At 56.8% G+C, this 136,660-nt stretch overlaps 5 protein-coding genes and 1 long non-coding RNA gene across 46 annotated transcripts; 4 read left to right on the top strand and 2 right to left on the bottom strand.

The window, feature by feature from the left end:
• Positions 1-10,106: 10,106 nt before the first annotated feature.
• DNPEP (aspartyl aminopeptidase) lies at positions 10,107-21,357 on the bottom strand. 7 transcript variants are annotated; one of them, XM_072742812.1, is made up of 15 exons: positions 21,291-21,357; positions 20,587-20,680; positions 20,411-20,499; positions 20,171-20,284; positions 19,802-20,017; positions 19,458-19,588; positions 19,089-19,164; positions 18,862-18,969; positions 18,050-18,127; positions 17,002-17,085; positions 15,627-15,787; positions 15,191-15,230; positions 14,991-15,092; positions 10,579-10,746; positions 10,107-10,245 (listed from the first exon to the last, which is right to left on the bottom strand). In XM_072742812.1, the coding sequence occupies exons 1-15, from the start codon at positions 21,294-21,296 to the stop codon at positions 10,195-10,197; spliced, it is 1,518 nt and encodes a 505-aa protein (XP_072598913.1). In that variant the 5' UTR covers positions 21,297-21,357; the 3' UTR covers positions 10,107-10,194. The 7 variants fall into 7 exon arrangements, with proteins under 7 accessions (XP_072598913.1, XP_072598914.1, XP_025857882.1 ...); XM_072742813.1 differs by having other exon boundaries at positions 19,802-19,927; XM_026002097.2 differs by having other exon boundaries at positions 19,802-19,927; positions 21,097-21,296.
• A 23,806-nt stretch (positions 21,358-45,163) lies between these two features.
• DES (desmin) lies at positions 45,164-52,432 on the top strand. Its single transcript, XM_026002093.2, has 9 exons — positions 45,164-45,813; positions 46,784-46,844; positions 46,959-47,054; positions 47,218-47,379; positions 47,536-47,661; positions 48,077-48,297; positions 49,597-49,640; positions 51,338-51,420; positions 51,627-52,432. The coding sequence occupies exons 1-9, from the start codon at positions 45,239-45,241 to the stop codon at positions 51,666-51,668; spliced, it is 1,410 nt and encodes a 469-aa protein (XP_025857878.1). The 5' UTR covers positions 45,164-45,238; the 3' UTR covers positions 51,669-52,432.
• A 452-nt stretch (positions 52,433-52,884) lies between these two features.
• Positions 52,885-55,354, bottom strand: LOC140596000 (uncharacterized). Its single transcript, XR_011998023.1, has 3 exons — positions 55,276-55,354; positions 54,008-54,168; positions 52,885-53,295 (listed from the first exon to the last, which is right to left on the bottom strand). It is a non-coding gene; the product is annotated as an uncharacterized lncRNA (long non-coding RNA).
• Positions 55,355-59,791: 4,437 nt separating this feature from the next.
• On the top strand, positions 59,792-118,803 carry SPEG (striated muscle enriched protein kinase). 13 transcript variants are annotated; one of them, XM_072742070.1, is made up of 43 exons: positions 66,876-67,017; positions 67,912-67,954; positions 68,875-68,904; positions 69,473-69,562; positions 69,646-69,982; positions 72,833-74,157; positions 75,991-76,134; positions 76,460-76,642; positions 85,845-86,020; positions 86,242-86,330; positions 87,171-87,346; positions 89,850-90,110; positions 91,148-91,306; positions 91,408-91,597; positions 92,805-93,028; positions 95,483-95,602; positions 95,821-95,925; positions 96,496-96,702; positions 97,112-97,235; positions 97,355-97,530; positions 100,070-100,182; positions 100,629-100,797; positions 101,054-101,150; positions 101,294-101,494; positions 103,024-103,081; positions 103,566-103,643; positions 103,750-103,928; positions 104,434-104,460; positions 105,087-105,239; positions 105,423-105,465; positions 106,461-106,529; positions 106,793-108,782; positions 109,980-110,111; positions 113,381-113,497; positions 113,649-113,816; positions 113,929-114,051; positions 114,199-114,366; positions 114,472-115,090; positions 115,564-115,803; positions 115,908-116,131; positions 116,958-117,033; positions 117,231-117,380; positions 117,710-118,803. In XM_072742070.1, the coding sequence occupies exons 1-43, from the start codon at positions 66,985-66,987 to the stop codon at positions 117,900-117,902; spliced, it is 9,579 nt and encodes a 3,192-aa protein (XP_072598171.1). In that variant the 5' UTR covers positions 66,876-66,984; the 3' UTR covers positions 117,903-118,803. The 13 variants fall into 13 exon arrangements, 12 of the variants coding, with proteins under 12 accessions (XP_072598170.1, XP_072598168.1, XP_072598179.1 ...); XM_072742074.1 differs by having other exon boundaries at positions 66,922-67,017; positions 68,870-68,904; positions 69,646-69,805; XM_072742072.1 differs by having other exon boundaries at positions 66,931-67,017; positions 68,870-68,904.
• A 2,148-nt stretch (positions 118,804-120,951) lies between these two features.
• SPEGNB (SPEG neighbor) lies at positions 120,952-123,203 on the top strand. Its single transcript, XM_026002045.2, has 5 exons — positions 120,952-121,084; positions 121,203-121,330; positions 121,824-122,131; positions 122,677-122,818; positions 122,978-123,203. The coding sequence occupies exons 2-5, from the start codon at positions 121,203-121,205 to the stop codon at positions 123,114-123,116; spliced, it is 717 nt and encodes a 238-aa protein (XP_025857830.1). The 5' UTR covers positions 120,952-121,084; the 3' UTR covers positions 123,117-123,203.
• A 742-nt stretch (positions 123,204-123,945) lies between these two features.
• Positions 123,946-131,182, top strand: GMPPA (GDP-mannose pyrophosphorylase A). Of its 23 annotated transcripts, none has more exons than XM_026002091.2 (14): positions 123,946-124,052; positions 124,877-124,937; positions 125,063-125,160; positions 126,089-126,192; positions 126,444-126,630; positions 126,983-127,042; positions 128,312-128,442; positions 129,099-129,113; positions 129,502-129,636; positions 129,745-129,842; positions 130,001-130,047; positions 130,258-130,350; positions 130,444-130,612; positions 130,883-131,182. In XM_026002091.2, exons 2-14 carry the CDS (start codon positions 124,898-124,900, stop codon positions 130,981-130,983), a joined length of 1,278 nt encoding a protein of 425 aa, XP_025857876.1. In that variant the 5' UTR covers positions 123,946-124,052; positions 124,877-124,897; the 3' UTR covers positions 130,984-131,182. The 23 variants fall into 23 exon arrangements, with proteins under 23 accessions (XP_025857876.1, XP_072597651.1, XP_072597652.1 ...); XM_072741554.1 differs by having other exon boundaries at positions 123,999-124,084; positions 124,883-124,937; XM_026002090.2 differs by having other exon boundaries at positions 124,004-124,084.
• Positions 131,183-136,660: the final 5,478 nt, after the last annotated feature.

Below are 136,660 nucleotides of genomic sequence, written 5' to 3'. Positions count from 1 at the left end.
GCAGCCCTTTCACTTCCTGGAGGCCCCAGCTCACCTCTAAGACCAGGAAGACAATACTATCTAGCTCACGGTGTTTCTAGAAGGATTAATTAGTATAATAGCCGGTGAAGCATTTAGAAGTAGCACGGGGGATCCCTGGGTGGCGCAGCGGTTTGGCGCCTGCCTTTGGCCCAGGGCGCGATCCTGGAGACCCGGGATCGAGTCCCACGTCGGGCTCCTGGTGCATGGAGCCTGCTTCTCCCTCTGCCTGTGTCTCTGCCTCTCTCTCTCTGTGACTATCATAAAAAAAAAAAAAAAAAAAAAAAAAAAAAAAGAAGTAGCACGGGACTGGCACATGGTAAGTGCTCAGTTAACACTGGCCACGCCTGTCCCCTGACCCTGCCTTTCTATCACCATCCCCCATGCCCACCCCCTGCTGCCCCAGGCCTTGATAAGGTATATCTCCCCGTAAAAATGTGCCCGTCAGTCAGTCGTATCTTTTCCAAACCCCAAAACCGCGGCCCTTGTTCAAACCACCATCTTCTCTTACCTGCTACTGAGATTGCGTCTCATCCGGCTTGGAGTGACTGATAAATTGGGGTGTGCTCCAGGAGCCTAGATTTCGTGTTGTTCCACTCTCGCCTCCCAATAATCTCTTTTATAAGCACCAGGAGGAACTTTCTAAAATAGAATTTTTTTTTATTTTATTTTATCCATTCACGAGACAGAGAGAGAGAGAGAGAGAGAGGCAGAGATACAGGCAGAGGGAGAAGCAGGCTCCATGCAGGGAGCCGGATGTGGGACTCGATCCCGGGACTCCAGGACCATGCCCTGGGCCAAAGGCAGGCGCTAAACCACTGAGCCACCCAGGGATCCCCCCAAAATGGCAATTTCATATGGTTTAATCTAACCTAAACTAAAACCATGGTAAGTTGGGGTACCTGGGTGGCTCGTGTCTCTGCCTCTCTCTCTCTCTCTCTCTATCATGAATAAATAAAATATAAAAAAAATTTGAAGCATGTTTCTTCTTTTGCTTACTCCTCTCCCATGGCTTTCCTTTGTGCTTCAGACTAATCACTGACCTGTAAGGCGCAGCATGACCTAGCCTCCCTCCCTCTCCAAGTTCCAGCCGCACCAGCTTCCTCTCCACTCATGAGCCCCTGAGCTCTTCTTGCAGACTCTTTCCTCCTCTCCCCGACCTCACGGTTGTCCCTTGGTTTTGGCATAAATACCACCCTCTCAGAGATGTGCTTCTTCTCCCCATGCATCCTTACCACCTCACTTCTATCCCTTGTCTCCTTCACACTTACCACTATCTATACCCACTTGTCCCTTTCTGCCTTGGAATATAAGTTTCGAGAGGGTCGGGGGGCACGTCAATGTCTGGCTCCAGGCCCATCTCAGCGTGGACGCTCAGTATATGTTTGTTGAGCAACTGAAGACTCTGGGTCCAGACACCGCATGAAAGGTCTCGGTCTCAGTGTTCTCATCCATTAGATGGGCGCCCTATGAGGGAGCCTTGAGAATGGAATGGTGATGATGGCTGTGAGAACAGTGCATGCTATACAAACACGGAGGGGACGGCGAGTGGAGTTCTGCTCCACCCCAGCGTCAGCCTCCCTGGGATGCTCAGACCACAGCCCCAGCCCCATGGGTGGGTGGGAGACCTTGAAACCCAGAAGGGCAGGCCTGGTCTGGAGGAGTATGGGGGGAGAACTCAGGAGTCCTGATGGGGGAAGGGATCCCAGCTGGCCTCAGAGCCCAGGAGCTGCCCACCTGGAGGGGGAGAGAGGGAGCTATGAGGCAGTCTCGATAGGAGGCTCCCTAGGAGCTTCCTGTCTGCGCCTTATTTTGGGAGGCAGGGTCAGGCACAGAGCAAGGCGTGGGCCTCCATGACTGGGCCTCCTCAGGGATATCCAGGGAAGCAGATAAGAGCATTGTGTTGAGGTCTGCAGGACCCTTCGACGGGGACAGGTCTTCCCTGGTGGAAATCTGGAAAAGATGCTGTGTGCCGAGGGAGCAGAGGGATGGTCTGTGGCAGGAGGGTGAGTTCAGCGGAGAGCAGCGCCCCCTCGCGGAAGCAAGGGGAGCCGGGCCGGGGGCAGGAGCTTTTACCCCCCCAGCCCCAGGGACCGTCTCATCTACTCTCTGCCCAGGGCCTAGCCTGAGCTGCTCCGGTGTATTAGGCAGGAAGGGGGCATCTCTTTACATCTGATATGAAGCCCAATCATCCTAGAGGAACTCTTCTCCTCTTTCCATTTAGAATGTGTCTAAGGCCAACTGTTGTGTTTGGAGGACTTTTTGATCCACCCCCGCCCCTGCTTTTTTTTTTTTTTAAGTGGGCTCCATGCCCAGTGTGGAGCCCAACAAACAGAGGACTTAAACCTACAACCCTGAGATCAAGATCTGAGCTGAGATCAAGAGTTGGATGCATCAACAAAACTAAAAGACAACCTACAGAATGGGAGAAGATATTTGCAAATGACATATCAGATAAAGGGCTAGTTTCCAAAATCTATAAAGAACTTATTAAACTCAACACCAAACAAACAATCCAATCATGAAATGGGCAAAAGACATGAAGAAAAATCTCACAGAGGAAGACATGGACATGGCCAACATGCACATGAGAAAATGCTCCGCGTCACTTGCCATCAGGGAAATACAAATCAAAACCACAATGAGATACCACCTCACACCAGTGAGAATGGGGAAAATTAACAAGGCAGGAAACCACAAATGTTGGAGAGGATGCAGAGAAAAGGGAACCCTCTTGCACTGTTGGTGGGAATGTGAACTGGTGCAGCCACTCTGGAAAACTGTGTGGAGGTTCCTCAGTTAAAAATAGACCTGCCCTACGACCCAGCAATTGCACTGTAGGGGATTTACCCCAAAGATTCAGATGCAATGAAACGCCGGGACACCTGCACCCCGATGTTTCTAGCAGCAATGTCCACATTAGCCAAACTGTGGAAGGAGCCTCGGTGTCCATCGAAAGATGAATGGATAAAGAAGATGTGGTTTATGTATACAATGGAATATTCCTCAGCCATTATAAACGACAAATACCCACCATTTGCTTCAACGTGGTTGGAACTGGAGGGTATTATGCTGAGTGCAGTAAGTCAATCGGAGAAGGACAAACAGTGTATGTTCTCATTCATTTGGGGAATATAAATAATAGTGAAAGGGAATATAAAGGAAGGGAGAAGAAATGTGTGGGAAATATCAGGAAGGGAGACAGAACATAAAGACTCCTAACTCTGGGAAATGAACTAGGGGTGGTGGAAGGGGAGGAGGGCGGGGGGTGGGGGGCAATGGGTGACGGGCACTGAGGGGGACACGACGGGATGAGCACTGGGTGTTATTCTGTATGTTGGTAAATTGAACACCAATAAAAATTAATTTATTAAAAAAAAAGAGTTGGATGCATAAGTGACTGAGCCACCCAGGTGTCCTATTCCCCCCCCCCCTTTTAATGAGTATTTTTACCTGATGATTGTGAAAAATGATACAGATAAAAGTGGATAAGACATACAGGTGCAGCTCAACAGATTATTAGAGGGTAAACAACCATGTCGTGCTCTCTGGGCCACAGAATACTGCCAGTACCCCTAGAAACATCCCCTCGTCCTAGCCAGGTTACATCTCCCCTCCTTCCCCCCCCAAATTAATCACTCTCTTGACTTTGTGGGCATAACTCCCCTTCCTTATCTTGGTCGTTGCAAAACATAAGTAAGAACATATTTCTAAGGAGTAGTGCTTAGAAATGTAATTATCTGGTGTACTAGCTTCCTAGGGCTCCTGTAACAAATTACAAGCTTGGCGACTTAAAACAAATGTCCTGAGCACGCTATGAAGGCGCATAACTGAGTTGTGTCGTTCCGCAATGTCAGCTTTATTTGGTAATAAAGCAAAGTTAAATCATGATTATAAAGCAGGGAAGCAAATGCTAAGTCCATCTGTGAGCGTGCAGTTGAGACAAGGCCTGGGGCAGGTCTCTCGGCACTTATTGCTTCTTATGTTCAAGCAAGGAAGAATTTTGGTTCTGTTGGAGATCAATCGAGCAGAGCCTTTGGTGGCAGTTGCCTTTTTTAAGTGGTCAGGCAGAGAGGGGTCAGATCTGAAGAGTCTGAGATTTTTCTGCCCAAATCCTTCCCTTTTTAAAGGGATTTAATCGATTTTGGGTCCCTGCAGACCTACTCTGGTTCTGCTCATTACCGGTTCTGGGGTGTCACCTGACATTGGTCCCTGCGATATGTCCTAATGGCAGTACCTTACCTGCTTCTGTGATCGCTTGACACAGGCCCCTGCTTGACACAAGAGGCTCCATTTTGCTCTCTACAAGGGAAAACGTATTCTCTCACCCTGCTGGAGGCCACAAGTCCAAAATCAAGGAGTTGGCAGAGCCATGTTCCCTCCAAAGTCTCTACAGAGTATCTGCTTATCTCTGCGTCTCTGTGTGTCCACATCTCCCTTTCCTTTCTCTTATAAAGACACTAATGATTAGAGCCCACCCTCATCCAGAACGATTTCATCTGAAGTTTAAACCAATTACATCTGCAAGACCCTACTTCCAAATCAGGACACATTCCAAGGTTCCAGGGAGAGAGCAATTTGGGGGAGACATCATTCAACTCACTAAATAACAACATGTATTTTTTTGTGCGGCCTGCTTTTGTTCAACATATATTTTTTAAAGATTTTGTTTGAGAGAGTGAGTGAGCATGAACAGGGGAAGAGGTGGCAGCAGACTCCCTGCTGAGCAGGGACCTCCCCCCCCCCCCCCCTAAACATGGGTCTTGATCCCAGGACCAGTATCATGACTGGAGCCAAAGGCAGGTTCTTAACTGACTGATCCACTCAGGCACCCTATATTTTATTTTTCTTAAGTAATCTCTATGCCCATTGTGGGACTCAAATTCATGACCCTAAGATCAAGTGTCACATGTTCTGCTAATTGAGCCAGCCTGGTGTCCCAACACTGTATTTTCTTTATTTTGTTTTATTTATTTGAGAGAAGGCATGCAGTGTGCATGAGTGGGGTGGGGGTGCAGAGGGAGAGGGAGAAGCAGACTCCTTGCTGAATGGGGAGCCTGATGTGGGGCTTGACCCCAGGACCCTGGGACCATGACCTGAGCTGAAATCAGATGCTTAACCAACTGAACCACCCAGGTGCCTCCCCGCAACATTAAAGACTTACCCATGTCATTGAATGAAGCAGTATTGTATTCATTTTCATTGCTTTATAGTCTTCCACTATGTGATAACGTTAACACTAGGATTCAGAGTATGGATTCAGAGAATGGCATACTATGAAGTTGAGGAACCTCTAGCTTTGGGGATCCTCGTCTTCACAGATCCCTTCCAAGGCTCTGGGAGGAGCCCTAGCAGTGTGTTCACATGATCAAATACTTTTATATGATTTGCAAAAGTAATTTGTTATAATACTCTATTTTCTCATTTTAGTTACACCTTTTTTCTTGCCTGATGGCCCGGGATAGAAGCTCCGGTCTAATGTTGACTAAAATTGGTGAGAGCAGACATCCCTGTCTTGTTTCTGATCCTTAAGGGAATAGCTTTAGGCTTTCAGTAATGAAAGCCTAAAAGCTTGTATGATATTTATCTGTGGGTTTTTCATGGATACCCTTTATCAGATTAAGGAAGTTTCCTTCTCCTTCTGGGTATTAATCAGGAAAAGACGTTGGATTTTTGTCAAATGCTTTTCTGCATCTATTGAGATGAACATGTGGTTTTTGCATATAATTCTTCCTTATGTCCTCATTCTTTTTTTTTCTTAAGATTTTATTTGTCCATTTGACAGAGAGAGAGAGAGCGAGAGAGAGCGCACAAGCAGGGGGGAGCTGCAGGCAGAGGGAGAGGGAGAAGCAGGCTCCCCACCAAGCATGGGACCCCAGGATAATGACCCAAGGCTGAGGCAGATGCTTAACCAACTGAGCCACCAAGGCGCCCTTTGTCCTCATTCTTAGGAGATATCTCCTTTTATTCTAAATTTTTATTTGTAATTTTGTATTCTTCTACGTGAAGAGAGTCCCCAGATTGTATGTTTCAGCCCCAACAAAACTGTATCTCTCCCAGCACCTACTCTATTTTGTATGGGCCCTTGGGTTGTTTCCAGTTTGGGAATCTTAGGAACAATTGCTATGAATATTCTTGCACATGTCTCCTGGTAGACATGCAAATGCTTTAGATGCCAGAAGGCTGGGGCCAGGGACCCAGAAGGGTTCCATAGGATGAGCCAAGAGGGTTCCTGGCTGTGCGCAGGATAGAAACCAAATGCGAGCCAGCAGGAGATGAAAGCTTATTGAAAGGAGAGAGAGAATGCGGGTACAGAGTATCTGGGAGACTCAGAAAGGAAAGGAGAGAGAGTCTCATCTTTGCTTGGGATCTGGGGTTTTTATCAAGAACTGTGGTCAGGCATCCAGGAACCAATTAGAACAAAGACAAGGGCCCCAATATTGTTCCTTGGAGCCAGCGGGTCTTGGTGTCGAGGTGTCTAGCGTGAGTTGTCTGGAATATGCATATGAGGGTTTTGTCCAGTCGTTCTCATCCGGTCCTTCTTTAGATGTTATCTATTCCAGAAAAATCGTTAACTCTTTGTCGCCTACAAGGAGGGCATATGCTATTTGCATTATGAGGCATGTGTAGACTGAGTGTGCAGTCTTAGCAAGAAGAGAAGCAGAAGGAGCAAAAAGCAATTTTTACACCATCCTTCAGTTTCCCTACCTCACTTCTACTGAGGGGTCTACAGGTATATGATAGCTGGGGTCACTGAGGCTAATGCCAAGCTGACGTCCTAAACTGTTGTCACTTTACATTCTCACTAACGTTGTATAAAAGTTCTTGTTGCTCCACATCCTTAAAACACTTGGTATTGTCAGATTTAAAATTTTTTTGTATCATAATGGGTGTGTAGCAGTGACTTGTCATATTTTTTTTAAGATTTTATTTATTTACGAGAGACCCAGAGAGGGAACCAGAGACACATGCAGAGGGAGAAGCAGGCTCCCCATGGGGAGCCTGATGTGGAACTTGATCTCAGGACCCCGGGATCGCGCCTGAGCCAAAGGCAGACGCTCAACCACTGAGCCACCCAGGTACCCCAACTTACCATGGTTTTAGTTTAGATTAGATTAAACCATATGAAATTGCCATTTTGGGGGATCCCTGGGTGGCTCAGCGGTTTAGCACCTGCCTTTGGCCCAGGGCGCGATTCTGGAGTCCCGGATCGAATCCCACGTCCAGCTCCCGGCATGGAGCCTGCTTCTCCCTCCTCATGTGTCTCTGCCTCTCTCTCTCTCTCTGTCTCTCTATGTCTATCATAAATAAATAAATAAATCTTAAAAAAAAGAAATTGCCACTTTGTAGGTCAAAATAGTCAATTTCATAACTCAACCTAATATTTCTGATAGCTTATGAAGTAGAACATATTTTCGTATATTTACTGGCTTTTTATTATGAAGTGCCCATTTAAGTATTTTGCTCATTCTTTTAGATGTCTGACTTTTCTTTTTTTTTCTTTTGACTTTTCTTATTCACCGTCTTATGTACTCTGAATATGAGCCCTCTGTAAATTACATGTGTTGCAAATAAGCCGTCTAATCCTCTTAATGATGTCTTAATTTCAATGAGGTCCAAATGTCAATATTTTCCTCTATGCATAATGTTCTTTGTATCCTCTCTAAACCTTCTCCTAACCAAGATCATAAAGATATTCTCCCTTAATAGTTCCTAAAGCTTTATGATTTTGCTATCTATATTTAGATCTAAAATCCATTTGTAATTGATTTTGTATATTGTGGGAGGGAGGACTCCAACCTAATTTTCCCATATGAATATCCAATTTTCAAAGCACAGTTTATGGAAAAGATCATCTGAGTTGCTTTCATCAGATACTCACTTCCCTCTGTTGATGCTTCTGGTCAAGTCAACCCTTGAATCAATCATATCCTGTCTTAATCAGTTTTATAATAAGCTTTGATAACTGGTAAAGCGATTGTCTTCTTCAAAGTGTTTTAGCTATTTCTATAAATATTATAGAATCCACTTGTCAGGGACGCATGAGTGGCTCAGCAGTTGAGTGTGTGCCTTGGGCTCAGGATATGATCCCAGGGTCCTGGGATCGAGTCCCGCATCAGGCTCCCCATGGGGAGCCTGCTTCTCCCCCTGCATGTGTCTCTGCCTCTCTGTGTGTCTCTCATAAATAAAATATTAAAAAAAAAAAAAAGAATCCACTTGTCAATTTCCACTATTTATGAAAAAAGCAGAGAGGAGCAAACCTATTACATTTTTATGAGGATTGCACTGAATCTATATATCAATTTGGAGGCTAACTAGTATTTTTACAATATGGAGTTTCACATCTACAAACAACACCTATCTTCCCAATTATTTGGACCTCCTTTCATATAATTTTTTTCTGTAGAAATCTTTTAATGTTTATTCATAGGTACTTGATTATTATGCATTGTAGAAGTTGTCCTTTTAAAATTTTCATTTTTTAACTATTCATTGCTGGTCTAAAGAAATTGAATTAATTTTGGTATATTGATTTTTCAGCCAGCCACCTTGATAAAACTCTCTTATTAATTCAAAGAATAGAGCTTTTGGATTTCCTGTGTAACAAATCCTATCAAATGGAAGCTCACCTCCCCTTTTGGTATGTCTTTTATCCTCTATCTCACCTTATCACCCAAGCTAGGGACCCACAGTATGATGTTGACTGGAAATAGAAAACCCGGCATCCTTGTCTTATTCTCACTCTCAAAAGAGCACTGGCTTGGTTTAGGCTTCCCCAGCAGCAGACCTGAGATCAGGATCCAGGTGCAAGTTTGAGAAATGGAGGAAAACACTGGTAGGGGCGTGGGGATGTGAGACAAAGAAGGGAGGGTGGCCTGTAAAGCAGTGTGTTATCAGGCTTAATTTTGGAGTTTAACTCTGCTGGGGTCAAAGAGCCAGTGTCAACTACCCAGGTCAGGGTGATCTCCCTGAGGGAGCTGGAGTCTAATTCTTAGAGTCCTGGCAGTCTCTGGTTGGAGCATTAGCTCCCTAGCAGGAGTGGGAAACCAGTCAGGCAGCAAGACACCCCCAGGCAAAGAAATGCTACTATTGGCAGGTGAAGTTGGGCCAAGTCTAGGGAGTGATCACAGTGAGGGACGGAGGTGGGTTCCTAACGTGTCTTCTACCAACACCTTCCACTCTTACAAACAGCCCCGGCAGTCCCCATAGGATGGCAGCAGCTGCCTGAGTCCAGCTCTCTCCAAATGTCCTCCAAACATCACTCAGTTCAACCGAAGGACAAGAAAGGAAATAAAAACACTTGTATCCCGTGCTTCCAGCAAACAGAAAATACTACAGATTTTGGCGATCAAGCGCCGTCACCTGGTCTCTGCTATTCATAAATCCTAGGACCACATCAACCCCGGGGAGCTCAGATCCACAGCAGTGGTTCCCAGCAACCTGGCCTCCAAGGGACCACGCTCCCATCACGGTGGAGCATGCCAGTGTGTCACCAGCACGCTTGGCACTGATGAGACTACTGGGCTGGGTGGGGGACAAAATAGGCAAACTGTAAGACAAAGAAGGGGGATGAACGAACACAAGAGAAGGGGCAGGAGAAGGAGGAAGAGGAAGAAGGAAGGAAGGAAGGGAAGGAAGGAAGGAGATAAAAGAGACAAAGGATGGGGGAAATTATTAACCAGAGGAAAAAACATTTAATAATAAGGGCCTGCTTATGAAAGTTAATGAGATGGGGAGGGGAGGTGGGGGCATAGCCCGGGGCTGCCCAGGTCTTGTGCTGAGCATGGAGACCTCATGGCACCGAGATGGGCTCAGGGACTGTTCTGGTAACAGAGGAGCATTGAGGCCACTTCCTGGAAGGGAGGACCGGGGATGGAAGGGGGCCTTCCGACTGTGGGCCCATTTACCCGACGCCCACCTCAGGCATGGGCTTAAGGGAAAGAGGTTTGAGGTCTGGCCTGCATCAGCTCCCAGGAGCTGCGGCTACTCTAACTGACCCCACTACCTGCCCCGCTGTTCTGGTTCCACAGGTCAAGCCAGTTTCAACTCCCCCCCACCCCTCCAGGCTCCAAATAAACACAACAGAATGAGACTGAGTGAAAAATCCACTTTAATAATCCAGCTTCAGCTCAGCTGACAACTTCTCAAGTGTAAGAGAAGTCTTTCCAAGAGGCCTCAATCCACTAAGAGGTTACGGCTCAGAGAAGGGAACAGCTCAAAGAAGCCCTAAAATAGAAAGCAACATGAGATGAGATCTGGCATCAGTGGGCACCTGCTGTACGCCTCCCGCCCACACGGGGCCCAGCCGGAGGGGTACAGGTGCGTCACCCACACTTGACAAATGCCCCGGTCTTCTCATCTCTCATCTCCTCTCTGTCCTCTCATTATCCTCTGGGGACTAGTCAGGGGCCCCTGTGCCTCAGGAAGAATGGGGACCCTTCCTTTCCTACATGGTAGCACCCAGACAGCCAGATCCCATCACCCAAGCCGGCCACCTAGCGATGGTGATGTTGCCCCAGCATCAAACCCCAGCACCAGGGGAGGAAGGAGCCCAGTCACCTTGAAGAGGGTGATGGTCTGGAGGACTCCTGAGGTGCAGGCGGTCTCCCGGATGGAGTGCATGGCCAGCTGGGGGCTGCCTAAATCCAGAACCCGCAGGCCCAGCCGAGAAGCCAAGATAGGTCCGATGGTGGTTCCACAGGGAGAGTCATTCCGCACCATGAGATCCTAGCGGGCAGGAGGAGAGGCTCATGAACAACATGTGGTGTCTGCTCATCAAACCCGAAGAGGAAGTCACCTAAGAACTGCAGGCCTGAAGGGGGCCACTTCCGCCCCTCAGAGAGTGGATGGGACCAGAATGAAAACGGAAAGCCCACATTAAATAGCAGGCCCCAAGGACAGCAGATGCTGGACTGGTCCCATTCCCTGTCTGAACTGCCGTCACCCTAATTCCGGCTGCCGCTATCTTGCCTGCCATTAAGAATCCCTTCTCCAAAAAAATAAAAACAAAAAAAAAAAAACAAAAAACAAACAAACAAAAAAAAGGATCCCTTCTCCACATAGCAGGCAAGGGAATTAAAAACAATAAAATGTGCCGTTTATAACACTTACACACACTGTGTCCCCACGTCCCCACTCCCCCAACACACAAAGAATGTTCATTCAGCAGTGTTAGTGCTTTCAGAAATATTGCTATTGGCATTTTCTTTATATCCTGTTAAAAAAAATAAATAAGAAAACCATGACATTCAATATTAAGATTTTCAGTATAAGGGAAAACAGATTCATAGAATCAGATAAATCAAGGACGACTGGGTGGCTCAGTCGGTTAAGCATCTGCCTTTGGCTCAGGTCATGGTCCCAGGGTCCTGGGATGGAGTCCCACGGTAGGCTCGCTCAGCAGGGAGTCTGCTTCTCCCTCTCCCTCTGCCCCTCCCCCTCTGCTCATGCTCTCTTTCTCATGTGCTCTCTAAAAAAAACCTTTAAAATCAGATCAGGGATCCCTGGGTGGCACAGCGGTTTAGCGCCTGCCTTTGGCCCAGGGCGCGATCCTGGAGACCCGGGATCGAATCCCACATCGGGCTCCCAGTGCATGGAGCCTGCTTCTCCCTCTGCCTATGTCTCTGCCTCTCTCTCTCTCTGTGTGACTATCATGAATAAATAAATAAAATCTTTAAAAATAATAATAATAAATAAAATCAGATCAGTAGTAACTATTATTTTTAGAATAAGAATTACAGTTATTAACTCATGGTTTTTAAAAAATATATAGTACTTTCTAACTACGTCATCAGAAATGACCCCAAAGCACTGTCCCCCCTGATAACAATGGTGTCATGGTGCCAGACTCTGGTCTCTAAAATCACCATCCATCCAAAGCTGCCACATCTGGGTAGGAAAATGAACAAGATGAGCCTGCAATTTCTTGTTATATAGAAAAAAAGAGAACTTTTGAGTCCTGTCAAAAGGACTCCCACTGGTCAAAGTTATGACAATCTGAGAACGAAATAAAGTGACTACAGTGGGAGCCTGCATGGCTCAGTCGGTTAACCACCTGACTCTTGATTTCAATTCAGGCCATGATCCTGTCAATTCAGGTCATGGGGTCAAGTCCCATGTCAGGTTCTGTGCTCAGTGGGGAGTCTGCTTAGGATTCTCTCCCTCTCCCTCTGCCCCTCTCCCCACTCTCTCAAATAAATAAAATCTTTTAAAAAATGATTATACTGCATCAGATCACACTAAACCAATGAAAATCTGACTCCATGTCAGAAAAGGAAAAGAAAATCCTATGTGTCACCATTTGAAGTGGCTGTTAATATGCTTCACCTTGAAAACTGATTATTTAAGGGAATGAATTAGCACTTATCTGGTCTTTCCAGTAGAAACCATATTTCATGTTAACCAAATAACCTTAGTGGATGAGAAGAAAGTTCTGCTTCCCAGAATAGCAGCTAATTCATGCAGAAGAGATGACACGTAGAAGGGATGAATGAAATTACTGATTTCAGCAAGGATTATTATTATTTTTAAAGATTTTATTTATTTATTCATAGAGACACACACAGAGAGAGAGGCAGAGACAGAGGCAGAGGGACAAGCAGGCTCCATGCAGAGAGCCTGATGTGGGACTCGATCCAGGGTCTCCAGGATCACGCCCTGGCCTGCAGGCGACGCTAAACCGCTGCGCCACCGGGGCTGCCCTCAGTAAGGATTATTAACATGGTGTCAGACCATGAGGTGTCTGCCTGGTAGGGAACTGGTCACTTGCACAGGTTACTGTCCAGCCAAAGGAGGAACCCCCCCCATATGATGGAAGGATTGGAGGAAACCCCAATCAGGTGCTCAATCTTACCATTATTGAGGGCAGATCGCCCAGATAATATGAGTATGATGCAAAATTAAGGACATATCAGTCAGAATGTCTTCTGGTCAAAAAAGTTTAACTTGAATCCAACAAACTTTTAGGTATGAATTCCAATTTACAGAAAACACAGGGCCTTCAGGCACCAGTTACACACCACGAGGAAGCAACCAGATGCATCCAGAAAGTGAGATATTATATGAGACAATGGGCCTCATTTCTTCCAACACGTCAATGTTACTTTATTTTTTTAAACATTTATTTATTTGAGAGAGAGAGAGAGAGAGAGACAGAGAGAGTGCGTGCAAGCAAGTGCACCAGCAGGAAGTAGAGGGAGAAGGAGAGAGAATCCTAAGGAGACTATGCTGAGCACAGAGCCCGACATAGAGCTCAATCTCACAATCCTGAGATCAGGACCTGAGCTGAAACCAAGAGTCTGATGCTTCACCGGGTGCACCACCCAGGAGCCCCAAGTCAATGTATTTTGTTTTTTTTTTTAAGGTTTTATTTATTTACTTGAGAGAGAGAGCATGAGCAGATGGAGGGGCAGAGGGACAAACAGACTCCCTGAAGCGGGACTCGATCTCAAGGCCCAGAGACCATGACCCAAGCAGGTCAGATGCTCAACCGACCAAGCCACCCAGGCGCCCCATCAAGGTTACTTTAAAAGGGAGGGGGGAGGATGAGGGCTGCACCACATTATGAGGCATTTAAGCAATGCATCAACCAGATGTAACATGTGGCCCTGAACCGATACTATGGTGGGACAAACCTCCGTAAAGAGTATTTTGGGAATAACTAGGGAAAACTGAAAATGCTCTGGAGGGTGCCTGGCTGGCTCAGGTGGTAGAAGATGAGACTTGATCTTGGGGTCGTGGGTTCAAGCCCCACGCCGGGCATAGAGATTGCTTTAAAAAAATAAAGATCAGTGCGTTAGATTGGACACAAATTTACTGTGACAAAAATGTACTGAAATGAAAAGGTAGAGAATTCAGAGTGAAGAGAAAGCAACAAATATAACCAAAATGATTCCATTTTTTATAAAATACGTGTTAAGTACACGCACAGAAAAAAATCTGGACAAATATACACAAACGCCTGCAAGTTAATGTTTTCTTATTTCTATTCTTGTTTCCTACTTTTGTGAAGAACGCAGGTCCTGCTTCTGCTGTGAGTTACTGAAAACTCCCCCACTGTCTTCTCACGGCCTCAGAACAAAATGCAAACCCCCTGCCTCGGCCTAGCAGGCCCTGCACGACTGGCCTGGGCAGGTTTCTCCCCCTCCACTCCTGCTCTCACCCCACCTTTGCCCCCCAGGCTCCATCTCCAGACAGCGCAGCACACTCCTGCGCCCCCTGCGGCCTCTGCCCTCGTCCCTCTGCTGGGATGCTCTCCCTGCAGACTCACCCACGGCTGCCTCTTTCTCAACAGTGAAGTCTCAGCTCAAAGCATCACTTCTTCCACAGAGGCCTCCCCAAGAACAGAACTACTCGGGTCTACAGGGGGCGGGGTGGGGCCATGCAGCAGAGAGAGCCCTGAGCCAGGAGACAGGATGCGGGGGTCCCAGTCCTGACTCACCAGGACCCAAGTGCTATTTGTCACTGGACCATCAGGGCCCAGTCCCTTAGAGCTCCACCTCGACCTATTTCTGCCCAGACGGGCCATTGCCCTGGAGAGGATGGAAATGAGCAGTTGGGAGTTCCCATCTCCCCAGCCTTGAACTTCACTTATGGAAGCCCCCAGGCTGCGTAAGAGAGACACAGGGAGCGCGTGGGAAACAGGCAGGACTAACCCACATGCCGCAAGCACACTGTACCTTCAGTTCTCACAGAAACCCAGCAGGAGAGGCCTCACTCTCAGCCCCATTTTACAGGTGTGGAAACTGAGTCAGAGAAACGAAGAGCCTAGTTGGCAGTCACGGGACTAGCCCCACAGCACAACCAGCGCTGATGCCAGCCCTGCCTAGATCCAAAACCCGTCCTCGCGCTACTGGAGGTGAGGGTTCACCAAGGGCTGACTACCAGGTGCCCCCCTTCACTGGGGGCCCGTCCGCTTATGCCCCCGACCCCACTCCCTCTAGCACATCCTCCCAGGCAGGACCCGGCCTCACCTGCAGGGGCACCCCGACACTATTGGCCACCTCTCGGATCAGGGCCTCGGAAACCGCATTCGAGGCATAGCGCTGCTTGCTGTTCACCTTGATCACAGGGCCCTGGGGAGACGGAGACCAGGAAGCGGGGTGAGGCGCACATGGGAGACGGGGCCCAGAGCCAGCCCTCAAGTCCCTCAGGAGAAACAGGGGCACCTCACCTTGTGGAAGAGGGGCCGGTGGTTCTCCTCATGCTTGTCCCTGTAAGAGACGATCAAAGGCCCAAAGGCCGGGATGGCAAACAGGAGGCAGGCCTGTCCGCAGCCGCTGCCACCCCTGCGAACATCACTAAGGCAGCGCAGCACTGCCTCCCACCCAGCCCCGGAGGCCCCCGGAGGCCCCCAGAGGCGTGCCACACAGGGCTCCAGGCAGCCTCTAGGGGTAGGAGGGAATCAGCCTGCAGACAGAGTCTCCTTGACACACCGGGCGGGGTATTACACGACTCTGACAGGTTGGGCCTAGGCTCAGTCTAAAGGAGGCCACCACCGACCTTCCCGCCAGGATGAGGAAGAAGGGGCAGGGGGAGAGGCTGGGGGCCCCAGGCTAGGCTCTGCTCGGGTCTCCAGCTGTGAGGACCGCCCGGCCCGGCAGACTCACAGGTAGTTGGGGTGCACGGCGTGGGCCATGTCTGCGCTGATCATGTAGGATTTGGGGATGGCTTCCTCGAAGGCCGTCAGGTGCTGGGAGGAGGCCGAGATGCGGCGCAGCACCAGCTCTGTCAGCAGTGACTGTGCCCCCTGGGCGCTCTCGGAGCCCACCTGGTGAGAGCAGACACTGGCTCTGGGGTCTGGGTCAGGGGCCTGAGCTGGAAGCCAGGGATGGGGGCCCAACACCCAGGACCCCGCTGACTCTGGATGAGGAATGCAGGGTGTTGTCAGTAACTTCCCTGACCCGGTGCCACTGAAAACCTGACGGTGGGCTGGGGCCCAACTGATCCTAAGTCCTCTCTGGGGCAGAAGGAGTACTTCCTGCGGGCTTCCTACACTGCCTCCCCTCCTCCTCCTCTGACCCTCAGCTCTGGGGCTCAGCACAGGTGCCCGACCATGCTGGCCAATCGTCTTTTTTTTTTTTTTTTAAGATCTTATTTATTTATTCATGAGAGACAGAGAGAGAGAGAGGCAGAGACACAGGCAGAGGGAGAAGCAGGCTCCATGCAGGGAGCCCAACGTGGGACTTGATCTCGGGACCCCAGGATCACACCCTGGGCTGAAGGCGGCGCTAAACCACCGAGCCACCCAGGCTGCCCCCAAATGTCTTTTATGCACGTAACAGAGATGCTAACTATCCACGCCACCTTGTACTACAAAACATCCAACTGTAGCTAAGCACAGAATTGCCCAGTTAGAGAGGGCGCTCCTAGCTTCCTCTCACAACTAAACACGGCCACGCCGAGTTCCATGGACCAGGCAGTGAGGAATGCCACCTTCCGGTCGTGCCTTAAAAGGAGGAGGCGCGCACCCTCCCTCTGTCCTTCCCTCTCCTCCTGCTAACTCGGTATCTACACGATGGCAGGAGCTGGACCAGGCAGCCTGGACCCTGAGACAGAAGCCGGGTGCTCAGGATGGCAGAGTCCTGTCCTGAATTGCTACCCCTGACCCGTGCAGTTTCAGGAAAGAGAATGCCCCATGTTCAGGCTGTTACGGCATCTCAGAGCACCTAACACAAGCCCACGGTGAGGCCCCACCACGCACAGAGCCCTGGGACTACAGATGAAGGGCAGAGGCCGTGTCCTCGAGGAGCTCACCGTGTGGCACACACAGCGCTATGCGAGGCAAAGTCATGCTCTGGAAGCCAGATAAATGCTGAGCCAGCAGGGCGACCATGTGCTAAGGGAGCACAAGCAGGGCCTTCCCATCTTTGGGGCTCCCAGAACTGCCCTGCTTATGGTGGGTGCCTGGTACAAGTTGGCTGCGGGAAGCTTCACAGAGGGGACCCTCCACCGAAGAGACCCTCCACACAGCCCTCTACGTACCTCTTCGTTGTCATAGAGAGCGATCATGCGCACATGGGGCTCCGAGGCCAAAGAGGCAGGGGCCGCACAGGAGTCGATCAAAGCCTGTTTGGAGGGGGGAGACCAAGAGCATCCTCCTCACTCCTCCTCCCTCCATAACCCTGCTCACCAACACCTCAACCTCATCAGAGGGATCGTGCTCCCCTCCTGCCTCCTGTCGGCCGGAGTGAAGTGGGCTGGGGCTCTGACTGGCCGTCATCTCTCAGGGCATTGCCTGGCATGCAGGAGACCTTTTTACCTGGGCTGGGAGAACCACCCTTTGGGCCTGCTCCTATACCTTCTTTTTTTTTTTTTTTTTTTAATATTTTATTTATTCATGAGAGACACACACAGAGAGAGAGAGAGAGAGAGAGGCAGAGACACAGGCAGAGGCAGAAGCAGGCTCGATGCAGGAGCCTGATGTGGGACTCGATCCCAGGTCTCCAGGATCACACCCTGGGCTGAAGGCAGTGCTAAACCGCTGGGCCACCTGGGCTGCGTCTCCTATACCTTCCTGCATGAGAGGCAGGAGGAGGAGCAAGATGAGGCAGGGCGGGGGCGGGGGGGAGCAGAGAATACTGGAAAGGCAAAAAGCCACACAATGCACATAAATTAATTGGCCCCTGTGAAAAGATTGAGGTCCAGAGAGGTCACCGGGACTCCAACAAGGTGACACAGCTGGCTGGCTGCAGAAGCTGATTCAAGTCCCAGGTATGGCCCTGGTCTCTGTGGCAGCCCAAAGCCTGTCTCCAAGAATAGGATGGGGCGGGAAGGAGAGGTATGAAAAGAAGAGATAGCAAGAGGGAAGAAAGAAACAGAACTGACTAGCGTAGAAAGAAGGAAGGGACACCAAGGTGACTGGGAGGAAGAGAGACAGCCCCACTGAGACCCCAAGGCACAGAGAGAGGGCTAAGTGGGTGTAAGCCTGGAGGGCAAGGGGAGCAGAGGGAAGTGGATGAGGCTGCATTATGAGGAGCTAAGGCCCCTCCCTGAAGTGGTGTGTGCTGCCCGGGGTGCCCCAGCTGCATACCTGCAGGGCACAGAAGCAGCTGTGCAGATTGTCCAGCCGAGGGGCAAAGATGAACTCCTCATAGGCACCACCCAGGACCTAGAAAGACACGGCAGTCAGCCCAACCTTCAACCCTCTGCCCCAACTCACCTGCTGCTCCCAAAGGCCTGGGTTCGAGCGAGCCTCGGTGCATCTGTGTATAGTGCCCCACGCCCCCCCTCCAGCTTAGGGCGCTGTGCTCCTGCTATGTGGGGCTGAGTGGACAACGAGGAATGGAGCTGGGTAGGAGCAGAGGGATAGGGGGGTGACGCTCCTACCAGTTCCTGTGGGATGGGGGAAAGGAGAGGAGCCAAACGGACAGGAAAAAAGCTAAGAAAATGAAGAGAAGAGGAGACCAGCCCAGAAACAGTGCATATTCAAACAAGACCGAACATCCAGAAGCTTCATAATCTCCTACTTTGGGCAACTGGGAGGGACACAAGGGCAGGTTCCAGAGAAAGGGGGGCCACATCCAGGCCTTCTGCCCTCAGAGGTGCAGGGCCAGTGTGAGTCAGAGTACACAGCGACCACCTATAGCAGAAACTCCTAGGGAATCTGTGGAGGGGCTGATTCCCAGGGCCACTGCAGGCGTCCAAGTAGGCAGGTCTGGAGTGTGAAAGTGCCCTTTTGAGAACCTCTGGCCCAGAGGCAGAGGGACATGGTGTCTATTGGGAAGAAGAGGGGAGAGAGTAAATGGGGGACTGGCCGAGGAGGTGAGCGGCTTTGGGGGATACACTGGGGTAGGCTAGGACGTGGGCGATCCCCACCCATGAGTCCCTGCAGCCATTCCTCACCGCAGGCTGGGTGTCAGCAAGGCACAGCTCCATCTCCAAGATATCCTCAGGGCTCAGTCCCAGATGGGCACACAGAAGGGACATGAGAACTGAGTGGTGGCGGTCATCCTGCAGGACAGAAGCATGCTTGGAGGAAGGTCTGCTTGTTCTGTCCTGCCCCTTCTCAGAGAATCAGTCCCTTCCCCCTCCCCTGCCCCCCACTTCTCGAGAGCAGAGGACTCTCTTACTGCAGCATTGAGAGGCCCAGGCTCAGGAGTCCCCTTCTCCAGCTCCTCCTGGACTGCTGTGGCAAGAATGGGAACTCTGTGGGGAGACACGTGAGGGAAGTGTGGGGAGAGCTGGGGGGGCAGGGCACCCCCCCATGCTCAAGCATCTCCCAATGGAAACTGTCCTTGTCCTTCGAGTCCCAACTTGCTTCCCAAATGGCAGAGCGCAGAGCCATGAGGTTTCCTCAGATACCATCAGCTGGGTTCCAAGAGCATAACGGGGCTGCGGCTACCATTAGGTAGCAGGGTCCCAGGTCCCAGCGGGCCCCTTCCATCCCTGGGCGCCCCAGCCATCCCTCCCAGTCACCACAGCCCTGACCCCAGGCTTACAAGTGCATCTCCATGTTGGGCCCAAAGTTCTCGTTGACATTTCGCTGCAGATGGATGGCCAGGTGGGGGATGCGGAGAATGGGCCGGTCCACATGCACCAGCCGCTGTTCCAGCCGGCCTGAGGTAGGGCACTGTGGCCCCCCGGGCCAGGTCAGACCACGGTGCTTCCCTACCGCAGCTGGTTAAAACCCCCACTTCACCCAGACTAACCAACATGATCCTGGAGCCCAGACTGGCCCACTCGGCCCCTTCCCTGGAGGGCTCTCCACAAGTCCCCTGAAGGAAGGTCACAATCCTCTGGAGCTGGAAGGTGAGAACCTCCCAGGTCCTACCCCAGTTCCCACCTTGACAATGACGCGTCCAGCCAAGGTCAGGTCCCGGTCGAACCAGGTGCTCCAGATCCCACCACCATAGGTCTCCACGCCAACCTGCTGGAAGCCCACCTGGCTGCGGCGGGACCGCCGTTTCACCTGAGCGTGACGATGGGGAGTGAGCAGTAGAGAAGGTCGAGTAGCATGATTTGGAGGCGAAACAGATGAAGCAAGAGCTAAGGAAGGACACTGCTGACAGAGAAGGGCCCAAAGAATGGAAGAAGGGGGTGGCAAGTCTCCTTGCTCCAGAAATAGACACCCGCTCTGTCCCTGCCCACTCCCTTTTGCCCTGTGTTCCCCTGATGCCTCCCCTACCCCGGCGCAGCAGCCCCAGGTCCTCACCCGGAGGCAGGGGCTGTCCGTGTGGGCCCCAATGAGGCTGAAACCATTGCCAGGAACATACTGGCCTCCCACAGCAAAAGCGATGATCGTGGAGGAGTTCCTGGTCAGAAAGTACTGGGGGAAGGGGGGAGTTGGATTAGCTAGCCAGCTGGCACAAAGGACTTTGTGCCCTGGCCTAGGGATCTGCTGGTCTGCCCCCACCCCACCCCACCCCACCCCACCCCACCCCACCCCACGTACCTTGCTCTCCGGCTTGATATCCCAGCTCTCCGTCTCTTTGAGTTCATGGAAGCCAGCCTGGAGGAGGCGGCTGCGGCACTCGGCCACAGCTGCAGAAAAAGAGCCCTTTCAGAGCGATGGAAGCGGGGTAGGGGGCACAGGGGCCACCACCCTGCCCCTCTGTCCCGGTCACTTACCGTGGAAAGGAGAGGGGCTCCGGTTCACGAACTTGAGGAGTTCCCGGGCCGCGGCCTGCACCGCCTCTTTGCGGGCCCTCCCGGTCATGGCCACCTGGGGGTGGGGGGGAGCGGTGCCGCTTAGATTTCCACGAGGTTTGGGAGCCCTGATTGTTATTTTCCAGGCCCCGGGAGCCACCCGCCCCCCACAAGCCCCATTCCCGCGAAGTGACCGACCCAAGGCGCAGACCCCGCTTCCGCCTCTCTCCTCTCGGACACACGCGGACGCCCGGCCCAGCCTCTTCCCGCTGAAGCTCGGATCCTCCAGCCAGAGTATCAGCCCCGCAGCGCTCCCGCCCCGCTCGTCCCGCCCGCCCCTAAGCCGAGCCCTAGCCCGGCCCCTAAACCCCAGCCCCACGAGCCCGCCCAGAAACCCCGGGCGGTTCCGAGCTCCCAGCTCGCCAGCGGGCCCCCGGCTCTGAGCCGGCCTGTCCACGGAGCCAAAGCCCTATTGTCCGGCGAACACCCCACCTCCCCTCCACGCCCCTGCTTTCGGAGGCCACCGTGCCCAACCCCGGGAAGATCGGGTCACGGAGGCCGGGCTTTCGGTTTCGCTTTGGGCCAGGCTCAGCCCTCAGCTCGGCGCGCTGCTGCGCTTAGGCCCGGGGGGGCGCCGAGCCGGGCCTGGGATCCGAGTTAGAGCTGGGCTGGCCGCGGACGCCTACCTGCATGACCCCGCGCGTGTGCCCGCGTCCTCCAGCCCTGCCCCGGGCTCGGCCCGCCGGCCCCGCCCCCGGCCCCGCCCCCGGCCCCGCCGCACCGCCAGCCCCGCCCCCGCCGCCGGCCCCGCCCCCGCCGCGCCGCCAGCCCCGCCCCCGCCCCCGGCCCCGCCCCCGCCGCGCCGCCAGCCCCGCCCCTCACTAGTGCCCTCCTCCAGCCCCGCCCCTGCCCCGGCCCCGCCCCCGGCCCCGCCGCGCCGCCAGCCCCGCCCCCGCCCCCGGCCCCGCCCCCGCCGCGCCGCCAGCCCCGCCCCTCGCTAGTGCCCTCCGCCAGCCCCGCCCCTCGCTGGGCCCAGCTGCCAGCCCCGCCCCCGCCGCCGGCCCCGCCCCTCGCTGGGCCCAGTTGCCAGCCCCGCCCCCGCCGCCGGCCCCGCCCCTCGCTGGGCCCAGTTGCCAGCCCCGCCCCCTGCTAGTCCGTCCGCGGCGGTGGCGGGGGCCCTCTGCTGCCCGGGAGGTGCTAGGACAGCTGGGAGCCGCGCGCCCCCGGACCTGCCCCAGGTCAGAGTACGAGGGAAAACCCGCCCAGCCCGCTCACCTGGTCCGACGAGTGCTGCACAAAGTTCTCTCTCTCCCCACAGGCTCCCTTGTGATAATAAAAGCAACATGGCTAGTGTTCTTGGAGCGCTCACGGTGAGATAAGGCTTAACGTGTTTTCTGTTTAATCTTCACACCTGCTCTATCAACTTTGTACTTTTACTGTCCCTTTTTTACACATGAACAAAACGAGCTACAGAGAGGAATAACCTCCCCAGCGCATTAAGTGGCAAAGGTGCGGTTTGGACTCTAATTTGATTCCTGTATTCCCCTGATGCCTCCCCTACCCTCGGGCAACAGTCCCAGGTCCTCACCCGAAGGCAGTGCCTTGTTCCAAGCCATTCTTAGATCTTTTCTGGGCCTTTTAATATGCACCTTGGTAAGTGTTCTGTTACCTGAAATGTCCCTGAGGACAGAGAAGTTAATGACTTGTCCAAGATCACACAGCCATTTGGATGCATCTAGAATTTGACTCCTATCTGCATTCTTTCTACTTCTTAAAAAGACAAAATAAAACAAACGCCACATGTTCTTGGAGGTAATCCCACTATTCATATGTCGAGAGTGGTGAGTAGCAATTTAAAAAACCAAGGTACCTGCCTAGTCATAGATTCCGATCAAGACTCTTAAAGGCCCCAGGGTACAAAAGAGGGTCCAGGCAACCAGGGGGGTCAACATTCCAGGGATTACAGGTCAACAGAGCAATCTGCCCTTTCTATACTGGGGTAGGAATGTTGGGTAGGGGGTAGTCAGAAAGACCCAGCAGCCCTCAATTCATAGCAGTGGGTATTGCACTGTTCAAGAATATACAGATGGTGGGGTGAATTCATGGCATTCCCTAATCGTTTACTGAAATGTCATTATGTATAAAGTTTCAGTGCTGAGTGGGTCATGGAGAGAACATTCTTTTCCTGAGAGCCAGAAGCTGGCTGGTGGGGAAGGGACACCGTTCACAGACATGACCAGAGCTGAAACAGGAGATTTAGCCTAAAAAAATTTTTTTTAATAAAGATTTTATTTATTTATTCATGAGAGACACAGAGAGAGGGGAGCAGAGACAGGCAGAGGGAGAAGCAGGCTCCATGCAGGGAGCCCGACGTGGGACCCATCCAAGGTCTCCAGAATCAGGCCCTGGACTGAAGGCACCAAACCACTGAGCCACTGGGGCTGCCCAGCCTAAAAAAATTTTAATGCTCTTCTGAGTACCAAAAAAAAGCACATGCTAATGTGAGAAATTCAAATATCACCAAAATGGGTAACTTAGAAAGTGAAGGTAAATATTTGCTAAATTGAACATCCATTCTTGATAAAACAAAACAAAACAAAACAAAATCCTCTTAAGAAACCAGAAAGACGGGGATCCCTGGGCAGCTCAGCGGTTTGGCACCTGCTTTTGGCCCAGGGCGTGATCCTGGGGTCCCGGGATGGAACCTGCTTCTCCCTCTGCCTGTGTCTCTGCCTCTCTCTCTCTCTCTCTGTCTGTCTATCATGAATGAACAAATCAAATCTTTTGAAAAAAAAAAAAAGAAAGAAACCAGAAAGAGAAAAAATAAAGGCTAACTGCCAGAAATCTACAACAAAATAGAGTGAGGAAATGGAGAAGTGCTCCTTTCAAGTCAAGTAAGACCCTGGGGAGTTTTACTGCAAGTAGTCAACAGTCAACTTGGCAGTCACAGCCAGTGCCACAAAGCAAAATAAACTATATACATATATATATATATATATATATATATATATATAGAGAGAGAGAGAGAGAGAGAGAGAAATTTTACTCATTTATATATAAATTGTATATATGTGTATATATATATATATATGTAATGATAAATTTTACTTTTCCATATATATATATGGAAAGCGATTAGGGAATTCCCATTAGGGAATTCTATATATATATATGGAAAAGTAAAATTTCTCATTACTTATAGGTTATTTGATTATCTAAAACCTTCAAGAATTTAAAGTGACAGCCTATTGGAATTGGTTAGGAGGAGTGACTTGATTTTAAAAATCATCAGCTTTCCCATGCAATAATCAACTAGAAAATATACTAGTAAGAGGAGTCTGGGTGGCTCAGTCGGTTAAGTGTCTGCCTTTGGCTTTACTTGAGCCAAAGGGGTCTAAGATTGATGATCTCGGGATCCTAGGATTGAGCTCCTGGCTGAGCAGGGAGCTGGGAACCTGCTTCTCCCTCTCCCTCTGCCTGCTGCTCCCCCTGCTTGTGCTCTCTTTCCTTGTCAAATAAATAAATAGAATCTAGAAAAAAAAAAAGAGAGAAAGAAAGAAAATGCACTAGTAAAAGAGTCCTATTTATAAGAACAAGAAATACTATTAAATTCTAATACTCATAGAAATGAGTATAAGAGAGACTGGGTCTCACTATAATCAGGGAAATGCAGGTTAAAAATGAGGTACCATTTTTGATTGGTCAGATTAACAAAAATGAAAAAGACTGGTAATATGAAATGTGGGAGAAGGCCTGGGTAAAGGCATGCCTTTATATTCAATTTCTGTGGTGTAAACACTCCCTGTGGCTGGTTCCAAGCTGCCAACATGAATTGAGTGTGGAGTTGGGAAGAGATGTACAAAAGCCTGCCATTGTGTAGATTTGTACCATACAGCTCTTATACACAAAAAATACCTAAAGAGCATAGATTGATAGTAAAATAGCTAAGAAAGTGCTAGATTTCTTAGTATTTTTATCTGCTTGTAATGTAATTTATTTTAAATTTACATAATTGAATTTTAAAATTATGGCTCCATTTAATGACAGGATCACCAAATTCCTAGAAATCTGACAGTTCTCATGGGCTGGTCCGTGTCAGTTCTAACACACAACTTCACCACTCATACTCTACATCTTTGCTCCTCACAGTGTGATTCGTTGACTAGCAGCATCTACACTAGGCAGCTTTCTAGAAATGCAGAACCTCAGGGCTTACCCCAAACCTATCAGATCCTAATCTGCATGTTAACAAGATCCCTAGATGATCTGAATGCAAGTTCAAGTTGAGACACAGCATTTCATAGTGCCATGTAAAAAACGAGGTCGATTTTTATGTATTATCATAGGAAAAAGGTGGTGAATATACTGAGTGAAAAGAAGCAATTTCCAGAATCATACTTACAGGGCAAGAGCATTTAGGTAGAACTCACATAGTGAGTTAAATGTCTAGATTTTATGTATATGTATGTATGTAAAAGCATGGAGACAGGTTTGGAAGGAGAGCGGAATGGTGTTGGTTATGAAGTGGGAGGCTCAAGGCGGGATCTTAGCTATCCAAAAAAGCGTTTCTGAGAATCATTCTTGCCCTCAGCCTGCTGAGAAAATCTTCCCCACCAGTGTAGCCGATGTTTACGATGCTACCATCACTCATTTCTGTTTGGCTGAACAACTATTAAAGTGCAAATGCCTGTAAGTTACCATAGCAATTGGTCACACATACTTCAGTGTGAGTTCATTGGGTATACGTGCCCTTTCCCTTTCCGATCCCTCACTTGGAGAGAAAAGCTTCCTAAGTAGTAATTTGCCACGTCATTGTCAAGAGTGATTTGAGGTACAGAAGACCAAAGCAATGCCGTAAGGAAGAGAAGGTGTGTGGGGTGTGTACGTGTACTGTCCCTGTCTGCTAAAATGATCTTGATTTCCTGATGCCAAGGCAGTCCTGAGTATCTTGGTTGTTTAAACCATAAATAGTTTGCTTCTGGGCATCATGATAGGAGCATGCATAGGATACAATGTGTCCTACACTGTTGCTGGAAGGGCACTTTCGTTTCCAACACATGTCTTCTGTTCAAGTTCTCTTTTCCAAGCAAGATTCAACTGATTAAGAACTGCAAATCCCGGGATGCCTTGAGGTGAGCAGCTTCTGCAAGATTGTAATTTTCAACCAATTGTGTTCTAGGAGGGAGGCTTTAGGGGCGCCTGTGTGGCTCAGTCGGTTAAGCTTGACTCCTAATTTGGGCTCAGGTCATGATCTCAGGATCCTAAAATCGAGTGAGCCCTGCACGGGGCTCTGTGCTTACCCTGGAGTTGGCTTGTCCCTCTCCCTCTGCTCCTCCCACTGGTCTCTCTCTCGCCACCCTCCCCCCATAAAATCTTTTTAAAAATAATGTCCTTTGTATGGTTAAAAAGAATGTGGCACTTTTATAGGTACTGATAGGGAACAATTTCCAAGATATACTAAATGAAAAAACAAGGTGCAGAATAGCAGTTATGGTGTGCTCTGTTTGTGTATAAACACAGACACACACATATTCTCATATGTTTAAAAGCAGTCACAAGGAAATAGTAACTGACTCTAGGAAGGAGAAATTTTAGCCAAGGGCCTATCATAGGAGGAACCCTTCTCTTTTCCTATAAACCCTTTTGCACTTTTTTGAATGTTTGTCTATATCCACGTACCACCTACTTTTAAAACTAAATAAGCAAATTTAAAAAGTATCAGGTGGAAAGATGATCTTTAGGTACTTCCTGTGATCAAAATTTTGTTTTCTTCTGTACCCTGATTGAATTACTAAGCAATTTGTTGGTTAGCATCGATCCCTAAAAACTTCAGTTTAAAAATCCCCGTGTAGGGACACCTGGGTGGCTCAGTGGTTGAGTGTCTGCCTTGGGCTCAGGGTGTGATCCCCGGGGTCCTGAGATGGAGTCCTGTATTGGGCTCCCCTCCAGGGGCCTGCTTCTCCCTCTGCCTGTGTCTCTGCCTCTCTCTGTGTCTTTCATGAATAAATAAATAAAATCTTTCTAAAAAATGCCCATGTAAAACTGTATTACTTCTGATATGGAAATTGTGTCTACATGTGGAAAGGGAAGTGGAGGGAATGTTCCTTTTGATGTTGATATTTAAACAAAAAATAAGCTGGGGTTGAGATAGGGAACCCTCTGAGAAAGGTACCCAACTCCATTAGTTCTTCACCTACACGGAACTGTGAACTACTGATCCTGTTTTCTCCCTGGTGACCCCCCCTTTAGGATCTGCTTCCCTCTCACCCACCATAAGTCATCTGTTCCCTTGTCTTAATCATCCCTGTACCTTGCCACTCTGCATTTTCTTGCTTGCCCGGCAGAAACCCAACCCTGACTGCAGCCCCTCCTCACCTGCTCCATGTCTGCACCTGGCACATAGTAGAGATACAATGTTTATCCAACGAATGAGATTTAAAAAAAAATTCTTTATGAAAATTTGCCCTCAGGGAATACTCCCCAGCAATAAAAAGGAACAAAGTATTGAAAACTGCAACAACTTGGATGATCTCATGGACATTAGGCTAAGTGCGAAAAAAATGACAAAATTATAGACATAGAGAGTGAATTAGTGGTTGCCGTGGGCTAGGGAGGGTGGGGGGATAGGTGTGACTCTAAAGAAGTATCACAAGGAACATCTGTGTGGCAGCGGAATAGTTCTGTATCTTGATTAGGGTAGTGGTTGCCTGACTCTACACAGGTGATAAAGTGAGAGTTGCTGGCTAACATGCAGGACGCTCAATTAAATTTGCATTTCAGGTAAAGAATAATTTCTTAGTATAACTATGTTCCAAATGTTGCATGGGGTATACTTCCACTGAAAACAAAACAAAAAACCCAAAAAGACAAAATTTAACTGAGCCTCCTGAATTTTTATTTGCCGAATCTGGCAATCCTACATAACAGGGCACAGAACTATACGCACACCTTTCACCAATGTCACTTGCCTTGATGTAACATTGTCCTGTAGTTATGTAACATGTGACCATTGAGGGAAAGTGGGTGAAAGGTACACAGGACCTCTCCATACTATTTTTGAAACCTCCTGTGAGTGATAATTATTTCAAAATTAAAAGTTTTTTAAGTGGCTCTCAAAAGAAAACCAGCTGCCCCTGTTGGTGATAAAAACAGAGATGAAGTACAGGCTATTAACCAGCCAAGAATTTTTATGGAGGATTGTAAAATTGGCACTTCACAACGGTCTCAAGATGTATCCCTTTCAAATGTCCGTGATCTCCTGTAGGATACTGATAGTACACCAAAGTGGTCATGCGTGGGGGCTCAGGATCATGCACACCAAGGTTCAAGTGCTAGCTTCTCCACGGTTTAGCTGGGAGCCTTATTTGCAATGGGGTGCCTGAGCCAGCTCACACCCCTGTCTCTTTCCAATGCCACAGTCAGTGACAGCAGGCTGGTGGCTTGAAACCAGCCTGGGAGTATTTACACTTCCGAGATTGGCAAACACTACAAATCAGGCCTTTTTTTTTTTTTTTTAAATTTCTTTCAGAGAGCTAGTTGTTACCCATGTATCATCACACCATAGACGTTGAGTCTCAGTTTACACATCAATAAAATGGGGAGGATAACAGTAGTAACTGCATGATGTTAGGAAGAGTAAATGAGACCCTTAATGGTACGGGGATTAAAAAGTGCCTCGTGGGGGCTTGTCATTAAGTTTGTCAAATCGTGAATGATCAATGCTACCATTTATGATCGTTTCTTTCATATTAAGCTGTGAGCAATTTGAGGTCACCGTTATGCTTATCTTGAGAACTTTAGTGACTGGCTCAGGGCCGAAAAACAGCAAGTGCTAAATAAGTAGTCGCTACGTTAAGGAATGAACGGCATGTCATAGTGACTTGAGCTTCTACACCTCCAGGAAGTGTGCACTGTATCAGAGGCTTTTTAGGGCACACTCCTTGATCTATAAACATGATCTTCAGGCCATGTGGCAGGCTGGCAGGGAGGGCTAGAAGCACCCATACCCCCTAGGGTGTCTATTGTTGCAGGCCTGGCTCTGATCCCCGGGGCAGTGATCTTGGCACATGCCCCCAGGTGATGCAGACGGGTCCTCATGTCTCCTTCCCCCCGGAGCCAGGATGGAGCATTTCTGGCTCTGAGCCTGTCTGACTAGAGGTCATTTAATCCTCGCTGGATTTGTCCTGTTTATTTTAGTGAACAGGGCTGTTTACTTTCAGTTTGTATTTCTAGGGGTGCTTGCTCATTTTGCTTCCCTTTTATTTACTTTTTGCAAGCACTGGGGTTTGAGTAAATATGTCTATAAAGTTCCAGGGACTGGGTTATTCTGTGTCTGGTATTTTAATGGCCTTTAAACAGTGTCTGCTCAGGTAAGCATTTTACAGATGGATCGAAAAGATAGAGAATTCTGTTCTCAGTGGCCTCTGATTCTTTCCAAGCTGACAGCCTATGAATCATGGCTTTTCATCAGTAATAAAAATATCAAAGCCAATACCCATCTCAGACTGAGAAACTGCCCCACCCTGGTCAGCCAGACTTGGGAACTGTAGGAGGTATTTAAACACCACAGCCAGAAACAAACAAACAAACAAACAAACAACACCCCAAACCACCAAAAGCCAAAAACTGAAAAACATCAGGGCCATGCTTAGGGTAAGAGTTACCTAGAGTGTTTTTTAAAATGCCGATTCATGAGCCCCATACTCGACAATTCTCCTTTGGAAGGTTTGGGCTGTGGCTCAGGAAGGTGTATTTTTAACCTATGCTGCAAATTCTATCCTTAGAGCACCCTGAGAAACACTAGATTCTCAAAAACACTAGGGCCAATGGGTGAGCTGCCTTTGAGGCCTGCGCCTTGTGGGGCAACAGAGAAAGAAGCAGGGGGACCGGACAGGGTTGCTTGGAATGATTCCATCAACAATTAGCACATGGCTCCTCTGAAGTTCCTCCAAAGTTAGCCAAGAGAGGATGATGAGTATTGAGCCGGTAAAACTCAAAGGTCTTGGTCAAGGTCTAATTTGTTTGCAACTTGAGGGCAAGGGACCTATCTCCCTCATCTTATCATCCCCCCCTCCCTGCCCCATGCTCTAGGACAACGCCGGCCTTACAGGTTGGCACTCTGCTCTGGCTCTGGCTGGGACACTCCCACTCAAGACAGACCTAGAAGACAGGCCTGGTTACCTCGGGGTAGCCTGGGAGCCAGTTGTTGGGAATGGATGTGGTGGAGAGGCTGAGTGCCATGGTCACCTGCTCACCTCCTCCCGAGCCGGACTGGGTCTGTCAGAGGCTGAATAGACACCTCGCAGGGGGGCCTTACTGCCTTTTCAGCCAGCTCCTCCCCCTACCTCTGCCCCTCTGCTCCAACTGGCAGGGTCCTCAGTCCCTGTCCCCATAGGCCCATTGTGACATCATCAATGCAATTGGAAACAGTAACGCCCTCATAGTGCTGGGTCTCAGGCTGGCCTCTAGTGGCCAATGTCTACACGATGACCCCTGACCTGGGGGTGGGAGGCTCCCTGTATCCCAGGAAGCCGCAGACAGGCTTTCTTCTTCACTTGATGAATTCCACCCTTGTTCTCTATCTGGGCCCTTTTGTTTCCATCCCTGGGACAGTGTTCATTTGCAAGGGTTTATTATTTATCCTCTCCCCTGCCTCCCATCAGAAGGTAAGCTCCAGAAAGGCTTGGCCCCCATCTGCTTTTCACAGCTGAATCCTTAATGCCTAGCACAGAGCCTGATACATAGCAAATGCTCAATGAACATTTTTTTTTTGGATGTAAGAATACATGAATGAGAGGCTTCATGGCTCCAGCCAGACAGCCATTTATTCACTCGACAAACATGCTTGTACATCTGTTTTGGGTCTGGCTCTGGTCGACCTGAATAACTTCTTTTCTGCCCCCAGGAGCTCCCAGCCAGTGGTGGGATGCTGGAGCCTCATCCTCTGTGTAACAAGCCCCTGCAAGGGCCATATCCCAGGTCTACCAAGATGGGGCTGCAGGCAGGTTTGCGCTGTGCCCACAACAGGCTCTTAAGCCAGAGAAATGGTCTGTGGTCTGGCAGGATTTCCCCTGTCTGGTTCAGGGAGTCCTATCTGCCCTGAGGCCTCTGCCGCTGCCTCTGCTGACAAGCACTGCTGCTTGTTTCTGCTAATATTGCAGCGGGGTGCATCTACAGAAGCAATCCATAAAACACCATTTACAGCCATAACTAAACCACAAAATCAATCCCCAGTGCTCACTCCCATCAACAAACATGCTTGGAGGGCCTCCTGAGGAGGCACACTGCTATAAGGTGCCATGGGAAATACAGGGATGAATGAAATGAGGACTCTGGCCCAGGAGGCTTCTAATGTCCCTCGAGACACAGGACACATGGGGAGACACTGAGCCACACATAACAAAAGCATGTATGCCAAGTAGTAAACGAATGCTCTAGAATTGCCACTGCCCAGTATAGTAGCCACCAGCCAATGTGGCTACCGGGCACTTAAAAGTGTGGCCAGTCTGAACTGAGAGGTGCTACACGTTTAAAATAATATAGGGATCAGCTTATGAAAAAATATGTATCTCAATTTTAAAATACTGATTACATGTTGAAATGATAAATTTTGGATACATTGGCTTAAAATATTATGTTATTAAAATTAATCTCATCATAGGGCGCCTGGGTGGTACAGTTGGTTAAGCATCCGACTCTTGGTTTTGGCTCAGGTCATGATCTCGGGGTCATAAGATCAAGCCTCCCCCCGCATTCCTGCCTCGCTCTGTGCTCAGTGTGGAGTCAGCTTGAGGTTTTCTCTCCCTCTCCATCCCTCCCCCACCACAGATGTGTGCGCTCTCTCTCTCTCAAAAATAAATAAGTAAATCTTTAAAAATAAACCTCAGGGGCACCTATATGGCTCAGTCAGTGAAATGTCCCAGTCCTGATTTCAGCTCAGGTCGTGATCTCAGGGTCCTGAGATTGAGCCCTTGGCTCCATGCTCAGTGGGGAGTTTGCTTGTCCCTCTCTGTTCCTCCCCACTGCTCATGCATGCTCTCTCTCTCTCAAATAAATAAATAAAATCTCAAAAAATAAAAATTAATCTCAGCTGTTTCTTTTACCTTTTAAAAATGCAGCTGCTAGAACATTTAAAGTGACATATATGTGGCTCCTAATGACACTGCTGTTAGGTGAGAAGTGGAGGGGACCTAACAATGGACCAATAGCCTGTGCTAAGGCATCTGGGAAGCTAGAAATGGAGAAGTTGGGAGCAAGCAAGGTGGTGGGAAGAGATGGGAAGACATTTGAGAAGTTTGATCATGAAGGGAAGGAGGGAGGATGACAGCTCAGGGAGGAAACAGAGTCCCTGGAACAATGCACACATCACCCATCAGCTCTTCCTCCTCCTCCTGTCATCTTCCCAAAAGACAAACCTTGGGTGCCTCCAGTCACCCCACCCCATCCCATGCAATGACTCTAGAGTAAGGCTCCTTTCTCTCAATGCTGGACAGTGGGGAGTTGGCCAGACATGGCCAGCGATCTGGGTTTGGATGCTAAGTACCAGGTAAGTAAAATCCCTAGCCTGGCCATCCATTGTAAAGGTAGCTCCCATCATCCCTCCCTGACGCCTAGAACTGGGCCCTGGACAATGGGGAACAGTGGGGAAGGGAGGGAGATCCGGGACCGAGGCCCCGGGGAGCTGGGGTCAATGTTTGAGACGGGGGAGGATTTCTCAGAGGAGTGTGGCCCAGGAGGCACAAGTCAGCCCCCAAACCGGCCAGACAAGGCTTCCACTATGGATATATTTCATCAAGGGAAATCAAGCAGCCTGGATCTAATATTCCTGCCTCTGCCCTCCCACTCAGCCCCACAGAGAAGCTGTAAACACTCGAATGCAGGGATTAACTCTGCATGTGGTGTCTGGGACATTGTGAACAACTCTTGGCGGCTGTGTTTGTGTCTGTGTTGGATTGATCTTTTAAACCCCCAGCACCCAGGATGTGAAGCTTGGTACACAGCCAGTGTTCAGTAGATGCTGATGGAGGGAAGGAAGGGTACATGGGTGAACAAATGACCAATCCGTCAACGCATAGAAGCAGGTAGTTGGAATGGGCTAAACTTGGTCTGTGCTGGATTTCTGGGCATGGGCAGCAAGAAGGGGTATCTCACAGGCCAATAGCAGTGTCCCAGTCAGGAGAACCGATGCCCAGTGCACAGCTTTGCACCATCCTACCTCCCTGCCACCGGGCTCTGGGCCGCAGGTTCTGAGAGACACTGAACGTCCAGGCTGTAGCCCTTCCCGGGCGAAAGCTCTGCCTCTGGTCTCTTATCCTATTAAGTACTTCTTTAAAACCCCTAAGGCCTCTGTAAAAGGAAAGATAATGTGAAGAATTCCAGAAGGGTTGGCTAAGCCTGGCTGGGAGGTGGAAGGTGGGGCCACGCTCTTTCCCGGATCCGCGGAGGAGGAAGGGCGCTCCAACTCCTCAGGAAGCCCACACTTTTCTCTTTCGGCCACTGGAGGGCACTTCGACCCCGACATACCAGCTCCCAGCCACGGTTCCGTCTTTGGGGAGAAAAAAATGGTTTTTAAATCATTCACAGCCATGGTTTGCCTGGGTGGAACATCCCATACAGCTCTAACGCCTTAAAAAATATATAATCGCATTTAACATTCACTACACGTGTGAGTTATCTTAAGGCTTGTTTAGGAAAAACAGTTTGCTCAGCTAGATACCATTTGGGAGGAGGAACTTGAACCCAAGCCCTTGTGCACCGACCGACGGTAATCAAGGAGTGCACAGGGGCACCTGGCTGGCTCATTGGGCAGAGCAGGGAACTCTTGATCTCAGGGTCTTGAGTTCAGGCCCCACTTTGGGCATTTGGGCATAGAGGTTCCTTGAAAAAGAAAAAAACCACCACCACCACCACCACCACCAACCAGGGACCAGTGAATGCTCATGGAACTGAAAAGCAGCCCGGCTACACAGATTCGTAGAGAGGAGTATGCTCCACAAATATCCTTTCTGAGCAATTTGCACACATATGAAATTGGAAGATGGCTTCCAATTTGTACATTTCATAGGGGATGTTTTTTCCTCCTGAAATGATGCTATTAAATAAATGAAGTGTTTCACAGTTCATGTCTGTCTTAACTTGGAGGTAATGGTCATTGTAATAGAAGGCAGAAAAAGATAATTTTCATTTAATACTTCAATAGCGCTCGCAATCTACCCAGAACTGTCCTAAGCCCTTACATAAAGTAACTCCAATAGTCCTCATACCTGCCCTAAGAGGGGTGCACTGGTATGAGCCCCATTTACAGGTGAGGAAAGAAGAGCCTCAGAGAGGACAGCAATGTGCCCAAGGTCGCAGGGCTAGTGAGCAGCAGAGTCGGGATGAGGCAGTCTGGTCCCAGAGTCTATAATCTGGAATTTGGGGGGTGAGGCTGGAGCTGGCCTGGAGAGGAGAGAGGTTAGAGGTCCACGGGAGGAAATGCACTTTGGAGCCAAGGGTGCTCCTGGCAGCCCCCAGGACGTTAACAAGGGCCTAGAGGTGGGGAAAGGAGGTGAGGAGTCAGGCCAGAGGGCAGAGGCCTGCAGCTAGAGTTCACTGGGGCCTCCTAGGGGTGGGAAGAAGAGAGGCTACCGCAGGGGTGCTGGGTTGGGGTGGGGGTGCTCCAGGGCAGGGAGGGGCTGAGGCCACCCTGCCCCCACTCCTGTCCAGGGACTGGTGTTTGGGAAGTGCAGTGTGTGCTCAGGAAACGGTCGGATTGGATTACAGGGAAGATTAAAGGAGCTAAATTGGGCCTGGGGCTGGGGGAGGTGTCGGAGAAGGGGACTGCTAAGGGCCAGCAGCTGGCCAGCCCCCGGAGGCTGCTGGGAGCTAGGGGTGGGGGCAGGGATCCCTGGGCAGGCAGGAAGCCCTTCTGACCCCAGCAAGGCCGGAATGTAGGGTCAGCAAGCAAGGGCATCCACACTCAGATGGAGCTGAGGGAGAGGGAGGGGCTGAGACCCAGAGAGCAGAGGGCTGGGGTGGGGGGGGGGGAGGGGAGGGAGTAGAGACCATGGGGGAAGTGGAGAGAGACTAGAAGGGAGGGGTGAGTGGGTGAGAGGGGGGTGGTTAGGAGGACCGGCCTGGAGAGGACAGGAAGGGGGCAGAGACCAGACAAGGGGAAGAAGCTGGGAGTGGAGACAGTCTGAGGCTCATCCTGAGAGGGTATCTGGCACTCCAAACCTTGCCCTGTCTGGGAAGTGGGGGGCATTGTTGCTTGTAGGGTGTTGGTAGAGAACTCTTTGCACAAAACAGAAGAGCACCCTCCCACAGTTACAGGGCCCCCCCCCTCCTCCCAGCCCCCTCCCCCAGCCTGATTGGCAGCACCAGCTGCAGCCCCTCCCAGTTCCCAAGGCAATTGGTCAGTGGTCTATTCTGGGGCCCAGGGTGGCTGGGGAGCCCAGGGAAGGGCAGAGGGAGATCCATCTCTTTGAGGTTGGATGGGGAGGGGGCATGAGGAAGCCTCTTTGGGGCAGTTGGGGGATAGGGTTCTGACTGCCGTGGGTGGGGAGAAAAAATCCAGTGCTCTGTTTTCAACAAATTGTTATCTCTCAGGATCTTTAAAGCTGGGAATGGGGAATGGTATCTGAGACACCTCTGGGTGGCCCTGGGGCCGGAGAGCTGTGGCAGTGGGAATCCCCAACAGCTGATTTTGGACCCCAGGATCAAGTCCAGCCCCTAGGCCCAGTCCTCTAGGCAGCCTCTTTAAGACAGCACTGTGCCTGCTGTTGCCCAGGCCGCTCCCAGACCAGCTGGGGGCAGTCTGGGGCCAAGGTGCACTCAGGGGATCCTCTCCGGCTGGCAGGGGAGCCCTGGTGCCTGGCTGAGGGTGGCACAGAGCATAGTGGCCCCACTGACCCCTCTATTCCCTAGAAGGGAAATCTTCCGTGCCCCCAGGTCCTGTGGGCAGGAGGAGGGTCTCCTCCTCTGCTGATGGAGTCTGGCCCCTTAAAACCTGCCCCCTACAAGCCCAGTGGCTTTCAGAGGACAGTGGGCTTGGGGAGGGGAGTAGGGTGGAAGGTTGGAAAGGCTTGCCTGCTATACAAGGGACTTCTCAGTGGCGATCCCTGGATAGGACTGAGCTAAAAAAAGGACCTAGAGCTGAGAATGCCAAGTCAATCGGTGGCAAGGCCTTAGAGACACAGAGAAATGAGCCGGGTTTCTAGGAGCCATCAAGGAAGGTTCAAATCCAGACTTTGGTTTTACCTGCGACGCAACCTTAGAGAACTTCCCTAACCTCTCTGAGCCTAGTATCCATTATTGTAAAATGAGGATAATATGTGAGGCTTAGAGATACGATGGTTTCATGTGGCAGGTGTCTGGAAAAAAATACCATGCCCAACAGAACTACCAGTTACGGAGCACCTACTGTATACTAGGCATGGTATTCCAGACACCTATCATATATCCTCACAACATTGAGACGTAACTCTTATCCTCAGTTTACTCATCTGTAAAAGGTGAAGTTACTCCCCCAAGGAGTGATAGATCCAGTTTGAATCCAGACAGTAGTCCAGTAGCTGCTTCCCAAATCGGCGCCCCCACCCCGGACCCCTCACCCATCCCTCTGCAGGGTCAAATGGAATTTTGGCCATTGGCTGGCTATCTGGACAGATGTAAGAAGGTGGAAGGATGACAGCCTGGGGCTGTAAAAACACTTAGGGTCCAAGAAGGGGTATCTTCTGGAACCTGAGACTCACTTTCATTGTGTACTTGGATGGTCTGAAGAATAAAGCATGCCACTCAGCAGCCAGAACGGCCCCGAGTGCTGTGGTGGGGTATGGTCTGGACTGGCAGAGAAGGCCCTGGGGTCTGAGTGGACCCCAAGATAACTGTGACTCAGCTGGTTGGAGGAAGAGGAGGATGATCCTATAAGGCTATAGATAGCAACTGTGCATAGTGGCCATGTGAGGTCATTGCCAGCCTGCTTAGGCCCTGTTTGAAGCACTCCACAGCCCCAGAGTGATGTAGGAAACCTGGAAAGTGCCCAGGACAGCAGAGATATGACCAAACTGGAGGGGCTGAAACCAAAAAAGCTTATGAGGAAAGATGAAAGGAATGGGGATGATCAGGGAAAGAGGCTGAGTGATGGTACTAAGAACATGACAGGCTTCCAGGGAAGACAGGAAGCCGACTTTCTCTGGGTTAAGTTCTAAGAAAGAAAGACAGGGCTTGCATTTCAGCAGAGGGATTAGAGTTAGGCCTTAGGAGTCTATCTAGGGTATGAATCCGTGGGGAGGCGAGGGAGCCTGTGACATCTCCTTGCGGGGAGGTTGGAGCAGGGCCGAGTGCCACCCGACCCCATCTCAGGGGCTCCCGAACTGACCCCAACACCCTGCACCCTGCTTCTCAGACCCCTTCCCCTCTTCTACCCACATACACCCGAATCTGGTCAAAGAGTGTTTCCCCCATTCTGTGTGGGGGTTTGGGTTGGGAGTGAGGGTGCACATCTGTGCGGGGACAGGGGGCTCCTCTGCCTCGGGTCTCTGTCTCTTCAGGACATGGCTCAGGACTAGGTACCGTTCAGAAGTTCAGAGGTATCCCCTACAAAGGGCTGGGAGTTGTGCAGGGTGGCTGGTGTGCTGAGGAGAGAGATGTGCAGGGACAGCTGAGACGCTGAGCGGGTGCAGGACGTGCGGGCTGCATTTGTTTTGTTGAGCAGGACACAGGGATGGTGACAGTGACAAGGTGGGGGGGAGGACAGGAGGCCAGGGCAGGTGGGAGGAGCAGGAGGGGATGGAGAACATATGTCCAAGGAGGAAGCCGATCCCATTTGTGCTGGCTGGTGTAGCCACGTCTCATCATGGGATAGGGGCCCTTCTGGGGCTGTGCCAGAGATCTGGGTCCCACTTGACGGCGAGTCTGTGGTGAGCAGAGAGGCTCCCAGCGAGGCCCGGAAGCTTTGATTCAGAAGAAAAAAGCCTTTCCTACTCCTCTCCTTGGGTCGGAACAGGGAAGAATATCCAAGGATATTTCACTTGAAGCAAAGAGAAACTGAGACCCGGGGGAGGGACACGAGCAGTCCCATCACACAGCTTATCCGGAGCTGGCCCAGGCCTCTGGCCCCCCAGATGCGGCTTGGCATGTGGATGCCTTCCCGGGGTGGGGGGGGTCTCCTAGTGCTACTGAGGCCCCTTCCCCTTCCCTGGAATTGACTTCGGCCTGGTCCTCTGCTCCTGCGTCTCCTACTGATGAAGCCTCCAGGAGGCTGAGAGTCCACAGGGCACCTCCACCTGCAGCATCTCAGTAGCCACCCCCCCCCCCCCCCCCGCCCCCTCGCCCTGGAAGCTCAGCCCTACCCCCCACCCCGCACCCCCTCTGGCCTCCACAGTCGAGGTGTCCTAGTTGGTAGAATTGGGGGCTGGGAGGAGGTGAGCTTGGCCTCAGACTTCTCCTACTTTGGCAGAAACCCCGCAGCGTTCCATGGCTGTAAAAGGAGCGCGGGGCAGGCTGGGGTTGGAACCGGGCTACGAGGCCTCCCCGGGGAAGAAGCTGGGTCAGGGGTGTGGGGGCCTTGAGGTGGGGGGGGACAGATGGGGATGGGGTGGGGATGCCCGGTGAAGCCAGAGGCCTGGAAAGGGGTCTGGGGTTACATGGAGAGGGGGCGTGGGGCCTGGAGGTCTTAAACCAGTGAGAGGAGGGGTGCATGGCTGGCCCCGCCTGGGGCAGGGGGTGAGCAGCGCAGCATAAGGGAGAGGAGTTTCTGGGAGAATCCTGCTGCCATCGTGCAGCTGGGCCCCCCACTCCAACCTCCCCCTGGTGATATCAGGAAGAAACAATTGCCTCTGGACATTCCTTCCCTTTTACAGTCACCCCAGGCTCCTCCTCAGCAGCCTGTGGAGGTTTTGCAGCCACTAGAGCTGAGAGGAATGGGGGGGCAATGGGGAAGGGGGCTGTTGGGGGAGGATGATGGGGGAGGGGCCTTTGGGGGGAGGGGAGTGGGGAAGGGGGCTACTGGGGGGAGGATGATGGGGGAGGAGGAGGGGGCCTCTTGGGAGAGGGTGGTGGGGAAGGGGGCTGTTGGGGGAGGATGATGGGGGAGGGGCCTTTGGGGGGAGGGCTCTGGAAGCCCTTAAGCCACGGAGGCACCAGGGACCAAGGGCTCAGCTGGGGACGACTCGCTGTTCCCACTCCCTTGGGTCCTGGAGACTCAGGATGTCAGAGGCTGAGGGGACCACAGGGGTGACCTGGCCTGAGCCCCCTTCACACCTTGGCCTGATGGGTGGCAGAGGAAACCAGACTTGCCCGGGTCACACAGATGGCTGGTTGCCGAACCCCCAGGATGAGCATCACCCTCTGCGCCCACCCCCCTGTCTGAGCCCCCCTCCTCCCTCGCCAGGGCTCAAGCCGCACCTTGTCCCAAGGTCCCCAAGGCTCTCGGCAGTGGCTGCCTCCTGGCCCAAGGCAGCTCCAGGGAGCACAGGGTGCTCTGCGGGGTGGGCCCTGGAGAAAGGGACAAAGGACTCCCTGGCGGGGTCAGTGGGCAGAGGGAGATGCCTCCCACCTGGGATCCGGGTACACCTGGGGGAGGCAAGGCGCTCCCGGTTCCCTCCTTTCTGACTTCTTGCAGTTTCTCCTCAATCCAAATGCCCAATGCTGGCCAGGTCAGTGTCCCCAACCCCAGCCAGTCCATGCCAGTGCCAGTCACCTGCTGTCCCCCATCTCCGCCACCTGCGAGATCGGGGAGGCCCTATGGGTAGTGGGGCCTTTGGGTTCCAGGGAGGCCTCTGTGAGGTTCCGAGGTCGGCCTGGGCATCCCTGAGCCCTCCAGACACGGAGCTCAGGGGAAGGCAGGGGACAGGAAATGCAAAGGTCTGGAGGCTGGGAAGCGTTTGGCGGTGTCATCCAACAGAAAAGAGGACAGTGTGGCTGAAGTGAGGTGAGCCTCCAACAGGCAAAGTGTCTGAGAGGAGTGAGTTCTGCCCCTAAATATCTGAACTGTGGAAGTGGGGTTCTTTTTCCCCGCTTGGCTCCCATGTTAGAACGAGTGGCATGGCAGAGACACATCTTCTGGTCTCAAACATAAGGACATGTTTTCATGTGTGTGTGTGTGTGTGTGTGTGTGTGTGTGTGTGTATACATTTATTTATTTATTTATTTTGAGTAGGCTCCATGCCCAATGTGAGGCTTGAACTCAAGTCTCCGAGATCAAGAGCTGCATGCTCTACTGACTGAGCCGCCAGGCACCCTTAAGGAAATGTTTTCTGATACCAGAGCTGTCCACTGTCCCGTGACAGAGATGTGTGAGGTACTCAATGACTCTTAATGGAATGGAATGGGCTGCCTGGAGACACCGAGTTCCCAGCTGGACCCATGCTTGCTATAGTCACCAGAGAGATTCCAATCTTTTTTTTTTTTAAGATTTTATTTTTCTTGTCCAACAGAGAGCAAGCACAAGCAGGGGGAGCAGCAGGCAGAGGGAGAAGGAGAAGCAGGCTCCCCACTGAGCAGAGAGCCTGACATGGGGCTGGATCCCAAGACCCTGGGATCACGACCCAAGCTGAAGGCAGACACCTAACCAACTAAGCCATCCAGGAGCCCCGAGAGATTTCAACCTTAACTGAGAAATAAGGACCTCAGACTGGCAGGCCTCACGACCTTTGAAGTCATCTCCAACTTCAAGTTCTCAAGACTCTCCAAGGTCAGGGTAATCTGGGAGGATTTCAAGCAAAATTAGGACTGATTTTCTTCTTTAACTTATTCGACAAAATGTATTGATAACACCTGGTGTGTGAGACGCGGTACCACATATACAAGTTTATAAACTGTCCCCTTTCTTCTGAAAAATGCTGAATGAAATGGTCTTAGTGGACCTTCCTATTTCCAACATCAATTAGCTCAAGAAAGAGTGTGACCATAAGATAATGTGATGATTTTTAAAAAAGATTTTATGTATTTATTCATGAGAGACACACAGAGAGAGGCAGAGACACAGGCAGAGGGAGAAGCAAGCTCCCTGCAGGGAGCCTGATGTGGGACTTGATCCTGGGACTCCAGGATCAAGCCCTGGACTGAAGGCAGACGCTCAACCACTGAACCACCCAGGCATCCCAGAACGTGACTATTTAAAAAAAAATAGTTTATCAAAATTTATATATTCAAAAGTCTGTCCTCAGGGTGTTCATAGCAGCACTGTTTATTATAGCAAAAGAATGGAAACAATATAAATGTCCATACATTAAAAATTGGCTAAATTAATTACGGCAAATCCATACAGTGAGATACAAATGAGGATATTAAGAAGAATGACTCAAAACCTCCCAACCAAGAAAAAAGCAGGACCAGATGGCTTCACTGGTGAGTTGTACCAAACATTTCTGAAGTAACATTAATCGTTCTCAAACTCTTCCCAAAATTTGAGGAGGAGGGCATACTTCCTAACCCATTCTATGAGGCCAGCATTCCCCTGATACCAAAACCAGCAAAGACACACAAGAAAATAAATCTACAGACCCATATCCCTTATGAATATTGGTGTAAAAAAATTCTCAACAAAACACTACAAACCAAATTCAGCAGCATATTAAAAGGATTATACACCATGGCCAAATGGGATTTATTTCTGGAATGCAAGGATGTTCAAGATATGAAAATCAATCAGTTTAATATACCACATGTACAGAATGAAGGGAAAACCCCACATGATCAATTTCGTTTACAATAGCATCAAAACAATAAAATACTTAGGAATAAACATAACCAATGAGGCATAAGACTGGCTTATGAAAACTAGACAACATTGCTAAAATAAAGAAGACACAAGTAAATGGAAAGACATCCCATATTCATTGACTGTAAGACTTAATGTTAAGTTGTCAATACTGCCCAAAGTGACGTACAGTGGGGTATCTATCAAAATCCCACAGATATTTTTTTGAAGAAATGGGAAAAATCCATCCTAAAATTCACATGGAATCTCAAGGCACCCTAAATAGCCAAACATATTAAAAAGAACAAAGTTGAAGGCTTCACACTTCCTGATTTCAAAACTTATTACAAAGCTACAGTAATCAAAACAGAGTGGTACTGTCGTAAGGACAGATACACAGGCCCACGCAATACAACAGGGAGCCCAGAAATAAATCCTTGCCCATACCACTAAATGGTTTTCAGCAAGGGTGCCAAGACCATACACTGGGGAAAGGACAGTCTTCAACAAATGGTGCTGGGAAAACTAGATATTCCCACATAAAAGAATGAAGCTGGACCCTTACTTTACACCATATACAAACATGAACTCAAAATGGATTAAGGACATGAAACTGTAAAACTTTTAGAAGAAAACATAGGGGGTAGAATTCGTGGCATCGAGTTTGGCAGTGATTTCTTGGATATGACCCCAAAGTACAGGCCATGAAAGAAAAAAATAGATAAACTGGACTCATCAAGGATGGAAACTTTCTGTGGATCATCAACAGAGTGAAAAGGCATCTCACAGAATGGAACCCCTTGAACTTTGTGCCAAGTACATTATCCATCCAGATGAATTATTGATATTTTCAGTGTGTCCAATTCTCAGTATTCCCCTGGGGAGGCTACACTCTTATTCCAGAGGTGCTGCCCAGTTCAGAACGTGGTTTGGAGCACTCCTCTTTCACCTGCTGTCCAAGCCTTGGAGTGTTGTTTTGCTGCCCTCCATGGTAGCAGATTCTCAGGGTTGGAACTGAAGTTTGGAAAAAGCCCCAAGTGGTTCAGAGCCAAGTCTGGTAGATGTTGATTCTGACTAGAGAATAAGTGACATTATTTATTTATTTGTTTTCTGCTTCATTTAACCAAGGAACTGAGGCGTTGGGCTGGTCTGAAGGGCAATTTCCTTATGTGGAGTTTTCACTGTTCACAGAGAGGACTCCCAAAAATGTTCTGTCCTCCTTGGTATTGTGGAAATGGGTGCGCAGTCTCCTACAATAGATTAGTCAGGAATGTTTTGGGTGCAAGTGACAGACGCCAGCACCAAGTGCTTTAAGTGGGGGAAAAAAAAAGGAAAAATGTATTGGCCCCAAAGTCAGGAAGGTCACTGGGGGAGCTCACAAAATCAAGGGAAGAGCTGCAGGACCAGGGTCCCAGGGGCTGGAATTTAGGAATTCCTGCCTGGCATTCTCCTCTTGAGGTGTCTCTGCTTCTCCTTGAGTGTTAGCTTCCCTTTCCCCCTGGTGTAGGAATGACCCCACTGGGCAGGAAACACGGTTGCCACAGGCTCCAGTTTACAAATTGCTGTTCCAGCTATAAATCTCAGGGAAGGTCTCTGACTAGCCCTTTTCAGGCCCGGGTCACTCCTTGAGCCAATCACTGCAGTCAGAGGGATACAGTTGTTAAGACCGGCTGGGAGCTGGGTCACCTGTCCACCCACTGTGCGCACTGTGTGTGTGTGTGTGTGTGTGTGTGTGTGTAGCATTTGTTACCAAAATAAGGAGACAGGAAAGAAAGCTTGCCGGCTACTTGGAACTATAACAAGGAAGGTTGTTGCCTGGGATATGCTAAGGATCCACATGGTCCCTAAAATTCTCCAGGAGCCTACAATCTAGTTTGGGAGACGAGACACGAAAATAACCAGAACGCAACAGCTTGCACTGACTCGAAGCCTGGATAAGAATATCTGGAACTCCCCACCCACCTCATAAGCCTGTCTCTTGGATAAAAATTAGATACTTAGTGTGGAAAGGCTTTGAGAAGACAGCAGTAACCAAGCCCTTCACAATTCACCTAGCACATTCACATTCATTCTGGGGACAAAGCACAGCTCTGGAGTCAGACTGCCTCAACTTCCCAAGCTACGCAATGGGAATGATACTAGTTCCTACCTTGTAGGGTTGTTAGAGGATTAGGGGTGCTCAGCAGAGTGGCACACAGTGGGTGTTCAGTTTACATAAGGTGTTGTGTAGTGTTATTATTTTTTTTTTCAGAGGGGGACCAGGGCAAGGGCAGAGGGAAAGGGAGAGAGAGAATCTTAAGCAGACTCCACGCTCAGCGTGGGCTCGATCTCACAACCCTGAGGTCATGACCTGAGCCAAAGTGAAAAGTCGGACACTTAACCGACTGAGACACCCAGGTGGCCCTATATATCATTATTTGAGCCTCTTCAAAGCCCCGTAGGGTAGACATGGCAAGGCTGACCATTTCTGCTGTATAGTGGAGGACACAGAGATGTGAAGGACGTGGCTGCTAGTAATTGGGCCTGTGAGCGATGGCATAGCTCGGGTACAACCAGCACTCTATTTCAGAAGTTTGCATTCCGAAAGAGTCAGGTCCAAGAGAGGCCTGTACAGTGCCAGGTGGAGGTGTAGGGAGACAGCCAATGTTCATGGAGAAGTGGGGATGTCCTCAGGGGTCAGCTAGTGCCTTGTCCCCAGGAGGAGGAAGGCTTGAAGGGCAGGACAAGCCCTCTGTGGGACTCATCCTGGCTGGGGGCTTGGAGCATTACAGGGGTGGGAAGTGATTGGGGCTTATCCCCCCAAACCTTCCTGGGCCATCTGACACCCACGCCTCCTCAGGTACAGGGTCCCCACCCCCCAGAGCGCCTCTCCTGCGCTTGTTTCCCAGATTGATGCATTCTCCTCTATAAATACCAGCTCTGGTATGCCGGGCTGGCAGCTGTTGCTGCCAGGGAGATGGCTGGGTTGACACACGGCTCCTGACAAAATACAAACCCCTGGTGTGTGTGGGTGTGTGGGTGGTGTGATGGGGGGATGAATCAGAGGAGGGGTGGGGGTGGGCACACGGGGGGCAGAAGCCAGGAGAGGTTGGTGTGTGGGGGTGAGAGTACATGGTAACTGGAAACTGATAGAGCGCAGGACTCTTTCTGGAAATCACCCCGTTGTTTATAAACTGGAGGCTCCGCCTTGCTCCGGGGAGGGGGAGGGAATGGGCCTACTGTAGCCCAGAGGGAAACTGAGGCTCAGCGCTAGAACCCGGGTACCAGTGGACATATCCGAGTAGGCCGGCCCTCCCAGGACTGCTCTCTGCGCCCCCCCCTCCCCGGGGCTCCTCCCTCACCCTCCCTGCCCGCCCGGAGACCCTCGCCCTCTCCCCCTGCGGCGGGATGCCTGTCTTTGCCCACACCTCTCCCACTTCTAGAGACTCTTTAGGGGGGTTGGAGAAAAGGTGATTTTGAGCCTTTCCTGGGAATACACCTTGCTCTTTAGGGAAGTGACCCAAAGTCTGTCCTCAGCGCCAAAGGCACAGCGTCAAACTCTGGAAACTTCTCTCCCACTCCCTCCCCTGACGACCCCCAGGAGGGGGGGGCGGGACCCCCGGGATCGCAGACTGGCCCCCCCCTGGGGCGCAGGGATTCCGACGCGGGCTGCCCGGTTGGGGGGACAGGCCTGCCCCCCGCCCCGGTCCCGCCCGCGCCTCCTGGGGGCCCCTGCCACCGCCGAGGGGCGCAGGGCTCTGCGGGGGAGCTGGGCTCCCCGCCCCCACGCCCGGCCGCCCTTCCTGGCAGGACAGCGGGATCCTGCAGCTGTCAGGGGAGGGGCGGCGGGGGCTGATGTCAGGAGGGATACAAATAGTGCGGGCGGCCGCGGGGCCCCGTCTCCCCTCGACGCCTCCGCCCGCGCCGGCCGCCGCCGCCGCCTCCTCCGCGCCGCCCGCCGTCCGCGCCGCCAGCATGAGCCAGGCCTACTCGTCCAGCCAGCGCGTGTCCTCGTACCGCCGCACCTTCGGCGGCGCGGGGGGCTTCCCGCTCGGCTCCCCGCTCGGCTCGCCCGTGTTCCCGCGCGCCGGCTTCGGCACCAAGGGCTCCTCGAGCTCCGTGACGTCCCGCGTGTACCAGGTGTCGCGCACGTCGGGCGGCGCCGGGGGGCTGGGGGCGCTGCGGGCCGGCCGGCTGGGCTCGGGCCGCGCGCCCTCCTACGGCGCGGGCGAGCTGCTGGACTTCTCGCTGGCCGACGCCGTGAACCAGGAGTTCCTGACCACGCGCACCAACGAGAAGGTGGAGCTGCAGGAGCTCAACGACCGCTTCGCCAACTACATCGAGAAGGTGCGCTTCCTGGAGCAGCAGAACGCGGCGCTCGCCGCCGAGGTGAACCGGCTCAAGGGCCGGGAGCCCACCCGGGTGGCCGAGATCTACGAGGAGGAGCTGCGCGAGCTGCGGCGCCAGGTGGAGGTGCTCACCAACCAGCGCGCCCGCGTGGACGTCGAGCGGGACAACCTGCTGGACGACCTGCAGCGGCTCAAGGCCAAGTGAGGACGCGCAGGCGCCCCCAGGACCCGTCCCAGGGCGCCAGGAAGCCCCCCTCCCCCCGCCCCTCCCGCGGGGACAGAGTCATCCACCGGTGTCCCCCGGGCTCTCCCTCCTGCTCCGACTCTGCAAAGGGGAAGTTTTCTGCGGGATGGGGGATGGAAATGGAAACGGGGTGGAAATGAGAGCCCCCCGGGACCTGTGGACAGCCCCCTGAAAAGCATCTTAAGATGCTGAGGTGGTGTCGCTGGGGGATAAGCAAATGAGCAAAGGGCGGACGCCCTGGCACAGTCAGGGGTGGGTGGGTGGGGGGCTGTTAGGAGACCGGGAAAATCTGGGGCAGGCTGCAAAGAGCCCGGGTGGGGAATCCAAGGGGTAGCTCTCAGCTCATCTGTGATGAGGCCCAGGGGAGGTGGGTAGAGAGCAGATCTTGGTCCCTGGGCTGGGCTGAGGCTGTGCCATTTCACAGAGGGAACGTATGAGCTAGAGGAAGGGGAGGGGGCTAGCTGCAGCCCCTAGAAACCTTGGAGGACCTAATGGTGGGCTTCACCAGGCTTCCGGCAGGAAAAGGCAACAAGAATAGAGCAAAAGTGCTCACAGGCCTGCTTCTGACAGCCCGAGTGAGCAGAAGCGCCATCCTCCCACCCAGGGCACAAACAATAATTGAGTCCCTACGAGGCCCAGGGCTGGGGCTGCAAACCAGGAATAGGGGTGGATAGAACAGACACAGTTCCTAATCCCAGGGAGGTCACAATCTGGTGGGGACATAGACTTCCGGGGTGTGGCTCCGGGGAAGAAACTGGGCCACTTCCTGTCCCCTCCCTGGGTGGGCAGGGCCTCTTGTCTGCACCCTTGTAGCCAGCCCTCCTCACCGTGTCCTGAGTCCCAGTCCCTGGGCAGCCCCACCAGGCCATCCCCACCGCCGGTTTTATCCCCACCAACCGTCTCTTTCCGTCTGTCTGTTGTGGCCAGGCTGCAAGAGGAGATCCAATTGAAAGAAGAAGCAGAGAACAATTTGGCTGCCTTCCGAGCAGTAAGCCCTCTTTGGTCCCCAAGCAGTGTTACCCCTTTGACCCCTTGTGGCCCCTGGTCTCCCTCTGCCCTGGGTTATCAGTGACCCTGTCCCCTCTTGCTTGACCACTGCCAGGACGTGGATGCAGCTACTCTAGCCCGAATTGACTTGGAGCGCAGGATTGAATCTCTCAACGAGGAAATCGCGTTCCTTAAGAAAGTGCACGAAGAGGTATGCCCTCAGCCTTCCTCCTCAGGGTCCTTAGGCCCTGGTGAGGAAAGCCGGAAAGGGGGAGGGGCAGTGCAGGGCTCTGGGAACAGGGGCGTGAGGGGGTGCTGCGTGCGTGGGGCCGTGGGGCCGGGTATAGCACTGAAGCCCCGCCATGCCCCCGCAGGAGATCCGAGAGCTACAGGCCCAGCTTCAGGAACAACAGGTACAGGTGGAGATGGACATGTCCAAGCCAGACCTCACCGCCGCCCTCAGGGACATCCGGGCCCAGTACGAGACCATCGCGGCTAAGAACATCTCAGAAGCTGAGGAGTGGTACAAGTCGAAGGTGGGCAACCTGGCCCAGGGCCTCCATCCCCGTTTTGGAGGTGCTCCCTGGGGCTCTGTCCGTGGGGAGGAGGGTGAGCCAGGGTCTCCAGGCTCCCTTGCCGTCCTCACCTGCCTCCCGTAGACTCCGCATCTCACTACCCCTCCCTGCCCTTAGGTGTCCGACCTGACCCAGGCAGCCAACAAGAACAACGACGCGCTGCGCCAGGCCAAGCAGGAAATGATGGAGTACCGACACCAGATCCAGTCCTACACCTGTGAGATCGACGCCCTCAAGGGCACCGTGAGTCCCTGCCCACCTCCCCAGGCCTGATCCTTGGTCCTCCGCCTGCAGCTCACACTCTCACTGTGACCTTGGCTCCCATCACATCACCCAGAGAGGGCTCTGGGTCTCTTTCTCTTCAAATATCCCCCACGCGTGAACACAGACAGGTGGATTCTCAGCTGAACTATCAGGAATCATGGGGCTCTGGAGAGAAAGGACATGGATGCTTCCTTTGATCACTTATATTCTCTGGGTTTCCACATCAGACTTCACTTGAGTTCAGGGTTCCCCTAGCTCAGATCAGTTTGCCAGCTCCCGGACCTGGCCCTCTGGGGCTGTGACCCAGCTCCAAGGCTACGACCCTCCCGATCCTGGGCCCCTAGTGCTCACCCCTCCGAGCCCTCTCCCTGACCTGGGTGTCCCTCTCCTGCAGAATGATTCCCTGATGAGGCAGATGCGGGAGATGGAGGACCGCTTTGCTAGCGAGGCCAGCGGCTACCAGGACAACATCGCGCGCCTGGAGGAAGAGATCCGGCACCTCAAGGATGAGATGGCCCGCCACCTGCGCGAGTACCAGGACCTGCTCAATGTCAAGATGGCCCTGGATGTGGAGATTGCCACCTACCGGAAGCTGCTGGAGGGCGAGGAAAGCCGGTGAGGGGCTGGTGGTGGGAGTCAGGGGAGTGCTGAGGGGCCCAATCCTGCCTCCGGGGGCGGTGGGGGGTGGTGTGTGAGATGCTGAGGATTCCCTTAGCAAGATCTGGAAATGATTTTATACAAGAGGCCACCACACCACTAATTGTAGAGAATTAATGAAGGCCACCTGGGGAAAAAGTGATTTAATTAATAGCTTTTATAAAAAGAGAAATATAAGTATTCCCTCATCTACCTTCAGAATTAAGAGCCAGCAGCATAAAACCATGTTCAGCAACCAGTAATAAAATATTACCGCTAGTCAAGGGAGAGATGAAAGCAGAGTGGGGAATGGTGAGGAAGGAAAGGGAGGGGCAGATAGAGACAAAGAGAGAGCCTGGGACACAGCCTAAGGAGGAGTGTGCAGAGACTCGAACCCAAGGGTACACTGCACACGCGCACACACACGCACACACATACCCTCATAGGGAAAGACAGCGTGACATGCTCAGAGCAACTCACCTCTAGATACCAAAAATGACACGACTCGAAGGCAATGCGAGGGAACTTTCTGGGGCGATGGAGACGTTATGTATCTTGACTTAGACTGGAAGTTACACGGGTGTAGACACTGATCGAAACTCACTGAAGTGCATAATAAGATCGTGCATATCACTGTGGGTAAACCTAACCTCAGTTTAAAACAGGTCAATTACTCAAAAAACAATGATGCTCATAAAAATGATAATACCTTAAAGTTTAAAAAAATCAGCAGACGTGTAAATACAGACCTGCACGTAGAGAGGTGTCAGATTTCATAGTTACATCTCCATATAACATACATCTCCATGTAAGGTGGCTCCAGATGCGTAGCATTTTCCCTGCACTAGGCATGTGAGGATGGCGTCTACCCTAGAACTTGCCCTCCCGTGCATAGGCCAGAGGTTCCCAGCCTGGCTGGAGGGTGGGCATATACATGATGGATGTGGCCTACAGTTGTTATCGATACATCCTGCGGTGCCTGAGGAAGGAGATCCTGGTGAACTGGGGGGGGACTAAGAGGTTGGGGTACTCACGTCAAGCCAGCAGGTCAGAGATGGAATGGGATGATCCAGAAGGGACAGTTCCTGGGATAGCTGGAGTTGCCCTTTGCCCTGTGACCCTGTGCCCTTAGCAGTGTGAAAGTGGGAATGTTAGGGTCAGTAGAGCGGGGACAGCTGACGATGGCATTTAGTGAGGACCAGGGCAAGCTTTGATGGGTGGTCACAGGGAGAGATAGAGGGCCCTAACCCTTCGGGGGCTTGATCTCTCCCCTTTCAGGATCAACCTCCCCATCCAGACCTTCTCTGCTCTCAACTTCCGAGGTGAGTGCATGTTGGCAGGTGGATGCTGGGGTGGCAGGGGCAGGAGTCCAGCTTGCATACTGCCCAAGGCCAGCCAGGGAGGGGGTTTGGAACCATGGGGACAGGGCTGGGGTCCAGGAAAGAGAAAAGGAGCTGCTGCAGGTGGGTGGGGAAATTTAGGTAGAGGTACCTTCTAACAGAGAGGGGGTTTTATTTTATTTCATGATATTATATTGACTGTGTCCCCTGGACCTTCTGAGAGTATTAAACATCAGCACATGGATTCTATTCCCAATACACCCCAAATCTCAAGGTACCAAGGGTGTCCTTGGGGATCTGACAACAGAAGCATCTAGAACCATACACCCTGAGCTACAAGGCACCCTCCAGCCACTGTGTGCTTGGCAAACTGTCAAGCACCCCCCACCTCCCCCTAGCTGCTTGTTGAACACCTCCAGTTTGCTGGAGCAAGATGTTGGATGCATGTTTAAAAAAAAATGAAGCCAAACCTTAGCAAAGCCAAACAATTAAAAGAACGAGCTCCTGGGGCATTTTGCCATCCTGACATTAGTTATATGCAGATCGAGTGGCTTTCCAACCCCAGAGAGCAGAAAAACACGCTATAATGATACATTAGGAAAGCAAGTCGGAGTCCTTGGCAGCGTCGCCTTTCCTAGATCAAACCTTTTTTGTCTTCGATGTTCATTTCCATCGGGAAAAATACATGCTGTGCTCCACCGAGTTACAGGGTTTATCACAGGCTGGTGGCTCGCTGAGGAGATTCATGGGCACCAAACTCCTAATACCTGGGACCCAAATTTGACCCTCCCTATGAAACTCAGAACGTCTTTCTGCCTTTAGTGGTTTTTGTAGACACCCAAGTGGGAGCCTTGCAACTGAAATTGCTTAAATGCTTTTTCAAATCAATGGCTCTGCGGCCATGAGAGTGCAAGTATCATTGCTAATGTTTGACGGTGAAGAAACTGAGGCACAGAGAGGCAGGTGCCTGGCCACCTGCACAATGAATCAGTAACTGACTCCCATCTGTTTCCCTCTCATTAAGACATGGTTTACTCATCTGGATTCTTAAAAGAAAAATCATTTATTTATTTGGGAGACAGAGAGAGCGAGGAGGGGGGCCCAGAGGGAGAGAGAGCCTTAAACAGATTCCGAGCTGAGCATGGAGCTCCATGTGTGGCTCGATCTCGTGACCCTGAGATCATGACCTGAGCTGAAGCCAAGAGTTGGACCCTTAACTGACTGAGCCACCCAGGCACCCCTCATCTGGACTCTTAAAGGGGGCTGGGTGCCATGAGGTCCTCCAAAAGAGTGTGTTGGGACAGGGTTCCGGGTTCTGTTAGGAGACAAATTCATGCAGGGCTTTGTTGCAGCCCAGGAGTGGAGAGGGAGTGAGGAAGCCTGGAGAGGGAATGTTGGGTGGCCTGGGGCCTCAGGGGTCCCCTACCCTCCTGAATCAGCTCATAGCTGGAGGATATGTGTGGGCTCCCTAGCCCATCTCAGCCGTGGGACTGGCCCCAGTGTCTATAGAGCCACCTGCTGGGTGCTGGCCTCAAGGACAGGTTCTAAAGTCTTGCTGAAGAAGTAATAGGCTCATCTTGAGGGGATAGGAGTCTTCTGGGCTCTACCCCACGGGACCAGGGATGGATTCCCATCGGCCGGACTTGGTCAGGCTGAGTGTGTGGATCGATCCGTTACAGAAACAAGCCCGGAGCAAAGGGGTTCTGAGGTCCATACCAAGAAGACGGTGATGATCAAGACGATCGAGACCCGGGATGGGGAGGTGAGCCACCTGCCTGGTTCCCTTACCCTTGTGGGGGTTGTGACGATGTCAGCCAGGTGCCTTCCACCAGCTATGCTGGTTCAAGGCCCTGCCTGGAGGGAGAGGGGGTCCTGCTAACCTGGCGTTGGGGAGTGGGGAGCAGCCCCTGGCTGGGGCTCCATTCTCCTGCCAGCACTGGTTTGGACTGGGCCTCTCTTTCTCCCCAGGTTGTCAGTGAGGCCACACAACAGCAACATGAGGTGCTCTAAAGCCAGAGACCCCTCTGCCAGCAGAGACCATCCTCGCCCCTGTCCTCACTGCCTCCTGATGCCAGCCTCCTTCCATCCCAGGGCACCACACCCAGCCACAGTGCTCCCCCTCACAGCCTCTGACCCCTGCTCACCAACCACAACTCATGGCCCCCCCCCCGGGGGACATGGCCCACCCCTGCCCAGGCACAGGCAACCCCAGCTGTGTGAGTCCTGGATGTTGGAAATGAGGGAGCCTGGCTCTTCGCTGCCCTCTGGGGTGCTGGGCAGGGCCCAGATGGAATCAGTGCCCCTCCCCCTCCCACCTCTGTGGCCCCTGTGACCTCAGGCTCTCGCCTCTGCCTTTGGAGAGGGCCCCAGAGCAGGGTGTTGGGACCCCGCGGGATGAGGATAGAACCCATAGACCTCCCACTCCCTTCTCCGTAGCGTGGGTCAGAGAGAAAGGGCAGCCTCCCCAGCAAGCCGGGCAGGTGACTGAGGGACTGGCCCCCGTGGGAATGGGGGCTTGAAACTGACCCCATGGCCCCTTCCTTTCCCAGGGTGGGCTTAGAAAGCAGGGGCTGCAAGAGGGAACCCCCGAAGGTGCCAGATGTGGGAGCAGGAGATTCAGAAGGAGAGAGGGTGGGCGAGATGCTGGAGAGGAGAGGAGAGGAAAGAGGCAGAGAGTGGTCTCAGGCAGGGGGAGGGGTGCCCCCCTCCATGCCTGCCCCTCCCCTGCAGCAGGGGCTCTGGACAGAAACAATAAAAAGCAAAGTACTAGCCTAGCACGTCCCTGGCTGTGTTGACTGCCTGGTCTCCTCTGGGGGCCCTTCTGAGCACCCCTTGAGGTGGAGTGTGTGCTGCCTTTCTGCCCGATCAGACCGTCCCCCAGGGCCTGTCACCCTACTGTTCCCACAACCTCCCAGCCTTGCTGTGTGTCTGTGGCACACGGTTGGGGGGGTGCGGGGGGGCAGGGGGCTTTTGTTTAGGGAAACTTGAATACCTCCTGTTAGACCCCAATTCCTGGGCTGCCCCCCTTGGGCCCCCTACTCAACCTTCAGATCATCAGGGCCCCAGGGACACCACCTGCTGTTCTTGGAAGGACACAGACTGGCTCTGGAGTAGGGCTCCCCTAGTCCCTTCCCCAAAGGAGCTCACAGCCTCTTCCCATTAAAGCTGCCTGAACGCCTTCTATGTGCAAGGGCCGATTCAGGAAAAATAACAATGTTAAGAAAAATAGAAAGCTCTATCTTGTTTTCGGAGAAGAAGACTCAAACACTCTAAAGATGCCAATTCATGCTACATTAACCAGTACTTCCAACGCAATGCAGTCTCAAGGAAAATACCAAAGGGAAATTTGGGGAGCATTTGGTAAGCATAGGGGAGGGGAGTGTAGGACATATGGGGAAAAAAAAGGAAATCCTAGAACAAAGTATTAACCCAGATATATTAAAGGTTTCTGTGGGGAAAACTTAATGATTCAATATAGGCTTGGGGGCCATTGGGCAGCCACGAGGGGCAGGAATGAAGCCTGTCTCTTTTCGCTCCTTCCAAAAGATAAATTCCAGATAGATCCAAGACTTAGGAAGCTTGATGGATCCATATAGGCTTCAGCCTTCAAGTTGTCCTCACAGACTTAAGGATTGTTCTGTAAAGGAGGGGGGGAGGAGGGTAGAGATCACAAACATGGTAAATTCAGACATTCTGTAGGGAAAACAAACAAACCCAAAACGTAACAGGGCTTTAGTCTTAGGTTCCCTAGTCTGACATTCCTAACTGGCTTTTTCCAGAAACTTCCAAAGCCTTTCTGGTGTCTCTAGCTTTCTCCCTCTCCTTGGATGTCACCCTTGCTCACAAATTGCTCCTTCCCTCTGGGTTATGGGTTATGTAGCTCCTCCCTATAAGAATGCTCCCTTCTCTGTGGTAGTCTTCATCTTTGCCCGGGGAGCATCGTGGGCACACCCCAGGTCCCCACTGTCTATACCGGTGACTCGTGGTCGTTTCTACCCCCCTCCAGTGGGATGAATGCTGTGAGCCCCAGAAAAACTCCCAGTCAACCCCTAGTGGAATTCCAAGTGAAATTAGAAGTAACATTTGCAGTGTCTTCACCCCAGGATACAGGAGGCGGAGCAGGTGAGGGCCCCCTGGTGGGGGCCCAGAATCTGAGCTCATCTCTCTGTGAGAGAAACACGCTTGGGTGAGGCTGGGCTCAGGTAGACAAGAGGTAGTGCATGTACCTGTGAGCAATTTCAGGAGCTTCTCAGCAATTTCTTCTTTCCCCTAAATGAGTATGCTCACTCATCTAGCCCACAAAGGATAAAGGGACACCAAGGTCAGGGAAGGTCTTAGAGGCATCCTACCCTCCAAAAAAGCTTAGGTGCAGACCAGTCACTAGAGTGGAATCTAGGAATCGCAGATTCTCAGAGTCAGATGTCAAGGCCCCCAGGCGGTGATGCCCACGATCCAGAAGTCCCCCCCTGGCCTTGCGCAAACATCTTGATGAGCAGTCATCAAGCTCTGCCTGAATGTGTCAGAGAACACACTACGTCCACGGTGACCGCTTGTAGCTGGGGCCAGAAAGCTCTCCTCTTTGGCACACGCCTGTCTCCTGTGATGACTACCCACTTGTTCAGACAGGAGAGGAGGCCCAGCCCCACCCTGTGTCCCCAGTGGGGAAGAGCCTTCCTGGGAGCAGAAGTCCTCTGGTTTGGCGGGGGGGGGGGGGGGGGGGGCTGGCTGGCTCATTTGGTAGAGCGCCTTGACTCTTGACCTTGGCGTTGTGAGTTCAAGCCTCACATTGGGTGTTGAGATTACTTAAACATAAAATATTTTAGGGGCGCCTGGGTGACTCAGTGGTTGAGCGCCTGTCTTCAGCTCAGGGGGATGATCCCAGGGTCCTGGGATCGAGTCCTGCAACAGGTTCCCTGCAGGGAGCCTGCTTCTCCCTCTGCCTATGCCTCTACCTCTCTCTCTGTGTCTTCATGAATAAATAAAATCTTTAAAAAATAATAAAAATATTTTTAAAACCCCCTCCCCCAAAAAACCCCAAAAACCTAGGTAGAAATCCTCTGGTTCCAAATGCTCTGCTTTGCCTATCTCCTTGGGAGCTGGAGAATGAGGCAGGGAATGTAGGGCAAGGGACATGGATATGGCGGTGCTCCCAAGGAATGGACAAAATAAGCCAAGAAAGATCTGGGTTCCATGTGGTCATACACGTGCACCCCATCACCTCCACGGCAAAACCTCTCCCTGTTCCTTGGGACACTCTGATGTTTTCTCTTACAAGACTCTGAAAGTCACGGAGAAGTGAGAGAGCTCACAGATAGCAGACTAGCATCTCATTGGGCCCGGGGGACCCATTCTAGACCATCTCAGACCCCGCCTAATGGGTGAGGTAGAAAGGATTATGGAGACAAAACGTGTCCCTAAGCTGGGAACTGAGGGCTCAGGGGACACCGTCCTGCCCTCTCCACTCTGACTACCCTCCTCCCCTCCCACCCACTCACCCTTCCCCCTTCCTCCTCTCACCAGCTTGTCTTGGAGCCTTATGCAAATATACATCGAGGACCTCTGGTTCAGCGCCTGAATGTCAGCTAATTAAGGGGAAGGTTTTCATTCTTTCACTCACCACGGGTTTCCCGGTGCCCGAGAGAGTACTTGCTCCATAGAAGGTGCTCATGAAATATTTAAGTACTTGTTGAATGAATACCCACTGAGCACTTTTATTTACTTTTCTCCAAATTAAATATTTACTGGGAAGGCTGATGACCCCCACTTCACTCGCTGATCCAACCAACATTTACTGACCTTTTACCATGTGCTAGGCCCATGGTGCACGTTATGACCCACAGGAAACTCCCCACGGCCCAGAGAGGTGGGGTGAGCTGCCAAGGTCGCACAGCATTATCTGTGGCAGAGGAGGACCAGGCCCCGGGCTCCTTGGCCTCCGGAGCCCAGATCTCTTTCCATGACACCATAGGCTTGTGATCTCGAGGCAGGACAGAGTGGCAGCACACTCCAGGCCTGGCGCCAGGCCGCGGGGCACTATGGGGCCCATTCTGAGGGACAGATGAGCCCTTAGCTGCCAGCTGCCCTGGGTGGCGGGCCTGGCCAGAGCCCGTGGCTTCCCCTGTCACAGCCCTGGCGGGCTCCTCCAGGAGAGGGCGCCCCCGATTCACACGGGCCGGTGCCCGCCCTTCCTGGGCCCTGCACCCGGGCACGCGCATCAGTGAATGCCCCCAGGCCAGACATTTGGCCAGGAGATACATAAGCCATGTTCTAGGCCCTGTGCCAGGCTCTTTTAAATAGTTAATACTCATTTTAATATTTAATATAATAACTTAAAGCCATCACAGAAACCCAAGTCAGATCATGTGATTCCTGAACTCAAGATCCTCTGAGAGGACTTCCCTTTTTCACCAGGAATAAAAGTGCCACGGCCTACGAGATGCTAGGCTATCTGGCCCCTGCTCCCCATCTGACCTCACGTCTCTTTCCTCCCCACTGGGCCCCTGGTTCTTCTTGGAGCCCTACCGGGCGCATCATTCCCTCTGCCTGAAGCAGTCCTGTCCAGACACTGTACCATCTGCTTCCTAACTCCTTTAGGATTGACTCCGTCATTCCCAGTGAGGCTCCAACCACCCTATCGGAAAGCTCAAGCCTCACCACACTTCCATCTCCCTTGCCCTGCTCCATTTTTCCCATAGGGGCAGGAATCCTTGTCTATTTTGTTCACTGCTACATCCCTACTGCTTAGAACAGGGACAGGCACAGAGTAGGGACTCAAAAAACGTTTGTTGAATGAATGAATCAGTCCTGAGTTGAGCTACCCCATTTTATAGATGAAGAGATGAAGCTTGATGATGTTAAGTGACTTGCTTAAGACCACACAGTTCGGGCACCTGGTGGCTCACTGGTTGAGCATCTGCCTTTGGCTCAGGTTGTGATCCCGGGATCCTGGGATTGAGTCCCTCATCGGGCTCCCACAGGGAGCCTGCTTCTCCCTCTGCCTATGTCTGTGTCTCTCCTGAATAAACAAATTAAGAAAAAAAAAAAAGACCACACAGTTCATGTATTCAACCAGCCAACCAACCAGCCAACCAACCAGCCAACCAACCAGCCAACCAACCAGCCAACATTTACAGACCACCTACTACATGCATTCTGAGCAAACTGGTGAGGTCCAGTGCTAGATGGCTTTGGGTTATTTTTTGTTTTAAATAGTCTCAGGGCGCCTGGGTGGCTGAGTCAGTTGGGGGTCAGACTCTGGGTTTTGGCTCACATCATGATCTTGGGGGTCCTGAGATTGGGCTCTGTGCTCAACAGGAGGTGTGCTTGAAGATTCTCACTTTCTGGCTCTCCTCTGCTCCACTCTTTGCATGCACATGTACATGCACTCTCACTCTCTCTCCAGTAAATAAATAAATCTTTTTAAAAAATAAAATAGTCTCTTCCTTTGTTCTTGATGTTCCATCCTCCTGCAAAGCCTTCCCCCACATTTTTACCTTTTAGAATTACATTCATGTTTAAGACTTCAATTCATCACCAGTGGTTGCCGGGGTTGGTGGAGGGGGTGTGGTTGACCACAAAGAGGATGTTCAGGCAAATATTTAGGGTGATGTTCTGTATGGTCCTGAGGTAGAAGATGCACGATTCTCTGCATTTGTCAAAACCCGAAGAACTGAACAGCACAAAGAGTAAGCTCGAATGCATGCAAACAACAAAGAAATTTCATTCCTCAAGGCTTTTAATCCCCGTGATATAATTCAGTGCTTAAGCGGTCTCTTCTGTACCCTCTGTGCTCACACACACAGGCACACTTTGACTTTGGTGCCCGTGAATGGGGGTGGGGGATGAGGTGACATTGACAGTACCTTTCTCTATCTCAGGATGACTCAGGGCTCCTTCTTTGGCTTCCTCTCTGCCTTCCCAGGCTTCACCCCTCTGGGATCAAGGTCAGGCCTAAGTCTCTTACCTGAACTTTTGTTTAACTTTTCATTTTGAGATAACTATAGATTGGCATGGGGTTATAAGAAACAATACGGGGGCACCTGGGTGGCTGAGTTGGTTAAGCGTCTGCCTTCGGCTCAGGCCATGATCTCAGGGTTCTGGGATCAAGCCCTGCATCAGGCTCCCTGCTCAGTGAGGATTGCTTCACCTTCTCCTCTCTGCTGCTCCCCCTGCTTGTGTTCTCTCTCTCACTGTCAAATAATGTTTTTGTTTTTTTTTATTCATGAGAGACACACGAAGAGAGGCAGAGACATAGGCAGAGGGAAAAGTGGACTCCCCACGAGGAGGTCAATGTGGGACTCGATCCCAGGACCCTGGAATCACGACCTGAGCCAAAGGCAGACGTTCAACCACTGAACCACCCAGATGTCCCAATAAATAAAATCTTAAAAAAAAAAAAATACTATTACCTTCACTTGGCTTTCCCTAATGGTACCACCTTGTGTAAACTCCAGTACAATATCATAACCAGGAAATTGCTATTAGTCTACCCACCTTCTTGAGATTTCACCAGTTTTACATGCATTCATTAGTGGGTGTGTGTTTGTGTGTGTGTGTGTAGTTCTATCTGTGCAATTTTATCACATATGTAGATTCATGTGACCACCACTAGTTAGGGCATGGAACTGCTCTATCAGAAGTCTCACTTGAGGGATCCCTGGGTGGCGCAGCGGTTTGGCGCCTGCCTTTGGCCCAGGGCGCGATCCTGGAGACCCGGGATCGAATCCCACGTCGGGCTCCCAGTGCATGGAGCCTGCTTCTCCCTCTGCCTGTGTCTCTGCCTCTCTCTCTATCTCTCTGTGACTATCATAAATAAATAAAAAAAATTAAAAAAAAAGAAGTCTCACTTGAGATTTTATTTTATTTTATTTATTTTATTTTATTTATTTTATTTTATTTATTTTATTTTATTTTATTTTATTTTATTTTATTTTATTTTTTAAGGTTGCTCCATGCCCAGTATGGAGCCCAAAATGAGGCTTTAACTCATGACTCTGGTCAAGTCCTGAGCTGAGATCAAGAGTCAGACACTTAACGAACTGAACCATCCAGGAGCCCCACACTTGAACTTTTAAAAGCAGTAAAGTCCTATCTTGATGTTTGTCAAAGTGCAGCCCTAAGAAGCATCACAGTCTCCTGGACCCTTGTGAAATGTGCCGATTCCTGGGCCCTCCCAGCATCCCCCATGCACCTGCGTCTCTGGGGGTGGGGCCTGAGTGTCTGCGTTTCCAGCAGGCACCGTCCTTGGAGAACCATGCTGTAAATGGCCTCAGTCTGTCCCATCATCTCCAGTTCACCTTCTGCACCATAGCTGTCAAGAGGGAGCCTTCTAAAACACAGTTCTGACCATGTTAGCCTGCTGCTTAACACCCTGCAGCAGCGCCCCACTGCCATCAAGATACAGACCTTAGCGAGCAAAACTTCCACCTCCCCTCCAGCTCAATCCCTACTCCTCTGACCCTAGAACACGTGTCATCTCCTGTCATCATGCTCTGATTTAGGTCATGCTGTTCCCTCTGCCTGGAACATCTCCCCCCCCCCCCCTTCTCTGCCTCTTGTAACCCTTGTTCAACTACCCATTTTTACGGAGGAGGGCTTGGAGGTTGAGAGAGGTTCCCTATTACCCAGCAAGTGAGGGTGGGACCAGCTGAGAGTCTGAATCCGCCCAACTCCCTGCTCCTGGGCTTAGGGTTCACGGAGGGGGCATGGAGGCTTGGGACACCACTGGGACACCACTGGTCCTTCTTCCTGGTTCTCTGCTTACCTCCACGGGGGCCTGTTTCCCCATCTGCCTCTCGGTCGCAGGTCCAGGACCTCCTCTCCCTCTGCCCCAGCTGGGACTCAGGAGCCTGAGGAGAGGGTGGAAGGGCAGTGGGATCGAGTCCCGGGCGTAACCCGACTCCAGACTCCTGGGTGGGCAGGGGGCAGGCCTGAGCTGCAGGGGAAGGGACCTGGAGCCAGCAGGGTTTGGAGATAGGGGCTCCCGGAGAGAGGGAAGGAGGCACTGGAGTCCAAGTCCCCTCCTCTGCTGCCCCCTCCCTCCACTGCTCCCTCGCAACCCGAGCCGGGGGGCCTAAAAATAGCCCCCGAGGCGCAAACGCCGGCCGCCCCGGTGACCTTCTGGGTAACACAGGCCGAGGGCGGGCGGGCAGCAGGAAGGCAGGGCGCCGGCCCCCCAGGACCCATCCCAGGGCGCCATCCCCCCGAGTTCCAGAGACAACCCGCAGCCCAGCTCGCAGAGGCCATGCAGAAAGCCCGGGGCACGCGAGGCGGGGACGCGGGCACGCGGGCGCCCCCCAGCCCCGGGGTGCCCCCCAAGCGAGCCAAGGTGGGCGCCGGCGGAGGGGCGGCGGCGGGGGCGCCCGCCTTCCTGCGGCCCCTGAAGGACGCGGCGGTGCTGGCGGGCGGCGACGTGCGGCTGCGGGTGGCGGTGAGCGGGACGCCCCAGCCCAGCCTCAGCTGGTTCCGGGACGGGCAGCCCCTGCCCCCGCCGGCCCCCGAGCCCAGCTGCCTGTGGCTGCGGAGCTGCGGGGCGCGGGACGCCGGCGTGTACAGCTGCAGGGCCCGGAACGAGCGGGGCCAGGCCTCCTGCGAGGCTGTGCTCACCGTGCTGGAGGTCGGAGGTAATGGGGCTGGGGGCTGGGGCTGGGGGCTGGGGGCCACGTGGGCCGGTGCGTGCATCCCGCCCTCTTCCCGGGTGCTCCGGCTTCTCCGCTGCAAGGACCCAGAGGTGCCCGCCGAGAGGAAAGTGGGCATGGGGGGGAGGGGTGTCAAAGTAGGAAGGTTAGAGGTCAAGGGTCAGCATTTGGTAAGCAAAACCCGAGCCCCACTCCCACTCGGGCCTCTCCGGGAACTGCCCAGTGAAAGGCCTCCTGGCTTCCCTGTAGAGAGAGAAAATCGCTTGGGGGGAAATCGTCTTTATCAACTCTGATAGTTAAAGGGAGACACTTGACAGGTGTGTGTGTGTCTGAAACAGGGGCAAGCTCCCCCGGTCACGCTGCAATGCTGAGGGATGGGTCAGAGCTCCTGGCAGGCCATCGCTGGGGTAGGTTGGAAGATCTGCACTGGGCTAGTTGGAAGAAGCAAGCAGGTGGACTAGTATGAATAGGGTGCAGAGCATCAGGAGGTGGAGCTGGGGCTGGGGGCTCCCCAGGGTGTGTGAGAATCCATAAGTGTGTGTGTGTGTGTGTGTGTGTGTGTACCTGTGTAGGCTGTGGAAGGGTCTGGTAGTACAAACAGCTGAGGGATGGGGGTTTGTGGAGTTGCTATGGAAAGCCAATGGGCCACTCTACCTGAGACTCAGAGGGCATGGAAGGGGGGGTGCTCAGGCTGGTACTTGGGCCCCTACGTATGTGGATACAGAGTGCCAGGCTCATGTGCAAAGGGACAGATGATGATCCGAGGCAGAAGAGAGTGGACCAAGATTGGGCCTGGTACTCCTGGTCCTGCTGGGGCCAGGCCCAGGATCAGTGTCGCTTTGGATCAGTGTCTGGGTTTCCTTTTAAATTTTCTCATCCCCTAAACCAGCCAGTTGTTCTCTAGGGCCTTCAATAGAGCCTTGGGCTAACTGAGTCTTGAGAACCAGAATTCTGGAGAAGTAGGCGTAGCCAGGGAGGTAGCAAAGAGCTTGGGCATCATTGAGTGTGTCCCAGGCATTTTCAAGCGGGAACTCTCACTCCAGCTGGGTGGCGTTGTGTCGGGGTACATCCTTGGGGGCTGAGAAGGAAGCACAAGGATGGAGGACCTCAGCAGCCAGAGGGGAAAGGAGGCTCGGAGTGGCAGCATGTGAGGAGATGGAGCAGGGGCTCAGCCTCCCTCTGTCAGCACCTTGCCCTACCCTGCCCACCCTCCTACAGTCTTGAGCACTGGTTCCTTGGACTCCCTGTGGCCAAGCCTGGGGCAGAGAGGGTCAAGGCTGGCTTCTCTTGATTGGCCAGGTACAGGTTATCCCAGCCTGGAGTCAGGGGAAGGGACCCATCCTGGCAGCGCTCTGAGCTGAGGAAGGATCAGACTTCTTGGGGATCTTAGCTCTGGTCCCTTGGGCCAAAGGGGACTGAAAACAGAATATAAATCAAATCAAAGGGCATGATAGATCTGTAAGAATACGGTCTGGGAGAGAGATTTTATTTTATTTTTTAAAAAACTATTTTATTTTTAAAAGATTTTATTTACTTACTGGAGAGAAAGAGACCCAGAGCTCATGAGCCAGGGGGAGCAGCAGAGAGAAGTAGGGTCCCCATTGAGCAAGGAGCACTACTGTGGAGTTCAGCTCCATCCCAACCCTCGGACTCTGGGATCCTGGCCTGAACCGAAGGCAGATGCTTAACCCATTGAGCCACCAGGTGCCCTGGGGACAGAGGTTTCAGGGAAGGATAAGGAAGCTCTGAGGAGTGCCACGTTGGTTTTGAGTTGAAATGACAACAGAGAACCTCAGGTCCGAATGCTTCCTTTTGCAAGAAAGGACACGGTAGTCCAGAACGGAGGAAGATCTGCCGGAAAATGCATTACTAGTTATGGCCACCCAGAATTAAGAACCCATTCCTCCTGGTTTCCACTCTGGGGCTTTTTAACTACTCAAGGAATTCTGGAGGGAGGAGAGAGAAAAAGAAAGGGAGGGGAGCTGTCCATTGTATGGAGAGTAGCCCAGGCCTTCATTCTGAGAGGAGAGCCCCCTGGCCCGCTTGAGTCCCCCAAAGTGGGGAGAGTGACGAGGTGTTAGATAGACACCCTCTCACCCCCCTCAAGCAGCACTGTGTTTCCCTGCAAGATGGGTTTCCTCTGTCCCTCTGTAAGCTGGCTAGCAGGTCGGCAGGACTGAATGCTGGCTGGGCATAGCTAGACAGAGGCCAGGAGGACCGCCTCCAGGCTGCTCCAGTGGAACAGCATGTTTGAGAGGCCTAGGGTAAGGAAAGGACCCTGGGTGCCACGAGGACTGGACCTGGGCCTTTTGACAGTCATGTTTAAACCGGAAGACTGAGCTGCGGCAAGTCACAGTTGAGAACTTTTCCCTGCTAATGAAATCTTTATCCCAAGCCCAATCTTATAATTATTATTAACTGGTAATAATTCTTAGTAATAATTTATAATGTTGTGAAGAGCTCCATGTGTGGCAGGTGATACACCATCACATCTTTTGACGTATCAGTGAAGTCCCATAGCAACCCTGGGGAAGCCGGTACAAAGGATGAAGTGATATTTCTTGTACAGATTGAAGGTGGGGATGGAAGCAGGGATGGAAGGAAGTCTGTTCTCCTGCAAAGAGCTTGACTACTACGCCCCTTCCACAGGAAGGGGAGGGCAGGGCTTTGCTCCGGGGATGGTGGGGGACTGACTGCCAGTCTGGCTGCCTCCTCCTCCGATTGCCCCTCCCCCCCATCAGTACCTGCCCAGTTACTATGGGTCTTAGTCAGGGGCAGCTGGGCAAGCTGCTCAGCAGTGCTCAGACTTACGCATGGAAAACTTTCTCAGTTGGGATCAACAGCAGGAGGACTTCAGCGTTCTCGAGGAAGCCCAGCCAGGACCTGGCTGCAGAAGAAGGAGGCAGTTTCCTGGCTGGGATTGCCATCTGGCTCGGCAAGAGAGGGTGATGCTCAGGTTCCTGGCACTCCTGAAGCCTGAGATGTTAGCTCAAGGATGGAGGGCTATCGGCATGGCTTGGGGAGGCTGGGGCCTTGAGAAGACAAGTGGGCTGCAGACTGGAGAATCTGGAAGAATGGACACAGGAGGGTGGGGTTTGGGGTATAGAAATGAGGAAAGAAAAAAAAAGGAAAGAATGGGAATATTGAGAATGACAGATATGCAGGCTACTTGTAGAATCTTTAACATGGGTACAGCACCCCATCTCCTGTCATTATTTAATCTTCTATGCCTAGATTCCTGTGGTGATGTTTATACCTATAAGAAAACTAGAGTTCCAAGGGGGAGTTTCCCTGAGGTCACATGGCTAATGAGGTAACAGAGCCAGATATGTTAGATGGGTTCAGGTCCACGTTGCCTGTCTTCATAAAAAGAAGCAAGGGAAGACTAAGGCCAGGACCTGCCATCATTAACCATCCTTCTCCCAATCATATCCCTGAAGTCATCTTCTGGAAAGTCTCCAAGATAGGTGGGCATTCTTCTTCAAAACATCAGGCTCCCACCTGTGTGGGCTGAGGAGCTATATGCAAACCAAAGGACCAGAACAAGTATCACCCTCAACCCTTGGGACATGTGTGGCTGAAGGGAGAGGCCTAAAGGGCAGGGGGTAAGGAGGAGAGGGCACAGCCGAGAGGAGGGGCAAGCTGACAGTGCTTACGGTGTTTGTTGGCTGTTTTATAGCCAGAGTCCAGGAGACTGGTTTCAATCAGAAGGGCCAAAGGTCTACAGATAGGAGTGAACCATGTTGGGAACTTGAGGGCATGGAGACACGAGGTTAGAGACGGGGGAGAGGGCTTCTTCAGGCAAGGAAAAGATGGGGAATGCACCAGAACCTGTGTTGAGGGATATTCTGCAGTTATCTTTTTCACCAGGAATTTGGAATGTCTGGATGAAAAGCCAGGAGGAAACTAGTAGGGGGTTGGGGATGAGTAGGGAGAGTGTCGCCATCCATTCATGCCCAGTCCTCATCAGGGAGGGGAGGAGGAGCCAAAGTGGGAGCAGTGAGGAGCCCTGGGAAGAGAGAGAGGCAGGAGCAGAGAAGCCTCCAAGAGACCTTTCTTGAAGGCAGGGCAGGCTCTCCCGGGAAGATCCTGAGTGGCACTCGAGATGGCCACTTCTCCAGCTATTTCTTAGAAAAGGCTCTGGTTCAGGACAGAGGAGGGAGAAAGCCTGGATGAATGAGCTGTTCCAGGAAGACTTACTACCCCTATTCCAGCCACCCCCAGCTGTGCCACTCCCTCCCATTTTATCTATGTCTATTGTGGACCAGTCACTGTTCTAGTGGCTTGGGATACATGATGGGGGTGGGGAGGGGGAGAGGAATCCCACAAATTCCTGTCCCCCTAGAGATCATCACATCCTAGTGCATAGACAACAGGCAATAAACACATCAAATAAGTAAACATGGTGTAGTATGTCAGCAGTGTAGAGCAGGGTAAGAGAAAGGAGGGAAGGGAGAAATTGGACCTTTCAGGCAGGAAAGAAAGAAAGCAGAGAGGAGGGGAGTGGGTTCATGTGGCTCAGAGCAGGGTCTGTGTGAGAGATCAGGCCTGTCATGATGAGTCGGGTTTTCTCTGAAAGGGGAGAGGCTGGCAGTGCAGAAATTGGAAGTCTGGGGTTTGGGGAAATAGCAGAGAGGCACAGCTGCCCAGCCACGGAGGGAAAAATAGGGCAATCTAGGGCCAGCTGGGGGTGGCCCACCCTGCAAGCATGCCCCAGGCCAGCCCTGCGGGGGTGAGCAGTGCAGACCCAGAGCAGGAACACAGAATCCCACAGGCCTGTCCTCGGCCCAGCTGTCCCGTCACTCATGCCCGCTGCCCATTGGTTATTTTTGCTATGGAATGTGCCAGCCCCTCGGATTCTCCTGGAGAACAGGGGTTCAAGTTACTCCCTCTCCTCACTCAGCTCCCCCATCTGTGACTGTGTGTATTTGGGGGTGGGCAGGGAAAGTGCCTATGGGTGTCCAGGGTCCTCTGGCTGGAACCGATATGGTCACACACACACACGGAGGCTCTCAGCACACATCCCATTCATGCATCTGCACAGGTGACATCGGTCTTTGGGGGTTTGGGAAACAGGGCCACCTGTATGCACCCAGAAAGTACAAGACATGACTTTGAACCTAAAAAAAAAAAAATAAAGAAAAAGAGTCCCACAAGCTCAAATAACTTAAGAAGCCAAGTAGAAACAGTAACGGCGAGGTATTGTTGTTAGTGGCTGAACTTGAACATGCTCGTCCCACTGAAAATTTGTGTAGGCTGAGCAAAACTCATGAGTTGGCTCTGTATTTATTTTGGACTCATGTTTTAAAGAAACAAAGTTCGGGAACATACTGACCTATTAGCCTGGGAGGCTTTATGGCAGAGTGGTCAATGACTGTCACAGTAGAATCCCAGCTCTCCCAATTATTGGTATTGTGACCTTGGGCAAATAACCTCTCTGCCTCAGTCTCGCCCCTTGTTGTGACGATTGATTGAATTTTTCAATTGAACTGAATTGATATGAATTGAATTCATATAAAAGTGCTTAGCGCACTGCTCAGTAGATACCAAGCTCGCCGTACGTGTCAACGAAAATGACTGTAGTCACAGCTCAGAAACCGGGAGTGGCACCCCTTGTGTTTGCCCGGGTGGGCATTTGGATCCACAGGACAGCGGAGACACAAAACCTGCGTGGCTTTGGCTATGTGGTGGGACTTCTCTGAGCCTTAGTCGCTTGTCAGTTAAACGGAGCCGGTTCTGTGTTCCTAAGGGGTTGTCGAGAACGAGGAAAATTTACAAAGTGCCTGGCACTTAGTAAATGCTTAAGAAACTTGTTTTATAATGATTGTTGGGGCGGGGGTGGGGGGAGGCTTGAGCTGCTCTATGAAGGCAAAGTGTGCACAGGGCTGAATGGGAGGAGGACAGGGCAAGTCTGGGGAGATGCTCACCCACGAGGGAGAAGGCGGGTCCTATGGGTGCCGAGGAGGATACCGCTGGGCCCGTCGCTGGGGGGGGGGGTGTACGCAGGGGCAGGGACGGAGGACCCGGCATCAGAAAACGCCAGGGCCCCCTCTGGCTGTCCTCAGGGGCTCTGGATCCGGGTGGCACGGAGCCCGCACCCACCAGGGCCCTTGCCCGGGGTGTGACCTAGGCGCCCCCACGGCGCCCAGGCCCCCGCCGCGTCGGGGCCACCGCGAGCTCCGAGATCCGCGCTGCCTGGCAGGGCGGCGCGTGCGCGTGTTTGCGGGGTGAGCAAGTGGGCTGCGGTGACCTTCCGGCCGCCCGCGGGAGGCCAGGGGGTGGCGTGGGGGCCGCGGCCGGCTGCCCGGGAAGGCGGCCCCAGCCCCACGGGGGCCGCCGCGCGCTCTTCTGTGCCTCAGTTTCCCCATGTGCCCAGGGCCCAGGACGCAGGTGCGGGGTGGGGGGGACCCGGAGGCAGGTGAGCGCCGCCCCGGCGAGCCGGGCAGGGAGGGGGCGCCAGGTGGGGCGCAGGCCGGCGGGGGAGGGGCGGGCCCAGGGCGCGGGCGCCGCCGCCGCCGCCGCCGCCGCCGCCGCCCTCCCCCCGCCCGGGCTCGGCGGCCCCGCGGCTCCTCCCGCCACCGGCGCCGGCTCCCGCCCGCTCCCCCTCGCCCCCGGCCCCGCCTCCGACTCCGCCCCGCCCCCGCCCGTCCCCTCCTCGCCCGGCCGCCGGCGCGGCCCCCTCCCCCGCCATGAAGAAGCTGTGGGTGAAGAAGCGTTTCCAGGTGAGGGCTCCGGGGGCGGGCGGCGCCGGGAGGGCCGGGGGGGGGCCGGCGCCCCGGGGAGGGCGGGTCACCGCGGCCGGGCCCGGGGAGGGGGCGCCGGGGCCGCGGCCGCCGCACCCCGCCGCCGAGGGCCGCGGCCGGGGCTCGGGGGCTCCGGGGCTCCGGGGGGCCGCGCCTCCGCCCTCCCGCGCCCCGCAGCCCCCGCCGAGCGCCCGCGGGCTCCCTGCCCCCCGGGCCCCGGTCCGGAGTCTTCCATCCTCCCCGGCTCCTGGGAGCCGCGCTCACCGGCGCCGAGCTCCGCCGGTCCCCAAGCCCTGCCCTGTCCTCCGCGCGCCCAGGCCTCTTCCGCGCTCCCGAGGCTCCGGCCCTCGGGGACCTTGCCCTCCGCTCCCCATCACCCTCTCTGCCCACCTGACACCTATGTCAGGTGTCCGACCCCCCCCCGCCCCCCGCAGGAATCCGTGTCCTCGTCCCTCCACCTCCCGAGCATCCAAGCTCCCCCCACCCCCATCTCCTCCTTCACGTCAGCCTCCCGTCCTGTGTCCTGGCTCCTAGCTCTGGGGTGCAGCTCAGGTCCCCAGTCCTGTGAGCCTCTGTGGGACTCGCTGCGTGTGCTCCACAGCTGGGGGCCCTCGCTTCCTCCTCTGCTCCTCCCCAGGGCCCAGCTGGGTAGCCCCGAGCTCTTGCTGGGAGGGCCGAAGGGCCGGGAAGAGTGGGGACATTCCCTCCAGGGGAAGCTGCAGGTTCTGTGCTTTACCTCCCCGGCTCCCCCCAGCCCCCCCCACCCCCCAGGCCCTGGAATGAGTTTCTGTTTAATAGAGGTTTGGATGGGAGGTAGGGGACAGCGGGAGCCAGCCTTCCCCTCAACAACTCATTCTGGCTTTTCTCTTGCAGAAAACCGGCCACTCCCGCCGGGCCTTTGGCCGACTCACCCATGGTGCGTGGACCACAGGCTCCCTGCTCTAGCCCATGCCCACTCCTTCTCTTGGTCCATGTCCCTCCACGAGGCACCCAGGCCCCAAAGACAGCCCATGAGATGTGGGATCCCCCAATAAGCATCCATACCCACTCAAGGAGGTGCCCTGTACCCTGCAGCTGTGGGGTGAGGGGGGCGTAGGGGGACTCACTAGCACACCCCACCATGGGCCTGGGCTCAGGGGGCTCCATCTGTAGGGCCAAGCGGGAGGGATGAGCTCACTGCCATACGTCAGCATCCAGCACACGGCTCCTGGTTGTCATGGCACTCAGAGAAACTGAGGCACAGAACCTGCTAGAATCTGGGAAAGTTAAAAATATGCCCAGGAAACTTTGCTTATAGCCTAACCCCTGGGCATTTTTGAGGACCATTCAGCAGTAGAAGATAAGGATTGGGAAGAGGGTGCCTGTCACATCATGATGCAGAACAGGTCGGGATGGGGGGGATTGGTTTATGAGGAAGGGTCAAGGCACAATGCAAATATTTTACGAGAGGGTGGGCCTGACCCCTGATGGGGAGCCTGGGTCTGAGACCTGGCTGAGCACAAGCAGATGTGTGTGTGTGTATATGTGTGTGCGCGTGGCCAGTGGCAGCACCAGTGCGAGTGCCAAGGGTACAGAATCACTGGGGCAGTTGGAATAACCAGCCAAAGCATGTGCGCTCCCCAGCTGGGCACAGGGGGAGCCTGCAGGCTGTCAGGATGAGAGATGCTTTGCCCATTCCAGGTGTCTCCCTTCCCCTGGCCCATCCCCACAGGGCCTTCCTGGGCACTGGGTACCCTCATGGCCCCTCTGTCCTGCCTTCCCACCATGCCCTGCCCCACAAACGCTCTGATAACAGTCTGTCCATGTCTCTCTCCTGCTGCTCCTATGGAAGCGAAGTTTTCCGCTCCTGCAGAAAGCAAAGTTACGGTAGGAAACTGGCTCCTGCCCTAGCCCCCTTCCTCCCTGCCCGACCCTGGCCTCTCCTCGCCCCACCTCAGCTGCGCCCCGATGTGTTCCGGCTGGTTTGGGGTGGAGGACAGGCTGGCCCTGCGGTTGGTCAAGTGCCCTGACAGTACGACTCTGAGGTGACACTCCTTTGTTCCTGGGGTACCGGAACCTGAAATTTAGAGCCTTGGAACCTAGGATCTTGTTATGTGGGGGCTGCACAGGAACCTATGCTATCATCGACAGGGGAGGATGCGGAGGGCGGAGACCCTGATAATCCACTGAGTGGCTGGGAGGGGCGGTGGCAGGTGGCTTTGAGGGCCAAGGAGGCCGGGATGAGTAGCCAGGGGTCCGGAGGTGAGCCACGGGACTGGCCTGAGCAGCCCAGGATGGGCCAGGGGATGTGGGGGTAAAAGAGAAGAGAAAACAGGTGTGGAAGCCCTGCTGGTGGGAAGAGGGAGCCTGCTGCGGGGGAGGCGGGAGGAGACACAGGGAAGAGTTGGAGTCAGAGGGAGGAGGGCCCTGCCCACACAGACCCCTTCTTCTCCAGACTCGGAGACGGGCGAGGATGACATCAGCGATGTGCAGGGGACCCAGCGCCTGGAGCTTCGGGATGACGGGGACTTCAGCACCCCCACGGGTGAGCTCTCTGGGCTGCTCCAGGAGCAGGCAGGCGGGCTTCCCACAGGAGGTGCCTGGGCTTCACCGTGCTGCTTTCTCTAGGGGGCTCCGACACCCTGGTGGGCACCTCCCTGGACACACCCCCGACCTCCGTGACAGGCACCTCCGAGGAGCAAGTGAGCTGGTGGGGCAGCGGGCAGACGGTCTTGGAGCAGGAAGCGGGCAGCAGGGGTGGCACCCGCCGCCTCCCGGGCAGCCCAAGGCAAGCACAGGCGGCCGGGGCCGGGCCACGGCACCTGGGGGTGGAGCCGCTGGTACGGGCGTCTCGAGCTAATCTGGTGGGCGCAAGCTGGGGGTCAGAGGATAGCCTTTCGGTGGCCAGTGACCTGTATGGCAGCGCATTCAGTCTGTACAGAGGACGGGCGCTCTCCATTCACGTGTAAGTAACGGCCTCCCCCGGGCCGCCCTGTCCCACCTCACCATGTGTCCTGCACTGCCCCTCACCACTCTGTGGCCTCACCCCTCCCTTGCACCATCCGTCCCTCTGTGCACTTCACCGCCCCGGCTGCCACCCTGGCCCCGGCTACCTACTCTGTCCTCCCACACGGCATCCTCCCTCCTGTGCCATCACCACCCACAGCCTCCTGCTCCCACCTGTCCTGGCTCCCTGTGCCATCTCCATGGTCTCGTGGACCCCTCCATCCTTTCCTCATCCCCTCCAAGATCTCCACTTTCCCAGGGGCCCTCTCCCACCTCGCCCATTCAGGCTCCAGTTGTCCCCAGGATCCCCCCCCACCCCGCCCAAGGGCCCCCTCCGTGCCTGCTGTCTCAGCAGCTGCTGCCTTTTCTTCTCCCTGCACATTCCTGTTCCCATGTGGGCCTTTTTCTGGGAGGAACGGAACCTTTTTGCCAGGCAGCTCCCGAGAGAGCAGGAGAGCCAGGGAGCAAGAGCACGGCCGGGAGAGAGAAGAGAGTGAGGTGGTCAGGGAGCTGATGGGGCCAAGGGCCAGGAGGATGTGGGCTGTGTGGGAGGCAGGGAGGGCTGGACTCAGGGGGCTGGGGTGGAGACAGAGGGCTGGGAGTGATGGAGGCCCGGAGCTTGTGAGGACCTGGTGGGAAATGCCTGTGCAGAGTGGGGGGGGAGCCTGGGGGGGTGAGGGTTGTCCTGGCAGGGGATGGTGAGGAGCAGGAGCGGAGGTGTTGGAGTGAGGCGTCAGAGCCATTTTTGGAGGTTTGGGGGCTGGCAGATACAGGAGGGAGTCTATAGTAGCAGAGGGGAGTGGCTGATGATGCAGGTATTGGGAGACCTTTGGGGAAAGAGAGGGACCTAACCTGTGCCGGGTATGGGTGTGTGGGGGAGGGACCATCATGAAGCAGAAAGCAGGAGCCTGGTGGGGGAGGCTATTTGGAAGGTGGTTGGAGTGCCAGTGGTAGGCAGGGGAGAGGTCTGGGGCAGGGGCGGCTCCCTTGCTTTATCTGGTTGGCATGAACCAGCGCTCCCGAGCCCTGGACTTGCCTTTTCCTTCCCTGCCTTCCTTTGCCAGGCCTCAGCCTGAGCCTGGAGTTGCTATGGCAACTTCTGAGGAACCCATTTCCTTAGCGATGTCTGTGGTACAGAGGCTGGCCTAGAGCTCAGAACTGCCGGAGAGAGGCCTCCTCTGCTGTCCCCAATTTCTCTCCCAGCCTTACCCAGTTCCCAGAGGCCATCCCTCCCCTTGGGGACTCTGCTGTCCCTCCCCCAGAGTAGACTCTGGCTCCCCGGAGGTGGCAGGCAGAGGCTGTGTTCCCTCGGGCACCGGGCACCATGGATTGCCATTCTACCCCTCACCCCTCCGGCCCGGTCAGAGATGGGGTCTGCAGTGGGGGTGGCTGGCCCAGGTAGCCTGAGACAGCCTTCCCCTCAGGCACCCCTAGAACTTCTGCTGTGGCCAGTACCCTATTTCGTGTCCGTTCTGTGCCCTCAGAATCCTAGACATTTGGAGGGAATAGGGCTCAGGAGTCAGACTGCCTTGGTTCCAATCCTGGCACCAGCCATTTCCTAGCTGTGTCACCTTGGTGAGGTACTGTACCTCTTATGCCTCAGTGTCTTCATCTGTAAATGGAGGCAGTAACAGCTCTTAGCTCAGAGGGTTGTCCTGAGGGTTGTTGGTTGTGTTGTTGTGGGGGTTACAAGCGTGAATGCATTTTAACCCTTTTGTACAGTCCTGGCCCCCAGTAAGGATTCAGTGAGCCGTTTCCTGAGTTTTTATTAAGCTCTCTCTAATGTGTCAGGCATGGTGTTAATATTTCGGGTTCCTTTCCTTGCTCGTCGTTCTGTTTGATGTGTCCCCCAAGAGTCCAGATGGGGGAAACTGAGGCTCAGCTCTTGGGCAGCGAAGCTCTGTGGGTGAGAGGGGTACTCTGAGCTGACCAGCTCCCTCCCTCTTCCTCTTCTGCCACACCCCCTCTTCAGGCCCACGCAGTAGTTATTTCTGAGTGGAGTTATTTCTGAGCATACCCCTTTGGGGAGCTTCTGTGCTGGGGGGTGGGTGGAGGCAGGGGGAGGGTAGTTTCAAAAGACTCAAGGTATCTTATTTTCCCAGAGTCAGGACAAAGTCAAAGGCCTATGGTGGGGGCAGACTGATCAAAGGGAAGGGGACCCTGGCAGTTCTAGTCTCCCACCCAGGGACCTCAGGTGCCACCTGCTGTTAATGTCAGCAGCTGGTGAGGGGCTCAGGTCTGGTGAGGCAGCCCAGGTGCCAGGTAGTCCCTGAGATAGAGGCGTTGTGCCCAGGAGGCTGGTGCCTGTTCTTCTAGGGGCCACTGGGAGAGGGCTGTGTCCTGCTGAGGATGGGCAGGGCTGTGGGGGCCAGCTGGGGGCAGGAATGAGTGGGAGGCTGCATTCCTGAGAGGGCCCCTCCCCATCCAACCCTCCTGCCTCTCCTCACCACTTCATCCTTTGGGTCCTAAGCTCATTCTTTTCTCCCCGCTCCGTTCTGTTTCTGCTGTTTCCCAGCTTCCGGGGCTGGGGGGAGGGGGCTGGCCAGAGCCCCGGGGTGGGGTTGGGGGGGGGCTGAGTGTGTACCCGGGCCCCCGCCACCAGCCCAGTCTTCTGGTGCCAGCGCTGCCAGCCTCTCCCCAGCACCTGCTCTGGCTGTTCCTTCCTCCCGGGCGGGAGGGGGCAGAGGGCCTGACCCATGTCACCTCCAAGCCTTCCCAGCATGCCCCACCCTCCAATGCCTATCACTGGGCTGAAGGTCTAGGAGGGGAGACCCCTAAATCCTCCCCCCCTTCCGTCTTGGTTCTGCAGCAGCGTCCCCCAGAGCGGCTTGCACAGGGAGGAGCCCGACCTCCAGCCTCAGCCCGCCAGCGAAGCCCCGCGGCGCCCCGCCCTCCCGCCCCCCTCCAAGTCCGCGCTGCTGCCCCCGCCGTCCCCCCGGGTGGGTAAGCGGCCTCCGCCGGGACCCAGCGCCCAGCCCCCGGCCACCCCCACGTCGCCCCACCGGCGCCCTCAGGAGCCCGCGCCCCCCGACGACGCCGAGGAGAAGCGAGGGAAGAAGCCCAAGCCGTCGGGGCCGTCGCCGGCGGGCACGGCCGAGTCCCGACCGCAGACGCCCCTGAGCGAGGCGTCGGGCCGCCTGTCCGCGCCGGGCCGCTCGCCCAGGCTGGTGCGCGCCGGCTCCCGCATCCTGGACAAGCTGCAGTTCTTCGAGGAGCGACGGCGCAGCCTGGAGCGCAGCGACTCGCCGCCGGCGCCCCTGCGGCCATGGGTGCCGCTGCGCAAGGCCCGCTCGCTGGAGCAGCCCAAGTGCGAGCGCGGGGCGCCCTGGGGCACGCCCGGGGCCTCGCAGGAGGAGCTGCGGGCCCCGGGCAGCGGCAGCGGCAGCGGCAGCGGCAGCGTGGCCGAGCGGCGCCGCCGGTTCCAGCAGAAGGCAGCCTCGCTGGACGAGCGCACGCGGCAGCGCAGCCCCGCCTCCGACCTGGCGCTGCGCTTCGCCCAGGAGCTGGGCCGCATCCGCCGCTCCGCGTCGCGGGACGAGCTGGTGCGCTCGCACGAGTCCCTGCGCGCCACGCTGCAGCGCGCCCCGTCCCCTCGGGAGCCCGGCGAGCCCCCGCTCTTCCCCCGGCCCTCCACGCCCAAGAGCCCCCGGGCCGACAGCCCCGCCGCCGCCGCCGCCCAGCCGCCCCCTCCGAGCGCCGCGGGGAAGCCCGGGGACGAGCCGGCGAGGCCCAGGAGCCGCGGCCCGGCGGGCAGGACGGAGCCCGGGGACGGCCCGCAGCAGGAGGTTAGGCGCCGGGACCAGTTCCCGCTGACCCGCGGCAGAGCCGTCCAGGAGTGCCGGAGCCCCGTGCCGCCCCCCGCCGCCCCCGAGCCCCCCGAGGCCAGGACGAGAGCACCCCCGGGGCGCAAGCGGGAGCCCCCGGCGCAGGCCGTGCGCTTTCTGCCCTGGGCCACGCCCGGCCAGGAGGGCGCTGCCGGGCCTCAGGCCTTGGAGAAGAACAGGGCGGGGCCCGAGGCTGAGAAGAGGCTGCGCAGAGGGCCCGAGGAGGACGGTCCCTGGGGGGCCTGGGACCGCAGAGGTGCCCGCGGCCAGGGCAGAGGTCGTCGGGCCCGGCCCACCTCTCCTGAGCTCGGTAAGGCCTCGGGGAGGGCCGAGAAGGTGCTGAGACCGGGGTGGGAGGGCGCTCGCGGGGCCGGGAAGGGGGCAGCTGCCGGGCAGGTGCGGGCTGCGGTTTCACAGGGGAGACCCAGACCCAGTTTCCAGTTTGAGTGAAGGATTGTGAAGGCCCTTGTGCTAGACCCCGTCCGCTGGGGAGGCAGCGTGCGTTTTGGTGGAGGCTGAGTGGAGCTGAGATGTGAGCCAAGGAAGGTGCCCCGATGCCTGCCGTAGGTGCCCTGGGTCCACTGGGCTGCTGGGTCAGGGATTTAGCTGTGGTGGGAGGCATTGGTGGGGACCCCACCCCTCTGTGGGGGAAGAGATGGAAAACCACCTCAATAAATAATGCTTGGTCCTGCCCAGAGGCGAGCTTTGGTCCAGCCAAGTCAGTCCCCATCCCACTTCTATCCCCTGACGCACCCATGGCCACCAAGATCGGACCCAGTCTCTCGGCTGGCTTCTCTCTCCCGTCCTTGAATCCTTGTATGGCTGAGCTGACTGGGCACATGCCAGCCTGTGTCACCTCCTAGTCTTCCTCTGGATGGTGGCCAACTGCCACAATGCCCCTGCTCCTAAGTCTGCCCACCCTGAACATCATATAGGGGTCCACTCCGGGACGATGGCCGAGGAAGCCATCCTTGGTTTGCTCTCCCCCAGGCCGGATGCCTCCGCTCGCTGCTCCCAGCACGCCTTGTCGGGGGGGTCTCTCTCATTGTGCTTACCACCCATTTCGATTTTTCTTTTTTGAAATGACTCTATTTCTCATTTAAGGATTACTGTCTCAAGGTTTCTAAAGATAATTAGGTACCTCTCCATCATCCTATCAGCCACATGATTGCATACCACGACACAGGCGCCGTGTGAGCTGGGCGCTCAGGGGTGTTGTTTTATTTTAATTTGTATGCCAGCTCTGCAAGAGGTTGGGTGCGATTTATCAGCTCCATCTTACAGATAACAAAACAGAGGCGCAGAGAGGTTATCTAATTTGTCCAAGGTTACGGAGCTAGAAAAACAGCATAATTGGGATTCTCACTGTTTTTCTGACTACTAGCAGACCATACCTTGTCTAGCGTATAGAACGTCAGTTGGGAAGTACCCAGAGGGATGCACTGCACTGGAAGTGTGTGATACCTTTGTGTGTACAAGCTTCCTGTAAGCAGAGAGCACTGCTTGTGTCTCGCATCCCTGCTACTCACACGGAGCTGGGCGTGCAGTCGGGGCGGCCCTACTGTTTGGTGGATGGACGGAATCAAAGCTGATTCCGGAGGCCTCTCAGAGGCTACTGGACCCACCTGCTGCTCCCTCTTTTGAATCCAGCGGCATTACTAATTTGACAATTTACCACATGTTGCCCTGTGACAGCAGTATTACTGCTTAGGGCTCGGGTTGCTGTTCGCTGGTCCTGCCTGTTTGGAAGCTGGTAACGTCTTGTGCTGCTGCGAAGAGCACTTGCGTAGAACAGGGCCTGATCTACCAGCCCCAGTGACTGGTTTGTATAAAGACTCGCACGACACAGTCCCCGCCTTCCTCCAGAAACCATGGTGACTGTGACTGAAGTTGAGAAGCCAAGCGAATGCAGAGTGCTGGCTGCCCTGTCCTGTTTGAGAACCGCCCCCTCCCCTTCTGTCCAAGATCCCTGTCTCAGGATATTTGGGAGAGAGACCCTTTGTTCCCCAACCCGCACCTTCTGGAAGCCCTTCTCTCTGGGTTTGGCATTCTAAGATACAAGGATGCCATAATCCCCTCTCCCCCTGAGTCATCCCCACAGGGACCATGCCCCCCCTTACCCTGTCACTCATGTCTCTGGCAGAGTCCTCAGATGACTCGTATGTGTCCGCCGGAGAAGAGCCCCTTGAGGCTCCTGTGTTTGAGATCCCCCTGCAGAATGTGGTGGCGGCCCTGGGGGCAGATGTGCTGCTCAAGTGTATCATCACTGCCAATCCTCCACCCCAAGGTGAGCTCCAGGGCTGGGCCAGGCTAAGGTTGAGACAGAGAGGGGGAGGTCCCCCTCAGTCCTCAGAGGCAGGGGTAGGGGAGGAGGGACATCTGCTCCTTGGGGCTGGCCTCACTCCTGTGTGTGTGTGGGTGTTAGGGGAGTGTTCCCAGAATCCCCTGGGAGTGGGGAGGGCAGGCCTAAGCTTCTGTGAATGAGGGGGGCGTCCTCAGGATTCCCTAGGATGGGGAGTGGGGTGGTTTGGGCTCTGTGTGGGATGAAGGGGGATTTGCCCCAGTGGGCGACCATGGGCGTGGCAACCAGTCACACCGCTCCTTTCCCACAGTGTCCTGGCAGAAGGATGGGTCTGCCCTGCGCAGTGATGGGCGCCTTCTCATCCGGGCTGAAGGCGAGCGGCATACCCTGCTGCTCCGGGAGGCCCGGGCGGCCGATGCCGGGAGCTACACAGCCACCGCCACCAACGAGCTGGGTCAGGCCAGCTGTGCTGCCGCGCTGGCCGTGAGACCTGGTAGGGAGCCTGTGGGCCCCGGGGCCCCGGGTGGGATGAGCAGTGACCCCACTCTAGACCAGTGTGCACAGTCTGTTCTCACAGGTCGACTCTCAGTGGAAGCATTCTCAGTGGCCTGGCCTCAGAGCAGCGGGGGCCAGATTCCCAAAGGCACACACACACCAGGCTGGCCAATTCATGAAGTCACTGAGATTTGTCTTTATGTATCCTCTAAATGCCATCCTCCCCTGGCATTTCCCTGAAAATGATCCTGTGGGGAAAGCAAATTATCCGTGAGTCTCGGAGAAAAAGTATCTCCCAGCTCAAAGCCATCAGGAGGCTTCTGAGGTCATTTCTTCTAGAACAGTACCCCTCCCCTGAGTAAAAAGGATGCATTTAAGTGCCACAGCCCTTCCCCACTCCCTTGCTCCTTCTGTTGAACCCAAAGCCCTCAAGAGAGGGTAGCCGAGAGCACCTCTCTGGAGATGGCTGTGGCTGAGGCCACCTTTTCTATTTTTACGAAAGCCCTCACTTGGTGTTGGACTACTTCCTTTGGGTGTAAGCCCAGTTTCTTTCAGGTCCAGGGCAGGCCTGGACCAGTGTCAGTGTGCATGGCCAGTTCTACCCATTCAGGTTGCTGGGACTGAGAGTGTGCTGATCCTGGGCAGCAAGAGGTGGGGGAAGGGAGGATGGGTGGGGTGGGGGTGGGGGTTCGGAAGGAAAAGACACAGACTCGACCCTCAAGGCTGTTAGCCTCGGGTCATCAAGCTGGATCAGAGGACTCAGGGTGGAGGACAGTGCAGGGCAGAGGAGCCTCAAGCAGTGCGTCAGTGTTACGGGGTGTCAGATTGAGGGGCGCAGGACCTGGAAGGACTTTGGGAAGTAGAGAGGCAGCAGGAGGGGCTGGGCGTGCCTGGGGGGTCCTGGGGGGGGGTAATGGCACCCGCTGTTCTGCTGTTCCATCCCTTTCCTTGGACACGATAGGAGACAGGTTACAGAGCCTGTCTTGCTATGGGTCTGGGACTTGTGTGCCTTCACGATAAGGGTGGTTTTGGTGGCATGTGCCCCGAGCCCAGCCCTGCATTCGATCCTTTTCTTTGCACTCCTCCAGCTTTGCAGAACAGCCAGCCTTCATCTTCCCTAGCTCACCTACCCTTCCCAGGAGCCTGCGTTTTAGTCTTTCTCCTCCTCGCCCCTCCCAGCACGCTGAATCATGCCATCCCTCCAACGGCGTGCTTCCGTCCTTCCATCACCTCTGGGATCTGGCTTGTGACTCAGCTCCCAGCTCTCCTCAGGGGGCCTGGGGCTGGCTCCAGGACTCTGGTCAATACCTGGCTTGGGCTGAGATTTGGCAAGGGGTACAGGGGGGTGCCCTGATACTGGCCTGTGGCCATTTGGGAGCCTTTTAAGGTTGGGAAGGAGGCTTGGGGCAAGGCAGCTGTCAGCACTTGACTGGGAGCTCTGTGTTCCTCGTTCTGAACCTCCCTGCCGTTCAGTTTCCTCGTTTGTAAGCCGGAGAGTTCTCCCATCCTCACGGTCAAAAGCCACTGTGTGAACGAGCTTTCCAAACTGTCAAGCTGTAGATGAATGTTAGCTGCTAGCGTACTTAAGGGGTGCTGCTGTGTGCGGGTTTCCACGAGGCCCCAGAATGCTGCCTTTTCCTTTTCTGCCCATTTTTCAGACTGTGTATTGGGGACTCCTCTGCTGCCCTTGCCAGGCCTGCAGCCCCCGCTCCTCTGTTTCCCAGCCTCTGGGTTCCTCAGTCCATCCTGGCATGGCCATGACCCCCTCCCCACACCCCGCCCTGGGGAGCTGGAAAGGCTTCATCGCATTAGTCAGTGGCACTGGGCTTTGCCCCCAGAGAACAGCCCCCATAAGTCATGCTGACTCGGCCCCAGGGCTCCCTTGGTGGAAGCAGACTTTCTTCCCCTACAAGGCACTGTTTGGTCCAGAGTGGTTGGACGGGGGCCAGTGGACCTGGAGAGCAGCAGCGTGGGTGGAACTGGGGTGGGGGTGGCACAGACATTTGGCAAGGGCGGGGGGTCTCAGGCCTGGGCTGTGTGTGGAGTGAGGGGGTGGGGCTGAGAAAGCGTGTCAGGCAGTGTGGCTGCAGGTGGGGTGCAGGCAGGGTGGCGGGGGGAGCCAGCTGAGGGAGGGAGTGAGGAGTGTCTGATAGGAATAGGCCCCCTGGAACCTTCTCCCTCTCTTGTTCCTTAACCCCCCACCCTAGGACCCTGGCAGCCAGGGCTGGCTGCGCAGTGCCCTTGTGGGGTGCCCACCCCAAAAGGGCCTGCTTTGGAGAGCCCACAGATCTCAGTTCCTGGTTGGGAACGGCGGGAATAGGGAATGGGTAACCAGACAACTAGTTGCTCAGGCCCTGTGGTTTGAGGGGCAGGGTCTGGTTCTCACCTGCTCCGGCAGCCCCGCCCCAGCGCCGGGCCCCTCCCAGCCTGCCCCAGCCAGCCCACAGAGTACCCTTCCTGAGACCACGGTTGTACTCCCAAAGTGTGTGTGTGTGTGTGTGTGTATTGGGGCGGGTGGCTGGGGAGTGTGAGAAGTATGCTTACCTGAAGCTAAGCTGCCCACCTCTATCACACAAGCACTTATTGAGTGCCAACTGGGTACCAAGTGCTACATCTCTCTGAGAGTGTCCTTTCACGCCTCTTCTCTTATTTGGGCTACATCACCCCATGTGTATCCCTTGGAGAGGGACGTGATAGGCGGTGATATTCTCATTTTACAGATAAGAAGACAAAAACATAGAGAACAAGGTGACCTAGGGCTAGGTCAAGGCCAGCAGCCTTTATTGAGCGCCTGTAATCTGCCTAGGAATATTGTAAGCAACAGGTGACTGGGGGGGATGGAAATGCTCACTTGTGAAGCAAATAGGTTTAGGGGTGACAGATGAAAAGAACATGAGTAGTTAGCATCTCCTGAGCGCTTCCTGCATACCAAGCCCTGTATTAACTCTTGTGGTAGGTTCTGTTATGATGCCCACATTACGCATGAGGGAGCTGAGCCTTGGAAAGCTTTAGCAAACTGTTCTAGAGAAATGCTGACCAGTAGAACTTTCTGTGATGCGGGAAGCGTTCCACACGTGCACCATCCAGTAGGGTGGCCATGAGCCATGTGTGGCTGTTGAGCTCTTGAAATGTGGCTAGTGCCACCAAGGAACTGGGTTTTTCTTCTCTTTCCATTTTAATCCCCAGGTACATCATCTCAGGTGGCTAGTGCCTGCTCTGTGGGGGTGCTCAGCTCTAGGAGCAGAGGGCCAATTGGGGGCTGATTATGGTTTGAAGCCCTGCCCCTGGATCTCCCAGACCTACACTCCTTACTACCCCCTTCCCTGCTACTCCGAAGAGGTTCAGGGTTAAGGGAGAATTGTGCTCATGCCTGGGGGAGTGGGGAGGGAGGCAGAGACTGCTGATGCCCTCTGTGGGTGAGCCTGATGGGCGGGTTTCTTTCCTTTCTCTCTTGACTCCCCACTCCACCATGGCTGTGGTCCTCCTTTGTTTCCCTGCATCATTTGGCTCACCTCCACCTCGAGCTCTGACAGGAGGCTGGTCAGGAGGAAGGGGGATTTGGGGGCTCCATCCTAATGCCTCCAGTCCTCCCTCAAGGCACAGGTCTTGTATATTTGAGCCCAAGGCTCTAGCATTTTCCAGCTGAGACCTCGGCTTCTCCACATTTCCTTAGCTGGCCACAGTTTTCTCATCTGTGAGGTAAGGGTCTGTATACCCTCTGTGGCTCTGTGGGGATGAGGATGTAGCTAAGGACATTTGGGCCTGACGACGTGGCTTTTCAAAGCCCATTCTGGTCCCACCACATGACTGATACTGTCATAACAGAAGAGTTTGGTTGTAAGAGGTCAGGAGTCTAAAAGGGAAGGCACTAGTGTCTGCCCCAGCCCCTTCTCCTGGCCGCAGCTTCTGTAGAGTTACAGATTCGAACCCTGTGAAGGTAGTAGCTGCCGATGGAGGGGATCATGGAATGCCACATGACCCCGTTGCCCATCCCGGAAGGGGGTTTGGGTGGCATCTGAAAAAGCAGCGTGGTCTGTTGACCACACTCAGCCCTTCCTCCCCACTCCTGATCACTGGAAGCAGGTTGGCCCCGAGGGGTATCTGCTGAGGCTGCTACCCCAGAGTGGGGGTTAGCACACTCAGCCTGTCAGAATAGGGACCTCCTCTACTGTGGGTGCCAGTGCTTTATGGAACATGGAGCAACCCTAAGCAATCACATGGGGGGAATTAATGGTTTGTAGGGCTAGGTCAGGCCGACCGTGGGAAGTTCTCTCTGCTTGCCTGTCCACTTGAACCCAAAACCTTAGCCCTGCTCTTCTACTCTGGAAGAGGCAGTACCCGTGACAGCACCTGTGCATTCCCAGCTGTAGGCCGGCCTGTCTCCCTTTGCCCTGGGCCTTGCTGCCTTCCACGGTGGCATGGTCACAGCGGACGTTTAAAGGAATCACCTGCGGAGGAAACTGCCGAGACAGTGCCTGCGGAGGACCGGTTGGGAATGGCCGGGCCACGTATGTGTGGTTGTCACAACTCCAGCGTGCCACCCCCACCCCCCTCAGAAGCCCCAAGGAGCTCTCGTTGGCCTGCAGAGTGAAGGCCACACTCCTGAAGCTGGCCTCCGCTGTCTGGCCCTGAGGCTGGCCCTGAGGGTGTCTGGAGGCAGCTGAGGCTGTGGGAGGCTGTGCTGCTTCAGCTTTGCCAGGCCCCACTTCCAGCTTTACCCAGTTCAGTAGCCAATGGGTTGAGCTACAGTTGTCTGCATGTTCTTTATTTTTTTTTTTATTTTTTTTTTTAGAATCCACTTATTTATTCATGAGAGACACACAGAGAGAAGCAGAGACACAGGCAGAGGGAGAAGCAGGCTCCATGCAGGGAGCCTAATGCAGGACTTGATCCCAGGTCTCTGGGATCACGCCCTGGGCCGAAGGCAGCGCCAAACCGCTGAGCCACCCGGGCTGCCCTGCATGTTCTTTTTGTCTCCAAATATTTGCTCATCCAGTTTCCTCCTCTGGAAAGACTTTTTCCCTTTTTCCTGCTTCAACCAAACTCTTAATTCCTATACAACCCTTTCCGTCTGTTACTCTGTCTTCCCTGAGCCCAAAGGAATCTGCTCTCTGCCCTCTCATGGCCCTCATCTGCCCTTCTCTTGCCCCCTTATAGGAATAAGGGGCTCACTATTCTAGAGGTGTCTGGATTGGCCCTGTCTGGATTGGGGTTGTCATCCCTACCAGCCGGCAGTCCCCTGAGATCATGACCGTGCTTTGGCCACTTCTTAGCCCTTATAGCCATACCTGGAGGCCTTCCTGGATAGTCTGGGGCTATGTGGCCTGCAAAGATTGTGTGTGAGGTCGTGATGTGGGAGGATAGAGATCTGTGGGCTTCCCAGCCCCCAAAACAACCTGGGTGACCTGCAGAGGCTGGGCGAGACACACATCTGCAAAGGGTGCTAATGAAGATCTGCCTGAGAGTGGAGGATGGGTGAGCACAGAAGTCCCCGGGACAGCAGTCTTCCAGGTGTGGTCCCCAGACCAGCAGCGTTCGCATCACCGTGGGAATGTGTTAGCGATGCCCATTCACATACCCAGCCCGTCACAAACTCTGGGGTTGGGGCTCAGCAGTCTGTGGTTCAAGCTCCATTCTTATACACCAGGAACGTTTGAGAACCCCTGCCCTAGAGTCAGGGACCTTGCTGAGGTCGGGGGGCCAGGTGGTGCAGTGGGAAGCACATGAGCTCTGGAGTCAGGCCTCAGGTTCAGACCCCTGCCCTGAAGTTTAGCCACCAAATGAGACAGAACTCACCTCTTAGGGTTGTCCTCCCAAGAGGATCACAGGGGTCCCTAAACTTTCATGCACGTAAGAATCACCTGGACTGCTTTCTAAAAATGTAGTTTCCTGACCTCTGTTCTAGGAAATCTAATTCTTGAGTCAGAGTGAGTAAGGCCCAGAAGCTATGGTTTAAACGGGCTCTCAGGTGGTCCTGTTGTGGGCAGTGGAGAAGCCCTGGTGTAGAAGGTCTTTCATTTGGTGGCTGGAACTATATTTATCCTTAGAATGTCTCCAGGAATGTTGGGATGGGTATTGAGCTAGATGCTCTGGTCTGGGGAAGGAGGGCCTCCCCCTCTCCTCCAACCTCTAACCTTGAGGGCTCCCTCATGTATTTTCATCAAGCAAATCTAACCTGCGAACAGTGTTGAAAGGCCAAGGCCACACACGTGGACAGAGCCAGCATGTTTTGGGGTGGTGGGGTGTGTAGGGGCAGCACTCACATGGGGGGCATATGTGCATGGTAGGTTTGGGGGGCACCTTCTCCCCACTTCCTGGCTGGTCCCACAGTGTTTCCCACAGTAAGAGTCAGGCCTGTTGGTGGAGCAGGGCTGAGATCAGGGACTGCCTACAAAGATGGTTTTGGTGGTGGGGCTTGTACAAAGTGGGGTGGCACCAGAGCCTGGTGCGGAACCCTAGAAGTTCTGGGAGCTGGAGACCAGTCTCTGAGGGGCCTGAAGACCTGGATTTGTCCCTGGGTGCCCCTGGGTGCCCCAGGGTGCAGTTCCCCTGATCACCACCAGGGGTCTCCAAGGCTCCCTACAAACCCGCTCTACTCTGCTCTCCCTCCCGGGGTGGGTGAGTGCCCCAGGTGAGTCCCCCAGCGCTGTCCAGCCTCCGGGTGACCCTGGAGGTCACCTCCCTCCCCTGGCGGGTGAGTGCCCCAGGTGAGTCCCCCAGCGCTGTCCAGCCTCCGGGTGACCCTGGAGGTCACCTCCCTCCCCTGGCGGGTGAGTGCCCCCAGCGCCATCCAGCCTTATGGTGACCTTGGAGGTCACCAGGCTCCATGGTGGGGGGGGGGGGGCTCTTGCCTCCAGGGGCCATGCCTGTGGTCTCAGCATCAGCTGGTGGCCAAGCCCCAGGCACATGTTTACCAAATGCCATTCTGACTTGCCTCCCCAAGATGGCCATCCTGAATGGTGGACCCCCCTCCCCTGCACCCCCCTTCACTGGGAAATACAGGTCATAGCTTGGGAATGTGGCCTTGTGTTGTGGGGGTGATAAAAGGAGAGAGAAGAGGATGGTGCCCGGGTGGCTCAGTTGGCTGGGCGTCCACTCTGATTGTGGTCTCGGAGTCGTGGGGTCGAGCCCCACGTCAGGCTCCGCACTTGGTGGGGAGTCGGCTTGGGATTCTCTTTCCTTCTCCTGCCTGCCTCCCCCCCCATAGTGTGCATGCAAGCTCTCTCTCTAAAATAATAGATGAATAAATCTTTAAAAAAACACGGGGGTGGGGTGGGGAGAGAAGGACATATGACCTCTTCTCAACAGCTTCCCTGTTCTACTGGTCTCCAAGCCCCTGCCCCAGCCCAAGTCCAGGTGGGTGCTAGTTGTGGGGGGTTACTAGAAGCAGCCCCTGCTTCATGACCCTTGGCCCGGTGGGGTGAGAGGTTGAGGGACAATTGCCAACTCAGAGTCAGGAGGAGGAGAGGTAGGTGCCACCCCAAGGCCCCGGGGGGTCCTGAGCCAAACCTGCCATGGCAGTAGTGGGGAGGCAGAGGCAGGATTCTGGGCCCCCGCAGGTGGAGGGGGTGTTTCTGGGAAGGAGACCGAAGGTCCTGACCCCTCTCTGATTCTCAGCACCAGAGAACACAGGGCATAGCCAGGCCTGGCTCCAATATTCGAGGCTTGTCAGCACATTGCCACGTGCGGACCTTGGTTTGGTCAGAACAGGGGGCATCCTAAGGGCCATTTGCCGTCAGGACCTCATCTGGTGGATGTGTCGAAGTGAGTGGCTCAGGGCAGGCATCCCGGGGGCAGCATTGTAGTGCCTCTCCCATCCTCCCCCGGGGACTGAGGCCCCAGCACTGTGAGTTGAGGCGCCACCGAGGGGGCTTCGCTCTTGTCAGGGTCCCGAAACTGTAAAGAGAGAAAAGGCAGATCCGGCTGCTTGGGAATGAGCAGGGTGGCTAAATACAGCCAGGCGGCCTCGCTCTGCCCCTCCCCTCTCCTCCCCCTCCACTCACTCCAGGGCCCGGGCTGCCTGTGGTCTCAGCAGGCACCACCTTCCCAGCCAGCTGCCTGCCTGCCACCCAGCCTGTCCCTGCCTGGCCAGCCCCCACCGCCTCCTTCCCCTCCCCCAGGCCCTCGCACACAGCCTCCGCAGGGTCAGCCGAGTGAGTGGGGCTGGGCAGGCTGGGCTTCTGCTCCCTGGGGAGCCGGGTGGGGTGGGCAGTGGGCAGGCAGCAGGAGGGCCTGGTGCCAGGGCAGAGCCTTCAGGACAGGCGCCGCCTGGGGTCTGTGTGCAGAGTCTCGGGTGAGTTGGGGTGCAGCCTTGTGGGGGGCCGGGCCACAGGGGCTTGGGGTGGGGGAACCAGGAGGAGGGGCCAGGGGGCTGTGGCCGATTCATGTCTGTATTTGGTAGTCGGATAGGAGCCAGCTCAGTGAGGCTGGGCCCCTGGCCAGTTGCAGGGGAGGGCGTCAGGGCCCTGGGGACACCCCTCCCCCAAAACGGACACCGGTGCCCCCCTCCTCTTCCCCAGTCTGAGTCGCCCTTCTCTGCGGATGACTCAAACCCCTTTTCCATCCTCTGAGAGTTTGGGGGTCCATGTTGTAGGGCTGGGGCCAACAGGTGCCCCTGGGGTATGTGGGGCAGGAAGCTGAGAAGGCAGAGGGGGAAGGGCAGGCTGGACAGTGCCGCCTCATTGGCCCTGGCACCGTCCGGATGGGGCTTGTCTGAGGTGTGTGTTCCTCTGCACCAGGCCCAGCTCACCCGAGAAGCGGGTGCCCTGCCTCTACCACGCTGGGGACCACCTGCATTAGGGGCCTGCAGTTCCATGCCAGGAATGTGGGTTCTCTGCTCCAGTGGGATTTCATGTCTCCCATGAGGCCCAGGGCAGCCCCTCTGTTGCCCGAATCCCTTGTCCCGGCTACTCCCTAGGGTTCCCCCAGGATCCGTGTTAGGAGAGTCTATGGCAGAGTAGGATTCAGGGGCTCAGCGACAGGAAACACCTGAGCAAGGTCACACTGCAAGCAAGTAGGAGCCCGTGAAGCCAAGTCAGGGCAGGGCTGGTCTGCCCCCGGGGCTGTGTGGAACATTCCAGACCTTATCAGGCCCTTGATCTTGGGCAGATCTGATCTAGCCAGCTCTCCCATTCTCTCTGACCCCCCTTCCTGCCCTGGCGTCTCTCTGTGCCACTGTCTTTCCTCTGTCTCTTTTCTAGGCGAGTCCACATCACCTTTCAGCAGCCCCATCACCTCTGACGAGGAATACCTGAGCCCCCCAGAGGAGTTTCCGGAGCCCGGAGAGACCTGGCCCCGAGCCCCCACCATGAAGCTCAGTCCCACCCAGAACCGCCGCTCCTCTGACACCGGCTCTAAGGCACCCCCCACGTTCAAGGTCAGACCCCTGCGGCCAGCACCGAGCCCTGGGCACCCCCATTCCTTCACGTGTGCCCTTGTTCTTGGGGCCACACCAGGTTCTAGCAAGTCCTAGCACTTGGCCCCATTCACCCTTCTTATCTGGAGCCAGCCTCAGTCGGCCTGGCATGGGAAAGAGGCCTCTAGCCAGAATCCTCTGGGCCCTGAATGTCTCCCCTGACACTTTGGGGTCCCCTTCAGGTCTCGCTTATGGACCAGTCAGTAAGAGAAGGCCAGGACGTCACCATGAGCATCCGTGTGCAAGGGGAGCCCAAACCGGTGGTTTCCTGGTGAGTAGCAGCCACAGGCCACCACCTGCCAGCTCCCCCACTGCCCCCTTTCAGCTCCAGGCTTGGCCCTGTGCGGTCTCACTTTCCCGTGATGGGAGTGGGCCTCTTGTAGACTTCCCTGTGATCTGCCCAGGGGTCTTGTCCCAGGTACAGTGGTGCCCCCCGCCCCCGCCCCGAACACGCCCCCACCTTTTGGTTCAGGCTCATGCAGGGCTTCTCCTTCCGGGACGGGTTTCAGGTAACAGAAGGTCTCCTGTCCGTTCCGCTGGGGACGAATGGGCAGGGGTCATCTCTTAGAGAAGCCTGCACGTGCGCACCCCCAGCAGGTGACTGCGGGGTGATTGCTGAGCCCTGCTCTGCGCTGGGCCCTGTGCTAGGCCCAGGCGCAAGGATTTGTTTCTGAGCTGCTCGGAGCCTGGGGTTAAAGCCTGGGCCTTGGCTACAGTGCTTCATCCCGGGTGCCTGGAACCTTGAGAACTCTTTGCTTAGGTTCTTATTAGTTTGGGTTCTAGTTTCCATTTGTAATTAATTGTCTAATCTCCTGTGTGATGTTTTTTTTTTTTTTAAACATCGTAAGTTATTTCCTTTGGGAAGCAGGAAAGCTGTCTGTTCGTTATAAAAATAAGACACCCAGATGTTTCAGAACTAGTAAGAGCTGAACAATGTGGTTAGTTTGCAAGAAGGGTAAGATCCAAGTGGGCAGAGGAGAGGGAGAGTCGGGCTGAGATCCTGGCCCTGTAACCCGGGGACAGATCCGGGAAGCAGGTAGATGATGTGAGGGAGGAGGAACCTGCAGGTGGGGACCTGGGTGCCCAGACTGAGTGTTTGTCCCTCTGACAGGCTGAGAAACCGGCAGCCCGTGCGCCCCGACCAGCGGCGCTTCGCGGAGGAGGCAGAGGGCGGGCTGTGCCGCCTGCGGATCCTGGCTGCCGAGCGGGCCGACGCCGGCTTCTACACGTGCAAGGCGGTCAATGAGTATGGCGCCCGGCAGTGTGAGGCCCGCCTAGAGGTCAGAGGTGAGTCCCTCATGCTCTCCACGAGCCCCACCCCTGCCCCGGCCCCGGCCCCGGCCTCATCCCTGCTCAGATGCCAACTTCCATACAACCTTAGGTCAGAACAGGCCTTAGGGATCCCGTGGTTGGTTGCTTGTATTGTAGTTGAGTAAACCGAGGCCCAGAGAGGGGAAGTGCCTTGCCTGAGGCCACGTGGCAAATTGTTCAGTGCTCAGCCTACTACACCGTCCTGCCTTTCCTATGCTCGGTCACACCTACCCCTGATGCCAGCCAGAGAGACCCTGCTTCCTGCCACCAGCTATCCCCTCCCCACACTCTTCCAAGCTTTTGTCACCTTGCCCTTTCCAGGCTCCTCCCTCACACCCACCCCACCTCTCTCCTCTTGCCCCTTTGCCCTCCTGTCTATCCCATTTGCTGCGCAGAAGCTGTTGTGGTTGGAGGTGGCAGTGGGGAGAGTCTGATAGCTGGACCCGTTCGGAGGGGCCCTGGGGTGACTTGGGTTTGAAGCATTGTGGGGATCCCAGGGGTGCCTGGGTGAGCAGGACCGTGGTATGTGGAGAGGGCTGGACCCCCAGAGTTGGGACATAAGGGCAGGGGCCTTTTGGGTGATGGGGACAGCAGGTAGGCCTTTGCCAGGCTGCCCTTGGGGCGCTGGTGGTTTTCCTCCCAAGGGCTGGCCAGTAGTCTTGCCTTCTACGTCACCTTCCCGGGGCGCAGCTCGGGGCTGGGAACCCCTCCTTAGCTCTGCACTCAGCCATCATCCCTCCTTTCCTGGTAGAGGCTGGCTCTGAGAGCTTCACAGGATACCCCAGCCCCTGTTGGAGCTCTGACCCTAATGGTCAAGGTCACCTCCACTGGGCTCTGCGTGCCTCAGTTTACCGGCCCTGTGCCTCCCGTTCTTGGGGCTGCCACCTCCTTGGTCTCTGAATTCTTCAGCTCTCCCCACACCCAATCTGGCCCCCGTTCCCTGGCCTGTTCCCGCTTCCCCTCCAGGGTCTAGCTCTGCCTTGCTTCTCTGTGTTAACCCATGTCTCGGTGCTTCTCTCTCTTTGGGGTTCCTCCTGACATCCCCCAGGCTTTGGGGGCCCCTGATGCCTGTGAATGCCTCCTCCCCACTGCCCCCCAGGGGCCCACGGCCTCTGTTTGCCCAAGAACCCCAGAGACCCACCTGCCTGGCCTCTGGCTGGCCGCCGGTCCCTCCCACGCTGACCTTGGAGGAACCCGGAAATGGCAGTGCACCCTGGCAGTTTTAGAGGCAGCTCTCCATGCAGAGGGGGCCTAGCCAGGTCTGCGTGGTGTGCGTGCCTGTGCGTGCGTGTGGGTGCGAGTGTGCTGCACTAACCTGCCGCTTGCTGACTGAGGTTTTTGTCTGTACACAGGCGAGTGAGCTCAGGGGGCCGCCTGCGCTCCCCCCGCTACCCTCCGAGCCGCGCCCCTGTCTCAGGCACTTCTCGGACCTCGCTGTGTTTCACTGCCTCCTGCCCACAGACCCCGCCGGCCCGCCGGCCCGGACCCTGTCCCAGCCTCCCATTCCTTCCCTCCCCACCTTACAGCATCCCGGGATAGCCCATGGGCCCCTAGGGACCCTCCCTTCCCAGGTGGACATATGGCTGGGCAGGCTGGGAGCCCCCCACGTGGGCCGAGTGCCAGGAGGGGGCAGCCAGGAGGGGTATCAAGACATGCCCCCCACCCCGGTCTCTCCCTGCAGGGGAGCACCCAGCGAGCGCATGTGCTACCGCTGCTACAGGCCCTGTCTGTCTATCTGTTTGTCTGTCTGTGTGTCTGTGACAGTCAGGGAAGGATGCCCCTGAGCTGGTGTGGGGTGAGGCAGAGTGGGAGAGGTCAGGGCATGGCATCCGCAGGTTGGAGGGGCCTAGGGGGGCTCACGAGGTGGGGGACAAGGCACTCACCATTCCAGAAACGGGTTTCAAAAGGCACAACACAATTTCACAAGAGACTAAAAGCCAGAGGCCCTCGGGCCCTACGTGGATGAGGAGGCCTGACCAGGACCCGCTCTGGGCAGGTTTAGGGCTCAGCTGGGGCTCCCCTCTTCACTGTCAGGGCCCGCCCGGATGCTCTGTCTGGGAAGGAGGGTGTTAGCCAGGCTGGCCAGACAGTAAGGGCCTGCTGTAGTGGGTGTGGAGATATTTGAAAAAAGGTGTTTCTTAGCTCAAATAAAGTCCAGTTTGTACCCAGCTGGTGTGCTGTGTTGTTTTTTTTCCGCCGCCGTTTCTGCCCCTACGTGGCCCCTCCGCGTCCCTGCCCTTGATGCCCTCCCACTTCCCCTGAGTTCATCCTCCCTGGCCCAGCTTGGGTTGCCATCCTGAAGCCAGGCCCTGGAGTTCCTTGCTGTCCTGGCCGGGCGGGCGGGCTTTCCCTGTCTCCGAAGGAACAAAATGCATCTCTCTCTCTGTATCTGTCTGTCTCTTTGTGTGTGCGTGTATGTGTCTCCCTCGCCCCGTGTGTCTTATTCCATGCGTGCCCCCTGTGGCCGCTTCCCCCCCAGCACATCCTGAAAGCCGGTCCTTGGCCGTGCTGGCCCCCCTGCAGGACGTGGACGTGGGGGCCGGGGAGATGGCGCTGTTTGAGTGCCTGGTGGCGGGTCCTGCCGACGTGGAGGTAGACTGGCTCTGTCGAGGCCGCCTGCTGCAGCCTGCATTGCTCAAATGCAAGATGCATTTCGATGGCCGGAAGTGCAAGCTGCTGCTCACCTCTGTGCATGAGGACGACAGTGGTGTCTACACTTGCAAGCTCAGCACGGCCAAAGGTAACTGCCTACTCAGGCCCTGGGGCTGCCGTGGGTGCCCAACAGCTGGAGGGCGGGGGCCGCAGGTGTAGGAGCTGGGGGCAAAGGAAGATCATGCACAGCACCCGCCTCCATCACATCTGCGTGTGGAGTGGCCCCGGGTACAGAGTGCCTTCTGGAGCCGTATTAGCCCTTGTTCCTACGGGGAGCCTGCCCACTGCCATGTAGCAAACCCACTCGGACTTGGGTTCCAGTCCCTGCCCTGCCACGTCCAGCCACGTGACTTTGGACAAGTCACTTCATCTTTCTGAGCTTTAGACTATCTGGACAAAGGGATCATGAGACCAGCTACCTCGCAGGGGGGTCAGTGGGATTAATGAGATGATGTATGTAAAGAACAAAGAACAGCACAAGCCTGGCAAAGGGTGACACCTAATAAATGTCAGCCGTTATTATTATGAATGACATCTCTGACCTGGTCCTCGTCCTCCTTTGGAGAGCAGAGGGAATGCCTCACCAGCTTGTGGTGACAAGCGCCTAAGGTGACACTGGAAGCCTTTGTGAGCAGGAGGGGATCGGGTCAGTGTAAGGAAGGGGCTGTTATGTCCCCCAGATTTTTTTGTGGGGTGGTGTTTTAGGGCAAAGGAGCATTGCTCTGGGTCTGGGGTGGGTGGGAGGGAAGTGTGGGCACCACTGGGCCTAGAGGCAAGTTCTAAGGGCAGGGGGAAGGTGTGGAGGAGGAACTGGGTTTGGCTTCCAGGCCCCTCGCCTAGAGCTGAGCCGAGCTTCATCCTGAGCAAGCGGAGGCGATGACGAGGGGCTCCCATTGTGGCGGCCGCCCACCCTTGCCAGCCCCCACCCTCCTGAGAAGGCCAGGTCTCTGGGTCATGGCCATGGCCTCACTCCAGCATCTGGGGACCTCGCTGGGCTCTGTTCCATTTCCAGCTCTCGGCCCTGTTCCCCTTTCTTGCCCAGTGTGTGTGTGGGGGGGCCCTCTGGGTGGGCCTGCCTGGGACTCTGTGGCCTTCCCCACCCCAGTGCTCACCCCTCCCTGCTAGATGAGCTGACCTGCAGTGCCCGGCTGACCGTCCGGCCCTCGCTGGCCCCCCTGTTCACTCGGCTGCTGGAGGACATCGAGGTGCTAGAAGGCCGGGCAGCTCGCTTCGACTGCAAGATCAGTGGCACCCCACCCCCGGCTGTTACCTGGACACATTTTGGTATGGCTGTCCACCCTACAGGTGTTGAGGGACCCCGAAGGCCCAAAGGGCAGTCTCCCTCGCTGAGCCTGCTCCATATTCCTGCTGCTTCCTCCCCCCAGGCCGCCAGGTGGAGGAGAGCGATAACTTGCGGCTCCGGCAGGACGGAGGTCTGCACTCTCTGCACATCGCTCATGTGGGCAGTGAGGATGAGGGGCTGTATGCAGTCAGCGCCACCAACACCCACGGCCAGGCCCAGTGCTCAGCCCAGCTGTATGTGGAAGAGCCTCGGACAGCTGCCACTGGCCCCAGGTGTGGTGGGGCTGGAGGGCTGGTGGGGCTCCAGGAGCTGGTGGGGCTGGAGGGCTGGAGGCCTGGAGGGGCTGGTGGGGCTGGAGGGCTGGAGGGACTAGAGAGGCTGGTGGGGCTGAAGGGGCTGGTGGGGCCTGGGGCCTGGAGGGGCTGGAGGGGCTAGAGGGCCGGTGGGGCTGGAGGGCTGGTGGGGCTTGTGGGGCTGGAGGGCTGGAGGGACTAGAGAGGCTGGTGGGGCTGGAGGGGCTGGTGAGGCTGGAGAGGCTCGAGGGCTGGTGGGGCTGGAGGGCTGGCTGGTGGGGCTAGATGGGCTGGTGGGGCTGGAGGGACTACAGAGGCTGGTGGGGCTGAAGGGGCTGGTTGGGCCTGAGGCCTGGAGGGGCTAGAGGGGCTAGAGGGCTGGTGGGGCTGGAGGGCTGGTGGGGCTTGTGGGGCTGGTGGGGCTGGAGGGCTGGTGGAACTGGAGGGGCTGGTCGGGCTGGAGAGGCTGGTGGGGCTGGAGGGCTGGAGGGCTGGTGGGGCTGGTGGGGCTGGAGGCCTAGTGGGGCTTGAGGGATGGAGGCCTAGAAGGGCTGGTGGGGCTGGAGGGACTAGAGAGGCTGGTGGGGCTGGAGGGGCTGGTGGGGCTGGAGGGACTAGAGAGGCTGGTGGGGCTGGAGGGGCCTGAGGCCTGGTGGGGCTGGAGGGACTGGAGGGCTGGAGGGCTGGAGGGCTGGTGGGGCTGAAGGGACTGGAGGGCTAGTGGGGCTGCAAGGGCTGGTGGGGCTGGAGGGATGGAGGCCTGGAGGGGCTGGTGGGGCTGGAGGGCTGGAGGGACTAGAGAGGCTGGTGGGGTTGGAGGGGCTGGTGGGGCTAGAGAGGCTCGAGGGCTGGTGGGGCTGGAGGGCTGGCTGGTGGGGTTGGAGGGCTGGACGGCTGGAGGGGCTGGTGGCGCTGGAGGGCTGGTGGGGCTGGTGGGGCAGGAGGGCTGGTGGGGCTGGTGGGGCTGGAGGGGCTGGTGGGGCTGGAGGGGCTGGTGGGGCTGGAGGGCTGGTGGGGCTGGAGGGCTGGTGGGGCTGGAGGGGCTGGTGGGGCTGGAGAGCTGGAGGGCCTGTGGTCTGATGGGGCAGCAGGGGTGGCAGGGCTGGCGGGGCTGCCTCTGAGGTGCCCTGGCCCCATGGTGGGAGGTGCCGCTTGAGGCCTCTGGGCAGCCATGTCGCTCTTACAGCTCGAAGCTAGAGAAGATGCCATCCATCCCCGAGGAGCCGGAGCAGGGTGAGCTGGAGCGGCTGTCCATTCCCGACTTCCTGCGGCCCCTGCAGGACCTGGAGGTGGGCCTGGCCAAGGAGGCCATGCTGGAGTGCCAGGTGACCGGCCTGCCCTATCCCACCATCAGCTGGTTCCACAATGGCCACCGCATCCAGAGCAGTGACGACCGGCGCATGACACAGTGTATGTGTCCAGCCCCTTCGGCACCCACTTAGCTTGCAGTGCCTTCACCCTCTCCCTGCCCTGAACCTTCCTTCCCTAGCCTGCTCAGGGATGGGGTGCCTGCAGGAGGGGCGCACAGAGGGGGCTGGGAGGTCAGGGCCTCCTTCCTTGAGCTGCTCGGCACCACCTGCAGAGTCACCACTCCGGGCCTGGGTGGCCCCCCTAGCATGTACTGGGCAGGCAGGCAACTTGCTACAAGGTACTTGCTACTGACCAGCAGCAGGACTGTGGGCAAGGTTACAGAACCCCTCTGTGCCTCAGTTTCTCCATTTGTAACAGGCTCATTATAAGAATTAAATCGGTTAATACGTACGAAGCACTCAAGTAGGCCTGGCAAATAGCAAGTGGTGAGCAAATGTTAAATCTTGTTATTACTTCTCTTGTTGTTGCTTGTTCGTAAAGCAGTGTTGCTCACGCCTTCCTGAAGAAATTTCAGGGAAAGGCCGGCATGGGCAGCGTCTGGCCCTGAAAGGATGCTTGGCCAGGGTTGTTAACAATGGCAAAGAAAGAAAAGGAGCCGGGGAGAAATACAGAGGAATGTATTTGGGACCCTATCCTTCCTGCCCGGGCTGTTTCTCTTGGAGCGTGTCAGCTCCAACCTGGAAGGAATCCTGTGTGAGCAGCTTTATCTGACCCCATCAGACAGCCCCCGCTGTGACACCCCCCCCCCCCCCGCCCCGTGATGGGTTCCTCTTACAGCTGCAGCACTTGGTAAGTGCCAGGCCCTGAGTGCCAAAGACCTGCTGCCCAGGAGCTCAGCTTCCTCATCAGAGGCCTACAGGCCTGCAAGGCAGGTACTCTAACCCCTGTTCGCAAATGGGAACCAAGACTTACAGAGAGAGGGACATGGGCTTCCCCAAAGGCAGGAACAGACCATCTGACTCGGGTCTAGCTCCTAACCAGGATGCCTCCCACCCCCCCCACCCCCCCCACCCCGTGCCCTAGCTCCCACCCCATTCTCCAGTGCTGTGGCTCTGACCCTTCCCCTTGCCTCCTCCTCCTCCTCCTCCTCCTCAGGCTGTCTGCTCAGCCCACGGACTTCTTGTCTCTCACTCTGCTTGAGGCCCGGTGGGTGTCTGTCTCGGGATCTGAGCTGGCGTCCCTGCTTCTGTCTGTATCTGGGGTCGGTGGCAGCCTCTGGTCTGTCTTCCTTTATAAATAGTGTCAGCAGAGATAAATGAATGCGTGAGCGTTCCATGTGGAGATAACCACTCAGAGAAGGGAGGAGTGTTTGGGGATGGCCCTGACATGCAGGAAGACAGGCTGGCCTCTTCCCCTCCACGTCCCGCCTGAGATGGCCTCCTTATCATCATGCAGGGATCACAGTGTAGAGAAAGAAGTTGAGAATCAGAGGGAAGCAAGTTCAAGCCGTGGCTCCATCATTTATTAGCTGTGTCACCTTGGACAAGTCCATTAATGTCTCTGATCTCATTGGTAAAATGAGGATAGTTTTGCAGGGTTGTTGAAAGGATTATGGAAAAAAAACTGCATGCCAAGTAGCTGGCGTCGACTGGGCACCAACAGTCAACTCTTATTATAATTTATAATATCACATCCTCGGCACTCCCTACGCGTAAGGCATCAGGGTCTGGGCCTGACGGGACAAATCAGCCCCGTCTTTAAGGAGCCATGGCACATGCAAGTTAAGAAGGTGGCTCACCCCAGGCCATGTGGGCCTGGTGCTGGAGGGCCTGGGGAGGGAGCTGGGTGGGGAGGTGGGGGTACAGAGGAGGCTTCCTAGGCTGGCACTCATATGAACTGTGTCTTGAAGAAGGCCTTAGGTAAGAGAGGACAATTCTTGAAGGAAGGAATTTTGTGAGCAAAAACCTAGAAATGGAACTCCTGTGGCCTTTCAGGGACCTGATGGCTTGTCGGGGTGGGAGGAATAGCAGGAGACATGGCTGATGGGCTGAGGGCCAAGGGCTTTGGATGCTAGCCTGCATGCAGCAGGTGCCTTTCAGGTTCCAGGTCAAGAGGTAACATGCAGCGCCATTGGTGGAGCGTGGACTGTACCGGTGGAGGGCTCTTGCAGGCGCTGTGTTGCAGTGGGGACCAGCAGTGGCCTTGGGGATGGAAAGGGGACTGAGGGAGGGGCCTTAGGAACAAAGTCGTGAGCCCCAGAGGTGCGGAAATGAGGGGAAGCCAACAGGAAAGGAACCCCACAGAGGAGGAATCAGGCTGGGGGAACAAGGAGAAATCGCTGGAAGGACAGGCCTGTAGGCAGAGGCTTGACAGCCTGGACTTCGGGTTTGCTGCAGGGTGGACATGCTTCTCGCCATCTGCCCCACTCTCGCCCCCTTGGCTGCTCCCCACAGGAGCTTGGGGTAAAGGGCCAGGCCGGTGGTGGCATGGGCCCAGCCCTCAAAGTATCCTCCTTGCTCAGGCCCAGTGTCATTGTCTCCCCCCACCCCCCAGACAGGGATGTCCATCGCTTGGTGTTCCCCGCTGTGGGACCTCAGCACGCTGGCGTCTACAAGAGTGTCATCGCCAACAAGCTGGGCAAAGCTGCATGCTATGCCCACCTCTATGTCACAGGTGAGGCAGGCCCCCTCCTGGTCAGCTGCATCCATAGCCCAGCCTCTGGCCCTATGCCAGGGCCTGGGCGAGGGAGGGGCCTCCACACCAGCCCCCTTCCCCTTGTACCCTGGGGGGCCATCTGGCCTCGCCCCTGGCCCGCTGTCCTGAGGCTTGGTCATCCTGCAGAGCCATTGGGCCCTAAAGGATGCAGCAGACCTCCAACCTGTGTTTTTCAGATGTCGTCCCAGGCCCCCCAGATGGCGCCCCGCAGGTGGTGGCTGTGACTGGGAAGATGATCACGCTCTCATGGAACCCCCCCAGGAGTCTGGACATGGCCATTGGTGGGTCAGGCCACACAGGGCTGTGGGGAGGTTATGAAACGGGGGTAGGCTGAGGCAGGGCACCAGGGGAGCCAGGCTGGGGGGCAAGGCCCAGAGGAGCATACCGGGAGGGGAGGAGTGGAGGCAGCACTGGGAACGTGGCTATGCATGTCTCCTCTCCAAGGTGGATAAAGCCCCGGCTCTGCATCAAGAGACTCCACAAAGGGGTCACCACACTCCTCTTCTCAGAGGGCCTGGGTGCTTGGGTCATGATCCTGGGAACGTCTTCCCCTTCTCCCTGCTCTGTGCCTCAGTTTCCTCACCTCAGGTAGTAGCAAGTGATTGGGATATGAGTTACGCTCCCTCCATGTCTATAGCTGGCCCCCATGCCTGGCATCCTATTGGCTCTGAGCCTGGCTGGCCAGGCCAAGTGGTTGGAAAGAATAGACAGGCAGCAGGCAGAAGCAAGAGGAGCTATTGAGGTGGGTCCTCAGAGCAGACTAACGATGAGTTTCTAGGTCCTGATCTGGCTGGATGGGGGGCAGCGGGTGTCCCAGCAATGCCCACCTCCAGCAGCTGCTTCCCCACCAGACCCAGACGCCCTGACCTACACCGTGCAGCACCAGGTCCTGGGCTCGGACCAGTGGACAGCGCTGGCCACAGGCCTGCGGGAGCCCGGGTGGGCAGCCACAGGGCTGCGTAAGGGGGTCCAGCACATCTTCCGGGTCCTCAGCACAACCATCAAGAGCAGCAGCAAGCCCTCGCCCCCCTCCGAGCCTGCACAGCTTCTGGAGCATGGTGAGTCTGGGCCCCCCTGTGGGGTGGAGGCTGCTGGGCTGGAAAACTGGGTCTTCATGGTGGAGGCTCAGGGGCTGGTCTGGACATGCGGGCTGTGGTGGAAACAGGCTGGCTGGGGGCGACCTCATCCAGTTCGAGCCCTTCTTTCTCCTGAAAGCATCATGCACAGTGGGCAAGGCTGAGGCTCTGGAGGCAGACAAGCTGTGGGGGGTAGGGGGGGGACACAGTTCCAGCTTCGCCACTTCTTGGCTGTGTGTCCTAGACAAATAGCTGAACCTTTCTGAACCTCAGCTTCCTCATCTGTAAAAAATGGAGCTCCTGTGGCAATTGGGAGGGTTAAAGGTCTAGAGGGTAGGTGCTAAGGACCTGGTGTCAAGCCCCGCGTCAGCCTGTGCTCTCCTCTGGTCAGGCCCGCCCCTGGATGAGGCGCCCACTGTATTGGACAAGCCAGACGTCGTATATGTGGTAGAGGGACAGCCCACCAGTGTCACGGTGACCTTCAACCACGTGGAGGCCCAGGTCGTCTGGAGGAGGTGGGGCCCGGCCCTGTGTATGCCTCACTGTCCCCCATGTGGCAATCCAGCTCTGGCCATCCTGGCCTGACCCCTCTGGGGGTGGATCTTGGGTAACCTCTCTGTCGTGTGTCTCTTAGCTGCCGAGGGGCCCTCCTAGAGGCGCGGGCAGGTGTGTATGAGCTGAGCCAGCCAGATGACGACCAGTACTGTCTTCGGATCTGCCGGGTGAGCCGCCGAGACGTGGGGCCCCTTACCTGTACAGCCCGCAACCGCCATGGCACACAGGCCTGTTCAGTCACACTGGAGCTGGCAGGTGGGTGACAGCAGGCCTCCTCCCCTCTCCTCACGCCCCCAGGTGTACACACCCCTCTGTCAGGCCCGTCCATCGAATGGCTATAATAATACCAGCACTAGTGGAAGGAACGGTGATAGTGCTAATAAGATATTTATTGAGCACACCTAGTATGTGCCAGGCTCAGCGCGGAGTACCTTCCACGTGTCACCTCGTGGAACGTTACATTAACCCAGAGAGATGGGGTTGGTTATTATCCTCATCAGACAGATGGGGAAACTGAGACTCAGAGAGTATGCTAAGGCACAGGCACAGGGGCCCACAACCTGGTAAGCACAGGAGCTGGGATTCAGGCCTGTGTGCTGTTCGCTCCTGTGTTAAACACGACAGGATGTACGTAGGACCCCAAGTATGACAAACATGGGGAGACCAAGTTAATTTCAAAAAGACTAAAAGCCGGGGATCCCTGGGTGGCTCAGCGGTTTAGCGCCTGCCTTTGGCCCAGAGCGCGATCCTGGAGTCCCGGGATCAAGTCCTGCGTCAGGCTCCCTGCATGGAGCCTGCTTCTCCCTCCTCCTGTGTCTCTGCCTCTCTCTCTCTCTCTCTCTCTATCATAAATAAATAAATAAATCTTAAAAAAAAAAAAAAAAAGACTAAAAGCCCAGGCGAGCGCAGCTGATCTGCAGACTCCCAGCTCCGGGGACCCTGGCTGCCCTTTGGCACCAGCCTATTTGACAGAACCTCCTCCCGACCTTTGCCGTGAGGCCCCTTCGTATAATTTCTCCTTTAGAGATGTAGTCTCTCAACCGGGAGCACGCATTAAATAGTAATTGTCTTGTTTTCCGGTTTGTTAATTAACTCTAGACATATGTAACTGCCACTCAGAACTTCAGATCAGCGTGAGCTAAACAGTGTTACCTGCTGAGTAGATACGATTCCGACCAAATGCAAAGGAAGTGACATCTTAGCGCAGGCACTCGTACGGTAGATGAATGTACGTCTGCTGGTGCTTTTTAAAAAATCGTTCAAGTTCCCTTGAAACCTTCAGAGACCAGCCCCTCACCACCTCTAGACTAGAAACCAGATTCCTAGAGGGGCGGGAAGGGATCTTTAAAGTGGAAGCAAGTGGCCGCAGGGTGTGTGAGGAAGATGGGGGAGCCCTGCTGGCCCTGATGTCCCGCGGGGTTCCCCATCTCCCTTTTATATGTCTCCTCCCCTGCCCAGCTTCCCCCCACCCCCCCCACCCCAGCCACACCCCCGGTACTTCCTTCTCAACCCTTTACTTTGCTCCTCTGAGCTTACCTACCATCTGCAAGACTCATTGTTCTTCCCAGATACAGGAAGAACCCTAGGGTTTGGGGAGGCTCCAGCCCCTGAGAGTCCTGTAGCCCAGCCTGGCTGGGTCAGTGACTGTGTCCCAGCCCACCAGGAGGCCGGGACTAGAACAGGCCTGGGGCTTGGATCTACATGCCCTACCCACTGTGCTCACACACACACACCCCCACCCCCAGCCCCCAGGCAGGGCGGGGGTAATGGCCTCGTTCCCTCATATCTGCCTGAAGATCACTACCTGAAGCAGGTAGTGTCTTTTTCACTCCCTTTTATCTATATAAAACCAGGTTAGGCACCAGCGATGGGTGGTGATCCCTGCCCAGTGCTCCCCGCTCTTCCCCACCAGGCCTGCTCCCTCCCACTCTTCTTAAAGCTGAGATCCTCAAATAATGCTTAGGAGGCAGGACAGCAGGAAGTCACAGATTCCTCCACAAAGCACGTTGGAATATGTATTTAATTCCATCCTGAGAATTAGAAGCCACGTTTGCGGGGAAATAACATGAGCGCATGATACGCTCAGGGAATGAAATCACAGTCACGTGCGGGAGAGCCTAAGCTGAGACTCAGCACCTGATTGTTCGTCGGACCATCTCCCAGATGGTAAAAGGCTCCTTCAACATTTAAATAAGATTCAGAGAGAAAACATCAAGATAGAGGCAATGCCATTGGTGAATTTAATTCAGGGTCCCAGCCTGAGCTGCGTGCGGGGCCCAGGACCCTAGGGCCAGAGGTAGGGCCGTGCGGGAGGGCGCTCACCCACAGGGGGCAGCATCGGGCCATTCTGCGCCAGCCCATTAATGCAGCGAGGAAAGAAGCTCAGGGTGGCCAATCCCAATTTTTCCGGAGAGGCAGGAAATCCAGATTTCTTTTGTGTGTGAAAATCTCCTAGTTTCAAAGCAGGCAAATGAATACTGACGAACCAACACAGCAAGGCTGCACCTTGTGGCTTAGGTTTTCTGAGATTTGGAGAACACCGTGTGTGGACACAGGGGAGAGCGCTTGGTCCAGGCTTGGAAGTCTGGTGTTCCCTGGGGGCCCCCCCCCTCAGTCTGAGAGCCACAGTGGGTGGGGTGCTGGGGCCCTGGGAGGCGCGGGGGTGGCGTGGGGGTGTCTGGTGTTCTGTCTCAACCAGTTGCTGAGGGAGGGTTGGGAGCGGGACTGAGGAGGCAGGACTTGTGACCTCAGTGTTGTCACCCTGTCCTGCACCCCCCCCCCCGTTGTGTTTCAGAGGCCCCTCGGTTTGAGTCCATCATGGAGGACATAGAGGTGGGGGCTGGGGAAACCGCTCGCTTCGCTGTGGTGGTGGAGGGGAAACCACTGCCGGACATCATGTGGTACAAGGTCAGGGGGTGCCCGAGGCCTCAGGAGGGTGTTAGCAGGGGGCTGGCTGGGAGCCTGCGGGGAAGGAAGCAGGGATTTCTGCACTGGAGGGGTGTTGGCCACCTTAGGAGGAGGGGAGCCAGGACAGAGTAGGACAACGGTGTTGGCAGAGGTGTGGCTAGGAGAAGAAAGCAGGATCCGGGGATCTGTGTGATGCCCGGGGGTGGGGGGGCTGTTTCAGGAACCAGGGCTCTAATGGAGGGGCTGCAGGGCTCTTAATGGGAGATAAAAGTGGAGCTGATTTGGGGTGCTGAAGACAGCAAGGCTCCTGGGGCTGGGGAGCGGGGCCCTTGGGTGGAAGGGCTCCTGGCCCCAAGGTAGGGATGAGATGGGCTCTTAGAGATAAAGGTGGGTCCCAGGTAGAGGCAAGGCCAGGCCCCAGCTGGAGGTGACGGCCCCCTCTGCAGGACGAGGTGCTGCTGGTGGAGAGTAGCCATGTGAGCTTCGTGTATGAAGAGAACGAGTGCTCCCTGGTGGTGCTCAGCACGGGGACCCAGGATGGAGGTGTCTACACCTGCACCGCTCGGAACCTGGCTGGGGAAGTCTCCTGCAAAGCCGAGCTGGCTGTGCGGTCAGGTGCGCTCAATGCAAAGGGAGAAGGGGAAACAAAGCACTTACTTCCAGGAAGGTGTCATGAGCCCCGGGCCAGGAGCCGCACACCAGACTCCTCACTCCTGACCCACCACTGTCTCCCAGCCCTGGCACCCCACCTTGAGCCCCCACCATTCCTCCTCTTCTTTTGTCTCCACCCATCTGCCTGCCTCACCCAGTCTCTGCCCTCTTTCTTCCCCTGCCCTCCTCCCCCACCTAACACTCGGCATCTCTTCTCCAGCCCAGACAGCCATGGAGGTCGAGGGGTCCGGGGAGGCCGAGGGACAGCGAGGAAAGAGACTCAGTGACTTCTATGACATCCATCAGGAGATCGGCAGGTGTGGGGTTAGGAGGGGCGATGGGGCTAGGAGGGGCAATAGGGCCCGGGAGCCCGGGGGGCCTGGGCCTGAGGCTCGGAGAAGGCCGTGTGCCAGGGCTCCAGCAATGACCCAGCCCCTCACCTCCCTGTGTTGTCCTCCAGGGGTGCCTTCTCCTACCTGCGACGCGTGGTGGAACGAAGTTCTGGCCTAGAGTTTGCGGCCAAGTTCATCCCCAGCCAGGCCAAGCCAAAGGCATCAGCGTGGCGGGAAGCCCGGCTGCTGGCCCGGCTTCAGCACGACTGCGTCCTCTACTTCCACGAGGCCTTTGAGAGGCGTCGGGGACTGGTCATTGTCACCGAGCTGTATCCTGGGATAGGCTGAGTGGGTAGGGGACACGTAGCCAGTTAGCAACAGGTTTTCCGCTTTAAGAAGTGGTCCCATTGACAGTCAGGAGGCACTGATCACCATCTGTGAGGTGTTCCCATTGACCATCGATAGATTGGGAGTTGTGAAGGCATCTTGGGAGTAGAGGCTGGAGACTTTGGCGAAAACCAACCATTTTTAGCACCCCTCCTCCGACCACCTTTTTCTTTGTTTCTTTTTTTTTTTCAGCTTAAACTTACATAGCATTTAATGTGTTCCCGGCAGCACTCTAGGAATTCGAGGACTATTAACCTATTTCATCCTCCTGTATACCTATCTCATGGAATTGTTTTTATCTCCATTTTTTTTTTTAAAGTTTTATTTATTTTTTTATTTATTTATTTATGATAGTCACAGAGAGAGAGAGAGAGGCAGAGACACAGGCGGAGGGAGAAGCAGGCTCCATGCACCGGGAGCCCGATGTGGGATTCGATCCCGGGTCTCCAGGATCGCGCCCTGGGCCAAAGGCAGGCGCCAAACCGCTGCGCCACCCAGGGATCCCCTATCTCCATTTTTTTAAAAAGGATTTATTTATTTTAGAGAGATGAGGGTGGGAGGGACAGAGGGAGAGGGAGAGACCCCCTTAGATTCTGTGCTGTGGGCAGAGCCCAAGGCAGGGCTGGATCCCACAACCCTGAGATCAGGACCTGAGCTGAAACCAAGAGTCGGACGCTCAACCTACTGAGCTCCCACAGGCACCCCTTTTATTATATCCCCATTTTACAAATGATAAAACTGAGGTATAGAGAGGTTAAGTAACTCATCCAGAGTTACAGGTTACCCAGCTAACAAAAGGTGTGCGCACGACGTGCAGTACAGTATATCCGGGCGTTCAGAGCGACCCTGTTTCAGATGAGCATAAGCACTAGCTGTATCTGGGAGGCTGTTTTCGTAAAGAATGGATTTTTATCCTTTCGTGAGAGCTCTGGTTAAACAGAGGCACACCGTGCTAAGGATGCTGGGTGGTCAGCTTGTCCTTCCCGTTAGCAAGGTGGCTACATCCTTCATTCCTGCCTCCCAGTCTGCACTGTTAGAACCCGGCCTTCAGCAAAATGCCCAGCTGTTACATGTCGTAGGCTTCTAGCTCATTCTCAAATGGAGGCAGGAGGTTGTATCCATGGTCAACAAAACTCTGGTCTAACTTGATTTTGTTAAATACCTAGCAGGGTGGTTGAGAGATGTCATCCCTGTTTTACACTCGAGTCAGCCTGAGCTCAAAGATATTTGGTAACTTGCCTGAGATCCCACAGCAAAGGAGAGGTCAAGCAGGGGGGTCTTCTCTCTGCCCCCCACCTGATGATGGGGGGAAGGGTAGAGACATGCCTGCAAATTGGTATTAGATGTGCTTTAAGGGGAAGGAGAACCATGCAGACCTGGGGTCTGACTTGAGTTCTAGGGGTAGAGGGCACTGCCCAGGGAGGGCCCAGAAGTTGGCACTGGTCACTGTTCTCCTTGATACGGGACACAGATGCACAGAAGAGCTGCTGGAGCGAATGGCCAGGAAACCCACCGTGTGTGAGTCTGAGGTGAGGGCAGAGGGTGGTCGGGGTCAGGTTGGGCACTGCTGTTTACCCACCTGAGCTCTGAGAACCGAGGGGTGGGTCCTGGGCCTGCCATCGGTGCCCATGAATAGGCCTGGGGTGGTGGCGGCCCCTACCTCTGTTGCTATCCAGTTTCCTCACATAAACATTCCTCAGACATTTCTCTCCGAAGGAGCCCCACCTAGACTCTACGCAGTCTCACTGCTGTCCTGCCATGTAGTGTGGTCTAAGTTGTGCACTGCATGGTTCTATTTATTATAATGCACCACGTGCATAGCTCAATTACGGAATTGAGCTATGCACCACCTGTGCAGCTGTACTTGGAGGCCCTAGATCTCAGACCTGCACCAGCCACCTGAAGGCCACTTCTCAGGCCAGGCCTGGCCTGGCCTCTTGCCACAGTTCTGGCCATGATCAAACATGATACCCCACCCTTTCCCCACGGACTTTGGGCCTTCCATTCCCACAGATCCGGACCTACATGCAGCAAGTGCTAGAGGGAATATGCTACCTGCACGAGAACCACGTGCTGCACTTGGATGTCAAGGTGAGGTGCAGGTGGGGCGAGGGGAGCAGGCGCCGGGGTGGGAGACAGGTGGTGCTGCATCCTCCCCCCTTGGCTCAGCTCCCATGCCCTCCCTTGTGCTCCACAGCCTGAGAACCTGATGGTTTGGGATGGTGCCGAGGGTGAAGAGCAGGTGAGGATCTGTGACTTTGGGAATGCCCAGGAGCTGACCCCGGGGGAGCCCCAGTACTGCCGATACGGCACACCTGAGTTCGTGGCACCCGAGATTGTCAACCAGACCCCTGTGTCTGGGGTCACTGATGTCTGGTAATGTGGGCACGCTGGGCTGCTGGGGTGGACCAGGGTAGCTCCCCTCCGGGCTGCGCTGGGGCCTGGCTCCCTGGTGAGCGGGGCTTCACCAAGCCCAGCTCCCTTCTCTGACAGGAGGTTGGTGGTATAGCTCCCAGGCACCCTTGCCCCTGTTACTACCTGCTGCTCATCAGAACTGACCTGATCGTTCAAGGCCTTCTCCTGTCCTGTCTTGGCTCGTGATTCCCCTAGATGTGGGGCCTCTCCACTGTCGTGAGGCAGGCACGGCCCCTTGGTCCCCAGACTCCTCTGTGCTTGCTGGGCTGGCCCCACCATGACCCTTGACTCCTCCAGGGACCTGGGGACCTCTGGGTTGAGAGTCCCCCTGAAGGAGGCATCCTGGTGCCCATCTGTCTCAGCGAGGTCCCTCTTCCCTGGATGAGGGGGAGCAGAGGACCACTCCCCTCTGGTGGGTGGTGGGCCGCCGTCCACTTACCCACCTCTTACTCTCCTTTTCCCACAGGCCTGTGGGCGTTGTTGCCTTCCTCTGGTAAGGACCCCTCTGCACTCAGGGCCCCAGTTTCCGATGGTCTCCTAGAAAGCCCACCCCTAACATCTGCAGTTTGGGGCCTGCCATGCACCCCCTGTCTCCACACCCCTGCTCCTTCATGCACCACAAGGGGCCTCATGAGCATGGATGTGGATGCCCTAGCCTGCGGGTCCAAGCTCTGTCTACCACCATGCTCTTCCATAGGGGCAGGCTCGCTGGCAGCCTGTGTGCGTGGCTGCGTGTGGGGCTTAGTGCCATCTAGGCAGGGGACGGTGGGGCCCTGGGTGTTCAGAACAGGCATAGAGTGGGAGGCTCAGGCTCAGGCTCCTCACCTCAGGGACAGGCCACAACTGGAGGTCCTCTGAAGGATGGGCCCAGGGCAGGGAGCTGGGGGCCAGGTTCTCAGGGCAGTATTGCTGCCTCCCCTGCTGTGGCTGGAGGGTGGACAGCACTGGCAGGAGTCTGAAAGAGACTACCTACCCTCTGCTCAGAGGCACCTGGCCTCTGCTGTCCCCGTAGCCCCAGGGCTCTGTCCCCAGCCCCGCGTGTCCCCTGGCATCCCTCGTCATCTCTGCCTCAGCCCCAGGACCCTGCCCACCTACTGCCAGCCCTCTCTTCCTCTGCAGTCTGACGGGGATCTCCCCGTTTGTTGGGGAAAATGATCGGACGACATTGATGAACATTCGAAACTACAACGTGGCCTTCGAGGAGACCACGTTTCTGAGCCTGAGCAGGGAGGCCCGAGGCTTCCTCATCAAAGTGCTGGTGCAGGACCGGCTGTGAGTACAGGGCCCTGGGGAGCCCCCAACCCACAGAGTCCCCTCCACCCCCCACTCCTGCCCCAGCCTCTGCCCCTAGACAGTCATCCTCCCGACTCTTTGCAGGCCCCGTGTTCCCGTTTATGGGAGGGCTCACCGCATGAGTGATAAATAAATCCCTTCCTAATCCTCATTCCCTTCTAGGAGGCCAACCGCAGAGGAGACCCTGGAGCATCCTTGGTTCAAAGTGAGTCTAGTCTTGCAAGGTAGTGGGGTACCAGGGGTGGGAGGAGGGGGACCGTTATTAACAGCCCCATTGATTGAGTGCCTACTGTGTGCAGCAGTCACGATAGGCAGTTGATACATGCATGGTCCGTCAGCCTCACCATAGCTCTGCGGAGAGATGTTATTCATTACTTCTATTTTGCTGATAAGGAAACAGGCTTAAGCTGGGGTATTATGGACTCCAAAGCACAGTTCTGGGTGCCCCCCCCCCATCCTGGGGGTTCCTCATCAGGCTTTCCCCTGCCTCTCAGGACCAGCTCGGGTCCTGCTCACTCCTGTGTGTCCTGCACTGTGGTGGGTGGGTGGCCTGGCTGGCTTGGCCTCCTGGTTCATGTGGCCAGAACTCCCTAGACTCCAGCACTGCAGGGAACAATGCCAGGCAGAGGGGTGGAGTTCAGCAGATGACCCAGAAGGAGTGAGTGAGCCAGCCATTGAGTGTTGTGCTGGGTCAACTGAAGGTTGAAGTTATCCCGGAATCTGTCCTTTGGAGTGTGAGCCTGGCCTCTCATATCATAAAGCCTGGGTGGGTGGCTGGGGGGAGCATCTGTGTTGGTCTGGGCCATCAAAGCTCCAGATGTCTGGGATGCTGGCTCTACCTGGGGACAGGTGGTAGGCTGGGGGAGTGGAGCCCAGGCCAGGGGCCTAATAAGCACAGGCTCCTGAGGGCAGCCAGTGTACCAGGACAGGGCCCTGAGCCCCGGAGTAAGCCCCAAAGCCCACTCCGAGAGCCACTCGTTTTCTGCCTCTCCACCTATGTTCAGGGATTTTGTCCAACCCCAGGCACCTTGGCTGTGGGAGTTGTGACAGATCTAAGGAGAAAGGGGGCCCCAAGGATCCCGGAATCGGTGCTGCTCAGGCCAGTGTCCTCTCCTGTGGACTTTGTCTCTCCATTGCCACACCTTGAGGATCTAGGTTGATGGAGGACTTTCCCTCAGGCCCCCTTTCCTGGGTTTGCAGACGCAGGCAAAGGGCGCAGAGGTGAGCACGGATCACCTAAAGCTGTTCCTGTCTCGGCGGCGGTGGCAGGTGAGTTTGCCCAGGCGCTGCCTCCGTGCCTCCCACCTTCTACTCTAGTTCTGCTCTCCGGCCCTGTCTGTTTCTATCCTGTGTTCTCACTTCCTGCTGGTGTATCTTCATCCACTTTGTATTCTCTCAGCTCCCAGCATTGCTCCTGTTCCCCGACCCTCTGCCTGCCCTCTGTCTCCTCCCCGGGGGGCTGAGGTGGGCCTGGTGGGCCAGTCTGGCCCTAGGGGGCCCTCTTGGGTCTGACTGCAGCACCCTGTCCCCAGCGCTCCCAGATCAGCTACAAGTGCCACCTGGTGCTGCGCCCCATCCCTGAGCTGCTGCGGGCACCCCCGGAGCGGGTGTGGGTTGCTGTACCCAGAAGACCACCCCCCAGTGGGGGGCTGTCATCCTCTTCTGACTCAGAAGAGGAAGAGCTGGAGGAGCTGCCTTCTGTGCCCCGGCCACTGCAGCCCGAGTTCTCAGGCTCCCGGGTGTCCCTCACCGACATTCCCACTGAAGATGAGGCCCTGGGGACCCCAGAGGCTGGGGCAGCCACCCCCATGGACTGGCAGGAGCAGGGAAGGGCCCCCTCTCGGGAGCAGGAGGCCCCCAGCCCTCAGGCCCTCCCCTCCCCAGGCCAGGAGCCCCAAGCTGGGTCCAGCCCCCAGCGGAGAGAGCTCCGGAGGGGCAGCTCTGCCGAGAGCGCCCTGCCCCGGGCCGGGCCAAGGGAGCCGGGCCGGGGCCTGCATAAGGCGGCCTCTGTGGAGCTGCCGCAGCGCCGAAGCCCCAGCCCGGGGGCCACCCGCCTGACCCGGGGAGGCCTGGGTGAGGGCGAGTACGCCCAGAGGCTGCAGGCCCTGCGCCAGCGGCTATTGCGGGGAGGCCCTGAGGATGGTAAGGTCAGTGGCCTCAGGGGCCCCCTGCTAGAGAGCCTAGGGGGCCGGGCCCGGGATCCCCGGCTGGCACGGGCTGCCTCCAGCGAGGCAGCACCTCGCCACCAGCCCCCACCTGAGACACGGGGCCTGCAGAAGAGCAGCAGCTTCTCGCAGGGTGAGGCGGAGCCCCGGGGCCGGCACCGCCGCGCTGGGGCGCCCCTCGAGATCCCCGTGGCCAGGCTTGGGGCCCGCAGGCTGCAGGAGTCTCCCTCCCTGTCCGCCCTCAGTGAGGCCCAGCCACCCAGCCCAGCGAGGCCCAGTGCCTCCAAACCCAGTGCCCCCAAATCCAGTGCCCCCAAGTCTTTGAAGCCTGCCGCCAGCACACCCAGCGATGCCCCGCAGCCCGTGGCGCCCCAGCCTGCCCAAGAGAAGGCCCCAGAGTCCAGGCTAGAGCCAGTCCCAGCCCCCAAGCCTACACAGCCTGCCCTGGCACCACGAAGCCCAGAGCCCCCCCTCACACCCTATGCCCAGATCATGCAGTCCCTCCAGCTGTCAGGCCACACGCGAGGCCCCGTGCAGAGCCCCGGGGCACCTCCAGCCGAACCCAGGCCCCACCCGGCCGTGTTCGCCCGCGTGGCCTCCCCACCCCCGGGGGTCTCGGAGAAGCGCGTGCCTTCGGCTGGGGCGCACCCCGTGCTAGCCGAGAAAGCTCGGGTCCCCACAGTGCCCCGCAGGCCAGGGAGCAGCCTCAGCAGCAGCATCGAGAACCTGGAGTCCGAGGCCGTGTTCGAGGCCAAGTTCAAGCGCAGCCGCGAGTCGCCCCTGTCGCGGGGGCTGCGGCTGCTGAGCCGCTCGCGCTCGGAGGAGCGGGGCCCGTTCCGCGGCGCGCAGGAGGAGGACGGCATGTACCGGCCCAGCCCGGCGGGCACGCCCCTGGAGCTGGTGCGGCGGCCCGAGCGCTCCCGCTCCGTGCAGGACCTCAGGCCGCTCGGGGAGCCGGGCCTCGTCCGCCGCCTGTCGCTGTCGCTGTCGCAGCGTCTGCGGCGGACCCCGCCGGCGCAGCGCCACCCGGCCTGGGAGCCCCGCGGCGGGGACGGGGAGAGCTCGGAGGGCGGCAGCTCGGCCCGGGGCTCCCCGGTGCTGGCCGTGCGCCGGCGGCTCAGCTCCACGCTGGAGCGTCTGTCCAGCCGGTTGCAGCGCAGCGGCAGCAGCGAGGACTCGGGGGGCGCGTCGGGCCGCAGCACGCCCCTGCTCGGGCGCCTGCGCCGGGCCACGTCGGAGGGCGAGAGCCTGCGGCGCCTCGGCCTCGCGCACAACCAGCTGGCGGCCCAGGCCGGTGCCGGCGCGCCTTCCGCCGAGTCCCTGGGCTCCGAGGCCAGCGCCACGTCGGGGTCCTCAGGTGAGGGCGGGGCGCGGGGCGGTGTGAGCGCCGGGAGATGTGGGCGCGGGGCGGTGTGGGTGCTGGGAGGTGTGGACGCGGGGAGGTGTGAGCGCGGGGAGGTGTGGACGCGGGGCGGTGTGGGCGCAGGGAGGTGTGGACGCGGGGAGGTGTGGGCGCGGGGAGGTGTGAGCGCGGGGCGGTGTGGGTGCTGGGAGGTGTGGACGCGGGGAGGTGTGAGCGCGGGGAGGTGTGGACGCGGGGCGGTGTGGGCGCAGGGAGGTGTGGACGCGGGGAGGTGTGGGCGCGGGGAGGTGTGAGCGCGGGGCGGTGTGGGTGCTGGGAGGTGTGGACGCGGGGCGGTTTGGGTGCTGGGAGGTGTGGACGCGGGGAGGTGTGGGCGCGGGGAGGTGTGAGCGCGGGGCGGTGTGGGTGCTGGGAGGTGTGGACGCGGGGAGGTGTGGGCGCGGGGAGGTGTGAGCGCGGGGCGGTGTGGGTGCTGGGAGGTGTGGACGCAGGGCGGTGTGGGTGCTGGGAGGTGTGGACGCGGGGAGGTGTGGGCGCGGGGAGGTGTGAACGCGGGGCGGTGTGGGCGCGGGGCGGTGTGGGTGCTGGGAGGTGTGGACACGGGGCGGTGTGGGTGCTGGGAGGTGTGGACGCGGGGCGGTGTGGGTGCTGGGAGGTGTGGACGCGGGGAGGTGTGGGCGCGGGGAGGTGTGAGCGCGGGGAGGTGTGGGCGCGGGGCGGTGTGGGTGCTGGGAGGTGTGGACGCGGGGCGGTGTGGGTGCTGGGAGGTGTGGACGCGGGGAGGTGTGGGCGCGGGGAGGTGTGAGCGCGGGGCGGTGTGAGCGCGGGGAGGTGTGGGCGCAGGGCGGTGTGGGTGCGGGGAGGTGTGGGCACGGGGAGGTGTGGACGCGGGGCGGTGTGGGTGCTGGGAGGTGTGAGCGCGGGGAGGCGGGGAGGTGTGGACGCGGGGAGGTGTGAGCGCGGGGAGGCGGGACGGCAGGGGCGGGGCGGAGCCCGGGAGCGCGGCACTACAGGGCGGCTCTGGAAGGGACCCCCCCACCCCCGGGCTTGGCAGGGCGGGGCAGCGGCAGGCCGAGGCTGGTGCGGGGCCTGCTGCACCTCTGCTGCTCTGGGGTGACCCCCGCAGGGAGCTTTCTAGGGGAGCTTTCTAGGACTGGCTGCGCGAGCGCTCATGGGTCTGGGTCTTCGCAGCTCCTGGGGAAAGCCGAAGCCGGCGGCGCTGGGGCCTCTCCCGGCTGCGAAAGGACAAGGGGTTATCACAGCCCAACCTGTCCGCCGGTGCCCAGGAGGACTTGGGGCACCAGTACGTGCGCAGTGAGTCAGGTAATAGAGGCCTGCTGGGTGCGCCTCCCCCTCCCGGCCCCAGGGGCAGGCATCGCGGGTGGAGCCCCCCTGAGGAGCCTGCGCAGTGGCGGAAGGGCCCTGGAACCAGGAAGACCATAAGAACGGCGTTAACTGGTTCCATCAACTAGTGATGCTGCGTGTCCTAGAATCGCTTTGGGAGCGCTGCCTCCTCCAACCCTCCCACGTTGTTTAGGAACTATTCTCACCACTGTCCCCATTTTACCGGTGAGGAACCAGGCTTAGCCACGCTAAGGAGCTCATCCAAGTCACAGAGCTGGTGTAGTAAGTAAGTGGAGCAGCCAAAGAGTTGGGCTGAATGGTCCTCTGCAGCCCGACCCCAGAGGTGGCTTTGGGACACCAGACTTATGCCTTTCTTTGGCCTCCTCGCTCACGAGAGACCCTAACAGGTGTCTGTAAGTGGACAGCAATCTGAAGGAGCATAGGATAAGGCTCCCCTGACCCCACAGCTCCCCTCCAAATGTGTATGTGCTTGAATGCACGCTCAAGGACACTCTCTCTCCCAGCCCAGAAGCCCACAATCTGGACTGTGCCCCCAATTCCCCATTCCTCCATAGCCCTGAGCACCCTGGCTGTCCTTCCCCGTCATCCTCCCTGCCCCCACAGAAGGGACAAGCAGCCATCAGGGCTTTTTGCTGCGGGGAGGGGGTCTTGGGATATGCCCTGCTCTGTTTCTCTGTCCAGGTGTCCTGGGGCTGCAGGGAGAGAGGTCTTCTCCACCTGGGATCACCCCACTCTCCCACTCGAAATGGGATCATTACTCAGGGACCATAAGCAAAGGCTTCAGGGGCCAGGTGTCCCAGACCAGCGCGCAGATAGGAGCGGGCCCACCAAGCCAGGCGGTGTGCAGGATCTCTATCAGTCACCAGTTCCCTAATAAAACCCCTCAGCGCCGTCCCTGCCGTGTCGCAGTTGTGCTTGGGGTGATTGTGTCCAGCTTTGGCCAGGGGAGCTGGGGTGTCTTCCTTGAGGCAGCAGGGGCTGTAGCCAGCAAAGAGGAGGGAAGGAGGCCAGCCGGTGGGGGCAGGGGTAGAAAAGGCAGGGAAAGAGAGATAAGCCAGCCCTGAGGCCTGGGGACAGCTGACTCCTTCCCACTGGGGCTACTCTCCCAGCTCCATTTTGCTTGTGCAGCTAATTCCCTGCCGAGGCAGTGTCCCCTTACCTCATCCTCTCCCCCCTCCCTGCCGGCAGAAGGCTGTCCCTATCCACTTTACCAACTTGGGCTGGCCTCCGAGGGATTGGGGTGGGACTGGCAGGGCTGAGCTGGGGTTACCTTTCACCTCTCCTCCTGGTCCCCCCTCTCTGTCCCCTACCCAGTACCCTCACTTGGTCTGGAGGCAGCCACTGATGAAACTATATTTACCTTGTGTCGTTGGAGCCTTGGTGTGGGACCCCTCCTTGGGGACACTGGGGTATAGCATGAAAGTGAAGGGTCATGCTAGGTGTCCTAGTATTTTTTTTTAAGATTTTATTTATTCATGAGAGACACAGAAAGAGGTAAAGACACAGGCAGAGGGAGACGCAGGCTCCCTGCAGGCAGCCTAATGTGGGACTCAATCCCCGGACCCCAGGATCACACCCTGAGCCGAAGGCAGACGCTCAACCACTGAGCCACCCAGGTGTCCCTGTCCTGGTATTCACTCCGGCTCAGCATTCCTCCCCTGCTCAGGTCATTCCCACCTTCACTCCCTCCTGGTTCTTCAAACAGGCAGTAGCTGGGGCTCCCAGGGGGTATGGACCCCTCAGTTCTCTCTGCCCATGGGGAATAATGCACCCCTTACCCCACCCCCCAAGGGTCTGGACCAGATTGGGATTTTTCTAAAGAGACTTCCCAGGGAGCAGGAAGGCAAATCTTCATGACACCAAGGAGCCACAGGTGGGCTGCAGTGCAGGGAAGACCTTGGCCCGTCCACAGCTCAGCCACAGGCACGTTTGCCAGCCGGCTAGGAGGTCAGCTTTGCTGAAACAGCCTCTTTCTCTGGGGGAGTCTGTCCCTGACTCCTCTCCTGGGCACACAGAGGCGCAGTAATCACAGCAACAATAAAAGCTAACACATATGAGTGTTTGTCATATGTTAGACCCATGTGAAGCACTTCACATGCCTCTTAATCCTCTCCAAAGCCTAGGAGCTTCGTATTGTGGTTTTCCTCAATTTACAGACAAAATATGGTCCAAGGTCATCCAGGTACTGTCCCTTGTCCCTCCAGAAGCTCTCACTACTTAGCTGACCTGAAGGAGTATGTACAAGACCCCAGGTGGGACGAGGGGCTGGGGAGGCTGACACACTTCCGGGGTGTGCCCTGTTTGCCTTGACTTTAGATCTTTTGAGACTGTACATTTTGTGTTTTTTGTTTTGTTTTGTTTAGGATTTTATTTACTCATGAGAGATACAGAGAGAGAGAGAGAGAGGCAGAGACACAGGCAGAGGGAGAAGCAGGTTCCATGCTGGGAGCCCGACATGGGACTAGATCCCTGGTCTCTAGGATCAGGCCCTGGGCTGAAGGCGGCACTAAACCACTGAGCCACCCGGGCTTCCCTTAAAAAACCTTCTTAAAAAAAGATTTTATTTGTTCATCTGAGAGAGTGATAGCGAGAGAGAGAGCAAAGAGCATGAGCAGCAGAGAGGAGCAGAGGGAGAGGGAGAAGCAGGCTCCCTGAGGGAGCCCAACATGGGGCTCGATCCCAGGACCTCAGGATCACGACCTGAGCTGAAGGCAGATGCTTAACCAACTGAGCCACCCAGGCGCCCAGAGACTACACCTCTTGATTGAATGTTATGTTCAATCCCAGGAGTCTCTGCTCAGGTCACTGGATCCTGTCACTTGCCCTGTGGTGCCTCAGAGGGAATGGGCATTGCAGAATCTTAATCAGTATAGAATTTTAATCCATATTTGTTTTTATTTTATTTAACAAATGCTCATAGAACACCTACTTCGTTCCAGGCCCCGCTCCAAGTGGTTTAGAGACCTATGACATAGCTCGCAAGCATATTTCATAGTCAATGAAAGGAAAAGATAGCACTACACCCAGGGAAGATGATACTGAACCCAAAGAAAATTCCTGAAGGCATGACTTGGGGTTCTCCTTCCCACATCTGACTGAGAAGAGACAACCTTCCACTCTGCTCCCCCCACTGGCAGCACCAGCCCTCATACACGCCGTCCCCTCCCTCAGCCAGTCAGTGAGCCGGGGTTCCCACACACCCATGGCTATCTCTGTCCTCCCTCCAGATTTCCCCCCAGTCTTCCACATCAAACTCAAGGACCAGGTGCTGCTGGAGGGAGAGGCAGCCACCCTGCTCTGCCTGCCGGCGGCCTGCCCCACACCCCGCATCTCCTGGATGAAGGGTAAGAGTGCTTCTCTCACGGTGGCGGGGAGTAGGCAAGTGGCCCCAAGGCCAGGGGATGCTCAGGGGAGGTGGCAACCCGGGGCAGGGGGGGCTGCTGCAGGACCCCATGTGCTCACTCAGCAGCCCCCTGTGCTCCTCCCGGCCCCTAGACAAGCAGTCCCTACAATCAGAGCCATCGGTGATCATCGTGTCCTGCAAAGATGGACGGCAGCTGCTGAGCATCCCCCGGGCGGGCAAGCGACATGCTGGGCTCTACGAGTGCTCAGCCACCAACGTCCTAGGCAGCATCACCAGCTCCTGCACCGTGGCTGTGGCCCGTGAGCCTGGGGCAGGGACTGAGGAGGGCAGTGATGGCACGTGGTAGGGTAGGGCTGGAAGGGCCCCCGAGCTGCATAGAGGGGCTCACTGGGGCTCCCCTCCTCTTGCCAGGAATCCCAGGAAAGTTAGCTCCTCCTGAGGTGCCCCAGACCTACCAGGACACGGCGTTGGTGCTCTGGAAGCCGGGAGACAGCCGGGCACCTTGCACGTACACGCTGGAGCGGCGGGTGGATGGTGAGGGCGGTCAGGCTGGTGGGAGGAGGGGGTGGGGGACGGAGGCGCACAAGCCCTGGGGACCATCACCCTCCCTGGGCTCCTCACAGCCCAGGGGGCTTGGGCCACCCTTCCTGTGGCCTCAGCCCCTCCCCCGTGCCGCCACAGGGGAGTCGGCCTGGCACCCCGTGAGCTCAGGCATCGTCGACTGTTACTACAACGTGACCCACCTGCCGGTTGGTGTGACCATGAGATTCCGGGTGGCCTGTGCCAACCGTGCCGGGCAGGGGCCTTTCAGCAACCCCTCTGAGAAGGTCGTCGTCAGGGGCGCGCAAGGTCAGTGGGGCAAGTAGGGGGGTGGCCAGAGAACAGAGGGGCCCTGAGCACCCTGGTTTCACCAGCGCGGGGCAGCAGGTGATGATTTTCTTTGTCTTTGCTTAGATTCCTCAGTCCTGCCATCTGCTGCTCACCAAGACGCCCCTGTTACCTCAGGGCCAGCCAGGGGCCCGCCGCCTCACTCTCCTACCTCACTGGCCCCATCCCCGACCCCCACCCCAGCTTCCACTCCTGCTCCCGCAGCCCCTCCGCCGGCTGCTCTCAGCCCCTCGTCTCCTCCAGCACCCCCCAGCCAGGCCTTGTCCTCACTCAAGGCTGTAGGTCCGCCCCCCCAAACTCCCCCACGAAAGCACAGGGGCCTGCAGCCTGCCCAGCAAGCAGAGCCCACCCCACCCAGTGCCCAGGCCACCCCGAGTGAGCCCAAGTCTTCCGTCCCTGACACTGGGACCCCAACCCCAGCCTCCACCCCTCCGGGGGCGAAACCAGCGTCCTCCTCTACTCCCCTGTACATGGTGACCTCCTTTGTGTCTGCGCCCCCAGCCCCTGAGCCCCCAGCCCCCGAGCCCCCTCCTGAGCCCAAGGTGACTGTACGAAGCCTCAGCCCGGCCAAGGAGGTGGTCAGCCCTGCTGTGGGTGGTCTCCCCAGCTCTCCCAGTCCGGAGGCCACCACTCTTCGACAGGGGCCCCCGCAGAAACCCTACACCTTCCTGGAAGAGAAGGCCAGGCAAGTGGGTCCAGAAGGGGAGGAGGACAGAGGGGGGAGCGAGTGGGACACAGGGAACACAGGCATTCAGAGAGAAGACCCGGCTGCCCTGGACGGGGCTGAGGAGGGGCTGAGATCCGGGTGCCTGGCATGACTGAGTTCAGATTTCCTCTGTGGGACACGGTGCTAAGCTCTTTAACACATGATGTCACTTATTCTTCACAACTCAGAGAGAGAGAGAGAGAGAGAGAGAGAGAGAGACCACTATTACCATCCCCTATTTCACAGATGGGAATACTGAGATGGAAAGGTTATAGGATTGGCCTGAGGTACAGAGCCAGTGAGGGGCGGAGCTGGGACTCTAACCACAGTTCCTAGGACTGAACTTCAGGGGCCACACTCAGAACCACTGCATACTTGCCCCCAGAGGTCCCTGTTCCTTTCCTCTGAGTGTGTGGTGTGTCCGCCCCACCTCCCCCACCCCACACACGTAGGGGCCGCTTCGGTGTGGTGCGAGCATGCCGGGAGAACGCCACCGGGAGGACGTTCGTGGCTAAGATCGTGCCCTATGCGGCCGAGGGCAAGCGGTGCGTCCTGCAGGAATATGAAGTGCTGCGGACACTGCACCACGAGCGGCTCATGGCCCTGCACGAAGCTTACATCACCCCACGTTACCTCGTGCTCATAGCCGAGAGCTGTGGGAACCGGGAGCTCCTCTGTGGGCTCAGCGACAGGTGCCTGGGCCTTCTGGGAGGTGGGGGGGGGGGTGAGGGGCAAGAGTAGGGGGAGCCGAGCTAGGGTGTCACCTGCTTTGCCTGGGCACTGCCCCCACCTCCAGGTTCCGGTATTCAGAGGACGACGTGGCCACCTATGTGGTGCAGCTGCTGCAAGGCCTGGACTACCTCCACGGCCGCCACGTACTGCACCTGGACATTAAGCCCGACAACCTGCTGCTGGCTCCTGACAACGCCCTCAAGATTGTAGACTTCGGCAGCGCCCAGCCCTACAACCCCCAGGCCCTGCGGCCCCTTGGCCACCGCACAGGCACGCTGGAGTTCATGGGTGAGGGCGCTGTGCCAGCCAGGCTCCGGGCTCGGGGTTCTACCCAAGGGACAGCGGCCAGGGCTCACTCCCTTCACCCACACAGGTGCAAGCACCCAACTCAGTCCTCTCCGTGCATCTTCTTTTTTCAGTTTACCTTCAGGATAGCCCTGGAGACTGGCATAACGTTACCCTCATTTTACAGACAAAAAAGAGGCGTGGCGAGGTTATGTATTTGTCCAATGTCGGTTATAAATGGTAGAGCCAGGGTTTGGTGACACTGGACAGAGTCAATGATTAACAGATACATAAGTAAGGTAAACCAGCTACCCTTTAGCCACCTACTAAGTACCTGACGTTCATTAGCTCTCCTCCTTGGCGTTACTCTACAAGCCACCCTTCACGGATGAGGAAGTGGGAGAGCCAGTCAGGTGTAGTCCTCGCCAGCCTCCCAGAGCTAGAAGGCACCAGCCTGGGATTAGAACCAGCTGGGCGGATCTCCAAGGCTCTTTGCCGTGGGGTTGGTCATGATCTTGGTGAATGGGTGTCCTGCCTCTGTGCTGATCTAAGGGAGCTAGTGACCCCAGTACCCAACTGTTCCTCCCCGGTTCTGGGGACCCCACCATTCAGTACCTGGGCTGGTTCCTCAGGTGGCCCACATCTCCCCCCGGGGGCCACCCCCACTCCCATCCGGCCTGCTGGGTCCAGGGCTTGTTGCTTTGGTTGTACCCAGGGTCTCGTGACCTGGGTGGGCATTGCCCCGCTCCTCAAGCCCCCAGGGGCCTCCCCTGTCTCTCCCACTCCCCTGCCATCAGGAAGCTTCAGCTTGGCCTCTGTCTCCTGTCAGCTCCTGAGATGGTGAAGGGAGAACCCATCGGCTCTGCCACAGACATCTGGGGAGCAGGCGTGCTCACTTACATCATGTGAGTGCCCTAGGACGCACCTTCCGCCTCTACCCTGTCCCTCTCAGCCTCCCCAACATGGCGCGTGTGCGGAGCCCAGGCATGCAGTAGAGCTGTCTCTGAGCACTGTGCCCTTCTGAACCCCCACACCGACGTCCCCCTGGGGCTGTGAGCTGACCTACAGTCCACATGTGTCAACTGAACTGTCTCCACAACAGGCTCAGTGGACGCTCCCCGTTCTATGAGCCAGACCCCCAGGAAACAGAGGCTCGGATTGTGGGGGGCCGCTTTGATGCCTTCCAGCTCTACCCCAACACCTCCCAAAGCGCCACACTCTTCTTACGAAAGGTCCTCTCAGTACATCCCTGGTGAGTAGGCCCCAAGCTTGCCACCCCCCCAGCATTACCTGCCCCCCACTGCTGCCTCAGAATCCCAAGCCCGAGCCAAAGATCCCCCAATTCCTCCCTGGCCACCACTAATATACCGCTGTTGCTATCACTAAGTGGTTGTTCTAAGCCCACCATTGGTGCTTCTAAAGCCCTGTGAGGTAGGCCGAATCACCTTCCCCATTCCAGAGATGGGGAAACTGAGCCCAAGTTGGCCAGGATCCCTGGCATGGGGTTGTGAATGGGACTGGGACTTGGGTCGGCGGGAGGCAGAGCCTTCCAGGCTCACTGGCCCTGGCCGGGCCTGGCAGGAGCCGGCCCTCCCTGCAGGACTGCCTGGCCCACCCGTGGCTGCAGGACGCCTACCTGATGAAGCTGCGCCGCCAGACGCTCACCTTCACCACCAACCGGCTCAAGGAGTTTCTGGGCGAGCAGCGGCGCCGCCGGGCCGAGGCTGCCACCCGTCACAAGGTGCTGCTCCGCTCCTACCCGGGCAGCCCCTAGTGGCTCGGACCACAGCCCGGCCTCGGGCTTCCACTCGGGGTTCCGCTGCGGCCGCGGGACATTCCAGGGCCCATCCAGAGCCAGGTGGGCCCGGGGCTTCGGACATCACCAGCAGCAACATCCAGCCGGGCTATTACCTCATGGACCTGCAGGGACAGAGGCCCCGGGCTTTGCCGATGCCACCCCGGCCAGAGCCTGAGGGCGAGACCCATGGGCTGGGCTGGGTGGGGTGAGGGCGCGGGAGCAGAGGAGCAGGAAGGGCAAGAAGGGAACGGGTGAGAGGTCAGGAAAAGAAGCCAAAGGGTAGGGAGAGGAGACTTGAGGAAGCTTCTGGGGGTAGCGACGGTGTGTCCGGGGGAGAACGGACTGGGAAAGGTATGAAGAGCTGGAGAGGAGGCAAAGGAAGGAGCCCAGGGTGTCGGGGCCACGGGCTGGGAGTGAGTGTTGGTGAAGCAGGGACAGGACATGGAGACAGTGCTAGGGAGCCAGAGCCAGCATGTGAAGGAGGGCAGTGAGGTGGGGCGGGGTGGGGGTGGGGGGAGAGGACCTAGGTTGGGTGGGAGGGGTGGGCTAGTTGCCAGCATCCCCAGAAGGAGAAGCTGGAGGGCTGGGAAGAGTCAGGAGGCAGGGGTTACTGCAGCCAGCGCTTTCCTGTCCTCCCCCTGTCCCAGTGGATGCAGCTCTGAACACTCTGTGCTGGCCCAAGGAGGTCCCCACCACCCCCTGTGGCCTTCGCCCTTCCTCCCATTCATATTTATTTATTTATTGACTTTTATGAAATTTCCCTTCCATCCAATTCCTATTGCCCGTGTTGTCCAGACCATCCCCTCACCCCAGCCATCCAGCTGTCTGTGCAGCTGTTTGTCTGTCACAAGGAAAATAAAAATGGCAAGCAGCAGGACCTACGTGTGGTCTGTGGGGAAGGGAAGGCTGGGGGTACGGGATTGCCGGGGGTGCCAGCACGAGGGCATCTCAGCCTTCTCTCAGCCAGTGAGAGCTTTAACAAGGCTCCTGACCCTGACCCTGCTGGGCCCTCACCTCTCCTTCATTCCTAGAGGGAGGAGGGGCTTCTGCCTCTGCACCAGAAGTTTCTGAAGGCCTGGCAGGACTCCACCACTACGCTTTAACCAGACTCTGGTGGCCCCCACCTCTTTTCACATTTGTCATTGCAACTTGGAATGCGCCAGCCCACACCCCAAGGCTGGCGCGGTCCCGGCCCGGAGACAGGCTGGCTCTGGTCCTGGCCCCGGAGCAGGAGGGGTTTCATCATGATGACTGGCGAGATCGCGATGACGGGGCGAAGCACCACAGAAGAAACCAGGACAGCTCCAGCTCCATGCTTTGGTGTTCGAGCACCGATCGGGGCACGTGGGGCATCAGCTGCGCGAGGCTCTGGTCGCTATGTCTGCTGAGATGGGGCCACAGACGAGCATCTCCTAGAGCCAGGGGACACACGCACCTGGACATCCCTGTCCTCGTGGCATGCCAGGGAGTCTGATGGGTGCTACGGCTGCCTGACTGCAGCTGCTCCCCTGCAAGACCACAGACTGGCTACTGGGTCCTACAACTGAGCTGTCCTGCCCAGAGGTGGAGGCGAGGGGGGAGCCAGTTCTCCTTGTGTCCAGGGAGGGGGCTGTTTCCCGCCTCTCCCCCAGCTTGGGAGCTCCGTTCCTGGCAAAGGGAAAGGAGTACAGTCTCCTCCCACCCGGGGCGGAGAGGGCTAGTGCTGGTGTGTTGCTGATTGAGGTTGAGGGTCCCTTGGCTCTGGCCCAAACACCCTTTTGCCCAACCTGGCCCAGCCCAGCCTCTGTGGCTTCTCAGGACCCCAGGGAAGAGGCAAGCCCCATCATCATAAAATAACAGGCTGTTCAAGCCAGCTGGAAGGGACTAGAGGGACGTCTTGCCCACCTGTCACTTTAGCGATGAAGATATACAGTTTGCCTGTGAGAATCTTTAATCCCCTACTCACTGCAAGTGTTTTCATATAAAAATGAGGTGCCTGAACTCATATCTTGATAAATGGTAAAATTCCTCTCCCGTCCCCACTCTGATCTTGAGCTCCCTTCCCATCTCCATTGAAAATGGCATGTGAACTGCTTGTTCCAAACCCGGAGGAGCAAAGGTAATTTATGTCAGCAGAGCTGTGTCAAAATTGCTCTGATCAAAAGGTGACAGTGCTCTACACCTGGGCAGGCAGTTACAAGGTGTGGAAGCAAGACTCCATCTGGTGCCCTAGGTTGGTAGCCGGGACTCCAGGAAAGTCCCAGGGGGCAAACCGAACCCCTTCTTCTCCCAGACAGTCTCATGCCCCCTGTCTACTAGTTTACGACCCAAAAGGGGCTTGGGCAGACCTAGAACTAGAGAGTCAGTACTAATGCCCATCCCCGGGGGCAGTCAGACCCAGCCCAGTCAGACCCTATCGTGTCACATGGAAGGAAGTGAGTGGGACTAGGTGGTAGGACCCGATGCTGTTCTCAAAAATCTTTACCATCCTCTCTAGATTGATCTCAGGTTGCCGCCAGGGGGCACAGTGCAGGAATGACAAGCCTGGATTCCGCGGGCTGGGGGAGTAAAGGCTTCTGGATGGGTCCTGACAGCCACACTGCCCCCTCATGACTGGCTGGATGGACAGTGAAGTCCCTCCGGTACTCTGGCTTCATTCAGGGACACCTCACAAAACTCGCTCCCTTTAACTGACAGTGTCCAGGGAAGGGCATGTTGTCCAACTGTCTGGGGACTGACCCAGAGGGTAAAGCTGCTCCAGTGGGGAGCTGAATCTCTTGCCAGCCTGGGCCCTTGTCTGGGACTACCAGGAGTGGGATAGTTACCCCCTGCCCTGGGAGGGGATGGGGCCGCATCCAGCTGCCCAGCTGTCCGGGTGCTGACATGAAGTGCACCCCAGAGCTGCTCAGGTTTCCCCCTCGGGCCTGCCCCAGCGGCTGAGCCAGCATCCCAAACATCCTCAGGCTAAATAAGGAGCCCCGGCTTGGGTCAGGGGGTGGGGCTGGGGTCCCTGGGGGGCTTGGGGCAACCACGCCAAACAAGGCAAGGAGAAGAGCGATGTATAAAACCAGGGCCCTGGGCTGAGCACCTGCCCGTGCTCCTACTGTGCCTTCCCGAAGGGCTCTGTTCCACCTGCTATCCAGCTAGTCCACCCAAGTCCGGAAGTCCACCCGACCGCGGTGAGTCCCTATTCGCAGACGTTCCCATTCCCCGGGATGCTCTGAATTGACAGGGGAAAGGCTGAATGTCAAAGTCTCTGCGTCAGCCTAGACCCCATGTCTGTTTTGCACTCCCCAGATGTCCAAGGCAGCTCCCGCCAAAAAACCAGCGGCTTCGGCCCCGCCTCGGGGATGTACCCTGGATATCAACGACCCCCAGGTCCAGAAAGCGGCCATTCGCATCCAGGCCTCTTACCGGGGCCACAGGTGAGGGGGCCTGGGACCGTCAGGAGGAGGGGAGCTGGAGCTGCAGAAAGCCAGTGCTGCGTGAGGGTGGGTGGGCGCTGGGCAGTGTTAGCCACCCGCTGGGGTCACTGGACTCAGGAGAGAGCTGCGAGCAGGTGCAGAAAGGTGGCCGACAAGAGTAAATCCTCTCTTCAGGGTAACAATTCAAGAGCAGGCCCCTCCTGCCCCACCCCCACATTTATTTTTTTTTTAAGATTTTATTTATTCACAGAGACACACACACACAGAGAGAGGGACAGAAGCAGAGATACAGGCAGAGGGAGAAGCAGACTCCATGCGGGGAGCCTGACCTGGGACTCGATCCCGGGTCCCCTGGATCACGCCCCGGACTGCAGGCGGCGCTAAACCGCTGCGCCCCTGGGGCTGCCCCCCACCCCCACATTTAAAGTTCTAGTGGGCGGCGGGCGGGGGGGGGGCGGTCCCGGGCCCTGACCGCGCTCTCGCTCTCGGATAGGTCCCGGAAGGAGCTGCGCGAGAAGGGGCCGCCACGCGTGCTGGAGCCGCTCAAGGACGTGGTGCTGATCGAGGGCAGCGCGGCCAAGCTGACCTGCCGCATTTCGGCTTTCCCCGACCCGTTCATCCGCTGGAGCAAAGACGGCAAGGAGCTGCGCGACGGGCCCAAGTATCGCTACGTCTTCGAGGACCCCGACGTGGTGGCCCTGGTGGTGCGCGACGGCGAGCTGGCCGACCTGGGCCAGTACAGCATCAACGTCACCAACCCCTTCGGCCAGTGCTCGGACTCGGCGCGCATCCTCGTGGAAGGTACGCGCGCCCCCTCGGCGGCTGCACCCGCGGAGCGCCCCCGCCCCCCGCCTCCCCGCGGCGCGCGCGCTCCCCGCTGGGCCTGGCCGAGTCCCGGAGGCGCCGGGGGGCCTGGCTAGCCCTCCCCGCCTCAGCACCCCGTCCCCCCCGCCCCCCGGGACTGCAAGTCCGCTGTGGGCTCCGACCACCCCGACTCCCCCGCCCCAAGGTCACAGCGAGCCAGAAGCAGAGCCAGGGGAGGGCGCAGGTGTCCGGGCTCCCACCCAGGGGCTGCGCACTGCCCGGAGCGGACTCCGGGGCACCGAGAGGTGTACCCCGCTCCCGGGCTTGCGCTCATCCCACCGTGGGAGGGAGCAGGGCTGCCACGAGTCCGGTGTAACGGCGCAGGAAATGAAACCCCAGAGAGGCCAGACTTGCCCAATGTCCCACTGCGAGCTTAGATCCATCTCCTGTTTAGGGCCGGGTATTATCCGGGGGAACAGGCCCCTGCCCCGCCTCACCCCTAAGGACCCTCGCCGGGTCGCACGCCCTTTCCCTCCTTCCAGTCCCTGCGAAGATTCAAAAGGGACCGGATAACACTAAGGCGCGCAAAGGCGCCACGGTGACGCTGACCGCGGAGATCATGGGCGAGCCTGCGCCGGACGTCGGCTGGACCAAGGACGGGGAGGACATCGAGGAGGATGACAGGCGAGGGCGGGGACCTGCCGCTGGGCCGAGCCTCGCGGGCCGGGCCGGGCCGGGCCGGGGGCGGGGAGGGCGAGGCAGGCCCGGAGCTGGCTGACCGGCCTGGCCCCGGGGGCGGTAACCTGACCGCGGCGCGCCCTCCGCACCCCCTCTTCCCGCCAGGGTGTTCTTCGAGATCGGCAGTACCACCACGACGCTGACCATTCGCCGGGCCACGCCCGAGGACAGCGGCAAGTACGAGGTGTACGTGGAGAACAGCCTGGGCATGGACCAGAGCTTTGCTCGCGTGGACGTGGCCTGAAAGGAACGCTCGGACCTCTCGCCCTGGCTCCCAGCCCCGGGGTGGGCGACCCTCCTCCGTCTTGCTTAATAAAGCTGCTCTCTCTGACCCTCCGCCTGTCTGGTCTTTGCGGACGCCGCTTCCTCCGCGCTGCGCTCGCACCCACGCTTCCTCCTGATGCACACACCAAGGTCGCGGAGCCTTAAGGCCGGAACGTCTGGAGAGGGCCTGGCCCAGTGCTCGAGCGCACAGACTGGAAACCTGAGCTAAGCTCTCGCCGTCCGGGCTCCTTCGCTCCCGGCGGGGCAGGCGCGGGAGCTTAGGGCTCCGCCTTCTCCTTCTCCGCGTAGCTCAAGCCCCACCCCCTCGCGGCGGGTCGCGCCCTCGCCACGCCCACCCCGAGGCTGGCCACACCCCCTCTCGTCTCTGGGCCCGCCTCTCCGTGACCCCGATCCTACTCTCCGACTCCTGGGCCCAGTTCATTTTTTTTTTATTTTTTTATTTTATGATAGTCACAGAGAGAGAGAGAGAGGCAGAGACATAGGCAGAGGGAGAAGCAGGCTCCATGCAGGGAGCCCGATGTGGGATTCGATCCCGGGTCTCCAAGATCGCGCCCTGGGCCAAAGGCAGGCGCCAAACCACTGCGCCACCCAGGGATCCCATCCTGGGCCCAGTTTAGACAGTTCAGGGTCCGATTCGTAGCTCCAAGCCTGTGCCTCTTAGGCCCCACCCCTTTTCTCTTTAGCCCCGCCCCCTAGACACATTGGCCACGCCCCCTGCTCTCCCATAAGTCCCGCCTCCCTCCTCTCGTGTAGTTCGGAACGGCTACAGGAAACTACAGGATCGTCAGAACTACCATTCCCGGCATACTCCGCGGGGCAGTTCTCGCGAGTCGCGAGAAGACACGTGCGCGGAAGGAGCAAGCGGGCTGCAGAGCTGGCATAGAGGGTGCTAGTGGTAAAGGTTGCTGCGGAGGGGCGGCCCGAGGGGTGAGGGCAGGGCCCGGCGGCCCCGCCGGCCTTCCGAGGTCCCTCGTGTTAGTGCCGCCGCCCCTGGCTCCGCGAGTCTAAGGGGGATGAGACCGAGTCAGTTGTGCCCCCGAATCCAGGTTCAGCGCCCATTGGCCGGTAGCGGGCGGGGAGGCGGATCCCGGGTCTGCGCTGCCGAGGGAAGCCCTTGACTCAGGGTCCGCCGCCTCGAGGTCGGGTGTAGGAGTCGAGCATTTGCAGGGGTTTTGCTCGGACTTGGGATTCATCGGTGCCGATCGGCGTGAACTTCATTGCTTGGGATTCATTCCCCGGATTGCAGTTAAATAGCTGGGGCTCCCCCAGGATCCGAGACTCAGCGGTCAGGGCCCACTGTTGGGATTCAGGGCTTAGCGTCTGTAAGCCTAAGAATGTAACAGTTGGGAATCAGGGAGTTTGGGGTTTTTTTGAAGTTGGGGACCTAAGAGATCTATTGCTGAGTTTCTGAGCTTGCTGAATTTGTTTATGGCCAGAGGGAAGTCTGTTGGGTCAAATTGTGTCAAGGTGTGAATCTCAGGAACTAGGAGAAACAACCCCTGTGGGGTTTTAAGGCCAGTTGGAATCTGGGTTGGGATTTGAGATGTATGGGATCTGGGAGGCTTGTGTCCGAGGAAGGACTATATCGAATTTGGGATTTACATCCTGTGAGAGGGCTAAGTGTTGCCCTCTAAGGGTTTGGGGTTTGCTTGGGATGCGAGTGGGGTTCCCCGGGCTGGGCTGTGGGATCTGAGCCTGATTTCTCTGTTGGGATTTGAGGTTTAGGTAGCAATTGCCATCATGCTCAAAGCTGTGATCCTGATTGGAGGCCCTCAAAAGGGTGAGGAGCCCAGGGAAAGGGGTAGGGAGGTGGGGCTGGAATGGCCCTGTGGGGGGCGGCAGGGGGGGGGGGTTGGAGGCAGAGGGAGGCGGGAAGCTGCAATGTGCTTCTCTCTCCTTTCTCAGGGACTCGCTTCAGGCCTTTGTCTTTTGAGGTGCCCAAACCCCTGTTTCCAGTGGCGGGGGTCCCTATGATCCAGCACCACATTGAGGCCTGTGCCCAGGTAACCCCACAGGCTCCCCGCTCCCGCCTCCCGTCCCGCTGTCTCCTTCATGCTGTATTTCCCCCCCTTCCAACCGTGCCCTGTTCGCACCAGGCATAACTCCAGGGATTACCATTTATAAATGACAGCGTGAATGGTGTCCGCCGGAGTTGTGCAGTGCAGCTGCCCTGCTGTCTTCGCTAATCTGGTCTCTCATCTGGCCTCTTCTTCTTCATATTTCACTCCTATTTTTAAAGCATGGACTGTGAGATCAGGCAGGAATCCTAGAGACCATTTAAAGCTGTAGCCTGAGGAACCTGAAATGATAGCAAAGCACGAACTCAGACCTTTGCTCACGGTAGAGCTAATTTCTTTATTGCTTTTGGCATTGGGACAGGCAAGGTTTTATCTGAGGCCAGTCTCCGCCTCTGCTATAAGGACTTGAGTACATTCCTCACCTTTTCGGAGCCTTGGTTTCCTTACTCATCAAATGGGGGTGATTCAACCTACTTTGTGGGGTGCAGGGCTTAGAGATGATGTTCGTAAAGTGCCTCGTGCAAAGTGGGCACTTGATAAATGGTACCCTTATCTCATGCTGATCTCAAGCGCAGACTGACAGATAATAAATACGGGGCGGGGTGGGGGGGATGAATGGGTTATCCTCGCATGCAGCTTGGTAAGCAGAATCTTTCCTAGGGTGATCCTCAGGTACAGGGTGGGCTGGGGGGAACCACAGAATCATAAAAGATTGAAAGATTAGGGACAGATTCCTCTCACTTCCTTTTTGTCTGGAGGAAGACACAGGCCAGAGTGCTAACGTGAGTGCCCAGGGGCCCCACAGCTCAGACCAGAACTGTGGTCTCTGGACCAGGGGCCAGTACCAGGGGTTTCCACCAACATTCCTTCCAGTCAGAGGCTTTATCCTCCCAACTTCTTCCCTTGTTCTCAGGTCCCTGGGATGCAGGAGATTCTGCTCATTGGCTTCTACCAACCTGATGAAGCCCTTACCCGGTTTCTAGAGGCTGCCCAGCAGGAGTTTAACCTTCCTGTCAGGTGTTTATATGGCGGGTTCGGAGGGTGTGGGACCCCGAGGCCTCAGAGTTCTCGTGAGGGGGTTGAGTCGGCATTTGGCAGACTGCACCCTTAGACGCTAGGAGGGGTCTTATTCGGGCATCTCTGAATCCCTGAGTACATTGGCCTCCAGCCAGTGTACTTCTGGGAGCAGGAGGGGTCTGATGCTCAGGCTCATGCTTTCTGCCTCCTCCCATCTCACTGAGCTGGTTCTGGGGTCCCCGGGGGGACAGGTACCTGCAGGAATTTGTGCCCCTGGGCACAGGAGGTGGTCTCTACCATTTCCGGGACCAGATCCTGGCCGGGGGCCCCGAGGCCTTCTTCGTGCTCAACGCTGACGTCTGCTCCGACTTCCCCTTGAGTGCCATGTTGGCTGCCTACAGACGCGAGCCTCACCCTTTCTTGCTGCTTGGCACCACGGTGAGGGGGCCAGGAGGGCTGGAGGGTGCAAAGGGGGTGATCCGGAGGAGTCCTTGGAATGCAGAGTGTCAGGGAGGCAGGGGCAGCCCAGAGAGTCGGAGTGGGAATGGGCATCGACAGGGAAATGTGCCAGAAATCCCAGCACGTAGCGGAGGTGGCGGCGGAGCCCCTGAGCCCTTTGGCTGCTCGGAAGTAGGGAGGGGGGAGGGCAGCTGTCAGTTCTCCCCCTGCGGAAGGCCTGTCAGTGGCAGAAATACGTGCCAGGTGCTCTAGGGGAGGGAGAGAAAGAAAGAAAACAGACCTTGCTGCCCTAGAGCAGGCAGGTCATCGTTGTGGCGTGTCTGTCTTTCAGGCTAACAGGACACAGTCCCTCAACTACGGCTGCATTGTAGAGAACCCGCAGACGCACGAGGTGAGCGAGGGACCCGGCTGGCAGGGGTCTCACTCTGTGTCGTCATGCCCCCGCCCCTCTGCCTCCGGAGAAGGCTGGAGTGCTATTGGTGGGCTCCAGTGCCGTCAGACAGGTGGGGCATAGCCTTGGTTGTTCATCTTCTATCCTTTCTAGAGAGGTTGGCAAAGAGCAAAGGGTAACGTTAATCTCCATGGGTGCAGCGCCCCGGAGATGTATGCACAGTGAGTGTGCTGAGGGAATGCAGCAGGAGGCCCACCCCAGCCTTGCCTGGGCGGGGGCGGGGAGAGCGCCCTGGAGGAGGCAAGGCCAGAGCTGAGTTAAATTCCTGTAGATGAAGGACGGGAAGGCGGTGCAGGTAGAGGGAACAGGGTATGCGAAGGCACAGAGGCGGGAAACCATACAGGGCCCCGAGAATTACAGAGGTGGGAGCGTCATCAGTAAGGCAGAGGGGTCTCAGTCCTTGTTTGTGAAACTCCCTGCCCCTGAGCCTAATGACTTTCACACAGCCCTTTTATTTGTTCAAGCTTTATTTTTATTTTATTTTATTTTTTAAAGATTTTACGTATTTATCCATGAGAGACACAGAGAAGCAGAGACACAGGCAGAGGGAGACACAGGCTGCCCGCTGAGCAGGGAGCCCAATGCGGGACTCGATCCCAGGACCCTGGGATTATGACCTGAGCCGAAGGCAGATGCTTAACCGACTGAGCACTCAGGGGCCCCCAAAATACACTTAAACAGACACACAAATATGTGTCTTTTTTTTTTTTTTTTTCAAGTTTTATACTAGGCACTAGTTAGATGTGAGAGAAACAGAGCTAAAGAAATGTAATCCCTGCCTCTCAGGAACCCCTGTCAGTGGGAACGACAGTCAAAAATCAACCATTGCAAATGACACAAGGGTCACGGCCAGGTGTGGCCAGAGCCCAGGGCTGCCCAGACCTAGAAGCTCACTGTAGGGCAGGGCATGCACAGGCTCACGGAGAAGTGGCGATGTCGACTGGATTTCGGAGGCTGAGTTTTCCAGATGAATCACTGAGAAAGGGCTTCCCAGGCACAGGCATGCGATGGCAGTGAATAGTGTCCTGGGGGTGCTGGGAGGTGAGGAGGATTGGGAGGGAAAAGACAGGCAGTTGGGACTTACCTGAAGGTGAAAGGCAGTGACTCTGCATTTTAGGAAGACGACAGCCGGGAGTACCTGGCGACCTGGAAGGTCTTAGGGGATGGTGACGGGGGCCCTTCCTCTGCGGAACCTTGCCTTGTCCTCAGGTCCTGCACTACGTGGAGAAACCCAGCACGTTTGTTAGTGACGTCATCAACTGTGGCATCTACCTCTTTTCCCCGGAAGCCCTGAAGCCTCTTCGGGATGTCTTCCAGCGGAACCAGCAGGATGGGCAATTGTGAGGCGGGCCCCAGGGCCCTGTAACCCCAAGTTGTCCCCCCAGTCACAGCAGCCCCGCCCCCAGGCTCCGCAGGCTCCCTCTCCACCTGCTCACCTTCCTCCTCCCTTTGCCTTTCCACTTGTCATCCCCAGCCAAGCCTTCCTGTCCCCTCCCCTTCTAACCTCATTCTGTCCCTCTTCCTTATCCATCCCAGTTCCTCCTCTGTCACTGCCTGCCCACTCCCCTTCTGGTCCATTTCTCTCAAGCCCTGAGTGTCCCGGAGACGTCTTTCAGAACAGACGGCAACACACACACTTGGGCGCACACACGCTCAGGCGCAGAGACCTGCAGAGAGAGAGACACACACACACGCACACTCACACACACACTGTCAGGCTGCGGCTCCCCCACCACAGCGCAGCACCCAGAGCCCTGCTGGCCACAGTCCCCCACCCCCCCCAGGTCCTCCTTGTCAGCTGGGAACCCTGCTCCCCCCCCAGGTCCTGGCCTTGGCTCCCGCCTCCCCCCTAGCTCCCCATCTCATGCCCCGCTCACTCCCATCCATCTCTGCTTCTCTCTCCATCTCTCCTGGCCTCTGTCTGTTTCTGCTGAGCTGGCATCTCTACCATCTCTCTCTCTCCCTCTCTTTCTGTGACTGTCTCTGCCCTCACCAGCTGTCTTCCTCCGGGGTGAGTGTCTGTGTTTCATTCCATCCCGTGAGAGGGCGGGTGACAAGAGGTGGGGTTCGGAGGAGTGGATGGGGAGAAAGGATAATGGGCGGGGGTGGGGGAGAAGCTATATCTGGGTGAACTCCCTGGACACGGGGCAGAGTTGGGGTATGGGTCCATGCCCAGGGATCCCCTGGGATAGCACCCCAGCTCGGGGTGGAAGGGTGACGTGGGTAAGCCCACTGGGGAGAGTTTCCTGGGACATGGGCATCCCTTTGGAGAAGATCTGGCCAGGCCTGGAGAGGGAGGGGGTGGGCTTCCCTCAGATCCCTATCCCTGGGACACGGTGGTGGTGGCCTCCCAGGTGGGCTCAGCTGGGGAACTGATGTCTGCATCTCCTCTGTGCCAGGGAGGACTCTTCGGGCCTGTGGCCAGGGGCCGGCACCATCCGCCTGGAGCAGGATGTGTTCTCAGCCCTGGCCGGGCAGGGCCAGATCTACGTCCACCTCACTGACGGTATCTGGAGCCAGATCAAGTCTGCAGGGTATGCCTCTCTGAGGTGGCTGGGGCACCTGGGAATTGAGACTTTTCGGGGGTAGGCACTTGCTGGGCCCTGAATCCCCTGCTCCACTTTGTGACCCCACCCCCCCAGCTCAGCGCTCTATGCCTCCCGCCTCTACCTGGGCCAGTACCAGCTCACGCACCCAGAACGCCTGGCCAAGCACACCCCCGGGGGTCCACGAATCCGAGGTATTCCCCCCCCACACCCCCTTCCTCATCATTGCCCCCAGCCCCCTCTGAGCCATGACTGCTGACCTCAGATTCAGAGGTGAAGCCCCAACCCTTGCCCCCACTGAACCAGGTATGGTTTGGGGTCAACGCCCCCAGATCTTCTCTTCTGCTTCTAGGAAACGTTTATATCCACCCAACAGCTAAGGTGGCCCCGTCGGCAGTGGTAAGTGGTGGGCCAGGCTGTGGGGACGGGTGGGTTGGTGCCGAGAACTTCTGAGCTCCCAGTGCTGGGCTCTGCTTTGCATTGCCCCTTGTGTGGCCCCAAGCAAGTCTCTGCCCCCTTGCCGGTTCTATGGTTCTGTGAAGGGGTTTGGGTTTGGATTAGGGTTTCTTCGAGGCCCTGAGGGCTTAGGGTATATGTTTCTCTCTACAGCTGGGCCCCAACGTCTCCATTGGGGAGGGGGTGACCGTGGGCGAGGGTGTGCGGCTCCGCGAGAGCATTGTCCTCCATGGAGCCACGCTGCAGGTAGGAGCTGCACAAGCAGCACGACCACCCCGCCCCCCCACTCCCTGCTGCTGCCCCTTCTCCTCCATGTGCTCATACCACTGTGTTTGGTAGGAGCACACGTGTGTTCTGCACACCATCGTGGGCTGGGGGAGCACCGTGGGGCGCTGGGCCCGTGTGGAGGGTACCCCCAACGACCCCAATCCCAACGACCCCCGAGCGCACATGGACAGTGAGAGCCTCTTCAAGGATGGGAAGCTGCTGCCTGCCATCACCATCCTAGGTACGGCTTCCCAGGGAACTGGGACTCCGCAGGTGATGGCCTCGCCCTGTGGGGGTTGCCCGTGCGCGCACGTGCACACGCACACATACCCGAGTGCATGTTTGTTTCTTCCTTCAGCAAACGTGTACAAAGTGCCTGCCGTGTGCCAGGCTGGGAGCACGAGGCCAGGGCGCAGATGGGCAGGGAGGGATTCCTGCCCGATGGCAGTGGCCCCAGCTCCTTGCCTCTGGCCTTCCCCTCCCCATGGTCTCCTCCTGGTCCCCACTGCAGGCTGCCGGGTCCGGATCCCAGCTGAGGTGCTCATCCTGAACTCGATTGTTCTGCCCCACAAGGAGCTGAGCCGCAGCTTCACCAACCAGATCATCCTCTGAGGGGGGGCTGCCAGGAGGCCCCCACCCCCCAACTCCCAGCCGCTCCCCTTGAGGCTGCCGCCTGCTTGGCCGGCCTCCATCCGGGAGGACCAGAGGAGAGGAAGCCCGGCAGGATCGCCACAGGCCAGGAGCGCCCTGGGTGGCCGGGGGACTCCTGGCCTCTTCACCCTCTAATAAACCCCGGTGAACCTTGGAGCCAGCACGGACTCTGGCTTGTGCCTGGGCTGGGGGTGAGGGTGGAAGGGGGGCAGCTGAGTCAGGCCCCCCCACATTAGCATTTAAATTGGAGTCGTTGCTGCGGGCTCATGAATAATGAATCTGGAGCCCTGGTGAATCTCCCCCTCCCACTGCCTTTAGCCTCTCGTGGGCTCTGCTTGGGAGGAAGGCCCCCCGAGGCTCCCGGCTCCCAGCTCCCAGCCTGTCTGGCCCCTGCCTTCACCCCTGCCCCTGCGCTGCCGGCTTGCCCGCCTTCCTGTTCCTCTTCACTGGGCCTGGCTCGGGCTCCGAGTGTAAGGATCCTGAAAGGAAGGGTGAAGGATTCCGGTAGGGCCACGGGGTGCTGGCGGTGGGCTCGGCTGAGCGCCACAGGCCTGCTGTTGGATCACCCGGTGGTTGCTTTCCTCAGTTCCTGCCCAGCCCGGCCCCAGCCTGTTTTCCGCTTTGCCAGCTCCATCTGCTCCTAGCCTGGCTTTTGGCGGGGTGGGGGTTCTCCCCGCCTGAGGCCTGGTGGGTGTCTGTCTCCTACTCCCCTGGCCAGTGGGGCAGACCTAAACTGGTACCGGACCCTCCCAGAGCGCAGTGGGGGGGCCCTTGTGCTGGCCACCTCCCACCGCCCTGGCTCTGCCCTTTGGGAGGTCTCAGTCTTCTCCACATTCCTGGAGCCCCAGAGAAACCCAACCATCTATCATGTTTGCCCATGACCCCCATGTGCCCCCTCTGGGTGCCCCCCTTTCCCCAGCTGTGGGTGCGGAGCTTGGTTGCCAGATGAGCTGGTAATGATCGTAATCTGCTAATTGAGAGGAATCTAATTACCCAAAGAGAATGGGGGGGGTAGGGTGTGGGTAGGAGGGAGGAGGGGGTCCTGGCAGCAGGCTGGGGTGGCAGGCGGCAGGGTGCAGGGACCTTGTTGTCAGCACCAGGGTCTGGGACAGAGCCCAGGATTTCATAGCCTCGCAGCCGGGCAGTTAGGAGGAGGTGCTTTCTCAGGAGCTGGGCTGAGGGGTATGTGGGGGATTGGGCTGCTGTGACCTCCCAGCCCCGTGTGAGAGCCTGCGGGAAAGGAGCCGGGTTTTAGCCGTCCTGGCCCGCGCAACCTGCCTTGACTCACTCAGCCTCTTTCCCACCTCCTGTCCCTGCCTCCAGCCCAGGCCTTCCATTATCTGCCTGGGGTTCGGAGGGGGCAGCAGATGCCTACTCTGGGCCTGGGGTCAACTCCCTAAGGAAGAAGCCGGGAGAGGGATGGGCTCCGGGGCCAGGGACTGGGTCCCTTCTCTGCCCTCCCCCCAATCCTGACCCTTCTGTTCCAAGTGGTTGGCAGAGGCCATGGCAGCTCCATCATAAATATGATAATTTAATTATTTTCTCAGCAAAACACCGTGAAATCCAATAAGTCTGTGTCAGGCCCTGGCCCCCGGGACCCCCCTCCTAGGCCCAGTGGGGGCGGGGAGAGGCCCTGGAAGGGGAAAGGGTCAGCATTTGAAGTGGGGGGTGGTTAGTGTAGCTGAGATCTTTGTAACATGCCCCCTCCCATCAGGCTGATGGAGTCCCTGCTGTGTGTTCAAGCGAGGGTGGGGGTCTCAGAAGGGGCTGTAACACCCTCCACCCCTCTCCAGCCCCAGGAAGGACCTAGGCCCCATCCACCTCTGAGGGCACAGCTCAGGGCCCAGGATTTGGGGGCCCCCTTCTCCGCCACCTCTAGGTGCTCACCGGCCCTGTAGGGCTAAGAGGGTGCTGGCCCCCAAAGGGTTTGAGGAGGGAGAAGGAAAGGAACGGGGTGGGAAATGGGGGATGAGCGGGGGAAGGGATGCGGGGGAGGGGTGCGCTCCTGCCATTAGTGCTTTTTTAGGTTTCCAGAAAAAGATTATTCTGTAAAATCAGCGAGGGGGAGCTAGCTGGGGGCTGGGGAGGGGGGGGCAGGTCCCTGGCACCGAGCTGGATGGGGCGACGGGAGGAGGGCTTGGGACGGGGACTGAGCTGAGCTTGGAGGGAAATTTGGATGGGCTTCAGGAGCCAGCGAGGGGGAGAGGCCGAGCCAAGAACACAGCCTGGGGGGAGGCTGGCGGGACCGGGTGGGGGCGGGGCCGTCCTCGCCCTCCCGTGCCCCCGGCGGGGCTGACCGGCCCCCCCCCCCGTCTGCGTCCCCTCCCCCCGGCGCTTAGCAGCCATTATCGGGGGAGCAGATTGCAGCCCCCTCCCCCTCCCCGGGAAGCAGGCACAGCTGGGGCCCCGCCACATCTGCCGCATCAGCACGGAGCACAGCTGGGTGTGCCCAGAGCCGCGCGCCCCAAAACACAAAGGGGAGGGCGGGGGCCAAGGAGAGCCCAGACCCCGGAGACAGACACACTGACACCTCTGCCAACAGACACGCTCCTCGAGGCGCAGCTACACCCACCGCCACGCACGCGCTGCCTCGGTGCCGACGGGAGAACTGACAAACACGCAATTACTCGGCCCCGCCCGCCGCCCCCGCTCCCTCCCCGCCCCTCCTCCCCCTCCCCGCCCGGCGGGCTCCCCTCCGCTGCCTCGGCCCCCCGCCCCCCCGGCTCCGGTGGAGGGAGCAGGGCCCCCCAGCGCCGCACACCTTCCGGGGCAGGTGGCGGGCAGGTGGCGAGGGCCCGAGCCCTGGGCGAGCCCCTGCGCACCCCCCTCCGCGCCCGGACGCCCCTCGGAGGCGCTGCCTGGGGCCGGGCGCTGGGGGGACCGCCCGGGCCGCGCCCCCGACTGAGGCTCCCGCCACGGCGTTCCCCGGGCCGCCTCCAGGGGGCGCCGCGGGCCCGGTTCTCTGGCCGCCCAGCGGGCACCCTCCGCGGGGCCCCGCCACCCTCGCACGCGCGGGCGCGGGGGTCGCCAGGGACGACGAAGTCCCCGTCCCCGGGGGAGGGGGCCGGCCGGGAGCCCCCCGTTTCCGCTCTCTGCCAGGCCTCGCCGCCCCTGCCCCGAGTCCGTCGTGCCCCCTTCCCAGCCCCCCACCCCGGCCGGCGCGCGCCCGCGCCCCCGCCCCTGCCCCTCGGAGCTTTAATCCCTCCTGCTGCTCTGCCGCCTTATCTGCTCCCAGCAGCTTTCACTGCTGCAAAGCCCTCTCCCCCTCCTTCCCTGGATCTTCTCCCCCTCCTTCCCCGGCTCCCTCTTCTCTCTGACCAGCACCCCCACTCCCAGCCCGTCTCTGCCTCTCAGGCCCCCAGGACGGCCCCTGGATGACACCAAACTTGCACCCCGGTGCCCTCTGCCCTCTCCCCAGGCTCTGCCCTGAGCTCGCCGGGCGCCCGCCCACCCCCGCACTGGTCTCTTGCCCCCCAGCCCGCCCCCACGGCCCCCCAGACTTGGGCACTTTCTGCGGAGCCAAGAGGTCTCCTCTTCCACCCTCCTTCCTCCTCCCTGGTCCCCTCCAGCTCCTCGGCTCGCCGCCCGGGGTCTTGGGCCCGGTGCCCCTCAGCCCCAGTGATGTGGCCCCGGCTCGGCGTCCCCAGGAGGGGACGGGTCAGGCCGGCGGCCCCGGGCAGGGCAGGGCAGGGGTGCGGAGCGCGGGCCGGCAGGGGGGCAGGGCGCGGCGGTGGGACGCTAACCCTCTTCTGCCGCCTCAGATCACGTCCCGGCCTCCCCACCCCCTTCGCTGGAACTCTCATTAACCGCTTCTCCTGCCTCGTCCGCGGCATAAATAACCCAGATAAATCAGCCGCCGTCCGCCCCCCGCCCCTCGGCCCCCGCACAGCCCGTTTGTCACCGCTGCTCGCTCACCAGCCAGGCCTGGCCCAGTCCCGGCCTCCGTCCCCCCACCTCGTCCCTTCCCGCCCACATCTGTCCCACACTAGCTCATCCCTTGGTCCGCACCGCACCGGAGCCAGGGCCGGGACAGGTGTCTGGGCTGGGAGGGGTGGCAAGGAGGTGTCCCCTCTGGGAGCAGGGGAGGCTGGGGACTCTGCAGGAGAACGCTAAGAGTTTGGGGGTCACGTCATCTAGGAGTGGGCCACCCAGGAGGGGAGGCTGGGGCCCACACAAGGTGAGAAGGGGCAAATGCAGGCCACGTGGGGGGTCCCTCTGCTGGGAAAACAGGCGAAGTCCCAAAGCAGGGGAGGGGGTGGTGGCAGGAAGGACCTTGGAGGCTCCCTTCGTGGGTCCTCCAGGCTGGATCACGGGAGGCCTCCGGGTCTGCCTTTGGGGCATCTTGCCCAAATAAAATCTGCCCCTTCCAGCAGAGCCCTCCTGGCCTCCCTGTTACCTGCCCCCCTTCTGCCCCCCCATTCCCATGCTCTGCCTCGTCTGGCTGTACAGACGCCACTCTGCCTGTGGTCCATCCACCGCCATGGGGAGCCTTGTCCACCCTCCAGGGGGTGGCGGTGGGTGGAGAATTGGACTGGGAACAAATCTGGGGAATGGGGACAAGTGGAGAGCAGAGGGAGCCTGGTCCTGCAGCCCCCTCACCCCGTGCCTCTCCCGCGCCCCACACCGGTTCCCACCCCACGTCCCTCACGCACCCCGCCCCCTCCGCTCACACCCAGCTCGGCCCTGGCCAAGCACACTTGGCCCTGATGCTCACTGCAGGGGGGCAGCTGGTCCCAGGGGAGTAGGTGGGGGAAGCCAGGAGGGGACGGGGAGCTTGGGCGCAGGGCTGGGGGTGGGGGTGGGGAAGAAGCTGGGCCGGGCCCCAGGGACCAGCTGGGCAATGAGCCGGGGAAGCAGCCGGGAGGCTAAATGAGGGAGATTATCACCCAACTGCAGCCGGGCAGAGAGGGAGGCAAGCAGGGGAGCGGGGAGAGGGAGGGGGGAAAGGACGGGGGGCCAGAGGGGAAGGGGTGTAGGGGGGCAGGGGAGACTGCAGAGGGAGGCACAGGGTGGGCAGAGGGGATGTGGGAGGGGACTCCCACCAAGCATAACCGGATTCCTAGGGGTCTGGAAGTCTGGATGATGGGGACCTGGGGACGATTGGAGACTGGAGACAGCTGGCGTGGGGCCGGTGGGGGTGAGCGCAGTTAACTGCTGCTCCACTTCCCCATGGCCTGGAACTCCCCTCCCCCGCATCCCCCCAACTTCATTCCTTCGGAGGCTTCCTGCCCGGCCCTCCCTCCGCAGGAAAGAGGGTGTGATTTGGGCTGTAGAGGGAGGCCGGTACGTTTGGGGAGTATGACCCTGTGACCCTGGTGGATCACAGGGCAATTTAGGGACATGCATTGAGCCCGGGGTAGCAACGGAGTGCTGGGGGGAGCTTAGGGGGCAGCTCCCCGCTTTCTTGGCAGAGCCCCAGACTAAAGTAACCTTAAAAAAGCAATTAAATCACCTTTAAAAAAAGAAAAACCAGTAAAGAAAAATCAATACTAGGAGAAAGGGGAAGAGAGGCTGGGGGAGGAGGTGGGGTGGGAGTGTTAGAAGGGTCTGGGAGTCTGGGGGGCTGGCGGAGCGTGGCAGGGGGCCACCCGGGTCCGGGGCACTGTCTGTGGTCACCCAAGGCTATGGGTGCTGACTC

Source organism: Vulpes vulpes, chromosome 16 (assembly GCF_048418805.1).
Source record: "Vulpes vulpes isolate BD-2025 chromosome 16, VulVul3, whole genome shotgun sequence".
Lineage (NCBI taxonomy): Eukaryota > Metazoa > Chordata > Mammalia > Carnivora > Canidae > Vulpes > Vulpes vulpes.
Note: the sequence above shows the minus strand (reverse complement) of the source record. Positions and strands in the feature narration are given on the sequence as shown.

Coding starts and splice junctions, on each gene's coding strand:
- SPEG (XM_072742067.1), top strand. CDS start 59,902: ATGCAGAAAGCCCGGGGCACGCGAGGCGGGGACGCGGGCACGCGGGCG. Junction 115,091..115,563: donor TTCCTGGAAGAGAAGGCCAG/GCAAGTGGGTCC, acceptor CCACACACGTAG/GGGCCGCTTCGGTGTGGTGC. Junction 117,034..117,230: donor GGCGTGCTCACTTACATCAT/GTGAGTGCCCTA, acceptor TCTCCACAACAG/GCTCAGTGGACGCTCCCCGT.
- GMPPA (XM_026002082.2), top strand. CDS start 124,586: ATGGCCAGAGGGAAGTCTGTTGGGTCAAATTGTGTCAAG. Junction 125,161..126,088: donor ACATTGAGGCCTGTGCCCAG/GTAACCCCACAG, acceptor CCTTGTTCTCAG/GTCCCTGGGATGCAGGAGAT. Junction 130,351..130,443: donor TCCATGGAGCCACGCTGCAG/GTAGGAGCTGCA, acceptor TGTGTTTGGTAG/GAGCACACGTGTGTTCTGCA.
- DES (XM_026002093.2), top strand. CDS start 45,239: ATGAGCCAGGCCTACTCGTCCAGCCAGCGCGTGTCCTCGTACCGCCGC. Junction 47,662..48,076: donor TCGACGCCCTCAAGGGCACC/GTGAGTCCCTGC, acceptor CCTCTCCTGCAG/AATGATTCCCTGATGAGGCA. Junction 49,641..51,337: donor CTCTGCTCTCAACTTCCGAG/GTGAGTGCATGT, acceptor GATCCGTTACAG/AAACAAGCCCGGAGCAAAGG.
- SPEGNB (XM_026002045.2), top strand. CDS start 121,203: ATGTCCAAGGCAGCTCCCGCCAAAAAACCAGCGGCTTCGGCCCCGCCT. Junction 121,331..121,823: donor GCCTCTTACCGGGGCCACAG/GTGAGGGGGCCT, acceptor GCTCTCGGATAG/GTCCCGGAAGGAGCTGCGCG. Junction 122,819..122,977: donor GACATCGAGGAGGATGACAG/GCGAGGGCGGGG, acceptor TCTTCCCGCCAG/GGTGTTCTTCGAGATCGGCA.
- DNPEP (XM_072742812.1), bottom strand. Junction 18,128..18,861: donor TTGCTGACACCCAGCCTGCG/GTGAGGAATGGC, acceptor GTGTCTTTCTAG/GTCCTGGGTGGTGCCTATGA. Junction 10,246..10,578: donor AGACCATCACCCTCTTCAAG/GTGACTGGGCTC, acceptor TTTCTATTTTAG/GGCTTCTTTGAGCTGTTCCC.